General features: G+C 39.2%; 1 protein-coding gene across 3 annotated transcripts; it reads left to right on the forward strand.

Moving 5' to 3' along the window:
• Nucleotides 1–4401: 4401 nt before the first annotated feature.
• Nucleotides 4402–103272, forward strand: epb41l4b (erythrocyte membrane protein band 4.1 like 4B). Of its 3 annotated transcripts, XM_057833664.1 has the most exons (24): nt 4402–5191; nt 28636–28740; nt 28812–28854; nt 44226–44304; nt 44539–44583; nt 47442–47494; nt 49032–49152; nt 49460–49547; nt 49627–49715; nt 49975–50044; nt 50152–50321; nt 58589–58698; nt 64858–64894; nt 65711–65732; nt 65848–65960; nt 72723–72862; nt 80167–80288; nt 80401–80520; nt 80608–80663; nt 87324–87476; nt 90847–90967; nt 91049–91182; nt 91258–91316; nt 97798–103272. In XM_057833664.1, exons 1-23 carry the CDS (start codon nt 4937–4939, stop codon nt 91301–91303), a joined length of 2292 nt encoding a protein of 763 aa, XP_057689647.1. In that variant the 5' UTR covers nt 4402–4936; the 3' UTR covers nt 91304–91316; nt 97798–103272. The 3 variants fall into 3 exon arrangements, with proteins under 3 accessions (XP_057689647.1, XP_057689646.1, XP_057689648.1); XM_057833663.1 differs by lacking the exon at nt 91258–91316 and having other exon boundaries at nt 4403–5191; nt 97798–103271; XM_057833665.1 differs by lacking the exons at nt 91049–91182; nt 91258–91316 and having other exon boundaries at nt 4403–5191; nt 97798–103271.
• Nucleotides 103273–106873: the final 3601 nt, after the last annotated feature.

A 106873-nucleotide genomic window follows, 5' to 3' on the forward strand; every position in this document is an offset into this window, starting at 1 on the left:
AACAAAAGAGACAAAAAGTTTTGTCTGAGGAGGAAAAAAGGCAGGCTGCCAGGATATTAAGGCAGCTTTAAAAAATCGATTATTAGATGCATCGCAATTCGACACGTGACGATTCGATTATGATTCGTAAAGGTTCAAAAACAAAGATTTTTCCTCATCACTTTATGACAGCCGCTCGTAGCGGAATGAAATTCAAGACACGTCTGCCGACCGAACACCTTTAACAGACGCACGCACAACGTTATGATGGATGGTGCCGGTTACTGAGCGAGCGATTTACTCCTTTTCGAAAGACTGGAAAATAAATTTGTGAGACAGGCAGGGCCCCGGAGGTCACGCTTCTGTGTGCAAGTTATTTTTTAGAGCGAGAGGGGAAGAGAGATAGTTCGTTGCTCCTTGTCTTTCAGTTGTCCAGTAGTAGGTTATAAGAGGTGAGTACGTGAACCCTCTTGTACTATTTAGCCTTTATTGTTGTTGTTTTTTAGATGTTAATAGTTAGCGCCGAAAGCTAAGCTAATTAGCTAATTCGCTAACGTGTATTTCATATGCAGAACTTGTAAAACCATGATAGTACAGTGTTAACACTACAAACATGCGAAATAGTATAGAAATCTGTGAAAACAAAGTACATTGGTTAAAAGAAGTCTTATTTCTAAAGACACTTTGTTTCCAGAAAGTGTGGAATTCATTCATGTGTAAATCTTCATGTATTGTTGAGAGAAATAATTACTGCCTTTAAAATTGTTAATGTTTTTGCACTTTCTTGTAAAAAGTAAATAAATAAAAAAAGCAGCTTAAGGGCAGCTTTTGGTTGTATGGGCATGTTTCCATCGTTCCTGTTGAATCATTAGGATATTTTAAATAAATAATGGACATCAATTTGTTTGGCCACTTTATTATTTAGTAATGTTCGATGCATCGATAATTAATAACCGTGATCATCGTCAATACTGTGATCACTGTTCAATAATCGAATTGTAGCACCCTGAATCGTAATCGAATCGAATTGTGGGGTGCCTAAGATGGCACACCCTTACAGCATATACACTATAAACATTGGCCTGGCTTCCACTCGCTGGCATGCCCCCCCCCCACCACCACCACCAACCGAACTTGTCAGGGTGGGGGGTTACCAACACTAAGCCACACGGTTGCTAACCTTCCTATGCTATTGTTTAACCACAGCTGGATTCGTTACCTAATAATCATCCTTCACACAGCCCCTGGAAAGAGAAATGTTGTTTAATCAATTTGCAGGCTACCGGGAGATAGATTTTTGATCGATTGATGATTTTACTACACAGGGTGTGCGCTGGTCCTCATTGGAAACGCTGTCTTCCTTAAAGAGCATACGACATGAGAAAAAAAAGTCTTAAATGGCATTATTATGTGAATTACAATCATATTTTGAGACGATTCGACTATATACAACAATTTAGCAAAGCGCAGATGACGAGAAATTAGTCTTTTAATCTGCCGGTTAGCCACGCCTACCATTATAGGGCTTTAGCGTCCCCGACAGGTGGATGACGTCAGCGGTAGACTGGGCTCATCGGTTTTACTATTTAGCCCATTGAGGTGGAATTGTTCAGAACGAGGAAAACGCGACGAAGAGAGCCGCAAAATGTCATTGTTTCAGTCTCTCTACTCCAATATTTTTACAGGATATTCTTTTTATCCAAGTGTTTTTCCCCAATAGCTATATAAATGGCTTGAGAAGGACCAGTCAGCCTGTCGAGGGGGAACTATTCACAACGAGGAAAACGCGACGAAGAGAGCGGCAAAATGTCATTGTTTCTGTCTCTTTACTTCAATATTTTTACAGGATATTCTTTTTATCCAAGTATTTTCCCCAATTGCTAAATAAATGGCATGGTCATGACAAATAACAGTCTTGTGCTAAATGGAATATGAAATAATAAAAATCCATTCATTCAAGACGACATGGCAAAATTACTCCATAATGGTCAAAACTGTCGACTTCACCTTTACTGTCGCACCTCCCGAACGATATTTTATGACACCTAAATCGGACATATGTCATTTCCCTTCCCCGGCTTCGGAGAATGTAAACAAACCAAAAGGCGTGACAGCTAGCCGACATGCTAACCCGAACCGAGTGATGTTTCAAAGTCTTTGAAGCGGAAAATCACAGATAACTAGCCTGGATTATTTGACATGACGACCCGGTTGTCGATTGTCTTTGTGGATCGGCAAACCGCCCGGCGGAGAGCAGTTTACAGTTCGTTCCCCGGAGGAGGGCGGCTGGAGTTGTTGTGCAGCTAACGTGCTGCTAATGAGCATGAGGAGAGCTTTTTACATGCCTATCAATGATCAAACGTAAGTAGTCCTTTATTTAAAGCAGTACTTCTCAAATGGTGGGGCGCGCCCCCCCAGGGGGGCGCAGAGCGATGCCGGGGGGGCGCGAGTGAACTCGGGGAACATGCTTTTTTTTTTTTTTTTTTTTTTTGCCGTACTAGAATAAAGTGTACTTGCACATCCACTCCGTGGGTGGCAGTGGCGCTCTCATTTTCAAAGTGCGTGCAGTATTTTTGAAGTAAGCAAGAGCACACGGAAGAGACTCATGCAGAGCTGGACTCACGCAGCGACCCACTGTCTTTCTCACGTGTCCGGCCGAGAAGTGCTGTTTTCGGCTTGGGATCGTCACGACCACCGCCCTCACCTACGGTTCTCCCTCGGCCGCCGAGAATGCGCTTTTTTCGGGCCGTTTGCCTTTGACTTTTAATATAGTGGGAAATGAGGAAAGACCACTGTTTACTGAGTCTAAAAATGATTATAGCGGAGAAGCCAAATCAGTTAAGACGCCACGTTTTTCAGCGAAAATGTGCCGAATATTGCCAATTGTCACAATCGTCCCGCTTTGTCAGTGTTATATCAGTAAACCAGTGAGCACTGTGGTGAATCAGCGAAAATAAAAACTTTCCTTCTGTCCAGAAACCTTTTTCCCCCCTTCTATTCAGTTTTGTTTTTTTTCGGTCAAATTTTTTGGCATGTTGTCCTGAAGAGTAAATGTTTCTAATCAATTTGAATTTGTTATTATTTACTGATTTTATTACATTTTATTTTTCAGTATCAAATGGTCAAAAATGTACCTTGAGTGTATTTTTACAGTTTGGATGTGACTTTTTTTTTTTTTTTTTTTTTTTTTAAACTTTAGGCAAATTGATGCGCATTAAGTCTTTTCTGTTACAAGCAACACAATGTTAAAAAAGTTATACTTTATTATAAGTTGATCTATGTTACTTTTTTTCTTTAATAGAAAAAAAAAGGACACAATGTTAGGCTGAGGCGTACTTATAATAGTAATATAGACGAATGATACTATTTACAGTGGCGGCAGAGAGTTGGGGGGGGGCGCGAAACATTTACGTCTTCCTTGGGGGGGCGTAACAGAAAATAATTGAGAAGCACTGATTTAAAGGAAGTTTGTAGTGTTTACTTTGTAATCACTGTATTCGTATTTAACATAATACAAAACAAAATGTTTACTCACTTCCTCTTAAGTCCAATGGTCCCACAGTAAATATCCACGGTGAATGGGAATCTTTTGAAACTCCAAAAAGGCGTATACACCTCTCCCGCATACAGAATGATTTTTCTGCAGCCGTTTGGCTGGCGTGATGCGAAAAATAAACGTATTAATCCGCAAAATCAGCTGAATCCTTCGTCCTCATACACAACAGTACGCTGTATAGTGAAGAGGACGTCTTCTACCGTACACGTCAGAGCGCCCTCCTCCTCAATGCAAGACCGAAGCCGGAAGTCACTCATTTTCATGGCGCGGGATTAAAAAAACTAAATAAATATAGTGATCGCTTCCACACACATCCAAGCGGTCCATATCATTCAGGGGCATAAAATACCGCGTGTATTATGAAATAAACATGCTTTTTCGTGTCACCTGCACTTTAAGGCAAAACACTACCGCTTTTGTCCACCGGCGTCGCTAAAATCGACCAAAACTGAAAAGTAACCAAATGTTGCTTTAAATAATTGAATTCCCCCCAAAATGGATCCTTCAATTCATTTATTACATTTTAAATTATTTATATAGTTTTTTTATTGACCACTGAAAATACGTGCTGCAACACTAATACTGCCACTGGATGTCAAATAGGGGTTGCAAAATAATGTCCCTGGAGCCGCAATTGGCCCCTGGGCTTGAAGTTTGAATGTTATAAAAAAAAAAATTAAGGGGGGGGGGAATCATAATCCGTGCAATAAAGTTTTAATTAAACAAAATAGGAGTGCAGCATTATTATTGTATGTCCTGTACCTTGGCCTCCTCCCAGTGGGGCAGGTGTCCACTAGGTAGCGCTGTTCAGTACACGTATCCTGTATACACACGCGCGCGTACACACGTACACGGCACGGGTCGCAGAAGTTTGAAGTGTTTCTACGCATGCGCAGCTGAGGCTGTTTGTCCAGTTGGGCTGGTTTGACTTTTGCCAGCGAGCTTTCAGAGTCGAGTTTGCGGTTCCCATGCGGAGCATTTGAGGCACGTCAACCCGCGGGCGGTGCTTCCATACCGGTCCAGATGCTCGAGACTTTCCTCCCGCCTCCTCGGAGCGTGTGACTAAAGCTTCCCGCTGCAGAGCGTCACGGCGGGATCCCTCTATCTTGTGTGTCGGACGGTGGGCATACTACAAGGAAGCAGGCGGCAGGTGCACCCGGGAGAGGACGAGGTAGGGCGGGAGGAAGGAGGAGGAGCAGGGCGGCCCCCGCGGAGAAGAAATCAACTGGTTGGCTTCTTCCATTAGCATGCGTGTCGAGTCCCCGCGTCCTATCTGAGTCGGCGAGTCTCCTCCTGCGCCTACCGACCGAGTGACTCCTCGGCCCGGGGCTGAGGACGCGGAGTAGACGAGACGCTCGGAACACCACAGTGGCGGGACACCCCTATTCACTTGAGGGAAGAATGATGGGCTTTTTGCGCCGGACTTTTAGCCGTCGCTCGCGAAGCCGCTTCCAGGCAAGAGAGAGGGACGAGCGGGACGGTACGGCCGGAGGAGGGAACCCCTTGCTCATGGCCCACCAGCAGCAGGTCGTTCACGCGCCTGCCGTGGTCACCGGGGGAGCGGCTGTCCACATCCCGGCTGCCGGGAACGCGAGGACTGCCATCACCTGCCGAGTCCTGCTGCTGGACGGCTCGGACGTCAGCGTGGATTTATCTGTGAGTGGCTCCGGTGGAGCGTTGTCTTTAACTCTGGGGTCCCACCAATATTTTTTCCCCCTGCATTTCCACTCTTGGTTTTAACTTTGGAATTACTTTATCATCTATTCCCTTATTTATGGAGGGATGGATAGGTGGATAAATGCTTGAAGTGATCCAAATTGACCCTGGAATCATCATTTTATTAGGGATGCCTAGATCACATATTTTTGCATGTGACTCCAAGTCACCTGATTTTGAGGACCTGTCGATACTGAGTCCCCATGCGATACCTCAACAATATATTAAGGATAGGGCAAAAGAACATCCAAATGCATTTCTCCCCCAATTTGAACAAAGCTATCACAACATTATAACCATAAAAATGGGTTATTAGTAGGGTTCCGATCTTGTTTTTTTGCTCCCGATCCGATCCTGATCGTTTTAGTTTGAGTATCTGCCGATCCCGATATTTCCCGATCCGATTGCTTTTTTTTTTGCTCCCAATTCAATTCCAATCATTCCCGATAATTTTTCCTGATCGTATACATTTTGGCAATGCATTAAGAAAAAAATGAATAAAACTCGGACAAATATATACATTCAACATACATACATACGTACATAAATACTGTATTTGTTTATTATGACAATAAATCCTCAAGATGGCCTTTACATTATTAACATTCTTTCTGTGAGAGGGATCCACGGATAGAAAGACTTGTAATTCTTAAAGGATAAATGGGACTTTGTATATTGTGACTAAATATTGCCATCTAGTGTATTTGTTGAGCTTTCAGTAAATGATACTGTAGCCATTTAACTTCTGCCCAAATGCATGATGGGAAGTGCAACCATGACTGTGCGTCGTGGTACCAATTGATATATCTTCTCTGCGTTGGGAAATAACATAGGATGTTAAGAAAAAGATCAACTACTACCTTTCTTCCCCACATTGCTTCCCACGATTATTCTAATCGTTGGGAGAGGGATTGTAAGGCTTTAGCCATTTAAAAAAAGGCTCCAAAGGCTGCCAAAATTCACTTTACTCATTTTACGCTGCCTTTTAGCTCTATATACTGTATGGGTAAAACGGCGCCACTATAGATTGAACGCAACAATGCGTGTGTGGGTCGTGCAGCGCATGCGTTAATTGCGTTAAATATTGTAACGTGATAAACGTAAAAAATATTAATTCTCGCTGTTAACGCGATAAATTTAATAACCCTACCTTAAGCTTAAACTAAAGACTCTGGAAGAGTGTAACATATTATGTCTGTAACGTTAAATACAATTAGAAAACGATTTAATTAAAAAATATATATATATTAAAAAAAGGCATGTCCGATATTTTTTTTGCCGATTCCAATACTTTGAAAATGACGTGATCGGACCCGATCGATTGGGACATCTCTAGTTATTAGTATAGCAACCCAGATAACAGACCGACATTGAATAAAAGTTGATTTTCCATCAAAATCAGCAGTATGGTTGACATCGAAATTTTCGACGTCAAGTGACGTTGAAGCAACGTTGTTCTATGGTATGTCAGGCGATGGTTGGGTTAACATTAAAGGTGGGAATCTTGGGGCACCTAACGATTCAATTACGATTCAGAGGCTACGATTCGATTATAAATCGATTATTAATGCCCCGCACCCTTTTATTGTTTCGTACATTAGTTCCAAAATTGGTCCAAAATCCTCTCAGGCTAAACCAAACTACTATTTCAGTATCAAGTTAACAGACCAAAACAGTAAATAAAATACAGTGGTACCTCTACATACGATCACTTCGACACACGATCTTTTCGACATCCGACGTAAAATTTGAGCCGCCATTTGTTTCTACATCCGACGAGTTGCTCGAAATACGACGACATGACAGCACTGCAAACGAACCCACGGTGGATTTTCTTATGTGAGAAATCAACACAGTTTTCAAAAAAAGTTGATACAGTTGGAGAAACAAGGAAAAAAGTGATGCTTACCTTTGAAATGAAGATGCAAGTTATAGAAAAATATGAGCTTGGGGTGCGCGTCCCTGAACTGGCTCAACAATACAGCTCCATGATCCTCTTATGACCACCGTTCGCCACTATTTATAAGTTAAGGTGACAATTATTATTGTGGTAACATTGCCAAGGAAATCGCCAGCTTTGTCACGTTTTTATCATTTATTTAAGAACTTATCCAACACAAAACGCTCATTGTCTTAAGCAGTTGACTGCTCTCAGGAAAACGAAAGTATTATCTCTACCGCACCGACCTATCTCACTGGAGACGTCACCTTCGCGGTGCGTTCAGGGACAGTAAAAAGTGTCCGCCATATTAGAATCCGATTCGTTACATTATTTTCAGGAATAATTATTAATTCTTCTTCTCCTTCTTATATTATTCTGAATTATTTATTTATAACTTATTTGTTTTTCTATGTTTAATTGCCATTTGTAACAGTGCCAGCAGTATTTATTAAGAATTTAGTGTATGTTTTTAGGCTTTGGAACGAATTAATGGAATTATAATGTATTCCTATGGGAAAATCCTGCTCGACATACGACCATTTCGACTTACAAACAAGGTCCTGGAACGAATTAAATTCGTATGTAGAGGTACCACTGTACTTAAGTCCCCGTTCTGTATCAGCAGCTTTAAACTACATTCAATTAATTTAATGTTGTGAATCAACCGTTAAAGTTGTTAAAATTCCTCCCGTTATTCCATAATTTCCCTTCCGTCTACTTTTGACATATGAAAGTTTTAAACTGTTTCATCATTTAAAGACAGATTCGAGTCAACATTTTGCCAATTTAGGAGTATTTTAGATAAAAAGTTAATTACGTTCGCTACAAGAGAGCCTTCCAGAGAAGTCTACTGCTTTAAGATGGCAGCTGTTTACTAACGCCGGCAAGCCTGTCATTGCGCATCTAGTTCTCTATACATGTTCTAACGCTGGCGTCGTCTGTCATTTCGCATTTAGTTTTATAAATATGTGATATCGACCATAGCATTATGCAGCCGTATGTTTGTAGCGTCTGACGGCCGCAGTCAGGTATTATTGTTTTTTTGTTTTTTTTTATCTAGCGGCATGAGTTGAACATGATATTTACTCTCGGTCCGTTCCTAATTGTGTCCCGAAGACTGCGCTGACTGTGTTGTAGTTCCGCTTTACCTGGTCCTGGTATGATTAAATAATCGGAATTTAGATGTTTGTGAATCGTTCTCGAATCTTCCACGGCTGAATCGCGAATAATCTAAGAATCAGAAATTTTGCACGCCTCCAGTTAACATTGTGTTATAGTTGATGAACTAATGTTGATCAATAATTGATTTATGATTGACCGGGAAATATGATTGAAAAGTCATTGAATTATAGATGAGCGGGCATTTTGGTCAAAAACATAACATTGATTCAGCGTTGTTCCTATATTATTATTAATCGAAATGACGTTTAGGTTTTATAAGGATTTTAACGTTGAAACATCGTTAGTTGAGGGTGCAAAGTGACGTTGGTTCAACGATATAAGATCGACAGCGGAATGTTGATCCAATATCTTCTCAACATTGGTCTGCTATCTGGGAATGGTTTTAGAGAAAATAAAATAATTCACAATTTTTTTTGCAAATCAGTTGCGTTGCACTAAATACGATTGCAAACAAACTACAATTACATATTTTGTTTGACATAATTTAAGTGTTCTGAAAAGTTTCAATCATACGCTGTTAAGGAATTTTTCAACACGCACTCAACATGAGGCGATGTCAGCCGGCAGGATCAGACAAAACGACGTGGCCGATGGTAATCTGTGGTGTCAAAATTGTCAACTAGTATGGTCAGGCTAATCGTGGTCATTCAATCCAAAGTCATGTCGTGAGGTCAAATAACAATGCGAACTTGGCGTCTTCAAACTTTCAAACTAAACAAAACAATATAACGCACAACTCTGTGGTCATCATAACGTACACGCCGTATGCGGTTGAAAACCGTATCCGCCAGCGTTCCACACCTGTGCAGAATAATTCAATGGTATATAGACACATGTTGATGACGTCATTGCCCATAGTGGCGGAATTGCCACATTACGTCACTCAACATAAAAACTGCTCAAACAGTAAGAGTGAATGACCTCTGCTGCAATTGTCTGGCAACAAATTTAAGGCTACGACCCTACGCCATAGCCTGACGTGCACTTAAAAAAAATCCTGACTACGCGTCATTTCAACGCATTGTGACATGAACGCCAAGAGACTTTGATTGGTCGCTCAGAACGTTGTTTCCAGTTCAGCACAACAACAACACCGTTTAAAAACATTCACCTATGCTTCAAAGTTTGTATTAACAACATTTGTTGTTTAATATTGATTAGCTGCATCTGCAAATACACATGTTCCATCTCCGTTGCTATTGTTGTCTATAACCGGAAGAAAGAGTCCCCCAAAACCGTACAAAGACAAAGCCACAACCCTCTAGTGCAGGGGTGTCCAAACTTTTTGCAAAGGGGGCCAGATTTGATGTGGTAAAAATGTGGAGGGCCGACCTTGGCTGACGTCCTTTACGTAGAACAATATATTTAAGGAAATGTTAGCAAGCCATTCTATTTGTCAGATTTGCTTTATTTATTTATTTTTTTAGTGCTGAAACGATGAATCGATTAACTCCAGTATTCGATTAAAGAAAAAAGATTTGAATTTTGCTGCTTCGAGTATTCGTTTAATTATAGTGATACACTGCCCTCTAGTCTGCCTCATTTCACATGGCTGAATTCAGCTGCTCCATGTTAAAACCAACATAAGCCAAGTTTTTGTTTGAGCTAATTTTTTTTTTTTTTTTTTTTAATGCATTCATAATTTAGTTTATTGGTATATTTAGCATTTTTTTTTGTGGGAATATGTGTCTGGACCATTTGTCAAGAGCATTTAAAAAAAAAAAAAATAAGCGTTAGTGTTTTATAGCATTTAAGCTAGCAGACATTTGCTATGTAAATTAGCCATTGTTCTTTTGTCAATCCTTATTTATTTTTTATACCGTTTGAGACTCAGCTCAGGTATTTTAATTTTTCATGTTCCTCATTCGATTACTCGATTATTCGAACTAACTAGTTCATCGATTAATCGACTACTAAAATAATCAATAGCTGCAGTCCTAATTTTTTAAAATTAATAATTTCAACAAATCTCGCAACCAGCCTTTGTGGCGTTCTCTTTCGACTCTCTGGCTCTTGCGAAATACTGCTGTTATATGTAATGTAATAATGCTGCTGTAAAATTAAACAAGCTTCAAGTTGCTTCAATTTCTTGCTTCTTCCCTGTAATCTTTTCGTACATGTTGTCAGCGTGTCTTGTTTGGTAATATCGCCTCTGGTAATATCGCCTAACATTGAACTATATAAAAACAGCGCAGTCTCTTTGCAAATGAGGCAGACACAGCTGTTGCGTATTTTAGTGAAGAAATAGTCCAATTTCCACCTATCCCTGAAGCGTCGGCCGTCGCAGTCAACAGTTTTTGTTGATTGTTGCCATTTTAGAAAATTGGGAGTAAAGGGTCACACGGGGTAATGTTGCTTAGAGTGCTGCTTCCTTTTAGTGGGTAAATGAGGAGCAGCATTTAGTGTGTAAGCTACTTCATATGCTGGTAGCAGTACTGCTGACCAATTCATTAAGTCTATGCGGGCCAGATGTTAATGATTATTATAACAGAGGCTGGGGGCCGGATGAAATTTGACCGAGGGCCGCATTTGGCCCCCGGGCCGGACTCTGCTCTAGTGGCTTGGCGGTGAATTACACAGCAACGTTTTCCTTTAACGAAGAACTTCGAATGCTCAGCGACAACGTAGGGTCTACGCCGTCACTTTGCCGTCTACTGAACGCAGAAGCATAAGTCAGGCCTTAGGGTATTCTTCATCACTTGCATGAAACCAACTGGTATAGCCTCCAACTTACCTGTGGACCTAAAGAGGAGGAAATGGATGAATGTAGTTTATTACACAGATCGTGAACCATGCACGGGTCCCCAGGATTGACCTTGTACTGTAATTCAAAAAACAAATCGGAATTCCTATTATTGTCAATGGGACAAGAAGCGCAACGAAATCCGAATATTGGTAGGGACGATATTGGCATAACCTGCATGTACACTTTTTGCTGGGGACGGGACATTCATAATGATCAAGGCAAAATAAATCTGTATTGACTTATACTTATACTACTTATACTTTTATGTGTATTGGTTCAGCCTACACCGTTCAATTCAAACCTTTGTTTTCAAAATCTATTAAATAAACATTTTGAAAACTTCCAGAAAAAAAATCTTCGGATTTTAAGAGCAAATTTAAATTGCATTATCTGAACATAAATAAAAGCTGGTTAATCATCTCTTAACTATCCAGGAATTAAAAAAAATAAAAATAAACATTTGTCTTAAGACCACTCAAAATTGTCTAAACAAAGGAATTAGATATAACTGAAAAAACGTCTTTGTCAGTGGATAACAAAAATAAATAAAAATGGTGTTGTCCTTCAGGTAAAACACTGCTGCTTTTGTCCGCAAGCACAGCCAAACTCAACAAAAAGAAAGAAAGATCCTGTGAGCTGCTTTAAGACTACATAAATAAAATGAAAAGTAAAACTGGGGAGAAGGCGGTAGACCTTGGTTCACTATATTTCTCACAGTTAATTTAACGTTAACAGTAGAAAACATATACAGGAGGACACTTCTCTCTAAGCAGCTTCCTATTCGAGTTTTGAAGGTTAGTGAGTTCATACAGTTTAATGTTATGCTAACTCTGATGCAGGCCGTTATCTGAGTAGCAAAATTAGTGGTGTGTTCCCCACTTCCACAACATTTGTCTTTCTACATTTCTTACAGTGGCTGCTACTGGGTGGGGGAAAAAATTAATATCCCTAATATCTAATGCGTGTGTGTGTGTGGGGGGGGGGGGGGGGCTGTGTATCATCATGTAAGTCTGAACATAATGAAAATAATTCACTTATTAATGGTGGGGTCAATTACGGCAATTAAAACATATGGGAAGACAATCTAAATGACCCATATAATTGAAGTCCTTATACAGTATAAAGCAGATAAGTACAATTTGAGCATCCTGAAATGTTGGTAGTGTTTTGTGCCTACCGTCCCAATGCAAACCTACGCCCTTGAGTTCTTCAATTGTTGCTCCGTCATTATTTTAGATTTGTTTTCCTTTGTTTGTTTTTTCAAAAGGTTCCGTAACTCTGGTTTACAACTAATCATACTGACCATCACTTTAATAATTGTTAGTAGTGCTGCAACGATTAATCGATTAACTTGAGTATTCGATTAGAAAAAAAATATTCAAATTAAATTTTGCTTCTTCGAGTATTCGTTTAATTAAAGTGCCGTTGTAATGGTTTGATTTGAAAGTGTTTGCATTTATTGATTTGGGTGGATACTTTGCCTTCTAGTCTGCCTCACTTCACATGGCTGAATCCAGCCGCTCCCTGTTAAGACCAACATAAGCTAAGTTTTTTTGTTTCAGCTGTTTTTTTTTTGGTGTTTTTTTTTAAATGCATTCGTAATTTTGTTTAAAGGTATTGTATATTTAGCCGTTTTTTTTTTTTGTGGGAATATGTGTTTGAACTATTTATTAAGAGCATAGCAAAAAAAAAAAAAACGTTGGCATTTTATAGCATTTAAACTAGCGGACTTTTCTATCTAAATTAGCCAATTGTTCTTTTGTTGTACATACACTCACCGGCCACTTTATTAGGTGCACCATGCTAGTAACGGGTTGGACCCCTTTTTGCCTTCAGAACTGCCTCAATTCTCCGTGGCATAGATTCAACAAGGTTCTGGAAGCATTCCTCAGAGAGTTTGGTCCATATTGACATGATGGCATCACACAGTTGGTGCAGATTTGTCGGCTGCACATCCATGATGCGAATCTCCCGTTCCACCACATCCCAAAGATGCTCTATTAGATTGAGATCTGGTGACTGTGGAGGCCGTTTGAGTACAGTGAACTCATTGTCATGTTGGAGAAACCAGTCTGAGATGATTCCAGCTTTATGACATGGCACATTATCCTGCTGAAAGTAGCCATCAGAAGTTGGGTACATTGTGGTCATAAAGGGATGGATATGGTCAGCAACAATACTCAGGTAGGCTGTGGCGTTCCAACGATGCTCAATTGGTACCAAGGGGCCCAAAGAGTGCCAAGAAAATATTCCCCACACCATTACACCACCTCCACTAGCCTGAACCGTTGATACAAGGCAGGATGGATCCATGCTTTCATGTTGTTGACGCCAAATTCTGACCCTACCATCCGAATGTCGCAGCAGAAATCGAGACTCATCAGACCAGGCAACGTTTTTCCAATCTTCTACTGTCCAATTTTGACGAGCTTGTGCAAATTGTGGCCTCAGTTTCCTGTTCTTAGCTGAAAGGTGTGGCACCCGGCGTGGTCTTCTGCTGCTGTAGCCCATCTGCCTCAAAGTTCGACGTACTGTGCATTCAGAGATGCTCTTCTGCCTACCTTGGTTGTAACGGGTGGTTATTTGAGTCACTGTTGCCTTTCTATCAGCTCGAACCAGTCTGGCCATTCTCCTCTGACCTCTGGCATCAACAAGGCATTTCCGCCCACAGAACTGCCGCTCACTGGATATTTTTTCTTTTTCGGACCATTCTCTGTAAAACCTAGAGATGGTTATGCGTGAAAATCCCAGTAGTTAAGCAGTTTCTGAAATACTCAGACCAGCCCTTCCGGCACCAACAACCATGCCACGTACAAAGTCACTCAAATCACCTTTCTTCCCCATACTGATGCTCGGTTTGAACTGCAGGAGATTGTCTTAAACCATGTCTACATACCTAAATGCACTGAGTTGCCGCCATGTGATTGGCTGATTAGAAATTAAGTGTTAACGAGCAGTTGGACAGGTGTACCTAATAAAGTGGCCGGTGAGTGTATATTCTCATTTTTTTATACCATTTGAGGCTCAGGTCAGGTATTATAATTTTTTTATGTTCATTATCCGATTACTTGATTATTCAAACTAACTAGTTCATCGCTTAATCGACTACTAAAATAATCGATAGCTGCAGGCCTAATTGTTACTGTATTATTTGACTATTGATGTAAAAAAAAATCTATGAATCTTACTTCAACTGCAGGAAAGCTGGCAAAAAACCGAAGTAGGATAACATTGTCTTTTGGGTGCCACTGTTGTGTTGACAGATAAATCACTGACGCTGGCAGTCGCCAAACAAGTTTAAATAGACAAAAATAAACATTGCCTTCATGTTTGACCCACTCGTGCAGATCATGCTTGTCTATAAACTACGGACTGTTTAAGAGTATAACCAAAGATTGTGCCAGCAGTGGCATACTTATTTTCAAGATTGCACTCTTAGGAGCAGGTTATAAAAGTGATACCCTATAAATATAAAACTGGTCAGGGTGTAATAACTGGTCTGCTAAAATACACCATACTTACCTACAGTATGCCCAACTACACTTAAGAAACAATTCACTTAACATTCTAAATTTCCTTGGGCATGGTTAAAACGGGGCTTGGCCACAAACCTAGGTGTCTTGCATGGATTGCCTCTTTAGCGCTCTTGTTTGCATCAGTAATTAAGCCACAATTGTGACACGCAGCTAGCAAATGTGCCTACAGTCTCTATGCTTCAGTAGTCCATTGGTATGACATCGTTGGCATACCATGTCAGCCATCAATGACCTAACCTCATGCAGAAAAAGACAGAAAAGTGAGGTGTGAGATTTTTATTCATACTGTATATTCATTTTAATTTGACTACCAGTGGGAGGACTTGAGCTTTGTGCCGGCATTGTCATATATTATTATCTTGGCCTGGTAATACTGCTTGTATATTCCAGCCACTGGCAGTTTTAAGCAGATATGTTTTCATGGCTCAGAGGTGGATTGTTAACATCCCACAAAGGAGAAGCACAGAAAACAAATGGAAATCCTTTGGAGAAGTGGGATTGAAGAAAGTTGTACAAGAATGGATTTAAGCGATATAATGAATCCAAGAACATTAAATGACATGAACATTCTATTGAAATGTGAGTGTCGATAGGAGAACATACAGTATATGGAAGAAATGGATTATGAAAGCCTTCCACAGGACGTTTTGTCCACATTCCCAAATAGCCTAAGGTAAGAACTGAGGCAGGTCTAGGAGTCTCACAACTGCAGGTCAACAGGAGAACATCGAGTGGCCTTTGGCCAACATCAACCAGGAGTGGAGCAGGATGAATCAGCACTTACCATATGTGATCTGCCTCAAAATGCCCTGCATTGCCCGGCTGAAAACAAGCTGGACCTGTAATGGGAACATGTTGTATGACAAATGCATCAGAAAATCTGCACAGTGACCCCCTCAATTGTAGCAGCAAAGATAAAGGGGAGGCAGGAGAAATGCATCCAGAAACTGGTGGCAATATCTGCAACCCCAGGTGGAATACAGGGCCTCCTGAATTAGGCGCTTTTAAAATCCCAGATAAAATTCAACAGTACAGCAGAGCTACAATGACTAAAAAGCCGAAGAACAAATAATTAATGTGCTCTTGTGGGTTTTCTGTAGTTACTCCACTTTCCTAACCAATTGCAAACATAATTTGTTCCTTAGGTGTCGAATGTGAATGTTAGTTTGAATGGTTGTTTATCATGGATGTCCCGATCACATATTTTTGCACCCGAGTCACCAGATTTTGAGAATCTGCCGATACCAGGTCCTGCTCTGATACCTAAAAGAAAAGTTTAAGAAAATATTATTTTTAAACAAGAATCACGTAGAAATGCTTGTCTTTATTAAATGCTTCATTGAGTGAATAACCACAAATCCACTCATGCTTTGACGCTCACGCTGGTGAGAACAGCCTCTCACCTACACAATGAATGCCACAGCACACTTATGCAAGTTTAACGAAGATGGATATATGTGTGGCTTTGTTCGTAGAGCTACCAGCTTCTCTGGCAAGATCAAAGCTACAAACCTGTCAATCATCATTAACTTTTAGTATCAAATAAGCTGGCCAGTTTCGCTGCACTGCTTAGCAAGAGGGGAGGGTGAGAGGCTGTAACGCTGCATGAGCATGAAGCAGAAAAACATTTTTTTAATTAAAAACCTTTACACCCAATTAGTGCTGCAACGATTAATCGATTAACTCGAGTACTCGATTAGAAAAAAATATTCTAATTAAATTTTGTTGCTTCGAGTATTCGTTTAATTAAAGTGGCGTGGATACACTGCCGTCTGGTCTGCCTCTTTTCACATGGCTGAATCCAACTGCTCCCTGTTAAGACCAACCTAAGCAAAGTTTTTATTTGAGCTCATGTTTTTTAATGCATTCATAATTTAGTTTATAGGTATATTTAGCTGTTTTTGTGGGAAAATGTGTCTGCAACCATTTGTTAAGAGCACTGTTAAATTTTTTTTATATTATAGCATTTAAGCTAGTGGACTTTTTCTATGTAAGTTAGCCAGATGTTCTTTTGTCGTACATGGATCCTTATTTAAAAAAAAAAAAAAAAAAAGATACCGTTTGAGGCTCATTTTTGGTATTTTAATTTTTCATGTTCCTTATCCGATTACTCGATTATTCGAACTAACTAGTCCATCGATTAATCGACTACTAAAATATTCGATAGCTGCAGCCCTACACCCAATTCCGATCCTCTGAAAAATGGTGCGGTAGGCCCGATTTCCGATCATGCGATCGGGACATCCCTATTGTTTATTCCTCTGTCCTACAATTGGCTGGCAACCAGTTCATGGTGTACCCTACCTCCAGCACCAGGCTGAGGAAATGTCATTCAAAGAGTGGAATGACACAAATCAAAATATTTTGAGATCCAGGATTTTTGCCCTGAGAAATCTGTTGGAACTGGGTTCAATTTTTATTCTCTCCAAATATTTATTGAGTTTAGGAGGAGCCATGACAAGTGCTCAAGGAATCTTACTGAAATGGAAACCTGCTAAATGGGTGGAGGTGGGGATACGGCTCCAATTCCCAAGGGGATCAGCAGCACTAAGATGGGAACAGACATTGTGTTGTGATCCCGAGCTGGAAAAATTGCACTGCTCATGGCATACTTGGAATAGGAGTTGGGGGCTGCTTATGACAGGAAGCAAGCAAAGTCCACTGACCAGGTGATAATGTGCAGGGAGAGTGGATTGACTGTGAAACTGTACCTCATGGAATTGGAAGCAGCATTTACTACTCCTCCTACTTCTCAAAGAGTTTGGAAAGCAAGCAGCCAGATAGGAAAATATTATATGCGGTAGAGAAGGCTAACATAAACATACTGGATTGGTTTGGTACTGGTTTTGCTGGTACAGAAACCATATGCTGGATTTCTTAGCAGTGTTGCTTCAGACAGTAACCAAAGACTTGTGGCTTACAACCTATCATTGTGCTATACAACAACCACTATTCTGTTAGACGAATACCACAAATTGTACTGGACTATAACCAATGATCAGACTTCACAGTATAGAGCCGTCCCGACTAGTTGATGATATAAATGCGTAGACGAGCACAACATCCCGTCGAAGGTTAAAAGAGAGTTAAAAAAAAAAAAAAAGCTACGTACTTTACGTAGCGCGTTGCTGCCTCCGTTAAAATCAATATCTTGTGTTTTAGAATCGGTTTTACAGTTAAGGAAATCCTCATTATTTTGCTTCTTCTACATCAAATTATAATTAGGGCTGTCAAACGATTAAAATTTTTAATCGAGTTAATTACAGCTTAAAAATTAATTAATCGCAATTGATCGCAATTCAAACCATCTATAAAATATGCCATATTTTTCTGTGAATTATATATATATTCTGTAAAATAAATTGTTGGAATGGAAAGATAAGACACAAGATGGATATATACATTCAACATACGGTACATAAGGACTGTAGTGGGCATTTCACTCTACTGTCATTTAAATCTGTCTATGCTGTCCTCACTCCGAAGCGTCTACTTTTTCCAAAGCTAGACAGCTAGTGAACGACGCCTTAATAATCAGACTTCTTCCTTTTTCATCTGATTTATTAATAAAATGGCCTCAAACCATTGTCCTCTTTAGACCGTCGTAAAACTACAAAAAAAAAGTACACAAGCATTGCATTAGCAACAACGTTAGCTTAGCACGCTATACAGGTTCACTAAACATAAACAAAAAGCGTCTCATACAAAAAATATAATATTTCGCTTACTAACATAATATGTACATTCTTTACAACAACCATACTTACGGACAAATCTTGTCCAAGGATCATATAAGCACAACATTTCAACATAGGCGTCAGCCCGAGACGTCGTGCAGCCATATTGAACTGGCAAGAAAACAATAAACCATGTCGCAAAGCGACCACAAGAGCTCGCTGTTAGACAGCACAAAAAGCCTTGCTGTAAAACTTACCAAAAGGCAGAATACTGTCTGAGCGGGACATGTGCGTTAATTGCGTCAAATATTTTAACGTGATTAATTTTAAAAAAGGAAAAAGCGGCATGGAAAATGAATGAATGAACGAATACGCGATAATTTTGACAGCCCTAATTATAATCAATAGAAGAATTATACCAATGCTTCGTCATCACTCCCAACTAAGGTACTTTCCAAAATAGGGCTATCCCAAACAACTATTTTTATACCGATTAGTCAGCAGACTTTTTTTTAATGATTGGTCGACTAATCTAATGTTTTTTTTTTTTTTTTTTAACACTTATCTAGCAATTAAGTTTTTGTTGACACTAATTAATTCATAAAAACATTTTGGAACACCTAAATTCTTTATTAAAGTACAAACAAACACGTAAATACCAATAATCAATCACAAATAAACAATAAGGGTCAAATGCTGATAGCATTAACTAGTGCAAAAGAATGGAATGTAAATGATTCAGAACACTGACTTCGCCTTTCCTACATGATTTAACTTTCCTACATGATTCAAAACAATTCTTAAAAAAAAAAATACTGTTATAGTATACTGCTATCTATAATAATATTATAATAGTTTTTCATTGCCAATCAGATTTTTCATAAATGGTGTCTTTTAAAGCTATTCTTAGTGTAGAATATGAATTCTGAAGTATGTGAGATTAACTCCAGAAGTTGTTATTTATATGTTGAACATGACGTGCTTTTATTCTAAAATATTCACAGGAAGTATGTTCGCTAAGCTGCTAACCGTAAGCTTAACATTCAGCCAAAAAAAGTGCACTTTTCGTCATTGCATGTGGTGTCAGTTTTTGTTTTTTTTTTTGTTTTTTTTTCGGCAAATGCTGTTAACCAGCAATTTTTCATGTTTGAAGTGTCACCTTTTACCCGCTATTTTGCGTTTTGGAGAAGACTGCCAATGTTTATAGCAGGCTAAAGTGGTTAGTAGGTTGGTCTTTTTTTCCCCCCATTAGCCTTTTTGTAGCAATGCTAACGTTTACAGTGTTTAATATAGATTTGTTTCCTTATTTTGTATGCCTGAACTTTAATTCTACGGCGTGTTGAGAACTAATAAACATCTGTGAAAGAAACTTGAGTCAACACGCATGTGTACACGCGCGCACAAATGTACGCATGCACGCATGCAGCGATAAAACTCAGCCGTGAAAATTACCGCTCTCATTTTTATTTACCGTGCGATAAATGGATTTATTGCATAGCTCGACGGGCTTAGCAACTTCAATAAAAAAAATGCCGTTAGTTAGTTAGTTAGTTGGTTGGTTGGTTGGTTGGTTGGTTGGTTGGTTGGTTGGTTGGTTGGTTGGTTGGTTGGTTGGTTGGTTGGTTGGTTGGTTGGTTGGTTGGTTGGTTGGTTGGTTGGTTAGTTAGTTAGTTAGTTAGATGGACTTACGATCTGCCAGCTTGTTGTCTCCTGTCGTCTACCAAAATTACAACTGGGTGACGGCGCTTTAGTGTTCATTCGGCCAATGTGCAGCCTGGTATGCAAGCTTGGCATTGAAGAGACAGGACAGAACAGTGTATCATACTTTGTTTCGTTGAAATAAGTCAATGTTTTGTCCACTCTGGTGCGCTTTTATGGCTTTGTGCCGCTTTCCCCACTTGAATACCGAGCGTCCGCCATTCTCAGATTTCCACGCATATATTTTAACACTTCATTAAACGTCGACGGGATGTTGCACTCGTCGACTCATTTACGTCATTAATGACGTCGACTACGTCGACTGGTCGGGACAGCTCTATTCCAAAATGTTTTTGTTTTTTTTGTAATGAATAATCATCAACAAAAATTCAATTGCAAGATTAGTAAAAAAAAAAAGAAAAAAGAAAAACAGCCGAATCAAGTAATCGTTAAAAAAGTCTGCTGACTAATCGAGAGAAAAATAATCGTTTAGGACAGTCCTAATACAGTAACTACTAGAGGTGTGCAAAATTTCCGATTCTTAGATTATTCGCGATTTGGCCGTGAAAGATTCGAGAACGATTCACCAACATCCAAATTCCGATTATTGAAATATGCCAAGTAAAGCGGAAGTACAACACACTCAGCGCACCGCGTGGTCTTCGGGACGCAATGAGTAACGAAGCGAGAGTAGCTAAACATCATGCTTATTACCCGGCCCCTCGGGTAATGCCAATGCTCAACTCACGGCTCTAGCTCAACTCATGCCACGAAATAAAAAAACACAACAACATACCTGACAGCTGCCGAAAAGCTGCTACAAAGTACATCCACATAATGTTACGGCAGATATCATTTATATAGGACTAGATGCAATATATATTCAGTAGCGTTAGCAGCACATCCACAAAAAGCTAGATGCGGGCGTTAGTAAACGGCCGCCATCTTAAAGCAGTAGACTTCCCTGCAAGGCTGTTGTAGCAAACCTTCCAAGCGAACCTAATTAACTTTTTATCTAAAATACTCCTAAATCGGTAAAATATTGACTTGAATCTATCTTTAAAATAGTTTTAAAACATTCACATGTCGAAAGTAGACAAAAGGGAAATTATGGAATAACGGGAGCAATTTTAACAACTTTAACGGTTGATTCACAACTAGTGATGCACGATAATACATTTTTCAACCGATACCGATAACCGATAATTTCCTCCTCATTCCTACCGATAACCGATAATGTCAAGCCGATAATTCTATTAAAAGATTTATGTAAAATTTTAAACAAAAGAAAATATTACTGTGCAAAAATATAATTTAATGCTCTTTTTTTTTTCAACATAAAATATGAACAAGTCGTCAATTCCAACATCTAAATAATGACATTGTCTGACATTGTGTAATGGTAAACTTCTGGCAACAATTACTTTCAGAGTAAATACCTAAGTTGCACAAAAATGCCTTTAAAAGTAAGCCATTCCTAACATAACATTAATACACTGCAAAACACACTTCCTTAAAACTAGTCAGTTTTAAGTGTAAATCTATTGGAAATAAGTGAAATTATCTGCCAGCGCTTCTGGTGTATTTCTCTCAGAATTCTTGGAAGAAAAATAGCTAGCTGAAAATATTCTTAACAGCCTTATTTTAAGCAATACATTATTATACTTAATCCTAAAAAAAAACTTGGAAGAAGAAAAGATTTTGAATATTTGTGGCTACAGAATATTATTGTTATTTCATTACAACAGGAATGTGCATATTTAAATTAATAAGTGTTAATAAGTGCCAATAAGTTTAGATTATCTACTGTGACAGTAATTGAGCAGACAAATTAATTAAATTAATTTGAAAAGTGATTGCTAATGTTATATGCTTTGTTGCACACTGTGAAAATGATTAACTCAAAAGAGCGAGATGTCATGTACCTATTCTGCAGCGCTTTGTTTACATTTGCGGCACTCACGAGTCGTGACATTCACTTTACAGCAGCTAAACTGATAAACGGCAGTACTATTTGGATGCAGTTGGAGCTCGCATCTCAGTGCGTGTTGTTTTGTGCCTGAGTTTTGTTAAGCCGAAAATAAAGGCAGCATTACAAAGTCATCTGACAGCTCGTCATTTTACATACTGAATGGATTATTGAGGGGCTGACTTCGTTTTCTCCATGTTTAAATTATCATCTAACCACTGTGCCGTCATGATAAGCCTGCTTACTGGACATCACTTTTCCAAATGTAGTGGTGAAAATGTGATTGGCATGTTTTTCATGAAGAATGGTGATCGTATAAACTGCATTATTTTTTTATCCAGGGCTTTGGCTCTCGGGTCATTTCGGTTAAAAAAAAAAATCTCGTCTTGTCTCGGCGGCGGCTACGTTCGTACCGGATAATCCGCCCGCACCGGCCGGTTTGCCGCGGCGTATTCGGGGCCTGGCTCTGCTCACACGCCGTGAGGGAACGCTCGAGAAACCGGGGTGTTCGCCGGAGGTCCTGAAGCTGGGGAACCGGGCTCTGCCCGCCCCGCCAGCGGCGAGGCGGCGGCGGCCTGCCGGACCGGCCAGAGCGGCGGGCTCCGTCGGAAGACGGCTACTTGCCGACTATCGGTCTCCAGTCGTGCCGGTGTTTAGCCTTAGATGCGAGTTTACCACCCGCCTTGGGCTGCTTTCCCAAACAACCCGACTCTGTATCGTCACAAGCCCCTAGTTTAACTTAGTGTTTACAATAGCTTTAGCATTCCCGCTAGCAGCAGCAGCCTGGTATTCGTTCCAAAAATCTTTGTGATGCAGTTTTAAATGGATGCTGGGTTAGTGGTTTTGAATGAGGACGCTTTCTTTCGGCCTCATGGAACTTCTGCGGTACATGTTTCGCAAATGGCGAGAGCGTCGTTTTTTTAGTAACAGCCGCCATAATCAACTATTTCTTGTCGTGTAACTCCGCCTCCTCAACCCCTCCTCCCTCAGGGGCTTCAGAGAGGGGAGGGGGTGAGGAGGCGGCGTGCTGAATTCTTCGGTTGTGCACATTTGGAGGCTAAATCAAGTATATAATTATCGGATTGCATTATCGGTTGAATTTTTTATTATCTGGATTATCTGTGTGACGTCATAATTGCCATTATCGGCCGATAATTATCGGCCACCGATATTATCGTGTATCTTTATTCACAACATTAAATTAATTGAATGTAGTTTAAAGCTGCTGATACAGAATGGGGACTGGAGTTTTTTATTTACTGTTATTTTTGTATATTTGTTTACTGCTATATGTTAACTTGATACTGAAATAGTAGTTTGGTTTAGCCTGAGAGTATTTTTGAACAATTTTGGAACTAATGTACAAAACATTTAAAAAAAAAAAAAAAGCAGGGGGGTGGATCAGTAATTGTTTTATAATTCAATCGGAGCCTCTGAATCGTATTCGTAATCGAATCGTTAGATACCCAAAGATTCCCAGCTCTAGTAACTACACAACTACAGTTAATAGTGTTGTCTTGACTGCGTGGCCTTGTCTGGTTCCCTATTTTGACTATAGGGAAATTCTTCCAAACAACCAGGCTGTAACCAACTTCCTTACTCTCACGCTTATCTTTGATACCATCTCCTGCTCACTTTAGAATTCCCCTCATCCTCCCTTCTTGTGCCATCTTAATCTTTTTTTACACGCCCTCTTGCTCATCGCCACTTTCTCTCCTCCTCCTCCTCCGTCCAACCTTCTCCATCCTTCCTCTACTCCCAGACTCCCTGATCTGATTTGGTGCCACACGCATATAAGTGTGTGGGTGAGCAAGTGTGTGGGTATGCGTGCGTAAGTGCCTTTTGGTAAGATGTTTTCATTTTGAAGGTTGTGTCTGCGTCACCTCACGCCGCTTGGGCTGAGTGCGTGTGTGCCTGCTTCTCTCCAGCTGGGATTCGCAGGTTTCAACAAATAATGCAAAATGGCACATGGCTCATCAGAGTGGGGGCTTAGTCACAGATGTGTTGCAACAAGTTCGTTCATGTCTTTGTAATCCCTCCGAGGCTGCGACACAGGTGAACCTAGCCCTGAAAAGCTTATTAGACATTCACCATGTGGGACTACTATATAGCATACAAATTTTCTACCACTACCTCATGCACACAAGTAGGATCTAGGTTATGACTGCAATCACCCTATTGCCGTTTTTTTTTTTTAACAACTTATTAACCCGTGCCCTTCCCTTCTGTGGCCATTAATTCAATGTCTCTGATTTCCTCACATTGTCTCTGGGAAGTATGAATTGGATATCAGGATCCAAAGTACAAGGCTCTCATCTGTTTTTTTTTTTAAATACACACCCTCTCTGCGGAAGTGGGGGAGGTTCACTACCGATTGTTCACTACAAGGTCCACGTGAAGATTGGGAGTGTGCACATGTGGTACAGTATATGTTGTTTTCTAGTCTAAAGGTCTTCCCATGAAGGATTTCTGCTTTTCACCTAAAAGCAACACAGTTAACTACAGGTGGTTACCCGTCAGAGTAAAAATAGGACTAGGTGTTTAATAAAAATGCAATCATTAGCTTATTGTGATTTCTTGTGATTATAAAAAATGATAATAAAAGAAACAATGTTGTACAGGGCACCGTGTGTGTATGCAAGATCCAGTATTGTAAAAGCACCGTGAATGCATAAATGTTTCTTTAATGTTAAGTGCTGCTTGGCATATAGCAGTTCCTAAAAGAGCCCAGTGTGTCTTGCTTTGAATGGACAGACAACACTTTCATGTGCATCTCAGGTGAAAGTATCTTGTTTAATACGAGACTTTTTCTGATGTATATTAGTGGAGAAAAAAAATAATAAACGCCGGTATTTCCAAGAACTGGCAACCTGATATGGGGAAAGACATTTTATCAATGCAGGTACTATTTCAGCTAATCAAGTGCAAGTATCCCAAATTGCCCGCTCTTTCCTCGTAATGCCAGTAATACCCATTGCACCATGCACCTGTGTTCGAGTCAGTACTTATGTGTGTGGGAATACTGTAACACACATCACAAAATGGCCGTGCTCTTAAGTTGTAAGCAGTGTCATAATTTGTGTTCATTGAAATGAAATTCATTTACATATTTAAATACCTAGTATAAATGACTTTCATTCATGTGAAAGATGGTTGCTCAAAGAATGGAAATATGCCAATCACAAATTTCTTAGAACTATGATCACGGAGAAAACATGTTTAAACACAGAAAATAACACTGCTTATAGGCACTGACATTTTTTTTTTTAAACGAATGTGATGTCGGTTCCACCTAAACTCCTTTGTGCTGGAGCAGTGTTATTTGTTGTTGTTTTAATTGTAGTCTTAGTCTTTTAGACAAAAATACTTATTAGTCATATTAAATTTAGTCATTTCAAAATGTGTTTGTCTTCGTCTAGTTTTAGTCGACGAAATCTCATAAAAATGTCGAGTTTTAGTCGACAGTTACTCAAAATGTTTTTGTCTGTAAAATTCTGAAGTTTTAGTCCAAAAATGAATAAAGGTTTCCAACAATTTCGAATGAACATGGACAGACAAGCACACATTATAGCGTCTACAAGGACAACGCCAACTCGGTGATGATAATACACACTCAGCAGGAAAAATCAGTACATCATTTTCAATTAAACCTACCTGGAAGCCACGAACTGTATGTAAAAAAAATGTAGTCTAAGTGTTTAACACTGGGAAATCTGGGATTTTTTTTGCTATTCTTAGAGCATAGCCAGAAGTTGCAAACAATCAGTATCTCCCAGGAATTGCCTTTTTTTTACCAAACAAAACAGCTGAAGTGGGCTATTAGCTAAATGCCATTTCGCCCAATAGCTCTGCTCCAGACTTACTGAAAAAAGAAGCCAAGTGGTTCTGCGTTAGACTGGCCAGTGTTTTAAGAGGACGCTGGCCATTCTGGAGCTCATGCGAATGCGATTGCTATGCTAACGCTAGGAGTTACATTTAGCATCTGATGATCATTCAGCGCAAACCTTTAAAGGCTAAAGCAGCATTGCATATTCTCTCTTGCAAAGATAAGAAAAGAACTCTTACCGTGTTTCCAAACAGGCAAGATGGAGCGCAGCATAGCTTCAGACACATCCTGAACTCCGGTGAGGAGAGTAAGGGGGAGGCGCAGCACATCTCACATGAGTAACACGACCCAAACACTGCTACGATGTAATCTGACATACTCCACGTACAATATGAAAATGTCACACATTTGAACATATGCCAGAAATGATTTTTCGTCCTGTTGTCATCTCGTTAGACGAAAACTGGCATTTGTCTTGCTATGTTCTAGTCTCCCAAACCACGTTTTTAGCCCGTCATCGTCATGAAAAACTTGTTCGTCGACGAAATATTTTCGGTATCGTCATTGTTGACGAAAACAACACTGTGCTGAAGGTAACTTATGCTAGGTTCATACCGCAGGTCTTAATGCACAAATCCGATTTTTTTTTTATGTTCTTCGGACTCGAGTCAGGCATTAACTTGTCTGTCTGAATGTGAAAAGTCGCATAGAAGTGGACCATTTCAAATCCGTTCTGAGTGACTTTCGTATGTGGTTTAAAGCTGATCTGGGCCACATTTTACCAGAATGTGGAGACAGTCTGAACTGTCAAGTCTCCCAAATCGGAATTTATGCAGCAATTATGTCAGCAAAGAGCGAGAGAGACAGGGCGCTACGGTAGCAGCGCAGCTGTACATTAGCCATAGCGCCTAGTTTGCTTTTGGGGAAGGAGCGGGCTTGAAAACATGATAAAAGAATAAAATGGTTTGAGGATAAGCCTGAGAATGCTCGGTTTTCTCTTTGCTACAAATGAGCAATATTTCAAGATTGCTTACACGCCCGGGAGTTCAGGCAAACTGTCCGTATGTATGTGTGTGTGTCATGTGTAGTCATTTGTTTTGATGCGCATGGGGGTCAGTTTGCTCAACGCGTCTCGGGCTGTGTATTAAGGCCGAGTTATACTTCCGCGTCAGACCTGCGCCGTCAAGGAAGACCCGAGTTACGACCCTGACCCGTAGCCTGACGCGCGCCTTTCGAATTTTCTAACCTCCGCGTCGCATAGACGTGTATGACGTGGCAGAAACGGATTGTGATTGGTCAGCTCAGACTGTTGTTTCCGGTTCAGCGCGAGATCACCTTCATTGTAGAATAGAATCAAGCATTATTTTCTACACGCAAAAATGGACCAAGCCGACGCGAGTATCATCGAAGAGCAAGTCTCGTCAAGACATTATTGTGATTGCCAAATGGCAAGGTCGGCGATTGGGGAAAAAAAAAAAAAAGAAAATGGAAGAACCACCGAGACGTGTGTGTTCGGAATCAAGTGGCCACACGAACCGGTGACCCAGTCGGCCAAAAACTTTTTATCACTTTGTCGTATTCTTGGTTGGTGCGCTTCATCATTTATTTTGTAAATATGTTTGCTGTGAGTCTGTGACTTATTTACGTGTCACCCTTCAAGTATATGAAGAATAAAGCACAGATTTGGTGTCAAAAGAGTTGTTTTGATCTTTAATTTTCAATAACAGACAGTTCACACACGATACATCATCACTGATTGAGAGTGCCTCGGTGCTTTTTATGATAACGTTAAAATCAAGGCTCCCAACTTAGTTTGGGAAGTTCCATAGACGCCAGAAATCTGCTATTGCTTCCCACTGGCTGGTTGTAGGACACGGCTAACAAAGCGGGCTGGAGGGCTTTGCAGACCTTGAACGCAGTGCTCGACGCCAGTTTGAAGCTAGCTGCCACAGCTAGCTCTCTCCACCCGAGTCTAAAACTTTCTGTGCGGCATCAAAAGTCGGCCAGACCGCCTCGAAACAGTCTTCTGCATCGCCTGCCCCTCAACATTTGTATGTTCAGTATTTATTCAGTGTTGATGAGCAGAATATTCACTTTCAAGATTTCCATCTTGCATCGTTTATTTTTTCTCCCTTAAACTAGACTAGCGGAAGTCAACAAGCATGCCCCAAAACAGTACAAACATAACGCCATACCCCTCTAGTGGCTTGGCGGTGAATTACAGAGCAACGCGTTCCCTCACCGCAGAACTATCGAATGTCAATTGACGCCGTAGTCGCTGCGCCGTCACCGCAACGCGGGAGTATATAACTCAGGCTTTAGTGCAGATGCGTGATACTTGAACGGCCTCAATTGACAAAGGCAGTCAGAACGGGCATGCCAATAAAGAGGTATGACAAAAAATCGGAATTGTGCATTAAAACCTGCGGTATGAACCAGGTTCAAACCGCAGCCTTACAGACTGCGAGCCAACATGTGTCATAAGGTCAGAAAAGGCTGCGGGCTTGGTGTACATATGAGTGTGAATGCCTGTTTGTGCTTCTGCAATTTTTTGATAATCATTCCAGGGGCTCGTCCCCAAAAGTCTTCTGAGATTCGAGCTCTCCTGCCATCCCTATGAGTGTAAATGGTGCAGAAAATACATAGACTACTGATGACATGCCATTCTGCTATTTAAATGTTGGAGGTTGGGTAACATTACCTGTCTGAAACATTATAAGAGGTAGTTTTCCTAGTAAAGATCAGGTTTCTCACCAATCACGAGGCCTCTTTCAGGAAACAATCCACTTTTTTGTTCTTCTGTTGTAGAGCAAAAGCAAAGGCCAGGACCTTTTTGACCAAATCATGTATCACATAGATCTGGTGGAGGCGGATTACTTTGGCCTGCAGTACATGGACACAGACCAAGTCTCGGTGAGTACTTGACATGCACATCAACAAGCTGCCATTTTGTTCACACTCATTCCTGCTTTGTGCTCTTTCAGCACTGGTTGGATATGTCCAAACAAATCAAGAAGCAGATCCGAGGTGAGTTCATCTCTAATTTGTGTTAAAGCATCCTGAAGTGCACGTGCACTTGGAGGGAGCAGGTGGTGCGTTATCAAATGTTGACAGGGTGATTAGCATTAGGAGCCGTACCCTTGTTTGCTTTCTTGTGCGAACACGGAGAAGTTGATGTGGTACGTTTGCCGGTGAAAGAGGATGTTCACAGCCTGTTTACAGCATGTTCATTCTATACAAGAGCGACTGTAATAGACACATAGAGTGGCCAGGAGTGCTTATTTACTCAACTGCAGATGGCAGCAAGAGGGAGAAAGTACATTTAACATCCCATTCTGTAATAATGGAAAAAATATACTAGTAGATATATTTTTAATGTTCATTGTGTTTTATTTTATTTTGGGTTGGAAATGGCAAAGATGCCCTTATCATGCTTCTGTAGTTCATCCAAAAATCCCTGGTTGAGAGGAAAGCTCAAATTCTTATTAACTACTTACACTATTCTTCACTGATTAACTAAATGTTTCCCTAAATTCACAGTCTTTGTCCTCTAAAAATAAAAAGCTGCCATGCACAAAAAAATTCTGGTCCTGAAATCTTGGCTCCAGACTTGGTCAGAAATGGTCGCATTTTGCGACTAAAATTACAGCCAGTGCAAGTATTTTTTCATGTACTTGGACATGCTCAACCAGTAACATTGCAGGTTTTTTTTGTTGTTGTTGTTGCTGACAAACTCCTTCACGGTTAAATCCACTAGTTGGCGGTAATGCAATGACCCCGGTTGGCAAGGGAAAATACAACAGAAGAAAAAGAAGGTGGCGGTTCACAATGTGTGAAGCGGTCGGGTCGGCCATTTCCGACTCGATGCCGAGCGAACTGAAGTATATAAAAAATGCATAGGGAAAAAATAAGCCACGAAAAGTACCGCGTGGTACCCCAAGTCACACAGGCACAAAATCGCTTTCGTGACTTTTTGGATTGTCAAATTGTCGCCACTTCCAGGAGAGCGAGCCCCTGGAGAGGCTCCACCTGGAGAGGCTCCGCCTGTCTAGGCCACTGTACGTACCCGTCTCTCTGGTCGTCTCCGGTCGTAGTTTCCGCTTCGATACACGGCGTCGTATGCACCTAACTGTGTTTCTATTTGATATTTTCAAATTGTTGAGTGCACAACGGTTGCAACGATTGTAACAACCCAACTAACGATATAAGACTTTCTTTGTCGTTTTCTCAATATTTATTTTAATCGCCACTCTGCGACTGCTTGTAAAAGCAGAGAGTGACTACGCTCTCCCTCCCGTGCAAAAGAAACTGTGCTCACAAAACTGACTCGGACAAGCTGGCAACAGAACATAGAATATACAGTGTATGTACTGTATATATATATATATATATATATATATGTATGTATGGTACCTCGACATACGATTGCTTCGACACACGATCTTTTTGGCATCCGACGTAAAATTTGACTCGCCATTTGTTTCTACATCCGCTGACATGACAGCACCGCGGACAAACACACGGCTGATTTTCTTGTGAGAGAAATCAACACAGGTTTCAAAAACGTTGTTACGGGTGGTGAAATGATGATGCAAATTATAGAAAAATATGAGCGTGGGGTGCGCATCTGTGAACTGGCTCAACAATACATCTCCATGGTCCTCCTCCGACCACTGTTCGCCAGTCTTTATAAGTTAAGGTTATTGTTGTAACATAGCCGAAGAAATTGTCAGGTTTTCATTTATTTCAGAACTTATCAAACACAAAACGCAGACTCTCCGCCGCAGTTGACTGTGTTCTCAAGAAAACATTGAAAGTGAAAGTAAGTCTCAACCTTACCGCTCCCTTTCTCTGTCACGTCAACCGCGCGGTGCGTTCAGGTACAGCATAAAATGTCCGTCACATTAGAACCCGATTCGTTACATTATTACAGGAATTATTATTACTAGAGCTGGGAATCTTTGGGCACCTAACGATTCGATTACGATTACGATTCAGAGGCTCCGATTCTTTTTTTTTTTTTTTTTTTTTTTTTAATTAAATGTTTTGTACATTAGTTCCAAAATTGTTCAAAAATCCTCTCAGGCATAACCAAACTACTATTTCAGTATCAAGTTAACATATAGCAGTAAACAAATATACAAAAATAACAGTAAATAAAAAACTCCAGTCCCCATTCTGTAACAGAAGCTTTAAACTACATTCAATTAATTTAATGTTGTGAATCAACTATTAAAGTTGTTTAAATTGCTCCCGTTATTCCATAATTTCCCTTTTGTCTACTTTCGACATGTGAAAGTTTTAAAACTATTTTAAAGATAGATTCAAGTCAATATTTTACCGATTTAGGAGTATTTTAGATAAAAAGTTAATTAGGTTTGCTTGGAAGGTTCGCTACAACAGCCTTGCAGGGAAGTGTACTGCTTTAAGATGGCGGCCGTTTACTAATGCTACCGAATCAATGGTGCATCTAGTCCTATATAAATGATATTTACCATTACATTATGTGGATGACGTACTTTGTAGCAGCTTTTCGGCAGCAGTCAGGTATGCTGTTGTGTTTTTTTATCTCGTGGCATGAGTTGAGCTAGAGCCGTGAGTTGAGCATTGGCATTACCCGAGGGGCCGGGTAATGAGAAGCATGATGTTTAGCTACTCTCGCTGCGTCCTCGTTGCGCCCTGAAGACCGCGCGGCGCGCTGAGTGTGTTGTACTTCCGCTTTACTTGGCATATTTCAATAATCGGAATTTGGATGTTTGTGAATCGCTCTAGAATCTTCCACGGCCGAATCGCGAATAATCTAAGAATCGGAAATTTTGCACACCTCTAATTATTACTATTATTATTTTATTATTATTCCGATTTATATTTATAATGTATTTGTTTTGCTATGTGTAATTGCCTTTTGTAATAGTACCAGCAGTGTTTATTGAGGATTTAGTGTAGGTTTTTGGGCTGTGGAACGAATTAATGGAATTATGATGTATTCTTATTGGGAAATCCTGCTTGACATACGATCATTTCGACTTACAAACAAGGTCCTGGAATGAATTAACTTTGTAAGTAGAGGTACCACTTAGGCATGTGCCCGTATGAGATTTTCACGGTACGATAACCGTGAGCAAAAATACCGCGGTTTCACGGTATCACGGTATTGCAATTATAGCTCCAAAATTTTGAGATGTATGGGTTTAAAAAAAAAAAAAAATCCATTGAACAGGATTTTTTCAAAACATATTTGCAAATTGGAACATGAATATAATGTGAAAAATAAATTAACAAAAAATAACAAATATTATATAAAATTAAAATAAATAGAACCTAGACTATACCCACAGCCACAGCTCAAGTTGCTCAATATTAGAGTAAGAACAAAATAATTGCTATAAAAAGTAAAAACACTTCTAAATAAAATTAAAAATATATACTGTGTGACTTTTTTTTGAGGGGGGAAGCTCAAGTGAAGTTTCTCCATTTTCTGCCACTGTGTCAACTCTAGTCTACATGATGCCATGCCTTTGTGTTAAAAAGAACAAAGAATTCATAAGTTAATAAGTTAGTTAAAAATGTATAAGTTAGTTTTATAAATTAGTTAAAATATAAATATTGTTGAGGAAAGGTTTCATCTAAAAAAAAAAAAGTGAGGAGTGAGACCTCCTCTCTCAATTACCGATCTTTGACGCGATTCTTTTTCTTTCCCCCCTTCATTCAAGCTTTTCTCTCACTCAGCGGCTGTGAGACATAAAAGAAGCTGCTCTCCTAGTTTAGCCTAGGCTAACATTCGTCTTTGTAAGTTTTAGTTAGTTTGTATATTGAATTTGAAAGGAAAATGTGTTTTGTTTTTGGCGAACTTTTTAATGGTGCTACTGCTATCCTGTTGAACCTAATCACACGTGGAAAAATACAATTGTACAACGTTTTAAATGTATTTATTTGTATATTTCACCACGATTTGAGAGCTCAATAAATTGAAGAAAAGTACGCCTTGTGTTTGGAGGATTTGTTTTTGGGTTTGCTGGCTGTTTAGTGACACTCACGGCAACAAACGGGAAGGGGTGAGCGGTGCCGCACCAAGCCACTTCGGCTGCATTTTGGCACATGAAAAATAGCAAATACCGTACTAAGGTATGACGGAAAATTTTAGTGGTTTTGAAACCGCGACGTTTTCACACCACGGTAAACCGGTAACCGGCACATGTCTAGTACCACTGTGTATATACGTATATACACACACTATGGCTCTCGTGGAATTACATTTTAAAATACCATATTAACTATAAGTCGCAGTTTTTTTCCAGAGTTTGGCTAGGGGTGCGACTTATACTCTGGAGCGACTCACTGTATGTGTTAAATTATTAACACATTATTATATTATTTCACATGTTTTGGAGTGACACTGATGGTTTGGTAAACTTGTTATTATGTTCTTTATGCTATAGTTGAGTCGTGTACGTCACAGAAGGAGGAGAAGAGCCTCTGTTTCATCTGTTATGGCTATTGCTAACGCTGCTACACCGACTGTTCGCCGTATGTGGATCCGGGCTAGAGCACATGGTTTTTGTTATGACGCATCACGTACTAGCCTACGTCACCTTGTAGATTAGGGTGTTGACTGTTGACCCGGGGTTTTGCTTTCACACTGCATGACGAGCAGAGCCGAGGTAATTTTAACGCGGGTCGCTTGGCGGTAGGGATGGGAATCGAAATCCGATTCCAATTCCGAACCGGTTCCTAGTGTTTCGAGGCCTCGACATCACAATGAAAAAGCCGTAACGATCCCTTTAACGATTCCTAAAGACACGTATTGCGTTGTGACGTGACGTGTCTTGTTGTCCAGAACTCTTGACATATCAAACTAGCATGGCGCTAAGAACCACTCGCTCCAAACTTTTGCTACACTTCACCGGGAAAGAGGGTGAAAATGAAAGGTTCCGATGGTTTAGCACGAGCATTGCAGCTGTAAACATAACAATGACAGCACGTAGGTTCAAACACTCGCAAGTGTGTCTTCACTTCAAAAAGACAAATTAAAACAAAGCGACTTGCAGTCATTACAAGGTGGAGATAACTGCATCGGGAGGGAATACGACTGCACTGTCCTCACCGAGACGCTGAGGCTCAGTCCTGTCTATAGACCCTACTCACGTGACGTCACAGCCACGCCCCCGCGCCATGTTGTCCATCTACTCGTCATGTTAATGCATTAGCGCTTCATAAATTCCTCCTATTATGGCGTGTTTTTCTGCTCGTTAACATTAATAATCAAAATGGTGAAGTCGTGTGTGGTGGTCGGTTGCAAAAACAGAGAAGATAGACGGAGAGACGAAGTTTTACCGTATTCCGAGAGACCCGGAGAGGAGAGCGAGATGGAATGCTGCAATTCGACGAGAAAACTGGGCTCCAAACGACTACCACAGATTATGTAGTAGTCATTTTATATCTGGTAAGATGCATTTAATATGTATTTAGAGGGTTTTGGGCTGACAACCACAATTAAGATCATTGCTAGGCTAATCGCTGACAACATACACTCAGACGTTGTGAATGAACTACCTGAAAATATATAATTATAAGGGGATAATAAGACAGTTGTCATACAATTAATTTACAATTTCACTATTGAGGTCAGAAACCAAAAAATAAATTCAACTAGGGACAATCTGGAGTAGTGCTATCGCACTTCATATTTATTACATATTATTGGGTGACCATATTTTGATTTCCAAAAAGAGGACACTCGGCCCGGCCTCGAGATACTTGAATTTTACTCGAAGTCCACTCAAAGATGCCTATATAACTTTAATATATTTAAAGTGTGCCTCCTCCGACTTGTTAGAAAAATTCGGTTTTGATAAAAAATTTAAAAAAAAAAAAAATTGCCAAATAGTATACACTATATGGAAATATTTTTTTACTCAACTGGTTACTCAACAAGCTTTATTCTTCCTAAAAAAAAAAAAATCAAAGCTTAAAAAAAAAAAAAAATAATGATTAAAAATATATAAAATGCAGACCCATGGAAATGTAGTCCAGTTAATACGCACACACAGTAGGCTATTGCCAACTCAACATTTTTATAAATTTCTGTCACGACAATTGTCATTGACAAATTGTTATTCCCACTCAATTTTTATTCTCATTCAGTGTTCTAGATTGTACGCAAACAATAACCGAAATAGACTGGCAAGCTATTCAACCAGCATGTTTCCAGACGCAGCAGTTCAAAACTCCATTGCTCGTAATGCCTAGCGTGGCTGAGCGCGCTGATAGCTACCCTGTTAGCGAGTATCGGGCGAGGCAAAAATCAAACTTTGAACACAATTTACAATTTACAATCATCGGCAGCGCAACGATGCGACACCAAACAGGATTTTCCAGATTACACCAGTACAAAACAGCTGCCATTATGTACGTAAAAAACTCAACTGGGCAGGCGCTCCTAGTTAAAATATAATAATAACATTCAACCAAATACACGAACACAGAACAATTAATACAAGACTAATACAATATACTGCATCTCTGTTCACACATATAACTCAATATTCAACACACGTGATCGACATTAACAGGAGAGAAACCTACAGAAAGGTGTATGGAGCCACGTCTTAAAACTCCGTGTTGTAGTCTGATTTCTTGCCAAACTGTCAACCGTTGTTAGATGGTGGTAATTCCAGATGAAACAAAGGGTAAACTGCCAACAAAAAAACAAGAAGAAGATGTACTCCTTCTCCTGCCCCTATCAGTTGGAGCCACATCAACGCAGGCAGACGCTGCCTCCTAGCGGCCGGAGGGATTTTCTTCAAATTGGTCCTGTGAAAAATCATAAAACCCGGACATTCTCATGAATTTATGAATCCCGGCCGGACCCTCCAAAGAGCATGTAATAAGAGGACATGTCCGGGCAAAAGAGGACATTTGGTCACCCTAACATATTATATATGTATGTAGTGAGAGTGCTATCGCTAAACCATATAAACATTAAAAGCCCTAGCTCCATTGACAAATGACATGAAATACATTAGACTTGACAGTGGATGTTAGCAAGAACAAAATATTTTGAATTGAAAATTTCGTAACTCACCTTCCCGAGCACAAGATAGATTCCTGCCGAATTTTCGTGGACGAGGACCTGTTTCACCCAACCAGCAACGAAGTATTTATAAGCCTCCAAGCTCTTAAAGTTTTTCAAACTTTTGTGAGAATAGCCTGACTTTGTGTGGACAAGATAGTTGTAAATATCAAGGTAGCAGATGTCAGGCAAAGACGGCGAAGACAACGGGTCGAAAAACATCGATTTAGGCATCAAATATGGATCTGGCGAATGGATAAACTGAAGCTTTTCCACATAACGCCTTTTATGCAACGCATCCAATGAGTTTACAGTGTCAGATAACACCGGGGCTTCCATGAATTGCTCTGTAACTTGCACGACTAATTGAAAACAATGAGAATAGGTCTAAAAAATATGGACAATATGGCGGCCGGATACAGCGACACGTCATTTTGTGACGTAGGTGAGTAGGGTCTATACAGCAGCTAGCTAAACTCCCAAATGACGATGCAGAAGACGTTGGTATAATTTGCTGACTTTATTCAACCATCACTTGAAGAGTGAAACTAAAAATGGAAATGAAACAAATCAATTTTGTCCCCAATAACAAACAGGTTTGCATCAACGTAAATCTGCGACGATTAGCTGTTAATACAGTAATATAAAGACAGTTAGCATGCGTTCGCTAGCACTAGCACATCGTTCAAACCACTACACAACTGCATTTAGGTGTCCGATCGCGAGTGGAAACACACAAAAACAACACAAAACATGATACATACAGGCGTTGCCTCTGTAGATATTTTGCAAACATTAACAAAGAACGTAGGCTCGTAGTGTTTTCCTCTCTCACTAACTCGCTCACTCGCTTGGATGCGCACTTCTTCTTCGCATGTAAGCGCGCTCTTCTTCACGTGAGCGCGTTCTTCTTCGCGTGAGGAAGCGCAAGGGCGCCCCCACTTGAGCGTGAAAGCACCCGGAACAAGCGGAAGATGATGGATGGATAGATAGATGGTAAATAATACTTTAACACGGGGGTCCCCAAACTACGGCTCGCGGGCCGAATACGTCCCACCCTCACATTTGGTCCGGCCCCCTGAACAATACTAGAGAGCATTTTGATTTTTTTTTTTTTCTCAATAATGTTATTTATTTCCTGGCCTTTTTCTGTGATGAACTCAGAGAGGGTTATTTAGTTATTATCTATTTAATTAATAGTGTTATTATTTATTATTATTACATTAAATTATATTATTATTTTTCTTTACTTTTGTCCCATGAAGAATCCAGGAAGGGTTATTTGATTGTGGCTTTCTGAAAAACAAATTTTTACATTTCGGCACTCCTGCAATCATCACACTTTTTCTGTTACAAACCGACCCCGGCTCCTCATCAGAGCAGGGAAAAGTTATGTGGCCCTCAAAGGAAAAATTTTCGGGACCCCTGCTTTAACACATATTGCCAAAGGCAGAACAATGACCTATATGCCAATATATACCAATATTTTTTTCTATTAGAAAAATGTTTCAGTAAAATGTTACACATTCTTTTGTAAAGATACACGATAATATCGGTCACCGATAATTATCGGCCGATAATGGCAATTATGACGTCACACATATAATCCAGATAATTTAAAAAATTCAACCGATAATGCAATCCGATAATTATATACTTGATTTGGCCTTCAAATGTGCGCAACCGAAGAATTCAGCACGCCGCCTCCTCACCCCCTCCCCTCTCTGAAGCCCCTGAGGGAGGAGGGGTTGAGGAGGCGGAGTTACACGACAAGAAGTAGTTGAATATTATGGCGGCTGTTACTAAAAAAAATGACGCTCTCGCCATCTGCGAAATATGTACCGTAGAAGTTCCACGAGGCAGAAAGAAAGCGTCCTCATTCAAAACCACTAACCCAGCAGCCATTTAAACCTGCATCACAAAGATTTTTGGAACGAATACGAGGCTGCTGCTAGCGGGAATGCTAAAGCTATTGTAAACACTAAGTTAAACTACAGGGCTTGTGACGATACAGAGTCGGGCTGTTTGGGAATGCAGCCCAAGGCGGGTGGTAAATTCGCATCTAAGGCTAAACACCGGCACGACTGGAGACCGATAGTCGGCAAGTAGCCGTCTTCCGACGGAGCCCGCCGCTCTGGCCGGTCCGGCAGGCCGCCGCCGAGCCCGGTTCCCCGGCCTCGGGACCTCCAGCGAACACCCCGGTTTCGTGGTGCGTTCCCCCACGGCGTGCGAGCAGTAGTGTTGTATCGGTCGCGAACGATTCGTTCTTTTTGAACGAATTGTTTGGGTGAACGAGACCGAACTAATCACCATCTGCACTGATTCGTTCTATGAAGTTGGTGCTTGTTCACTGCGTGGGAGGGCGTTGAGCAAGCAGCGTCTTCTGACATCGCACACGACCAATCAGACGCCAGCCTCATCGCGGGCAGGGGAGGGACAAGAAACAGAATCAGGGCGTATGTCACTCACTTCCACGTGTGGCCAATGAGCAGCCAGCGTGCAGGCAGGGGGGCAAGACTGAGTTTTGTCACTTCCCGTTCAGTGATTCGGTCCTCCGGTTCCTGACCTAGCTTGCTGCTAACTTGACTTTCCAGTAATGACTATGCGGTGAACGAATCAAAAAATGAAAGGAAAGGACTTTGTCACATATTTGTTAACGTGGAGCCTATCAAATGCAGCTCAAAAAGACAAAAACACCACACAAATCTAGCGAGCATGGTTTAGTGTACTACTTTTCTCAACAGACTCGGGACTACCTATTACGACATACTATCAAATTTACAGTAATTTAAAACACGGGTAGCTACGAGGCAAGCAAAAGCTGAGCTGCAGTCGCGTGACGGCAATGAAGGGGGCAAAGAACTGTCACTATATGGAGGCTTCATGGCAGCGATATTTACCTCATATGTGCACAGAAAAAAAGAATATTTAGTATGATCACCATAATACTGATTTGCAATGAAACGGTATATACATGTCCATTTTTTCCAAGTGTTTTATTTTTTTTTTCGTGTCAGGTGTTGGTTTGACAAATTATGTCAATCCGTCCATCATGTGCTACTCAAGCGCCCCAAAACAACGCACATGGACACGGGAGATGTCGCAATATGTCTACATTTTTCTTAACAGACTAATGAGAGTAGAAAGGCGATATCGTAAAGAGCAAACAATTATTTCTCGTCGGATTATTTTATTTATTAATACCAGTGCAAAAATTCAATACGATCACCATAATACTGATTTGCAATGAAACTGTATATACATGTCAATTTTTTCCAAGTGTTTTATTTTTTTTTTTTCGTGTCAGAGCGTGTCGGTTGGTTTGACAAATTATGTCATTCCGTCCATCATGCGCTACTCAAGCGCCCCAAAACAACGTACGCGGACACGGGAGATGTCGCAATATGTCCACATTTTTCTTAAGACTAATGAGGGTAGAAAGGCGACATCGTAAAGAGCAAACAATCATTTCTCGTCAGCATTTGACGATCTGAGATGCGGGGACGACAAGGGAGCTGACCGGATTATTTTATTTATTAATACCAGTGCAAAAATTCAATACGATCATCTTAATACTGATTTGCAATTAAACTGTCAAATATCAAAATGTAGTATTGTCTTTATTTCAGAGCAGCACATTCGACAACTAGCTATTTACACCTATAGTTTTAACAATAGTGACTAAAAATAATAGTGATGAGCATAAAAACAAAAATACAACAGAGCGAGAGGTAAATATGATGTGTTGGTCGTTCCATATTTAGAAATTAAACTTTCGATTTATTTTTATTTTCGTGACAGCAAGCATGCTGCGTTGGCTGGTAGCAGGCTAGCAGCAGCATTGTATATGTGATCAAGAACATGCTAAAGAAAGTCCGTGCGCCCCTGACCCCAAACCCCCACTCCCCCCACAAAAGGAAAATGTTTAACCGTGTCCTAAATCGAAATGCAAGCACGAGGCATGACTTTGAGCCCATAGAACTAGGACAGACGACGCGGAAGTTCTCCCTCGCTTTTGCAGCAGCGGGAGGGAGACAAGGCTGTCTGTGAAAGCAGAATGATATCGCCTGTCACTCATTACTGAAACTACGACGAGCAGTCAATGAGGAGCCTGTGTGCAAGAGAGAGGGAGGGACCAAGAATGTCACTTCCCGTTCACTAACCGAACGATTCATTTGGGCGGGGAGGGAGATGAGGGGGGCGAACGATTCGTTGAACGATTTGTTTGAACGAATCTTTTTACTGAACGATCCGGAATGGATTCGTTTACTCAAGTGAACGACAGATCCCGTCACTAGCGAGCAGAGCCAGGACCCGAATACGCTGCGGCGAACCGGCCGGGGCGGGTGGATTATTCGGTACGTAGCTGCCGCCGAGACGAGACACGGTTTTTTCGAGCAGAGCCAGGACCCGAATACGCCGCGGCGAACCAGCCGGGGCGGGCGGATTATCCGGTACAAACGTAGCTGCCGCCGCCGCCGCCGAGACAAGACACGTTTTTTTTTTTTTTTTTTTTTACCTTAATGACCCGAGAGCCAAAGCCCTGGATAAAAAAATAATGCAGTTTATACGACCACCATTCTTCATGAAAAAGTGATGTCCAGTAAGCAAGCTTATCATGACGGCACAGTGGTTAGATGATAATTTAAACATGGAGAAAACGAAGTCAGCCAGTCAATAATGCATTCAGTATGTAAAATGACGAACGGTCAGATGACTCTGTAACGCTGCCTTTAGTTTCGGCTTAACAAAACTCGGGCACAAAACAAAACACGCGGATGCGAGCTCCAACTCCGTCCAAATAGTACTGCCGTGTAGCAGTTTAGCTGCTGTAAAACAAATGTCGCGAAAGCCGCAAATGTAAACAAAGCGTTGCAGAATGGGTACATGACATCTCGCTCTTTTGAGTTAATCATTTTCACAGTGTGCAACAAAGCATATAACATTAGCAATCACTTTTCAAATTATTTAACTTATTTCTCTGCTCAATTACAGTCACAGTAGATAATCAAATTCTTAAATCAATATTCTGTAGCCACAAATATTATTCAAAATCTTTCCTTCTTCCAAGTTTTTTTTTTTTTTTTTTTTTTTTTTTAGGATTAAGTATAATAATGTATTGCTTAAAACAATGCTGTTAAGATTATTTTCAGCTAGCTATTTTTCTTCCAAGAAATCTGAGAGAAATACACTTGAAGCGATGGCAGATCATTTCACTTATTGCCAATAGATTTACACTTAAAACTGACTAGTTTTAAGGAAGTGTGTTTTGCAGTGTATTAATGTTATATATGTTAGGAATGGCTTACTTTTTGTGCAACTTTGGTATTTACTCTGTAAGTAATTGTTGCCAAAGGTTTACCATTACACAATGTCAGACAATCTGTCATTATTTAGATGTTTGAATTGACGACTTGTTCATATTTTATGTTAAAAAAAAGACCAATAAATTATATTTTTGGACAGTAATATTTTCTTTTGTGTATACTTTAAAATTTTACATAAATCTTTTAATAGAATTATCGGCTTGACATTATCGGTTATCGGTTGGAATGAGGAGGAAATTATCGGTTATCGGTATCGGTTGAAAAATGTATTATCGTGCATCACTATTCTTTTGTATCTGCCACGTGTTGCCACAGTTAACATTGAGGCTTTGGGCCTCTTTTGACCTTGTGAGTTAGTAAGATTGTGACTTCTGATTAAACAAACTCAATGCCAATCAACACGTTTTGTTCTTCTTTTTCCTCAAATTAGAATCGATAAGTGAATCGATAAAGAATCGAATCGTTGAGCAATATCGATAATGGAATCGGAATCGTAAAAATCGTATCAATTCCCATCCCTACTTGGCGGGTTGATTGACACGGGTCGAGGCGGGTCGCTGCACCTTTCCCACTGCCACCAAAAGCCGATTGTCATTGGGTTGACACGGGTTTTTTGGCCAGTGGGAAAAGGGTATTATACTCCGATGCGACTTTTTTTTTTTTTTCACCTCTTCATTGCGCATTTATGGGCGGGTGTGACTTATACTCAGGTGTGACTTATGCCCTTTTCCCACTGAAACTAGTGGGTCAACGCGCGTTTTTTCCAAGCCGATGCAACCTACTAGCAATTGGCATTTGGCACCTTTCCCATTGACAAAAGCCGTCTTTTTTTTTTTTTTCACCCGTCTAACCCCCCACCCCTCCTCAGCCGTGCGTAAGGTTACGTGACGTCACCACGCTGAGATGAGCGACCGAATTCATTCAGTACAAGGAAGTAAACAATGCAGAGCAACATGGCAGTAAAGGACCAATACTCTGCTTGTGCTGAGGCAACGTAGGCGACATGAATTTTGGTTTGAAATTGAAAGGAGTCGTGTAAGTCACAGAAGGGGGAGAAGAGCCTTTGTTTCATCTGTTATGGCTATTGGTAACGCTGCAACACTGACTGTTCGCTGTATGTGGATCGGGCGACTGGCACGTTGTTATGACGCATCACGTAAGAGCCTACGTCACCACGTAGATTAGGGTGTTGACTGTTGACCCGGGGTTTTGCTTTCACACTGCATGGCGATTAGAGCCGGGGTAATTTTAACGTGGGTCGCTTGGCAGGTTGATTGACACGGGTCGAGGCGGGTCGCTGCATCTTTCCCACTGCCACCAAAAGCCGATTGTTAGTGGGTTGACACGGGTTTTTTGGCCAGTGGGAAAGGGGTATTATAGTCCGAAAAATAAGTTAAGTAGAGTGTTTTGGCTTTCTTGGTCAAAAAGGTTCCTGCCCCCTGACTTAAACCCATGACTATCTTTAGATTATGCTTTTTTGAACTTCTTTTTCATATGTACTGTATATACAGTGGTACCTCGACATCCGAATCCGATCGCTTCGACACAGGATCTTTTCGACATCCGACGTAAAATTTTGACTCGCCATTTGTTTCTACATCCGACGACCGCCGCAGTTTCTTTGTTTTGCCGCTAGACAGACGGCCAGCGGATATTCTTGTGAGAGAAATCATTATGGGTTCCAAGCAGGTTAGTGCAGGTGATGAAAAAAAGAAAAAGGTGAGGCTTACCATTGAAATGTAGATAGCAATGATGGAAAAATATGAGCATGGTGTACGCATCTGTGAACTGGCTCGTCCTCCATTCACCAGTCTTTATAAGTTAAAGTGACAATTATTATTGTGGTAACATTGCCAAAGAAATTGCCAGATTCCTCAGGTTTTTAATCATTTATTCCATCAACTTGTGCAACACAACATGGCTACTGTCCGCAGCAGTTGACGCCACCAACAAAAATTTGAAAGAGAAAGTAAAATCTCTGTCGCACTCTCTATCTCACTGCCATGTCAGCCACGCGGTGCGATCAGGTACAGCACGCAAAAAACGTCCACCACATTAGACCCCGATTCGTTACATTCTTACAGGAATTTTTTATAATAATATTATTCTGATTTTTATTGATTATTTGTTTTGCTAGGTGTATTTACAATTTGTAATAGTACCAGCAGTATTTATTAAGGATTTAGTGTAGGTTTTCAGGCTGTGGAACGAATTAATGGAATTATAATGTATTCTTCGGGGAAAATCCTGCTCAACATACGACCATTTCAACTTACAAACTGTCCTGGAACAAATTAAATTCGTATGTAGAGGTACCACTGCATATGTATTTTGTCATGAATGGGACATTCTGGATCCGTGTTACAGCTGCGTCTCCCTAAAAAAATCCCATATTAACCTAATTTGAAAGCGGTATACTGGTTGATGTCAAAACTAACAGAGAATAAAATATAGATTCATAAGTTTGGTGTTTTATAGCATTTATTATAAAAGTATCAGTTAAACATTGAAATTAAGAGGGAAAACTTTGCATGTCGATTTACAGTTTGTGCCCCTGAATCGTCTGCTTGTGCCCCTAAAATTTTAAGTTAAGGACCACTCTTCTTCGAGTAAAAAATGTTAGTCTGGAGCCCTGGAAATGGTTTGGAAGTTCTCCAAAAATAAATTGAAGTCATTTATTCCTCAACGTCAATGAGGTTGACAGCCTGTGCAAAGTAGTACATTTGCATTAGACTCAGGTGTGCAGTCATTCAGCTATTTTCCTGAGTTTAGTAGGTGAGTACCAACAATAATTGGTACAACACGTCAACAGCCAGATCTGATCGAGTGCTGAAGAAAGATTTAGTAAGAAAATGTTCAAATGTAAATTGTGTTTTTAAAAAAAAGGGTCTTAATAAACGTTTTTTTTTTTTTGTTCGTTGTTGTGTTGCTGATTTGAAAAAGGCAAACATTCTCAGATTAAATTGCTCGACTGAGTCATTTGTGCTTCTTTTTTTTAGATGGTCCGCCATTTCGACTGTTCTTTCGAGTAAAATTTTACTCCTCAGAGCCAAATAACCTGCGGGAAGAATTCACAAGGTAGGTAAAAAAAAAAAATCTCGCTTTTGGCCTGAGCCTGATGAGGACGAGGAGGTCCAGAGGGGACGCAAGGCTAATTACTTTGTTGCAATGGGCAAATTGAGATATATAAAAAAAAAAATCAAACACAATTTCTAGACCAAAGTGTGTACTATAACAGATAAGGGAACACTTGGAATACATTTGCAAACTTGATTTTACATTACGTTTTTGCACATGTTTCTCTTGCTGCAGGTACCTGTTTGTGCTGCAGCTTCGACAGGACATTTTGTCTGGAAAGTAAGTCTTTCACTTAAATTGTTATAAATATAACCGTAAAAGTGTCGTAAAATGCTTTATATTGTGAAATACTCTAAATATCCTGCTGTAAACACAAAAAGCAACTAATTAACTTAGCATAATATATGTACACACATTTTTATGTTATGGAAACTCAAATGCTCTTTTTTGGCAATTGAACTTGACACCATATCAGTTAAGTTGGTCAGGGTTTGGAGTCCGTTATCTCCTAATTTTGGAAATCCAAGATACTCTGACAGCCCACACTGAAAAATTTAAATGTTGGATTTACTTAATAAAATCAAATTTTACTGCTGTCGAACTGAACTTAGTATTGCAAGCAGTAAAATTTACTTAATGAAAGTGCGAATTGTTACAGTGATTTTATTAAGTAAATCCACCAGTTAAATTTTTCAGTGCAACTTCAATATCTCATAGATGAAACATTGCAGCAAAAGGATTGCTTTGTCATTGGCAAGCTAAGATTGTACTCATTTATTGTACTCATTGTACTCAACACCAAAGCCTAGGTTTTGAAAAGTAGGTCACTGTGAATCGTTTTGCTGTGCAGGGTCATGCCATTTGCAAATATTTTTATCTTTTAAACAACATCTCAACTACATTGGAATCAGGGTTTGTACGATAACACTGGGGAGCACAATTTTTTTGTTTTGGGCCTGATTGCCATTTTTATCTTCCTTTTGGGTGTGGAAACCATATCAACCAATCATATCAATATATCAATATAAGTTTTTTTAATTATATATTCCCTGTTTTCTTAGGAAAATATGAAAAAAATGTACTTACTCTAACATATTGGCTTGTTTTATAATAATACTAGAATATTGACATACAATGAATTTTGAAAGAAGTAGGCATGACTGCAATGTTTTGTTTCTACAAAAAAGATACAGCTACTGTAGTTGTGTGCATTTAGTGACAACATAAAAATTTAAGAAGTAGAGAAATACTGAGATTAGACTTGAATTCTGCAGCCAAGAATTAGCTAAAAATAGCCATGAAACCTAAAACAACAGATTTTTTTTTTTTAAACAAATTATTACCCAGTGTAATGTATTGTCCGGTTGCCAACATGCAGAGTCAGTCTTATTCATGACTGGTCACTAATTGGCCGAGGTGGGTAGTAACGCGTTACATGTACTCCGTTACATTTACTTCAGTAACTTTTTGAGAAAAATGTACTTCTAAGAGCCATACTTTTTAATTGAGTAGATTTGTGAAGAAAAAAACACTACTCTTACTCCGCTACTTTGGGCTACACAAGAGTCGTTACATTTTTCCTCCTTATTCTACATATTAGATTTATTTATTTATTTATTTATTTATTTATTGCCAGCAATGCCTTGCCAAGATAATTTCACTTGAGACTTTGCAACAATACTCACGTGACTCCATTACACCAATCAGACGCAAGCTTGCCGTTCTATGATCACACCAGCCTGTTCAATCACATGGCGTCTTTAAAGCACTGTGAAAAATTCAATGGGGTTTGTATTTCTTTGGCTTATGTAATGGGTTATTGTAAAGTATCATTCTAACAACAGTTCATATAGATACGTTTGTGCTAGGAGAAAAAAAATACCATTGTTTAAAAAAAAACCAAAAAAAAAACAGTTACTTACAATGTTACTCATTACTTGAGTAGTTGTTTCATTGGAATTTTTCTTGTACATAAGTACATTTTTTAGATGACAACTTTACTTTAGTAATACCGCATTGACCTGAATATAAGACGGTGTTTTTTGCATTGAAATAAGACTGAAAAAGTGGGGGTCGTCTTATATTCGCGGTCTAGACATTATACCCATTCACGATGCTAAATGGCGCCAGATATCATTGAAGCGATGTTCTGTCATGACAGCTCTCAGCTACTCTCAAGTTTAACCAGTTTGCATTATTTTATTGCAATGTTTTCCTTATTCAGATTTGTTTCAAGACTACAGTTACAGTTAGACTTCACATTGATAGTTAATGCAGTTATTGCAATTTTGTTGTTTTATCACAATGGATTTATTTACATTTCAAAAACCAGAAGCCATTCATTTATGAATGTGATTGCACTTTACGTATTTAAATGTTCAGATATTAAGATGAGGCAAAATAACATGCTTTTTCTCTCAAATATGTTGTTATAATCATTTGTTTCAGATATACTGTAATTATTTTCTGTATAAAAATTAATTTGGTTATCAAAAAGTCTTTTTTCAAACTTGAGTCTTGAAAAAGTCTTATAATCAGGGCCGTCTTATATTTGGGCCAATACGGTATTATTTTGAAGTAACCCTACTCTTACTTAAGTAAAATCTTTGTTTACTCTACCCACCTCTGCTAATTGGTCAAGCATATTTTAGGATACACTGTTAGAAATCACACAAATGCTCTTCCTCTGTTGCTATCCATTAGCGCTTATTTTGAAGTGCAGACCGCCTCATAACAGTGACAGTTTACTAATTTTTCCTAATTTAGTAGCACTAATTTATGAGGCTTCAGAGTCTGTGGTATTCATTGTATCTAGACAGAATGGCTGTGGGACCTGTGGCCAGTCATTGCCTTGATAGAAACACACACGCACACACACGCAGTGTTTTGCCCATCTCGATGTTCCAGCTCAATCTAGGCCACAGATCCCGCGAGTGCAGCTCTATTATAACACTCAAGATCAGGATCTGAAGAGAGGTGATTATTTTGGGAAAAGGGTTGCTCCTCCTTTACACAAATACGCACACAGACACAGACGCACACAAAGATGATCGTATTTGACTTGCCGAGTGTGTGTGGAGCCATCCCAGTGATAGCAGCTCATCACACCGGTCTTACACCCTTTTTTCTCTCTTCAGATTGAAATGTCCATATGATGTCTCAGTAGAGCTGGCTGCCTATTGTTTGCAAAGTGAGTAGACTTTAACTCCAGGATGATTTTATTTCGCTTAACCAATATTTGGAAAGGGGTGGGATATCTCGTATTTGATAACAGGAAAAGATATGAAGGGAAAAAGTTGAATGTAGTGTTGCATTAATAGCGTTTTACACCACATCATTCTGAAACGATTTTTTATCTCCCTAAATTATCCTGTTTGTCACAACATTGGATATATATTTTTTTGGAATACACTAATAAGATCAATTACAAGAGTTGTATCAAACATGCAATCTTTATTATTTTCCCTCATTAGGGCTGCAGCTATCGAATATTTTAGTAATCAAGTATTATACTGAAAATTCTATCGATTACTCGAGTAATTGGATAAGACATTTTTTTAGGTTAAGAGCAATTATAAATATACACGAGAAAAAAATACATTTCACCTAATATTGAACCATTTTTAGAAAATCAATGTCTTTATTTTAGATGAACATTGTTAAAAGCAGCCAACAATTGCGTCTCAGATGTGACTAGAAAAAAACCCAGCAAATTCACTGCTTTCACTCAAGACTTTGTTTTAAAAAAAAAAAAAAAAAAAAAATCGTATTTCTTACCTAAAAGTATCATTACACTTGATAACACGCATCACTTAAAAATTCCCACGTCTTTCAATTGAATTTTCATTTCTGTCAAGCTATTTTTAAGTTCTAGTTAAGTTTTAAGTTAGTCTAAATTGGAAATGCTGGGATTTTTTGCAGTGTTCAAAATAAATGTATGCTACCTGATGTATTGGAGCACATTAGGCAACTGTGCTACTTGTTGTTTTATCCATCAATGACTACCGAGTTAAAATTGACAGTTAGCTTTATTATGTTTTTATTTTACACTCTCATCACTCTACAGTGCCGTGTTTTTACAGATTAAATAAAGCCTGTATGAAAGACACGTTAGCCAGGCATTTACAGTAGTCATAATTAATAGAAACCTAAAGATAGAATTTTATCTAAAGCTCATGTATTGTACAAATATGACAAGAACTGAATTTGCCAACTCCTGATCTCAGAAACTAAAGTTTATTAATGCTCACTGCCATAACTCCCAGTCAAAACGGATTGGACGTCTATCACCATTTATAGCAACTAATTAGTTAAAAATGACAATAATGGCGTTATCCCACTCTTGCTCTCATAGGCTCAAATTTGTGAATGGCCATTTACATCCTTCCCGTCAAAAATAGATAGGACATCTATGGCAGCCAATTATTTAAAATAGGCAAACATGGAGTTAAGGGCATTCTTGCTCTTAGTAGCTCAAACTTTACTATCTAGCAATAACATCGCAAATGTGGAAAGAAAATGATTATCAGTTAATTTGACTATTATTAAAGTTAAATTCATTAGTTTTTAGCAAAGACAGAATATTTGCTCATGTATATGATTCCATTCGATTGCGCAACCTACTTACTGATTAATGGCGGTTAAAAGATTTATGCTGTATAGTAGTGCTCATTTTCTACTTGATCTCCTTTCATGTACCTCTAAATTTCCTTTCTTTATATGTCCAGGCGAGCTAGGAGACTGCGATCCTTTGGAACACTCTCCTGAGCTGGTGTCGGAGTTCCGCTTCACTCCCAAGCAGAGCGAGGCCATGGAGGCGGACATCTTCGGCAGGTGGTTGGATCTCAGGTGAGATGTAAGCCGTTTTAGTGTCAGCGGCGGCGTTGGCTTGTCACATTCTCCGCCTCCTCCTCTGCCAGTCAGCTAGCCTCTCGCTGGTCTGTGTGAAGGATTAAGGGGATTAATCCTAGGAGGGTCTTGATTGATTTCGGGCAGTATTTAAACCAGCGGCGGTCTGATCTTTCCCATCTCGGATTAGATTACATATGCTGTGCTTTCACTGAACCCGCTGGGCCACACAAGGACAAAACTAAGTGGAGGACACCGATTGCCAGCTTGTCATTTTTTGATGATCTCCGCATACTCTCATTTCCAGAGGGAAGAGTCCGTCTCAAGCTGAGATCTCCTTTCTCAACAAATGCAAGTGGCTGGAGCTTTACGGCGTAGATATGCATTTTGTTAAGGTGTCCTTTGTTGAGTTATTCATTTATTTCATGAACATGTGTATTCCTGAGTGCTTTAATGTGTATGTGGTGTCACCAGGGAAGAGACGGGGGTGACTATGCACTCGGCCTAACTCCTACTGGCATCCTGGTGTTTGAGGGTTCCAACAAAATTGGCCTCTTCTTTTGGTAAGCAACCTTGCGCAAACATAAAGTGGTTGTGATTCATAAACAAAATGTCAAACTTTTGTGTGGGGTGTCTCCTGCTGTTTTTTTTCTACTGTTGTTCCAGAAATTTAAATATCAAGACTTTTGATGCAATCATAAATACTGTAGAGTCATGTTTTAAACTGTATTTTAGCATGGTTACGTTGGGAATTATATTAAGGTGTTTGGCTTCATAATTTCAATTTGGAATCAAGAGCATTTCTTTTTTTGTTATATGCAGGCCCAAAATCACTCGTCTGGACTTTAAAAAGAGTCGACTCACCCTGGTGGTGGTGGAGGATGACGATCAGGTTTGTGTCTATCACACACACACACACACACACAGGAACATCACGTGTCACAATGAGGTCACTGCTGGCAGCGCCACAAATACATCTTTTTCCCCCCTACCTTGTAGGGCCGTGAGCAGGAACACACATTTGTGTTCCAGCTGGCCAGCGCCAAGAGCTGCAAGCACGTGTGGAAGTGCGCCGTGGAGAGCCACGCCTTTTTTCGGCTACGCCAGCCAACCACTGGCAAGCCAGGGCGCAGTGACTTCACGCGACTTGGCTCCCGTTTCAGATTCAGGTAGCCATCGTCACTCGCCGCGTTACAAAACATTTTGTCCATCAGAATATAACATGAAGTTGTACATAGATTTACCACATTAATTCATTGGCTGCCATTGATGGCAAAAGACATCAGCCAATGGGTTAAAAATGAGTAAAATATATTTAGCTTACGCTTGGTGTCAGTAGCTCAAATTTGTGAATTGTCACTGCCAGTCCTCCCTGTCAAAAATGCATTCGACATTTATCGCTGTCAATGCTTCCATTGACTCCAATTGCTTCCAATGAGTTGAAAATGGGGACATTTTTTTTTAATTAGGACACTCTTGATAGTTGTAGCTCAAATTTGTGAATTGTCACTGCTAACCCTCCCAGTCAAATTACATTAGACTCGGGCTGCAGCTATCAATTCTTTTAATAGTCGATTAATCTATCAACGAGTTAGTTTGAATAATCGAGTAATCGGATTAGGAACATTTAATGTGTTGCTGAATAAATTTTAGGACATATAAAACAAAGGCCTCGCTAAGATTGAACTTTTATAAGAGCATTAAATGCGAACATAAAATAAAATTCCCAAGTGTTTCTTCAAACTGCAGAATTGCATTTTCATTTAAAAATACATTAGAATACCCGAGCTTAGCCTCAAACGGTATTTTAAAAAAAATGTAAATGAATATCTAAGTACAACAAAAGAACAATTGGCTAACTTGTATAACAAAAGTCCCCTAACTTAAATGCTATAAAATGCTAATGTTTCGTTTAATCGTTCAAACACGTTTCCCAAAAAAAAAAAAAAAACTGCTAAATATACCCATAAACTAAATTACGAATGCATAAAAACACATTAGCTTATGTTGGTATTAACAGGGAGCAGCTGGATTCAGCCATGTTAAATGAGTTATGCCATATTCACTGTTGCCACTACTGTAGAGGGCAGTGTATCCACCCAAATCAATTACACTAAATGCAAACACTTTAAAAACAAACCATTATAATGCCACTATAATTAAACAAATACTCAAAGCAGCAAAGTTTGATTTGAAGCTTTTTTTCTTCATCAAATTACTCGAGTTAATTGATTAATCGTTGCAGCACTACATTAGACGTCTATTGCTGTCTATGGCAGCTAAAGGCTTAAAAATTACAAAAATTGAGTTAACCCACTCCTGATTTCAGTAATTCAAATTTCTGAATGGTCACTGCCATTGTCAAAATGAATTGCTGTCTATTGCGGTTTATGGCAGCCAGTGAGTTAAAGTTGACAAAAATTAAATTATCCCACTCTAGTTATTAACCGCTCAAATTTGTGAATGGTCACTGGCAGCCCTCCCAGTCAGAATGGATTGGACATCTATCTGCATCTACAGTAGAAAATGAGTCAAAGAAAAAATGGACGTAGCCCCCTTTTAATAGCTTAAATGTGTGAATGCTCACTGCCATGCCTTCTAGTCACAAAGGATTAGTTTTTTGCTTTCTACGGCAGCCCATGAGTTAAAAATGACAAAAATGGAGTTAGCCCACTCTTACTCATAGTAACTCAAACTGTGGATATCAATGCTAGACCTCCCAGTCAAAATGGATTGGATGTCTCTCCGGGGTGAAAGTGGGCCGGCATGAGTTTCGGGGCTGGAACGCCTCACCTGAAAATATGACGGCAACTGTCAAAACTCCATGTTTTAAAAAAAAAAAAAAATATCTGCCCTGCAGCCACAAACACATCTCCAAAAAGAACAATCTACTTACGTCAGATTTACATACACAAGTGTTAACAACAAGCCTAATAAAGAGCTTGTGTTGCGTAATCCGTTTCCACTGATATTATTAATTTATTTATTCTATGTTGTTCTTCCCAGCGTCTCTATGTATCTGACAAGTGGCGTTGCTGAGCACATGCAGGCTACAAAAAAAAAAAAAAAACTGGACTCTGTTGTCCGTTCAATTGGCAGACATACTAACATGTGATCGGCATGGATAGTTAGCTCTGATTGGTTCAAATGTATGTTGTTGTTGTTTTTTTTTTAAACAACAAATAGAGAAAAAAAACAAGCTTGTTGAATTAAAAGGGCAAGGCAATGGAAATTGATCAGATATTTAAAAGAAAGGAAAGAGTTGATGAGGTTTATTTCATTTTGGAGGTTCAGAGCCTCTTCCATGTTAATGTGCTCTTTGGACTTTTTTGTTCATTTATGCAAGGCTACTTATTTATATTTTCTTATAATTAAAGCAAACATTGACTTTTTTTATCTTCAAAATATATTCCATTTCACCGTGTATAATGCAATCATTTGTACTTATTTTTTGTTAATGTATGTTACTCATCTTTATTATTTAAAAAAAAAAAAAAAAAAATCAATTTTCAGGGTCCGCAAACGTGGAAACAAAGTTTGACCTGACAACAGATAACAAACAACCGAGGGATGCATTCAAGGTTTTATTAAATACAAAACAAAACGCGATCGCGGAAAAATGGAAATAACAAAACGGGTCCTTGACAGAAGGTCGGCGGGGATCAATATTAATAAACGCGAGGGTAAACCAAGGTAGTAGGCAGAAAGCCAATAAAACAATTAGAAATACACTCAAATACCTGCATACCTGCACAAGAGGAATACAATACGAAAGCGGCAGACAACCAAAACCCAAGGCAGGGGCGAAATTATAAAATGCAAGGCGGCTCGAAAGTTCAATGTGTCGAATGGCAACTAGCAAGGTAATTTCTTACCTGTGTATTTATACAGCTGTTGATGAGCAGGAATTAACTGCAGGTGCAATGTCGGGAACGCCCCCTCAGTGGGCTCTGTAACAAAAAATCAGATTAGCAGCAACACGTGACATCAATGTTTACCTTATCTTCAGTTTTAATGTACATCCTATGTTCTTGAATAGGTAAAATTGAGGTTTTGCATTTAGATTTGAGGAAATGAGGGGTATATAAAATTAGATGGAATTTTTATAAATCAGTTCAAAAAATTTTTGAATGGAAATCCATTTTCTCATTTATGCATTGTTTCAGTGTAATGCAGTAGCCTAATGGATGTGAAACCATTCTTTCATTCATTTTCCGAGCCGCTTATCCTCATTAGGGGCACTGGAGCCAGTCCCAGCTAACTATGGGCAGTAGGCGGGGTACACCTGGTTGCCAGCCAATCGCAGGGCACATGGAGACTAACAACCATCCTCGCACACACTCATACCTCGGTCAATTTAGAGCAGTGGTCTCCAAACTACTCCACATAGGGCCGCAGTGGGTCCAGTATTTCACTCCAACAAAGCAAGACCACACCTTTTCACCAATCTGGTGTTTTATAAGTGTAATCAGATGATTACAGTCAGGTGCTGCTTGTTTTAGTAGAAACCACATTGGTTAAAAGGTCTGTGCTTGATCGGTATGAACAAAAACCAGGACCTACAGCAGCCCTCGAGGACCGGTTTGGAGACCCCTGACATGCATGGTAGGCTGATCGAACACTGTAGTGTTCGATCAGCCTACCATGCATGTTTTTGGGACGTGGAGGGAAACGGGAGTACCCGGATAAAACCCACGCAGGCACGGGGAGAACATGCAAACTCCAAACAGGAAGGCCGGGGCCCGGTATTGAAGCCTTGATCTCAGAACTGTGAGGCGGACGTGCTAAACCTGTTGTGTTTTATTGTGGGTTATATTCATAACTGTAGCAAAAGCAGCTTTTGTATTTCGGTGGTTTTATGAGGTTTAACCCCCCCCCCCCCCCCCACCCCCCCCCCCCCCCCCCCCCCCGTCCCCCCAAAAAAAGGAGGAGAAAAAAAAAACGGCTCCGTGCTGACCTGTATGTAGGAGAGTTCCGGCAAGAAATTCTAGCTACTTTCACCCCTGAGTCTCTCGCCATCTACTGCAGATTATGAGTTAGAAATCTTCCATCAATGAATTAATTTTTATCGAGCATCCTTCACTTGGTGCTGTTGTAGTCCATCTATAGCAGGGGTGTCCAAACTTTTTGCAAAGGGGGCCAGATTTGGCGTGGTAAAAATGTGGGGGGCCGACCTTGGCTGACGTCCTTTACGTAGAACCATATATTTAAGCAAAAATTAGCAAGCCATTCAGTGTGTCACATTTGCTTTATTATTTTTTTAATGAATAATTTCAACAATCTCGCAACTAGCCTTTGCGGCGTTCTCTTTCGACTCTCGGGCTCTTGCGAAATACAACTGCTATAAAATCAAACTAGCTTCAAGTTGCTTCAATTTCTCACTGCGTATCTTCCCTGTAATCGTACATGTCAGCGTGTCTTGTTTGGTAATATCGCCTCATTGAAATCTTTAAAAACAGCGACTGTCTCTTTCCAAATGAGGCAAGACAAAGTTGTTGCGTATTTTAGTGAAGAAATAGTCCAATTTCCATCTATCCTTGACGCGTCGGCCGTCACAGTCAACTTTTTTTTGTTGATTGTCGCCATTTTAGAAAATTGGAAGTAGAGGGTCACACAGAGTAATGTTGCTTAGCCCTTAAATACCTGCAACATGAAGCAATTATCAGAGAATCCCAAAATCTGAAAAATAAGGTCCTAATGAAACCTTTTTTTCAAATTTATGAACAGAAAAGTCAAAATGAATATGTGTAATAAGCGCTCTAATGTCTATAACCCATGCTAAATCATGTTTTTTTTTCTCATGAAACCTGCAGATGCATGTGTTGACTTGCATCCATATTTTTTTTTTTTTTTCAAAACGAAATGTCAAAATTCTAAATTAGTCTGAAAATCATGAAATTTTAGGTGTATCAAATGTGATACATTTGGCAATAAAGGGTTAAAGTGCTGCTGCCTTTTAGTGGGTAAATGAGGAGCAGCATTTCGTGTGTAAGCTACTTCATATGCTGGTTGCAGTACTGCTGACCAATTTATTAAGTCTGTGTGCGGGCCAGATGTTATTGATTTTATGACAGAGGCTGGGGGCCGGATGAAATTTGACCACGGGCCGCATTTGGCCCCCGGGCCGGACTTTGGACATGTCTGATCTATAGGGTCTCTTGCTTTGTAGTCACAGACTACTACTTAAGAAAAAAACAGAAGTTAAAACATTGCAATTAGTTATTGGAGAAATGGGAGCCTAAATCTCTCCTTGCTTGTCTGTGTGTGTACACAAGTGTAAATAATGTAGTATAACATAATGAAATGAATATGATGAATGAAGAATATTCTTCGTAAAACATACTAAAAGTATTTGAAAACTATATGAAAAAAAGACAAATAATGTGTGCTTTGTGTATCTATGGTTACTTTGTATCTATGGTTACGTGGAGGTGTTCCTATGGCGACCGAGATATGCCCTTCATATTGTTTTCATCCTCAGAGCAAATACTCACACTTGATGGGCACTTGCTGTTATTTGTTAAAGAAGCAACAGGTGCAGCTTATTTGAAAGATACTTTCTTACAAGGCGGGTAGGATTTGCAGTAAATCAAAAGTAACTCATTAGTAATTAAATGAGCTTTATAACCAGGCATGAAAATCTCTCACCTTTCGGCGAAATTCACCGTTTTGAAGTCAAAAATGGCGACCTACGTGAATTGCGTAGATCCGAGGAGAAATTCTTTTTGGGAGGGGGGGGGGGGGGTCGGGAGGTTTTATTTAATTATTATTATTGTAACGAATCGAGTTATAATGTGGCGAGGGTGTTAGCATGTGTTCCTGAATGCACCGCATGACGTACAGGGGTGATGGAGGTGCGGGAGAGCGAGGGACGTGCCTTCCGTGTTTACGTTTGTTCTGGCGGGGGAGATATGTGCGTTGGCTGCGGCAGATAGCAGTCGTGTTGTTCAATAAGTTTCCACAAATAAAGAATTTCAATCTGATAAAACGGTTGACTATTATCAACGTTACATTATTATTATCATCATGTGATTAACTTAGTACGTAAACTGAGCACTTAAGAAATCGGTTCTTTAAAAAATGTCACACTTGGACAGTCAGCAAATCCTTCTAGATGCTTCGCTGACGAGAACCAATCATCGGCCCAAGGTGCGTTCCATTATTCCAAACGCGCGCACTCCTTACTGTACATGGAGTGCTCGGAGAGCCTTTGGGTGGCATTGCATAGCTGCGAAAACAAAAAGCAGGCCTTATCCACACCGGGGCAGACCAGAGCGCAGCATACACACTTGCCTGTATTTGCCAGCAGATTGAATTTGGTGAGTAATGGTTTCAATCGTTTTCACATTTTGCGATATAAAAAAGTTACTGCCATTCGTTGCAGCTTGCGTTGAACACTGCCAGAGCTAGCCAAATCTCCCATGAAAAAAAATAGCTCTCGTTAAATTGGCGTCAAGCTTGTGTATTTAGCGGTAATATAATGGATGGACGCGTTATTTTCGGCTTGGATTTGAGCTGACGGCCGGTGTCGGCACAACAGCGGCCCGACGCGTGGTGGGAATGAGTCCTGCTTCTTAAAGCTTTTCAGAAATACAGGGATCCCTCGTTTTTCGCGGTTAATGGGGACCAGAACCCGCCGCAATAAGTGAAAACCGCGAAGTACCCCCCCCCCCATTTTTTTGTGCGTGTTCAATGCATTTATTCAGATTTTACATTGAAAAAAGATACATATAGATGACATGTTTTTTCACTTTTTTCACCAAAGTATCATTTATAAATGGTTTTCAAGCACTTCAAAATGTAAGAATTATGATAAGTTTTAAACATGTTACTGCCCCACCGAATTATTTTTAAACAAGAATAAAGTAGTAAGAAAATGCTTGGCTTTATTAAATGCTTCATAGTGAGTCTATTCAAACCCTCTCAGGCTTTGGTAAACGGTGATTGACACGTGTGCAAAGTTTTTCTTTTTATATATATTTTTTTGTTTGAAGCAACTTATTTGATTGAATAATAAAGACACAAATGTCCTAGCCAAAATGTGGCCCAAACGCAAAACAACATTACTTAAATGGAAAAATTTGTTTCAATCAAGTAAAATAGTTTTCAAATGCTTTTTTGGTCTCAAATTTATTTTTGCAATCAAAAACAATTTTTTTTAATTGAAGTGACTTTTTGGGGATTAAAAGTATATACTGTATTTTGATTGAAGCAACTTTGTTTTTGACAGAAGTAACTTTGTTTTTTGATTGAATAATAAAAACACAAATCTACCTCCATCGTTATTGAGAGAGAAAGACATTAAGAAAGCTTTAAAACTAAAGCCACCGGGGAGTCTGTTTTTTGTTTTTTTTTTAATATTTATATTTCATTACATAGACATGCCTCGTAGGGAAGGGAGATTGAGGGATAAAAAAAGGAGTTAGATGAGGCTGCTAAAGGCAGTGGATACCTCATCAGCTGGGTGAATAGCAGACCTGGTAAGAAGTTTGCAAGGATAGTCGGGTATTAAATACAATTATAAACACAATTACAATGTTATGTTTCTATAAGATTTTATGTCATTGCTTTATTAATCATTAGGTGCTAGAGTTGTTAAGTATGGATAATAATGAAATAATAGTTTTAAGAAAACTGTGCTGTTGGTGGCTCAGTGACCATCTAATGTGGTTTGTTCTCAGATGAACAAGTTGAGGAAGGAAGTTTTGATGCAGAGGTTGAGGGAAGAAAATAGGCAGACTGACTGAGTCAAAGCCAGAAAGTGTTGATGACAGTTTTGATTTATATTCACTGTTGCCCCCTCCCAATTAAACTATGTCACAGTCGCAGCCAATAATTATCTAAAGCTGGTTAAAATTGAAGTTATGTTGTTTTAAGGTGTATTAAATACTTGTTCATGTGCTCCTTTTGATCTACGAGCACCCGCCCCTCCACCGGTCTCTGCACGGCCCTGCTGAAACACAGTGTGGGTCGACAGAGCTCAATATTTTGTTGGGGTGTACAGTGTACTGGAACATATTTCCTCCACACCCTTCTCACCTTTTTAACCCCTGACCCATTTTCATGCCTGTATAACATAATTGGCAGTCTACACTGAACTTTCAGTGCCATTGACGGTGATAGACGTCCAATCGAGTGACTTTTTTCATCCTTCTGATGTGAATTTACATACCTTGTCACTAGTAAACATCAAATCCATTTGAACTAAGAGGGTTGGCAGCGAATGAACGACATCCATCACTGTCAATCCCAGCCAGTGATTTAAGTAGGAATGTTTTAATGACTATATGTTATCAATTTGAATGGCATAAATAATATTTTTGACTCCATATATGCGTGTTAGCAAAATTTCATGTGTCTTAATACTTGCGGTCTAGCTGCAGTGGCAGCAATTACAAGAAATATGCCATAATTCCCGGTTGCTTGCCAATTTTAGTGGTAAGACGGAGTATCAGGCGACCCACGGAAGCCGGCTAAGGAGAGCCAGCACATTCGAGAGACGGCCAAGCAAACGATACCCCTCCCGTACGCAGTCTCTGGGCAAAGGTGAGTCTTATGTGCACACAGTTATATACAACCCTATACGAACTAAAAGAACCTGCTCCATCTCCTTTTCACACAATTCATCATTGACAGTCACCTCCTATACACTCATCAACCACATTAGGTATGCTTTCAAAAGACAGCAATGCCTTTTAATTACGCTTAGTTTTGATTGACACATAATTGTGGTTGTAGTTTGTGGTAGTGTACAACTACTCTGCATTACACTCACAGCTTTTTTATGGTATCCTCATATTTAGGTTTTTGTAAAGAATGGGTTTGTCATGAGACAACCCTAAAAAAATCCCTCAGCTTATGAGTTTATTTCATTCTGTAGCCAAGCTCATAACTACATTCACTCATATCTGATATATTTAGTTTTTTAAATAAATTATAATTCCATTACGCAGTCGCCAGGTTCGGACCCACAAGTGTGGCATTGGGGGGGCAACTGCCACCCCAAAATATAGGCTTGCCACTCCAATTGCCACCCCAGTCGGCAGCGATAAAAAGTTAAAGTTGATATTTACTGCAATCAATTTAGAAGTGGTGTGAGGGTCCTTGTAATAATAATATAAAAAAGTGTAATTACTAGTAAATATATATATTACAGTATGAGTATACTAGTATAAGCATATAATGTGTAGCTTAAGTAATCTATATATTAGGGCTGCAGTTATCAATTATTTTGGTAGTCGATTAATCTATCAACTAGTTAGTTCAAATAATCGAGTAATGCAATCAGGAACATTCAATGAGTTGCAGAATATACAGTGGGGCAAATAAGTATTTAGTCAACCACCAATTGTGCAAGTTCTCCTACTTGAAAAGATTAGAGAGGCCTGTAATTGTCAACATGACAACTCAACCATGACAGACAGAATGTGGAAAAAAAACAAAAAATCACATTATTTGATTTTTAAAGAATGTATATCAAAATTAGAGTGGAAAATAAGTATTTGGTCACCCTGTCAAAGAGGTCTAATGAGGCTCCACTCGTTACCTGTATTAATGGCACCTGTTTTAACTCATTATCGGTATAAAAGACACCTGTCCACAATCTCAGTCAGTCACACTCCAAACTCCACTATGGCCAAGACCAAAGAGCTGTCGAAGGACACCAGAGAGAAAATTGTAGACCTGCACCAGGCTGGGAAGACTGAATCTGCAATAGGTAAAACGCTTGGTGTAAAGAAATCAACTGTGGGAGCAATTATTAGAAAATGGAAGACATACAAGACCATTGATAAACTCCCTCGATCTGGGGCTCCATGCAAGATCTCACCCCGTGGCGTCAAAATGATAACAAGAACGGTGCGCAAAAATCTCAGAACTACACGGGGGGGACCTAGTGAATGACCTACAGAGAGCTGGGACCACAATAACAAAGGCTACTTACTATCAGTAACACAATGCGCCGCCAGGGACTCAAATCCTGCACTGCCAGACGTGTCCCCCTGCTGAAGAAAGTACACGTCCAGGTCCGTCTGCGGTTCGCTAGAGCGCATTTGGATGATCCACAAGAGGACTGGGAGAATGTGTTATGGTCCGATGAAACCAAGATAGAACTTTCTGGTAGAAACACAGGTTCTCGTGTTTGAAGGAGAAGGAATACTGAATTGCATCCGAAGAACACCATCCCCACTGTGAAGTATGGGAGTGGAAACATAATGCTTTGGGGCTATCTTTCTGCAAAGGGAGCAGGACGACTGATCTGTGTAAAGGAAAGAATGAATGGGGCTATGTATCGAGAGATTTTGAATGAAAATCTCCTTCCATCAGCAAGGGCATTGAAGATGAGATGTGGCTGGGTCTTTCAGCATGACGATGATCCGAAACACACAGCCAGGGCAACAAAGGAGTGGCTTCGTAAGAAGCATTTCAAGGTCCTGGAGTGGCCTAGCCAGTCTCCAGATCTCAACCCCATAGAAAAACTGTGGAGGGAGTTGAAAGACCGTGTTGCTCAATGAGAGCCCCAAAACATCACTGCTCTAGAGGAGATCTGCATGTAGGAATGGGCCAAAATACCAGCAACAGTGTGTGTAAAGCTTGTGAAGAGTTACAGAAAACGTTTGGCCTCTGTTATTGCCAACAAAGGGTACATAATAAAGTATTGAGATGAACTTTTGGTATTGACCAAATACTTATTTTCCACCATGATTTGCAAATTAATTCTTTAAAAATCAAACAATGTGATTTTCTGGGTTTTTTTTCCACTTTCTGTCTCTCATGGTTGAGGTTTACCCATGTTGACAATTGCAGGCCTCTCTCTGGGAGAACTTGCACAAATAGTGGTTGACTAAATACTTATTTGCCCCACTGTATATTTTAGGAGATGTAACAACATGTTTCTTCAAACTATGCAGGATTGCACTTTCATTTAAAAAAATAAAACACATGAGCTTAGCCTCAAATGGTTTACGAATAATAAATAAATGAGGATCTAGTACAACAAAAGAACAATTGGCTAACTTGCATTGCAAAATTATGCTAGCATAAATGCTATAAAATGCTAATTTATATTTAAAATGCTCTTTACAAATTGTTCAAACTCATATTTCCCCAAAAAAGTTAAATATATATCTAAACTAAATTACGAATGCATCAATAAAATATTAGCTCAAACAAAAACTTAACTCATGTTGGTCTTAACAGGGAGCAGCTGGATTCAGCCATGTTACTTGCGTTATGTCATATTTACTGTTGCCACTAGAAGGCAGTGTATCCACCCAAATCCATCTAACCAAATGCAAACATTTTCAAAACAAACCATTACAATGCTACTCTAATTACGGTAATAGAATACTCGAAGCAGTAACATTTGAGTCGAACCTTTTTTCTAATCGAATTACTCAAGTAAATCGATTTTATATATATAGATATACGTAAGTATATATAATATGTAAAAATATGAAACTTAAGTTTCTCTATATGGCATGTGGCTCTTTTCATCCTTCTGTGAATTTAAAATAATTTGTCTCTAGATTGACATTAATTTATTAATGAATTAGTAATTGATTTGCATTAATTGCTGTGGTAATTTTTTTATAATGTAACAGATTGCCGCCGGCTACCAACGCTGCCATAAAAAAGGAGCACTTGCGATCATGATGGATGCCAATCATGTGACGGCCAATCATCCTTCGACTGTGAATTGAAATAAGTTCATCACTAGTAGATGTCCAGTCTATTTGAATTTGGAGGTTAGCAGCGAATGAACGTTCATTCATTCACTACTAACCCTCCCACTTCAAATGAATTGGACGTCTGTGATCAATGGCAGTCAATGACTTAAAATAGTGTCCGACCAAACCATGATAGCAATTAATGGTGCTTTACATTTACTACATTTTAATATGAAGTAATGTAGAATTTTTTTGTTTTGTTTTTGTTTTTCAAAAACTTGGTATAGGTACAGTATTGGCATCTCCCGAGACCACACACAGGTGTTGGGATAGATATCGGTAGCCAAAAAATGGTAGCAGCACTATTTGAAACTATTTAAAACCTCACCCATTATTCGGGTTGGGCATCGATGGGACCAGGTTCTAACACTCCAATGATCCCAGAACCATTCGAATTTTAAAATTTCGATTCCATGTTTCGATGCCCTGGCCGCCGAATGGAAAAAAATTGCTGCCGAAAACCACGAAGAAGAAATCACATTAAGCGCGTGTTTGTGCACTGCAACTTGAGTACAACCATAAACGGTGCGGCGGCGCTCTAAAGCTTGGCTCAACTTTACAAAAAAAAAAAAAAAAAAAAAAAAAAAGACCTGTCAGCTCAGTGCAACATTTGCAACACAACTATATCATGCAAAGGTGGCTGCACGACCAGTATGATTAAAAACCTCCGGCTTCATGGAATTCAAGTGCCGAGTAGCATAGCTGAGTGCCGCGCTGGTCCTCTAAACAGTCAGAAAGGTAAGTAAAACAATAAATTACGGCTCTCTTCTGCTGTTCCCGTGATCCGACCCTGGATTAAGCAGCAGATGATGAATGGATGGATGGAAAATAGTACGAGAATAAGTCGTATTATTACGTCGGGCAGTGGTCGATATTGTGTATATAGAACTAGATGCGAAATGACAGTCGGCAGCATAAGCCCTTGTATAGAGGACCAGATGCAAAATGAGACTCGCTGACATAAGCAAACAGCCGCCATCTTAAAGCAGTAGACGCCTCCGTTAAAATCAACAGTATTAAAAGATCTTCAAATTATAATCAATGGAAAAATTTATGCTAATGCTTCGTCGTAGCTCCCAGCTAAGGTACATGTATGGTAAAAGAATATGTGTAAATGTTTTCTTCGTGAGCTTTTGAAAAATAAACATCTTTGTGAAAGTGCACTCCTATGGAAAGAAACTTGATCACATTCAAGTTCAAAGACTGATATTTATATGCAAGTTAAAAATAGCCCTGTGAGAAGTTCATATAATTCATAGATTTTATATTAATTGTATTAATAATAAAAATAATGAATAATAATAAAATAAGAATTCATATAATATAGAAAAATCATCCAGAAGTTAAGACATTAATATAAAGTACAGTAATAAATTTTTAAACTTTAAATTTTTTGGCTCTGCCTTTTTTTTTCGTATTTTTTTTTTCCCCCTGCCTCTTAAAAGAATCTGAATCGAGGATCGTTCAGAACCGGAATCGAAAAATGGAATCAGAACTGGAATCGTTCAATTTCAAACCATGCCCAACCCTACCCACTACAGTGTATCACAAAAGTGAGTACACCCCTCGCATTTCTGCAGATATTTAAGTATATCTTTTCATGGGACAACACTGACGAAAAGACACTTTGACACAATGAAAGGTAGTCTGACTGCAGTTTATATAATAGAGTTAATTTCTTTTCCCCTCAAAATAACTCAAAATATAGCCATTAATATCTAAACCCCTGGCAACAAAAGTCAGTACACCGCATGGGAACTACGTACATCCCTAAATGTCCAAATTGAGTACTGCGTGTCATTTTCCCTCCAAGATTTCATGTGACTCGTTACAGTGCTGTCAGCATTGCTGCAGAGATTGAAGGGGGGGGGGGGGGGTCATTCCCACCATCGTTCCTCACATGCTTGAGAGCATCGGAACCAAACAACTTAATCTTCGTCTCATCAGACCATAGGGCAGGGGTGGGCAAACTATTCCACAAAGGGCCGCAGTGTGTGCGGGTTTTTGTCCATACCCATCATGAGGACAGCCTTTCACCAATCTGGTTTCTTACAAGTGCAATCAGTTGATTGCAGTCAGGTGCTTCTTGTTTCCACTGAAACCTCATTGGTTAAACTGTCTGTGCTAAATCAGTTGGAGCAAAGACCAGGACCCACTGCGGCCCTCGAGGACCGGTTTGCCCACCCCTGCCATAGGACATGGTTCCAGTAATCCATGTGCTTTGTTGACATATCTTCAGCAAACTGTTTGCGGGCTTTCTTGTGTACCGTCTTCAGAAGAGGCTTCCTCCTCGGGTGACAGTCATGCACACCAATTTGATGGAGAGTACGGCATATGGTCTGAGCACTAACAGGCTGACCCCTCACCTCTTCAGTTTTTGCAGCAATGCTGACAACACTCCTGTAATGAGTCACATGACATTTTGGAGGGAAAATGACAAACAATACTCAATTTGGACATTTAGGGATTACGTAGTTCCCATGCATTGTACTCACTTTTGTTGCCAGGGGTTTGGCTATTAATGGCTATATTTTGAGTTATTTTGAGGGGAAAATAATGTAACTTTATTATATACTGTAAGCTGCACACAGACTACTTTTCATTGTGTCAAAGTGTCATTTTGTCAGCGTTGTCCCATGAAAAGATATACTTAAATATCTGCAGAAATGTGAGGGGTGTACTCACTTTTATTATACACTGTAATTGTGGCTGGCAAAAAGTGATAAACAATCGACCATGTTGGTATTTTTATATTAAATCACTTGACAAGGAGGTTTCGCTTCCCACTCAGTGACTGTCTCATTAGACATGCGCATAGTACACCACCTTATGTCGCCTTCCTTTAATCCCTATCCTTTGTGTGCTTCATGACCTCTTCTCGGTTGTCAATGACAAAACGCATGAACACGACAACATGCACTTCTTTTTTTTTTTAACTAAATTGTGCATGTTTTGTCTGTGTTTGTCAACCTTCCAGTCGCCGCCATTTCTCCGGCCAAGCCGCCACGCATCAGGTATCCACACAAAAACATCCCCACACATGCTATTATCTGGACATGCACTTAATGTAAGTGCTGACTGCATTAGGGGCATTGTGACAGAGCCTCCCCAGATGGTCATTGACTCATGGCCAAGCAATATGTGATTATATATGATACAGAGCTGTTATTCGAGGAAAGGAATGTGATGTCCTGTTCCATCAGCTACTGGTTTGTCATTCAGCTGCCTCGTGGGTGTGAATGGAAACAGTTTTGAATGGGTTACTTATGCAAAAAATGTATTTGGCTCCGTGAGACAGTTGTGTTCCAGTATAAATTTTAATTTTAGGTTTTGAAGTTGCCAATGATAAATGATTAACCTACTATCTAGATAGTTTTTGTGTTGAGCAGTAGATGACGAACCGGTTTTGTTTCCAGTGAGAAATGCTACCACAGACTTTCCATGTTTACGGTAGTATTGTCATTATTTAACGATCTGCTTATTATGACATACAGCTTTTGGTTTAAGGAAATAACATCAGCCCCGTTGTTTTTGTCTGTTTGCTTTTGGAAGCGTCAGGTTTTTTTTCTATTTGTTGAATAATGCAACAAGAACTTATCGGAAAAAGGCAAAACATTTAGAGATATTAATGATTTTAGATATTAGTAGTATTTTGGGCCATTTCTAAACCTATATAAAACATACGTATTTGATTGACTGACTCATATCATGCATGAGAAGTTGCAATGCCTTGGCTATAAATTTCCAGTACACTGGTTTGAACTCTACATGAAATTCAAGTTAATCTGCGCTCGCTGATTGTTGTCATCCTTTCTCTGCCTTCATTCCAGCCCTGATCCCAGCCTACATGCAGTGAGTGACCTTAGATGACCTACTTAGACACACGCAAATACACATTCATAGCACGCACAGGTCTGGCTTGGTCTGTGCGACTTTTAATTTTCGGCATCCCTTCAATCCTCTCCAGTACCAGCACAACATCCCGGTGGTGGGTCACGAGGCGTGGCGCCCATCCCACCCTGCCTACACGCCCTCAGTTTACCTGCAGCCGGCTGCTCACACTCACACGGCACCGCACAGGTGGGACAAATGGGAAGAAATAGCAGGCCCAACTAAATTATGAAAAAAGTGTGATTTATGGTATAGTAGTTCTCATTTATTTATTTCAATATTTATTATTGTAATTATAAATAGCAATCCATCTGTTTTCCTTGAAATGTTGATGTAATATTTTTTTTTAAAAATATGTTAATAAAATGAAGAAATCAATTAATAGATAAATGAATATTTAGACCCTATATTAGGGTGTAACTATAGTGGCATACAGTTACACGATACATTGTATCCCAATAGGTTGTCGATTATGGAATCGCAGGAGTGCCAGAATTAAAAAAATAAATACATATATAAATATATACATATACAATACATATATAAACATATAAATGAGTCAGTAAATGAAAATATAAACGTATATTTTGTCATTGACTTTGACCTTTTTTCACTGTAAAACAGAAGAAAAAAACCATTGACAATATTTGTCATTGACTTGTTCTTTTTGTCATTGAAAAACAAACAAAAAAAACAATGGCAAAGTTTTTCTTTGCCTTTGCTTTTCATTGTGTTTTCTTTTCACTTTTGCTTTTACCGAAAGGAATGTTCTGTCAATCAAATGGCGTTGGGAGGGGCTTTCAAAACAGGAAAGGATTATTTATCGACAAATTTGATAGTCTTGGTGACTGAGTAGCTGGCTGAGGCGACCCATCCGGATTGTCAGCTGGTTCTCTTAACAGTTGTGAAAAGGATTTTTCCATATCTCTTGAAGAAGAAAAAAGTTGATTTTCCTCTTTTTAGAGGTTCTTTTATTCTCTTAATGAACAGGAGATGATGACAAACAATTTAGGAACAAAAAGAAAGCAATGATCACCTAAGACATGTATACATACATACATACATTTATGAAGGAAAGAGTAATCAAAAGCTGGCCCGCCAGGACAAATGTACCTGAGAGCACCACGAAAGTGCCTCCAAGTAGATCTGCCCGACCCTCCGAGAGCATAGAGTTCATATTTGTCGTTCCACAAGCAGTGGAAAAACACTAGTCAAAAGAATGTAGACTAATAAGTGACCTTGGACACGGCACTCCGTGTAATAAAAAAAAAATACTCATCTCTGGTATTCACAAAATAGACAGAACACAGTGTTATGGGACAATAAATAATTATGTGTGTGATGATGTGAAATGAACAGATAAGTTCATGTGAATAAAAAGAAATATACTGTATATCTACTTGCCTGGCACAGCCAGACTGTTCTTCCTATATTTTTCAAACACTGTGAGAATAGTCTGGGACCCAGCCCCTTAATGGCCTCTCGAGCCCGAACGAAATCGACCATGCAATCAGATTCGTTTATTTGCATGACGTATTCTTAACAGGAACGTCAGTTTTGCACGTCGGAAGTTGTCTCCACAACAACACAGATGGTGAATGGGAGAGCCGAGAATATGTTCCAATATGCGGTAAAGTCAGTTTTAAATGACCAAAAATACATTCAGTCGCTAAAACCACAGCAACTGCCTCGCGCTAGCCATGTTGAATAAACTCCGTTCTCCGCTCTCCTCGAATATTTACATCCTCCCGCTGAAGTTTCTTGTCGCTTAACAACGACACATATGCCCGTCACTGATTGGTCCGCTCCGCTGTCTGTTTGCTGTGGCTTGCGCCGCCCTGGGAATTTGATCCGCCGAATAGTTGCCAGACTCTGTAGCTGGAACAGCGATGAGTCTGGAGTTCCAGGCTATATATCTACACTCTCCAAGTAAATGATGAATAAAAAAATCGCACATTTGTCCCTTCGTTGCTCTGAGATGTCACTTTCCTTCAGGTAAACTAGGCGTAATCAACTATTGACTGCTATTCCTGTTTGGAAAGCCCCTCCCAACACCATTTGATTGACAGACCATTCCTTTGGGTAAAAGCAAGGCAAAGACGATGACAAGCGAAATTGAAAAGGCAAAAGAAAAAAAATTACCATTGTTTTTTCCCCTTTGTGTTCTTCAATGACAAAAAGTAAAAGTCAATTAAAAAAAAGTGCCATTGTTTTTTTTGTTTTTTGTGATTTTCAATGAAGAAATGTAAAAGTCAGTGACAAAATATACTTCTATATTTTCATTTATTTATTTGTTCATTCATTTCTCTTTCTATTTATTTACAAGTAGTCTCCGGGTTACGAACGACTTCCGTTTCCTAGGCTGCTGATGTAACCCGAATTACCGCAAAAGTCTGGATTAACCCTTTAAGTACCCCAAGATACCCCCTTAACCTCAAAGTAACTGTTCAAAAACATGTATTATACGTTATATTAATAAGATAAAGTATGAGTATGTGAGGTAAGGGTGTGACATTATATCGAAATGGTGATATATCGTGATACTTTGTATCCCAAAAGGTTATCGATATGCTCCTGCCAAGAATCGAAATATCGTTTTAAAAAGGTGTCTATGTCTAAAAAAAATAAATAAAAATGAACCAACAAGTTGCTACCAAAATCTTCCACCATAATAGTGTCTCAATTACCGTAATTTCCCAAATATAACGCACACTTTTTTTCCCCAAAATCAACTTGTAAAATCATGGTGCGCATTATAAACTGGTACATGGATGGAGACAGAAATATATATATATATTATATACATATATACATATATATAAACCAATTTTTTTTCATTGACACGACCACGTTGTGTTGAAGAAACGTATGCGGCGATCCGTTGCTGACCATTACGGTATGTGACGTCACCATTTTGTTTCGGTAATACATCACTCTGATCGGCCGAATGATTTCGTCTGTGTTAAATTCTGCTTTTTTTCACTCTTCATAAAGCACAGAATTTAGTTTCTTGAACTCATTTGAGTCAACGTTTATTGCAGCTCCGCAACTCGGACCATAACAAACGTAACAACACAGACTTCCTGTGTCCGTCAACTATATCTGTCCCTCGGGAAACTCAAACCCAATAACAATAGTTCCTATTGTTACTGTCGTGTCGACAGCGATGAGCTCTCTCGGATTACCGACTTACGTTCTCACTTTCATTTTACCGTATCAATCCATGGAAGAAACATTTATTCATCATGATGAAACGAGCAAGTTATACAGCAGCCTTTAAAAGAAAAGTCACATCTGTTTTGTTTTCTCCTAGATCCTGTTGGAGAAGTTGTCAAATCATATTATTACCGTAAATATTGTCAGTTTATGGTAATGTTTGGAACTACCAATATGCTATGCTTGTGCTGTGTTTCACCAGTCAGTAAAATGACATTTCTGTATCTGTACACGAGCTCTGTTTTCTTGTATTCTTCTATTTATTGGTGCTAACATTAGGGTGCGCGTTATAAACGGGTACAGTAATTTTCCCTAGATTTTACAAGTAAATTTGGGGTGTGCATTATACACGGATGCGCCTTATATTCGGGAAATTACGGTAACTCTAAGGCTGCATTGACGGTGCTTGACGCCCAATCCATTTAGACTGGGAACTTTCGTTTATTTGAAACCAGAGCGTTCAGTCATTCTGTCCGATTTTCAGGGCATTTACAGGTCACTTGCTGTTCATTTTAGGGCATGTATAGGTCATTTCCTGTTGAGTTTGTTCATTGCCTATTCATTTGGGTGATTCCCAGGTCACTTCCTGTTCTGTAACACAAAATAAACAGGAAGTGACCCATAAAATACCCCAAAATCAACAGGAAGTAACTGAAAATCAACAGGTAAATGACCTTAAATGGGCCAAAATTACCTTATTGCCTGGCATTGGCTGCCACTGACTGCCATAGACGTTCAATCCGTTTGAAGTGGGAGGGATGGCAGCTGCCACCCTCCCAGTTCAAATGGATTGGACGTCTACTAGTGATAAACTCATTCCAATTCACAGCAGAAGCTTGTTTTTCTGTTTATTAGTTGTTTATAGAATATCCGAGAATGATTTCCTGACCAATGTAGCAATAATCGTTGTATCGCCATATCGTCAGATCATCGTTATCGTGAGCTTTGTATTCCAAATCGTATTGTATCGTGAGGTACCAAGAGGTTCCCACTCCTCTTGTGAGGTACGTTGTGTTTAATGCTGTTACATTCAATGACTATTCGGGCTTTAAAAAATATATACAGTATATTTGGGCTTTACTCACGAGTGAGTCGCCTTACTGACAGAAAAGGGAGCTGGGGAAAGAGTAGGGAGGTGGGAGAAGGTTGATATCATGGCCGCTCAGGTCGCCAGTGTCCTCTCTTTTGACACGAAAAAACGGATCGAGACTCAGAAGAAGGATCTGCTGAACTATGGGGAAGCAGCAGCATGAGAACAAGGAAGCCGTTAGGAACTGCAGGACGACGGCGACGCTGCTGGGGGGGGTCCTGACATGGCAAGAGGGTCAGGCTAGGTACTGTGTCAGCGACTCAAAATAACTCAGACAGAATGGCGGATGAGACTCCAGCGTCATAAAGTCGAAATCACGTACATCGGGTACGTCGTAACCCGGGGACTACCTGTATTCAGAGGTCGGTTGTAACACGTTACATGTACTCCGTTACATTTACTTAAGTAACTTTTTCGGAAAAATGTACTTCTGATAGCAGTTTTACCAAGCTATACTTTTTACTTTTACTTCAGTAGATTTCTGAAAAAAAAACGATACTCTTACTCCGCTACATTTTTCCTCTTTATACTGCATATTAGATTTATTATTTTTTGGGCCAGTGATGCCAAGAATGTCTTGTGTATTACCGGGTAGCTCTACCAATTTCACCAATGAGACGTCGCAACAATAATCATGTGACTCCATTATACCAATCAGACGGAAGCTCTCCGTTCTATCTCAACGCCAGCCGGTTCATTAATGCGGTGTCTTTAAGGCATCGTAAAAAATGAAGTATTTGATTTACAGCGCTGCCCTCAACATGACCCAAAAGTGTGGATTTTAACCTCTCGCCCAGTTTTTATGTGGCATTGAGTGACCACGGGAAACCGGGGATATGATCCTTTTAATTTCAAAATAGTAATTATGAAGGAAGACTATTCAAACTCGAAACTATTTCCTCCACCAGAGAGCAGTCATGCTCTTTGGACGAATAATGCTTCATTTATGTATTTTTTTTCTCTCGCCGGAATTCAATCGTCTTTTTTTTTTTTTTTTTGTATTTCTTTGGCTTAATGTGGTTATGTAATGGGTTTTTGTACAGTATCATTATAACAATCGTCCATATAGATAACTTGGTGCTCAGAAAAAAAATACCATTGTTTAAAAAAAAAAAAAAAAATCCAACAAAAATAAAAGTTTCCCACAATGTTAGTCATAACTTGAGTATTATTTTCACCAAATATTTTTTTACTTGTACTTGAGTACATATTTTGGACGACTACTTTTACTTGAGTAATATTATTTTGAAATAACGCTACTCTTACTTGAAATTTTTGGCTACTCTACCCACTTCCGCCTGTATTCATTTGTTTTTCAATTTTGGCACTGCTGTGATTCTAGTCGATATGTTCTCACCAAAATTCTGTATATTGTTTTAAACTGTTGCCAAAACTATCCACTACAAAAGTGTCCATTTAAAAAAAAAAAACCACACAAATGTTGCAATAATATTGCGTTGTTTACAGAAATTTTGCACTGAAATATTGTCTGTGAGGAAGACAGTGGTTTTTGCCATATTGTCTGTGAATGATCAAGAAATAATGATTGTATATTTTCCATTCAGAAATAGCTTGTTTTTGTCCTTAATAGTTCTATCGTAGAATATTGTATGTTGATTTCTTGATAGGGCAGATGCCATATTATCTGTATTTTCATCATCACGTCAAGTCGTGCATCTCATTTGTACATGTGTGTACTTGCTTTGTGTGTGTCTGTGCATGCATGTGTACAGGCCTCCTGTCAGGGCCCCCTCTTCCTCCTCCTCTACCAGTCCTGTGTCCACTCACCCCGTCATCCCAGTGCGAACCAGCAGCTTGCTCCAAGCACCTATCATCAGTGTCGTTCACATGGATAAGGTCATGACTACACTTTGACCTTGGACTTTAACAGACTGTCTCCATCATTCATCACATCTCCACATCGTGTGTCAATGAATTAGCTCTAGAATGAAACATGAGCCAGAATAGTAGCTTGATTTGCTTGTGAATGGTGAGATTATATCGCATCAGATATTTCCTTTTTTGAAACATGCATGCAGATATTGCTTTCAGAGGACTGAAAGGGCTCCTGGTTCCCCACCCTAGGTTTATGTTTTCATTTATAGAGATTTGTGGAAAGAAATACATGACAAAAATGCTTAAATTATGTCATTTCCCAAAGGTTATAATGGTCCAAACATGCATGTGCTGTTTGTTGCTTTGGGGTTGCGGCATGTTTTCTGTGGCTTTATGTTAATATAGTTCACCTTGACATCATGAATGACACAAATAATTATGAACCAGCTGTTTACATAATGTGTACAGTAATGGGCTTTTGCTTTGATAGCAGGTGGAGCTCTATAATCACATTGTGCCTTATGGAATTAATAAATGGGTTTTGACTCATGCCTCTAAAATAAAGAATTGTAAATAAATTCTTATGCTCAGTACAATGTATATTTATTGAATACATTGTCTCTTTGGGTTTTAAAACTATATTTTAAAAACTGGCAACTTATTAAACTGAAAATTTAATGTGGTTTAATAGGTTAGTCTAAAGAATTTACACATTTTGTTCAAAAAAAAAGATATGACCACCAAATTATATATAAAGTATATGATTACATATCCAGGCAGGATTGATTGCTTTTATTGTTCCTGTTCAGCTTCCCTCTGAGCGGTCCGGCCTCCGACCATCAGCTCAGCGTGGAAGAGAATGAGACGTCCTATTCTGGCAAGGTGCATCGCCGCCACCGCCGCCACACGCACAGCCAGGAAACGCTCTGCCACACACACAACAAAATCAGTGAGTACTCCAAGGCAACATTTACTATGATTCCTCTGGGAAATGCCAAACTGCTTCTGGATGCACTATTTATGGCCGATCGGTCTCCAGGATTTCCTTCGCACGCATGATATTGTCCATGTATAAGCTTTTATTGTATAGGCTTCTGCTTCAATGGACATTTGACTTTCATTATACAGTTGTATTCACTGGGGGATTAGGCCTTGTACTGTAACTGAAACCATGCATGACAAGGTACAACAGCAGTTCCTGATCTAATTTCTTCTTTGCCTTTTAACCCTTTCAAGGACAGTGGTCACTACAGTGGACAGCTATTCAAAAGTTGACACTTAAGACCTTTAGCCCTTATAGGGCAAGTGATCATTTGATCATTAAAAAAAAACGCAAATACTAGCAATAATTATATATATTTAAAATTGTTAGCCATTATTGCCTTTTTATGTTATATTTTTAGTACTATAAATAAAATTTAAATTAATACATTGTCAAATTGTCCCCACCAACTTTTAAGCAACCTCATTACATAATGAGTTCACCTATATAGATCATTTAGATTGCCTCCCCATATATTTTAAGAATAGAATTGACCCTACTATTATTAAATGGTTTCATTATGTTCAGACTTGACCCCTCATCCTGTGCTGATTTTGCCGTTCCGTTTTTCCCCTCAAGCGCATGTTTGATTGGCTGATGACTTGCATTTATTTCTGCATTATTTATTTTTAAAAATATTTTTATTTGCAGCCTATGCTGACATTTATTTCCAGATAATTATACATTAATCATAGTCGAGGTATAAAGTTTTCATTTTTTGCTGAGTTAAGCTGTGCTTGTGGACATAAACAGTAGTGTTTTACCTTAAGGAAGGATCCATTTTTATTTATTTTTGACTGTTTTTTCCCCCAGTTATATTTATTTATTTATTTATTTATTTATTTTTGCAATGTCCAGTGGTCTAAAAAGTGCCTGTGACAGCATAAAAAAATCTTAAATAGCCTTATTAAGTGAATTAGAATCATATTTTGAGATGATTCGACTATATACAACAATTTGGCAAAGAGCAGATGACGAGAACGAGATCGTTTAATCTTCCGTTAAGACCCGCCTGTGAATATAGTGCCCTAGCGTCCCCAACTGGATGATGATACGTCGGCAGGGTCACGATTTCATCTGATTTAGAATTCAGCCCATTGAGGGGGAAGATTCAGAATGAGGAAAATACGACAGAGAGCAGCAAAATGTCCTGATTGTTCAACCTCTCTACTCCAATATTTTTACAGAGATATACTTCTTATCTAAGTATTTTTGCCCCAATTGCTAAATAAATGGTATGGTCATGACAAATAACAGTCTTGTGCTAAATGGAATATTAAATATTAAAAATGCATTTATTCAGTACGACTGGGCAAAATTACTGCATAATGGTCAAAAATGCTGACTTCTTCCTCTCCCGAACGGTATTTTATGCCACCGGAGTTAGTCCGGCTTTTGTCATTTCCCTGCCCCGGCTTCGGAGACTGAGGAAAGAGCGTAAACAAAACAGGAGGTAGCTGACATGCTAACCCGAACCGAGCAGCTTTTCCAAGTCTTACTCTCGCCTTTCGAAAATGAAAAATCACACAAAACTACCCCGACTCATGCCACACACAGCGGCGGGGTTGATTGACTTCACCGATCACCAAGAAAAGCACATTCTCGGCGGGCATGCAAATAGGATTGAGTGGGCTGGATCGGCCAGCCAAACCGGCCGACGTCGGAATCCCAAAAAGGCTCACACGCCTCTCCCTGGTGCAGCAACAGAGGCCTGCAGCACATTGGGCTGGCATGATGCGAAAAATAAACGAAATAATCTGCAAAATCAGCTGAATCCGCAGTCATTCCGCATTCTGTAGTATTGGCTGTATACTGAAGATGATTAGCCCGCTGATGACGTCACTTTCGCATTCTTCGTCAGTCCAGTAAGTCACTCATTTTCATGGCGTGGGATTCAAAAAATTGAATAAAAATATCGATAGCTTGCACACATATCCAAGCGGTCCATTTCATTCAGGAGCATAAAATACTGTGCGAAATATGAAATAAACATGCTTTTTGCTGTTATAGGCACTTTAAGACAAATGTTTATTTTTTGCATTCCTGGATAGTTAAGAGATTATAAACAAGTTTGTATTTATTGTGTATGTTAATATAACTTCAATTGTGTTCAAACATTCCAATTTAAATTCGCTAATAAAATCCAGACATTTATTTATATATTTTATATATATTTTCAAAATGTTTTAGTAGTTTGATTCAAACAATGGTTTGAATCGAAAGGTGTGTCACCTGAACCAATACACGAGAAAGTTAGTATAAGTCAATACAGACTTATTTTGCATTGATCATTTAGCCTACCAATTAATTAGGTTCATATTTGTGAGAAATGTAGCCCTGACCCATGTTGACCCAATCTCTTATTAATGTCCCATCCCCAGCAAGAAGTGTACATGCAGGTTATGCTGTTATATCGTCAATACCAATGTTGAGACCAAAGCTATGCCCTTGGCGCTAAGTAACACACTGTGGCAGATTTTGATTTTTTAATAGTACGTATTTCACTCATTGCATGGTGCATTGCTCACAAACCCCTCTCAGTGTTCAAATTGGGGAAAATAAACATTTGGATGTGCACTTTTGTTCTTCTTCAGTACCAGGGATGTCACTTAGACTTAATACAATACTGGGACACTGGCGAGCAAGCAAAAAAAATATTTCTTAGCACTTATCTATCACAAAATGTCAGAAATACTGCTTTTAACTATATAAAAATCAAACAAAAAAGAAAGTTTCTGTAAAAAAGTGCCTTTTTTTTTTCACCCATCACTATTCAAAAACGAAATTCAAAACATCCTTCTGCTCATGCTCATCAAATTCCATTTCTCCTTCACCGCGTTCTACACTCTGCTAATCTACTTTGTCTGGACAGAAATGGGGTTATATCACTGTAACTGTTATGCAATTAATCAATGTTTCTCAACTGGTAGGTTGTGACGTGAAAGTGGTTTGTGTTGCTGAGGTGGGTTACCTAACTTACCTCTCTCATTCCTCCTTGCTGATTTATCCTTGCTGCGAGCAAACCTTCTAATATCCATTTGCAAGAGTAATGCTGTTTGAATCAAATAGTATTTAAAATATATATATTGTTAAAGATTACAGGGATTGTAGACACAAAATGCTTGTAAAACAGCTGGAAATGATGATGAGCACACATACAAAATTGTCAGAGGTTATGTCCCAAAGATATGCAATTAATCCATACAGATTAATTCTATTCATTTTGGTCATATAAACAAGTAGCAATAAAGAGCATCATTATTGTTACAGTTCAAATACCACATATCATATTAACACAATATTAGACAAAGCTTGTCATTGTATTCATAGCCAGTTAGCTAAAAGACGGGAGTTAATATGCTACTTCAATTTGTGACCAGAGTAGTTTACCGCTGTTAGCTGCCTTATACGTAAAGAGTAAAATTGAACCATTTAAATTCACAATTCATAGGAATAGGAGATCAGACATCAACATAGAGGTAAAAACGAACAAGAAGGATGGGCAGTTTATCTGGGACTAACCTGTAAAGCAGGTGTGATAGTGTAATTTGCACTGTCGACTTTATGATTGGCAGTTTGGCACACGCATCAGAATATTGATGCTGCATTTATCATTTCATTTCATTCGTTTATTTCAGGCCATTATTTTCCTTGTCAAGACAGCAAATACAGTGGGGCAAATAAGTATTTAGTCAACCACCAATTGTGCAAGTTCTCCTACTTGAAAGCTTAGAGAGGCCTCTAATTGTCAACATGGGTAAACCTCAACCATGAGGGACAGAATATGGAGAAAAAAAACAGAAAATCACATTGTTTGATTTTTAAAGAATTTATTTCCAAATTAGAGTGGAAAATAAGTATTTGGTCACCTACAAACAAGCAAGATTTCTGGCTGTCAAAGAGGTCTAATGAGGCTCCACTCGTTACCTGTATTAATGGCACCTGTTTTAACTCATTATCGGTATAAAAGACACCTGTCCACAACTCAAGTCAGTCACACTCCAAACTCCACTATGGCCAAGACAAAAGAGCTGTCAAAGGACACCAGAGACAAAATTGTAGACCTGCACCAGGCTGGGAAGACTGAATTTGCAATAGGTAAATCGCTTGGTCTAAAGAAATCAACTGTGGGAGCCATTATTAGAAAATAGAAGACATACAAGACCACTGATAATCTCCCTCGATCTGGAGCGACATGCAAGATCACACCCCGTGGCATCAAATTGATAACAGGAACGATGAGCAAAAATCTCAGAACCACACAGGGCGACCTAGTGAATGACCTACAGAGAGCTGGGACCACAGTAAAACAAAGGCTACTATCAGTAACACAATGCGCCGCCAGGGACTCAAATCCTGCACTGCCAGACTTGCACTGCAAGTCCAGGCCCGTCTGCGGTTTGCTAGAGAGAATTTGGATGATCTAGAAGAGGACTGTGAGAATGTGTTATGGTCAGATGAAACCAAAATAGAACTTTTGGGTAGAAACACAGGTTCTCGTGTTTGGAGGAGAAAGAATACTGAATTGCATCTGAAGAACACCATACCCACTGTGAAGCATGGGGGTGGAAACATCATGCTTTGGGGCTGTTTTTCTGCAAAGGGACCAGGACGTCTGATCTGTGTAAAGGAAAGAATGAATGGGACCATGTATCGAGAGATTTTGAGTGAAAATCTCCTTCCATCAGCAATGGCATTGAAGATGAAACGTGGCTGGGTCTTTCAGAATGACAATGATCCCAAACACACAGCCAGGGCAACAAAGGAGTGGCTTCGTAAGAAGCATTTCAAGGTCCTGGAGTGGCCTAGCCAGTCTCCACATCTCAACCCCATAGAAAATCTGTGCCAAACGACAGCCCCAAAACATCACTGCTCTAGAAGAAATCTGCACAGAGGAATGGGCCAAAATACCAGCAACATTGTGTGAAAAGCTTGTGAAGAGTTACAGAAAACCTTTGGCCTCCGTTATTGCCAACAAAGGGTGCATAACAAAGTATTGAGATGAACTTTTGGTATTGACCAAATACTTATTTTCCACCATGATTTGCAAATAAATTCTTTAAAAATCAAACAATGTGATTTTCTGTTTTTTTTTCCACATTCTGTCTCTCATGGTTAAGGTTTACCCATGTTGACAATTACATGCCTCTCTAATATTTTCAAGTGGGAGAACTTGCACAATTAGTGGTTGACTAAATACTTATTGGCCCCACTGTATATACAGATCATATAGTCATATAACAAAAAAGAGCAGCAAAACTAAGTAACATAGCAACATTAACTAAATGCCTGAAAAGGAGTGGGAAGAAGAAAACGTATTTAATCCCACTCCTATACTCATCTAATTAAGAACAAAAAAAAAATTCTAGCTACTTCATGTGTTGTTGGAGTAACCGAAAAAGATTCTCTATTACATGTATAAAAAGTGCCAACCAGTCACTCAGCTTGCGATGCATCTTTGGAGCTTTAAAATAGCCTACTACTCTTTGTAGCAAGTTAGCAACCACGTTTTTTATCCCACATTACGACTTTACAACACATCAGGATGATTTTCCAACTTTGGCGCTCAGATCTCCTGACACTAATGACTGTTGCATATCCCCCAAAAGTGCTTCTAAGTATCAACTCATAAACAGCCAAAGTTAAATGCATAAATTACCATATTAACGAGCCATGTGCAGATTGTGTATATGGAGTGAGTAGAGTAATATGACCATATTAAATAGGCGCATTCTGTAGATTATGCTATGTAGACTTAAAACAAAGTATTTTATTTTATTATCTTTTTTTTTACTGGTGAAATTTACACTGGAACACTGCAGAACAATACTGGAGCACGTGCCCCAGTGAAATTTTTCTGGCGATGCCCACGCTTAATACATTTCCTATTCCCGGAACGGGACACCGTATTGGCATATCCTCAAAATCAGATGACTTGGACTCGCATGCAAAAATCTGTAGCGTATTTTTCGGACTATAAGCCACTACTTTTTTCTTTCATTTTAAATCCTGGTGGTTTATAGTCCATTGTGGCTTACTTGTTGATTTATTTGTGTTAATAGGTAACACTTTATTTGACAACAGCGTCATAAGACGTCATAATTATGATATGACGCTATCATGGGCATTACTGAATGCTTATGAGGGATGTCATTAAATCTTAAATTATGTTGCAACTCCATTTATGTCCAGCTTGGATCTTTTTCATCCATTTAAAAGTGAGATAATTTGCTGAATAACACTAAATGACATCTGTTGTAAGCATTCATTAATGCTTATGGCAGTGTCATATCATAATTATGATTCTAATGACAGTCTCATGGCGTCACTGTCAAAGTGTTACCAAATACCATAACTAGCAATATATGAAACAACTGGAACAGTAACTGAAGAAACAATTAGCACAGAAAATGAATTTTTATTGTTATTTACATCTCTAGCACTGCAATGCATGCTAGGAGGCATGTTGGACAACAACAGTGTTGACAGCTGGTGGCAGCAGAGGTTGACTTTCTCCCTTAAGGGATGGCCTAATGAAGCTTCTTGAAGCAATGAATCTTTGCAGCCAATTGTTTCAAAGCTTCATGGTGGTTCATTTGGTCTTAAATTGTTACCGGTTAATATCCTTTGGTGTACCATATTTTTCGGACTATAAGCCGCACCGCAGTATAGGTCGCATTTTGGGGGGAAATTTACTTGATAAAATCCAACACATAGAACAGATATGTCATCTTGAAAGGTAATTTAAAATATAAATACAATAAAGAAACAATATGCTGAATAAGTGTACAGTATGATAATGTTACATGATGCATGAACAACAAAATGCGAACTTGGCCGGTATGTCAATGTAACATAGCTATTAAGAGTTATTCAGATAACTATAGTATAAAGAACATGCTAACAAGTTTACCAAACCATCAGTGTCACTCCAAAACACACAAATAACATGTGAAATGATATAATAATGTGTTAATAATTTCACACATAAGTCGTTCCCGAGTATAAGTCGCACCCACAGCCAAACTATGAAAAAAATTCTGACTTATAGTCCGAAAAATACGGTAAATATCTCATAATACAGGGAGGACAGCTGCTGCTTATAGTCAGGTGTGCCTTATGGTACAAAAACTATGATAATCGTGACAATCCTAATTTATAGTGTAAAAACTGAGCCTGTTAAGAGCTAAAAGACATTTGGTTTCCATCAGAGTGTCATGCTTCACCTTGTCACGGAGAAGAGTTGGATATGTCTCCGTCTTTCCGCAAGGCCGTGGAGTCGGACAGCGAGTGTCCTGCGTGGCCGTCGTTCTGCATCAACATGGACAACAAGGTCAGACACATTTCCTCTCATTGACTTTCCTCCTCCTCTGACAAGATGAGACGTTTCCGAGCGGGAGAGCCTCACTCTCCTTCTATTCATCTTCATTGCGTGACGTCCGCAGGGAGAAGAGAAGCAGCTCTCGGAAAAGTCTCTGCACCCCTCCACCGCCTCCTCGCCAGCCCTACTCCCAGACCACCTCAAGTGCAACATTCTTAAGGCCCAGATGGAGGCGGCTTTCAGGGTTGGGACCATACATGATCTCCAACTAATATCCTGTTTCTAATGCTTTTTTTGTGTTTCAATGTTTTTTTGCTCCACCACCAAATAGAAGGACGGTTCATTGAGTCCAAGAGGAAAGAACGCTAATATGCCATTCAAGGACAGGCGAGTTCTATTCATCCATTCGTCTTTCACTTTTTCTTTCTCAATTCACATTCACACTTTTTCAAAAGTGACGTTTTGTCATGACAAAGGCGTAACAACTAATTAATTGATAGAAGAAAAAAAAATCATGTGGAATTGATTTTTGAGGCAAAATGAAGTGCACTACCAGCAGAGAGGCTTATGATTCATTCCCATATTTAGTTTGCTTTCTAAAGAATACAACTAAACATTAGCTATGAGAAGAGCTGCACTCATGTTTTTGAGAATGCTTCTGTTATTTTTTTCAACAGATAAGTACATCTTAGAGGTAAAACGCTACCCTGATCGTCAAATGTACTGTATTTTGCAGACTATAAGGTGCACCAGCCAAATAAAGCTTAATGAAAAGGAAGTGGAAAACATCTAGAAGTCGTAAAAGTTGCATTTTGGGGGAATCTTTTTTTTAATCAGAAACTAGGGCTGAACAATATCGGAAAAGACTTACATTGCGACTTTTTGGGGGGTTGCGATATATTGCGATATACACTCACCGGCCACTTTATTAGGTACACTATGCTAGTTACGGGTTGGACCCCCTTTTGCCTTCAGAACTGCCTCAATTCTTCGTGGCATGGATTCAACAAGATGCTGGAAGCATTCCTCAGAGAGTTTAGTTCATATTGACATGATGGCATCACACAGTTGGTGCAGATTTGTCGGCTGCACATCCATGATGCGAATCTCCCGTTCCACCACATCCCAAAGATGCTCTATTGGATTGAGATCTGGTGACTGTGGAGGCCATTTGAGTACAGTGAACTAACTCATTGTCATGTTCAAAAAAACCAGTCTGAGATGATTCCAGCTTTATGACACGGCACATTATCCTGCTGAAAGTATCCATCAGAAGTTGGGTACATTGTGGTCATAAAGGGATGGACATGGTCAGCAACAATACTCAGGCTGTGGCATTCCAACGATGCTCAATTGGTACCAAGGGGCCCAAAGAGTGCCAAGAAAATATTCCCCACACCATTACACCACCACCACCAGCCTGAACCGTTGATACAAGGAAGGATGGATCCATGGTTTTATGTTGTTGACGCCAAATTCTGACCCTACCATCCGTATCGCAGCAGAAATCGAGACTCCTCAGACCAGGCAACGTTTTTCCAATCTTCTATTGTCCAATTTGGATGAGCTTGTGCAAATTGTAGCCTCAGTTTCCTGTTCTTAGCTGAAAAGAGTGGCACCCGGCGTGGTCTTCTGCTGCTGTAGCCCGTCTGTCTCAAAGTTCGACGTACTGTGCGTTCAGAGATGCTCTTCTGCCTACCTTGGTTGTAACGGGTGGTTATTTGAGTCACTGCTGCCTTTCTATCAGCTCGAACCAGTCTGGCCATTCTCCTCTGACCTCTGGCATCAACAAGGCATTTCCGCCCACAGAACTGCCGCTCACTGGATATTTTTTCTTTTTCGGGCAATTCTCTGTAAACCCTAGAGATGGTTGTGCGTGAAAATCCCAGTGGATCAGCAGTTTCTGAAATACTCAGACCAGCCCTTCTGGCACCAACAACCATGCCACGTTCAAAGTCACACAAATCACCTTTCTTCCCCATACTGATGCTCGGTTTGAACTGCAGGAGATTGAGGAATGCTTCCAGCACCTTGTTGAATCTATGCCACGAAGAATTGAGGCAGTTCTGAGTGCAAAAGGGGGTCCAACCAGTTACTAGCATGGTGTACCTAATAAAGTGGCCGGTGAGTGTATATTGCAATATCAAAACTAGGAGTGTGACAAAATATCGAAATGGTTATATACCGTATTGGCCCGAATATAAGACGGCCCTGATTATAAGACGACCCCCTCTTTTTCAAGACTCAAGTTTGAAAAAAGACTTTCTGAACACCAAATTAATTTTTGTACAGAAAATAATTACAATACATCTGAAACAAATGATAACCATATATTTGAGAGAAAAAGCATGTTATTTTGCCTCAATCAAATCTTAATATCTGAACATTTAAATATGTAAACTAAAGTGCAATCACATTCGTAAATGAATGGCTTCTGGTTTTTGAAATGTAAATAAACCAATCTATTGTGATAACACAACAAAATTGCAATAACTGCATTAACCATCAAAGTGAAGTCTAACTGTAACTGTAGTCTTGAAACGATTCTGAATAAGGAAAAACTGGTTCAACTTGAGAGTAGCTGAGCTCTGTCATGACAGAACATCGCTTCAATGATATCTGGTGCCATCTAGCGGTGTGAATGGGTATAATGTCTAGATCGCAAATATAAGATGACCCCCACTTTTTCAGTCTTCAATGCAAAAAACACCGTCTTATATTCGGGCCAATACGGTATCATGATACTTTGCATCCCAAAAGGTTATCGATATGCTCATGCCAAGAATCGAGATATCATAATAAGAATGTTTAAAAAATAAATATAGGAAAGTAAGGAAACAGCAAGTTACTACCAAAATCTTCCCCCATAATAGTGTCTCAGTTAACTCTATGGCTGCCATTGACAGCGCTCAACGCCCAATCCACTGGGACTGGGAAGGGCAAATGAACGTTCATTCGAAATCAGGAAATTCACAGTCACTTCTTCCGATTTTCCGGGCATTTACAGGTCACATCCTGTTTTGTTACCCAAAATCAACAGGAAGTGACTCATAAAATGCTCCAAAATCAACAGTAAGTGACTGAAAATCAACAGGTGATGGCCTGAAATGGCCCAAATTTACTACGTTGCCTGGTATGGGCTGCCACTGACGGCCATTCAAGTGGGAGGGGCCCGTTTGAATAGGGAGGGGTTCATTTGCTGCCACCCTCCTGGTTCAAATGATTGGACGTCTACTAGTGATCAATTTACAGAAGGATGTTGTTTTTCTGTTTATTAGTTGTCTTGTAGAATATCCTAGAATGATTTTCTGACCAGTAAATCGATAATCGTTGTATCACCATATCGTGAGATCATTGCAGGGTTTCCCCTAGGATTTTTTAAAGCTGTGGTGGTGGCTGCATCGAAGTCGTACAAGCTCACCATGTCGTGCCACGGCAAAATTGCGTAATATATTGACAAATGAAATTTTTATTTTCGTATTTTTTTCCCAAGAAGAACCATAACAAAGATCTATTTGAAATATTTCATTAGCCAGGCTAATGTCGTAGCTTTCAGCTATGGTACATGTACGTAAAATTCGTAGCTGATTACAGCTACAGTACATTACCCTACGTAATAATATGACTTTTTTTCTTTTCAGAGTCCTTATTCCTTTTATTTGTATGTATGTATAATATGTACTACATTACCACAACAATAATAGTCCTTCTATTAACGGACCCATTTCAAGGAGTAGGGGGAAATTCTAATAGCCGTGTAAAGAGTTGTACTAGTTTCAGTGAGAAGGTGAATAGTTTTTTTTTGTTGTTGTTGTTCTTGAACTAACATTTCCACACAAACACACATCGGGGTACCATTTAGCTTAGCAAGGAGAGGTATGAGCAGAGGTTGCGCTAGACTTTTTCGTTGTCTGTCATTTTGACTGACAGGGTCATAAAAATCCGGTCATAATCTATTTTTACCCGTCACTTAATTTTTTAAAATGATGATAATGACATTGTGGTGGACCCTTTGTTTGGCATAATTCACCTTCCGTACTTGTGTGTCCATTTGGCCGAGCGCGTTACCGGCTACGACACAGTCACATGACAGAGACACTGAAGGCTCAAACACACCAGCAACGTGAACATCGCGTCAACGATCTCGCCGCGATTACGCTTCGAAACAGGGCGTTAAAGTCAATCAGCCAATGGACACCAGTCGCAGTGCGTCCGTGTGTTAGACGCGTCCCAGAAGCGCTAAACGCGACGCACGCGAAAAGAACAGCAGAGTTTGTTTTTTGACGCGAGACGCGCCCCCCCTACATCAATACTACTAGGTAGGATCGGGCAGGCCGGAAGTCACTCGTGTAAAAATACGGTGGATCTGGTCGATTTTCAAAATAATATGCAATCGTAATTTACTATATTAATAAAATAAACTGAAATGTGCTAAAACACCTGCAATTAATACGAATAATACACAAATCCTGCTACACAATTAAATGAATTCCTGCGTGGTGCTTTAACTTGAGAAAAAACATCAATAAAGCTTAGAAAAATGATCATAAGACAGTTCACCTCTCACACTTTCCTCCTGGTGCGCATGGACTTGAATTGCGTGCCCGCTTGTGCAGTCCCTCTTTTTTCACCTCTTTTATCAACACCATCGTCGTTTTGGGGCTTTTTGAAGAAACTTCGGACACTCAGTTGCCTTGACATTTTTCAGAGTAAGGCCAACGACGTCATGCATCAAGAGAGACAATAGCTAATTAATATGCTCACTCGCCACCCTGTGGTCTGGGGTGTGAATTGCAACCTGTCAAAATGACAGATGGACTTCAGTTTTTTCCGTCACCGTTTTTAAAAAATCGGTCAACGACGGAAAATATTCGGTTAACGCGACCCCTGGGTATGAGAGTCATTTTTCGAGTGTTCCAGACCTCGCGAAACTTGAAAAAAAGTGCATTTATCAAGGTTTTGTCAGCCGTGATTGCATTTATCCGTCCACTGAAGCAGCCTGTCAGCACAGATATAAGTACGCCTGCCCCTCTGCTACTGGATGCGTTGTTGACATTAGCGCGGCGGCGCTCTGAAGATAGAGCAAGGCTCTATTTTGGGGCTCGCCTCTAGGCGCAATTTTATTTAAACTTGCCCTTCCGTTCAAGACGGCCGTCCACCGCTCACTTTGGCCGAAAATTCCGATCCAAAATACTGTAATGCCCCAGATGGGGGGAAGAAGAAGAGGAGTCTGTATTGGCTTACTCACTTTATTGTGGCAACAATAAGAAAGAAAAGCAATAACAAAATAACAGCAGGCTGCCGCGACATCCGACCGCTATCTCGCCCGTTCTCTCATTCTTCCTACTCCCCAGTCCGAGAACTTTTAAGGGGGCCAAGCATAGTTATGGACATTACAATACACAATGAATAGGTTGCTGCTGAACCTTTCACCCTAGGCTGCCGCTAGTTTGAAGCGGCCTTAAAATTTTTTTAAAAAACATCTCTTTTGCAAGCCATGGTGGCTTTTATTTTGCTGTGGCGGTGTGCCACAATCTTTTATGTGTAGGGGAAATCCTCCATTGTTATCGTGAGCTTTGTATCGCAAATCGTATCGTATCGTCAGGTACCAAGAGGTTCCCACCTCTAATTAAAACTAGAAGAATTTTCACCTGATGATTAGAATAGCTCTGTTTGGAAAGACTTTGGTTGACTCACCATGTTTTTGTATTAGGGTAATGCATTCAGTATTTTATTAGATTGTTTTTCTCATTTATCCTTGTATTCTTACTTTTTTCTTTATTTCATATTCTTTAAACAATTTATCATATTCTTGATTACAAAAATGTTATCTTAGTTTCTTAAGGTGCTACAATTTACTTTGATGTACAAAGAAATAAATACAATTATTCATTTATTTAAGAACTGAAATTGCGAAACTAATTCATGATTATGTTTATATACAGTTTAATCCAGGCTAAGGGTGTTTATCTGATAATGATGAAGACTGCTGTATATAAAACTGATACAGGAAACCATGTCTCTGCACACTTACTGCTCTTATAAAGCAAACCAAAAGTATACGTGTTCAAAAAAATAATAATCGCACATCCTGCGATAGGACTATTGCGTATGCACACATCGCGATGGCAATATTCAAACGATATATTGTGCAGGCCTATCAGAAACCAAGAACAAACATATACACACTTATTCAAAATAGGCTCGTTGTTGTTTGAGGCTCTTTGTCATTCAGCTGAATGGTGAAGAGTCTCAAAACGTATGACCGCGGGTGTACAATATAGTAATAACAACAAAATGGAGAACAACAGGATAAATTGGCATCTGTAACATTGTTATTCAGATAAATTAGTGGTACCTCTACTTATGAACGTCTGTACATACAGAATTTTCAGGTTATGACATGCCTCAATGGAAAAATATAGCCTCTTGATATGAAAGAAATTCCAGCATACGAAAGGCAAAAAATGCAGTATTGCTTGTACTAGGAGTTTACCAAACGTAACATACTTATAGCTGTTCTGCCATTGGCTATTGCCTAGCATCCAATTGGCTAAGATGGACCTCTACTGTATGTGTATGTGTGTATCCCAGCGTCCTCTTCATGTCGTGTTCTGACAGTTTTACATGAGTGTATTAACTTTTATTCTTTACTCAATTATTGTTTTTTTTTACATGATGCAAAACTCTTATTTTCTGTTTATTGTGCAATGATCTACTTGTAACATTTAATTTGTTACATGTTTTGATTCATTTTTATGCATTATAAAAGATTTATGTCTGAAGATTGGGCATCTTGGAACAGATTAGGGCATTTACATGGAAAATGCGTCTCTACCTACAGAATTTTCAAGTTGCGAAACTACTTCCAGAACCAATTAATTTCATAAGTAGAGGTACCACGGTAGTCCAAATAAAAAAACATAACATGTTTTCCAGTCTCTCACTTGCATATAAGTCACTGGCAAAGCTAAACTGAAAAGTGCGAAGAATTTTGTTCAAACCATAACGCCGTCAGTTCAATATATTTTTAATTACTGTCCTCAGGTATCAGAACTCTTCTCAAGACTCATCTGCATCCAGTTTTTCTACGGACAAAATGTCCCCGAGACCAGACGGCCGTTTTTCATCCGACAGGCTTCAGCCAAACTCAAACTCGTGCACCAACCGCAGGAAACGTCTCGTCAGACAATTCAGCTTGTGAGTTCACGTACACATGTCACTCAAGTACACTTTCAGTATACACCTTCTTAAGTAAATACAAATTTTCGGTGAAGTATTTTATTATTTTATATTTGCACTTTCTCATTGCCACTGATGTTCACTGACATTGATGGAAATGCTCTGTTTTACAATAGCTATGGATGGGAACGAGTCTGATGCTGCCTCATTGTGAATTTATAGCTAGGAGGCAAATTTACTGACACACAGCAATCAGTCCATGGCAGCAATGCACCATTTCATATATTAGATCATCCCAGTTTTTACCATGGATACCACATACTGGGTTTGGAGAAAATAATGGAAACACCTAACATTTTGGTATCATAATGATTGAACATAATTGTTAGAGAATGGCATGAGGAACATTCTAATGAAGTTGAGCTTCTTGTATAGCTGGCACGATCCCCAGACCTCAACATTATTGAGCATTTATGGTCAGTTTTAGAGATTCAATTAAGACGCCGATATCCACTGCCGTCCTTTCTAAAAGAGTTAGAGGGTATTCTAACTAAAGAATGGCTTAAAATTCCTTTGCGAACAATTCACAAATTGTATAAATAAATACCTTGGAGAAATGAGCATATAATTGCCGCAAAAACGCGGACCTACATCATATTAAATTATTTTTGTTGTTGATTTTATAAGGTGTTTCCATTATTTTGTCCAACCCCTGTATACACTGTATAGAGCTAGATGCATAATGGACACTGGGCGCCAATCAGGATGACTGTGATCACTTGTTGGCAATTTTGTGTTAGTGCTATTCGATAAAATTATAGTCATTGGAGTGTGTATTTTGAAATAGCAATTGCTCAATTTTCTAACTATTTGTTGTATTTTCTTAAACATCAGAGTTACAGTACTTAAAAATAATTACCATATGTATTTTTTTTTCGACATCTAGCCTGAATCATAGCCACGTTAATTCGATTTGCTATACACCACAGTCCACACCAATTGAAAATCTGACAAGATTTCAATGAGATATGGTATTTTAGTGGAGAAAATCCATGACCTTATGTTCGCCGTAAAAGAACCTACCAGAGAAGTTCGCTGGTACGTCCCAATCGCATATTTTTGCAGCCGAGTCGTTTTCAGTACTTCCATTTCCTCTTTTTCCTGGAGTGTTGCGGAGTATTAAACATTTATATTTTTTTTCTTTTGGCTATGCCATTGCGTTTCTGGATTATTTTTGTTACTTTTTAGCCCTCAAAAAATAATGTACTGCCCAAAGTGCGTTTTCTTGTGAAGTGCCCGACAGCCAGCTAACATTGAATGTGCTCCAATAAAACACAAGGCTTGGTCTTTTCTGGTTTTTCATATGAAGTAATTCATTTAAGTTTGTGAAACTGTAACAAAGAAACATGCACGCATTCAGCACAACTGCACAATACAGGCCGGTATACAAATACCAGGTAGACACCACACTTCACGTGAGCTACAAGGTATAGGTTAGCTTCCATACAGCAGGACTTATTAAGAAATTTAGTTTATATAGCTTTTCCTCATACACACACATATACTGCATATTAACAGGCTGGTATAGAGGTTAATACTTAGACATATAGTTTTCAAAGTAGGGCTGTCAAACGATTAAAATTTTTAATCAAGTTGATCACAGCTTAAAAATTAATTAATCGTAATTAATCGCAATTAATCGCAATTCAAACCATCTCTAAAATATGCCATATTTTTCTGTAAATTATTGTTGGAATGGAAAGATAAGACAAGACGGAGATATACATTCAACATACTGTACATAAGTACTGTATTTGTTTATTATAACAATAAATCCACAAGACGGAATTAACATTAACATTCTTTCTGTGAAAGGGATCCACGGATAGAAAGACTTGTAATTCTTAAAAGATAAATGTGAGTACAAGTTATAGTAATTTTGATAGTTTGTATATTGTGACTAAATATTGCCATCTTGTGTATTTCTTGAGCTAAACTTAATATTTGAATACAGTATTATTTTGCATAGCTATTTTGATTGGGAATGCCAGATCTCTTTGCATTGAGCGCTTTTCTTTTTGTGAACATTATTTTATTTTTGAGAGATAGGAATATAATTTTTGTTGTGCTTTCACTAAATGATACTGTAGCGACTTAAATGTTCTTAACTGCCCAAATGCATGATGGGAATTTGAGCAACCATGAGTCACAGTGGTTGCTGCAAATGGTATATATTTTCTGCGCTGAGTACAATACATGGTGTTAAGAAAAAGATCATCTCCAGTGATTCTTCCCCATGTCGCCTGTCACAATAGTTATAACAGTTGTGGAAGAGATGCCACTGCTTATTCCATTAAATAGCGCGCGCAACTCCAATAAATGCCTGCATTACCAATTCGCCCTTCTTGGTAATTGGTGGTGCTATGGACCGGCGATTCATGTTGGCTTGTTGTCGTCGGTTGGCTCGGTTCGTCCGAGTTCCTCCTGAGGATGACGGCGGCGTAAATATAAACACCGAGAGGCGTTGGATGGCTTTTTGTGTGTACTTTTATTAACAAAACACAAGCATGTGGGGGACGCAGCACTTGAGCCTGCGCTAACTGCGCACTTTCTCTACTCTCTCGCTCCCTCTCTCGCTCGACCACTTTCTTCCTCACTGCGCAATCTGACAATGCCGGTCACATGAAAATAACAGCGGCCCCCTTGGCGGGTGCCGATAATACCTGCGTCCACTCCACTTGCTTGTCTCTGCCCTTAGCTCTCAATATACCTAAAACGGCGCCATTGTAGTCTGTTCGCGGCAATGCTTGAGTGGGTCATTCCGCGCATGCGTTAACTGTGTTAAATATTTTAACGTGATTCATTTAAAAAATTAATTACCGCCCGTTAACGTGCAGCCCTATTTCAAAGCAGAAGAGAAAGCACTCAACAGCGTCAATGCAACCTGTGTACTGTACAAATGAATGAGCTTGTGTTCCAAACTACGTCACACAATGGATGCAATTAATTATTATGACCACAAGGTGGCAATAACGGACTATAAATTGTCAATTGGCTCATAACACTGGTGACTGTAACCAGCGCAATAAGGTTTTTTTTCATTAAAAACCTGATTCTTTTCACCCGATTCAAATCCTCTGAAAAATGGCGCAAACGGCCCGATTTCCGATCACATGATCCGATAGGGACATCCCTAGTTTGTACACTGACAGATTTCTTGGGGGAAAAAAACCATTGATATTTGGTCAAACCAACCTATATTCTACAGATGATGGCTAAATAATAGAAAAAAGTTCATGTATAAATCTATGCACCTTGAAAAATATGTCAAAATGTGCTTGAGTTCAAAAAATATCTTTAATTTTTCCTTCTTATTGCTCCTTTTTAGTAACCATGAAGATGAAGAGAATCTTCCTGAAGCTCTGGCAGCCATCTCCTGTGAAAGCACGGGGAAATCTGGCTCCAGTAGTTCACTGGACAAACAGATTCAGCCCTCCATTTACCCACAGGTAACATCTTAACATGATTACTTCATAGGGAAGAATGCAGTAGGATTGCCTTTGTATTGTCTGCGGCCATGTGTATTCCAGGTGGATAATGTGCCAACACTGGAAGTGGCTAGTTCATGCTGTGTCTCCCCTTTGCCTTCTCCCCACCTCTCTCCTTCGTGCTACTGTAGTCCCCTCCCTCACTTGGCCCCTTACCTTGCAGCCCATCACGACAGGTAACACACCATCACCCTGTCATTTCCTTTTGGAGCACTTTGTCTGTTTAAGCACTTTCATGTACGTGATCACAGTGAGACACAACTAGCAACCAGAGCCAAGTGTGCAGTTCTACCATAACACCATTTACCTAGTAAGTGTATATTCATACATAGCCATAGTACAGCTAAGTTTATCCTTGCACAGCAGGGAACATGGCCATGACGAGTAAGCTGAATAATATGCAGTGAATATCTCAAGATATGGTGGCGTGGGAACTGAGATGTAGGCCAGTAGCTAATAAAGATAATAGGAGCTCGTGCCCCACAACCTAGCAGCTTTAACTCCAACCTCGACACAGCACCCCTGTGCCGCGATAGCCAATGCAATTTTCATAGCACTCTGGGGTGAGAGAAAACTTGATTTTGACGGTTCTCTCCATTCATCTGGTGTTCGCCAGAAAAAACCCCACCAGGCATTCCTCATCACAGTATCTTTTGGAAATGTGTTCTCACACCGGGTTCTGACAATTTAGTAAAGCCGTACAAATACGCATGTGTGCAGTATAACATTCAAGGGTGGACTGGCATACAGGAATACCAGATTTCCTCGGTGGGCCCGAGTTCAAATGAATGGACCCTAAAATTAGTGCACCCGCATAATCCAAGCAGTAAATGCACTCCAAACGAGAGGCAAGATAGATGACTTCCGGGTGCTCGCATTGTTACTTAAAACACTCTCGACATTCTTAAAATATATAACGCCACCATTGTCTTCATTCAAAAATGAAAAAAGCCATGTGGTGTCACGCCAGTACAATATTATGCGATTCCCCTGAGCAAGAGGTTGTTTTAGTAGATGGTAGGTTACACTTCTCATTTTTGTGGCACTGTAAATCAACAAATCTGAAAAGATGCTGGCCAAGGTTGGTGGAAAATTAGTAGTGGACCTCCCTAACTACTCCCCTGCTCAAAACTATGCATTTTACTCTACCGATATTTAGAAAACCTGAATTAAAAGTCCTGCATTTGAACTTTAATTAGGTTATAGTTCTCATTTATCTGGTACTATAAATCCACAATTTTGAATACGTTCTGGCCTAGGTTGGTAAATATTAGTAGTAGACCTCTCTGACTACTGACTCTGAGTTGCTTATTAAAGTTAACGATGATTGACAGACGTTAAGGTTTGATCTTGCCAGTGATGCATGGAAGTAGAGACTTCAAAGCGCTGCATGCGTCAATCATCGTTTAGCTTGTTAAACAGATTGTCTGGCAACTCATTGTGTCTAAGTGAGCAGCTTGAGTGGATTTGAGTGGACTCTGTCAATGAAGCATTTAATAAAGACAAGCATTTCTCTACTTTATTGTTTTTTTAAAATAATTTGGTGGTACAGACAGGTCTGAGAAAGCAGTTACTGCTCTTGCACCCCTCTTTTATATAAACCGCTGTATTTTAAGCCAAAAGAACTGTTGTGTTCGATAGAACAATATGTTTACATAATGCCATAGCAGTTTCATGGCTCATTAAGCCCCCAAACTATTTTTGAATTTGTCGGTTTTACCCTGGAGACCCCCGTTTACAGACACCGCGCAACCGTTTCTTTTTTTTCTCTTTTTTTTTTTAACTGCTTTTGTTTCAATCCAGTCATTAAAAAAAAGGTAAGTAATTATATTTATTATTCGAAATGTCTATCATTTTTAGCTTAGAATCATTAAATGATGTCTAATATTTTGTTTAGAAAAAAACGACTTTAAAAATGTATTCACTCGCATATTTTAAAATTTTAAACAAATTACGTCACATTGAAAAAAATGGTGTCTGTAAATAGGTCACAGATATCTACCTCATAACTATGGCTTACTTATACATATTTTTTGTTACTGTCGCATTTTCCCCGATATTTTAGATGATAGATAATCGATCCAAACAAATAAAAATTGGGAGGGGGGGAACGTTTGAAAGGGTAAATATTTGAACAAGAAAATTTCGACCACTCCTTGCGATTTCTGCATAGTGACCCTTGTTTTATTACCGTGTTTCACCCATAAAATCCCCAAAACGTCCGGCTGTGGCCATTCACAGCTGTGTCTTAATACTCGGTGATACATGCTACACTGAGTTTTTTTATCGTAATAAGGTAAGTATGCAATATTATCTCGTTAAAATCATGGTGTCTTTAATTATGTTCTCTAATGCTCTCACCTCGAGGTAGGGTTAAGGGGTTTAAAAATGATTATTATTATTTTTTAAATGCCCTCCTGTTCAAAATGTTTCTTCCCCCAGAAAAATGATGTATCACACATGTATATAGGACAATTTGAAATTTGGCCAAATTCGGACTCTCCGAGCGGAACTTCAAGTCACCTGAGTGTTTTCCGCCATACACTAGTCCTTCTCAAAAAATTAGCATATTGTCATAAACTTCATTATTTTCTGTAATGTACTAATAAACATTAGACTTTCATATATTTTAGATTCATTACACACAACTGAAGTAGTTCAAGCCTTTTATTGTTTTAAAATGGATGATTTTGGCAAAAAAGTCAAGAAAAACTAAAAATCCCTATCTAAAAAAAATTTGCATACTTCATCCGACCAATACAAAAAAGTGTTTTTTTAATACAAAAAAAGTCAACCTTCAATTAATTATAACATCTATGCACCATATACTTGGTCAGAAATCCTTTTGCAGAAATGACTGCTTCAATGCGGCATGGCATGGAGGCAATCAGCCTGTCGCACTGCTGAGGTGTTATGGAGGCCCAGGATGCTTCGATAGCGGCCTTAAGCTCATCCACAGTGTTGGGTCTGGTGTCTCTCAACTTCCTCTTCACAATATCCCACAGATTCCCTATGGGGTTCAGGTCAGGAGAGTTGGCAGGCCAATTGAGCACTGTAACGCCATGGTCAGTAAACCATTTACCAGCGATTTTGGTACTGTGAGCAGGTGCCAGGTCGTGCTGAAAAATCAAATCTTCATCTCCATAAACCTTTTCAGCAGATGGAAGCATGAAGTGCTCCAAAATCTCCTAAAAGCTAGCTGCATTGACCCTGCCCTTGATAAAACACAGTAGACCAACACCAGCAGCTGACATGGCACCCCAGACCATCACTGACTATGAGTACTTGACACTGGACTTCAGGCATTTCTATCTCCCCAGTCTTCCTCCAAACTCTGGTACCTTGATTTCCGAATGACATGCAAAATTTGCTTTCATCTGAAAAAAGTACTTTGGACCACTGAGCAACAGTCCAGTGTGGCTTCTCTGTGGCCCAGGTCAGGCGCTTCTGCCGCTGTTTCAGGTTCAGAAGTGGCTTGACCTAGGGAATGCGGCACCTGTAGTCCGTTTACAGCACACGCCTGTGGATGTTTCTACTCCAGACTCAGTCCACTGTTTCTGCAGGTCCCCCAAGGTCTGGAATCGGCCCTTCTCCACAATCTTTCTCAGGGTGCAGTCACCTCTTCTGGTTGTGCAGCGTTTCCTGCCACACTTTTTCCTTCCCACAGACTTCCCAGTGAGGTGCCTTGATACAGCACTCTAGGAACAGGCTATTCGCTCAGAAATTTCTTTCTGTGTCTTAGCCTCTTGCTTGAGGGTGTCAATGATGGCCTTCTGGACAGCAGTCAGGTCGGCAGTCTTGCCCATGATTGCGGTTTTGAGTAATGAACCAGGCCGGGAGTTTTTAAAAGCCTCAGGAATCTTTCGCAGGGATTTTGAGTTAATTCATTGATTCAGATGATTAGGTTAGTAGCTTCTTTAGAGTACCTTTTCATGATATGCTATTTTTTTTGAGATAGGGATTTTTGTTTTTTCTTGACTTTTTTAATATTAAAACAATAAAAGGCTTGAACTACTTCAGTTGTACAGTATGTTGACTATCGCATGTATCGCTAAGTGTTGAGACACAGCTGTGAGTGGCCACAGCCGGATTTTGGGGGGATTTTAACGGGTGAAACATGGTAATATAACAAGGGTCGCGATGCAGAAATCACAGACATCAAGGAGTGGTCGAGATTTTCTTTTTCATTGTTTACCCTTTTAAATGTTTTTTTTTTTTTTTTTTTTTTAAATTTATCTTTTTTTGGATCGATTATTTATCATCTAACATATCGGAGAAAATGTAGCTGTAACAAAAAAATGCAATTAAACGATAGTTATGAGGTAGATATCCGTGACTTTTTTACAGTGGCCATTTTTTTCTTTGTGACATAATTTGTTTAAAAGTTTAAAATATGTGAGTGAATAATTTTTTTAAAGTTGTTTTTTTTTTTAAACGCAATATGAGACATCAATTAATGATTGTAAGCTAAAAACGACAGACATTTTGAATAATAAATATAATTAATTACCTTCGTTTTATGGCTGGGTTGAAACAAAGCGGTTGCACGACGTCTGTAAACGGGGGTTTTCAGGGTAAAACGGACAAATTAAAAATAGTTTGGGGGCTTAATGCGCCATGAATCTGCTATGGCAGCATATAGACATATTATTCTATCAAACACAACAGTTCTTTTGGCTTAAAATACAGCAGTTTCTTTTAAAGAGGAGTGCAAGAGAAGAAACTGCTTTTTCAGTCTTGTCTGTGTTTTCCGCCATATACAGTGCCTTGCAAAAGTATTCGGCCCCCTTGAATCTTGCAACCTTTCGCCACAAGTTCAGAAGTTCAGTGAGGATCTCTGAATGATCCAATGTTGTCCTAAATGACCGATGATGATAAATAGAATCCACCTGTGTGTAATCAAGTCTCCGTATAAATGCACCTGCTCTGTGATAGTCTCAGGGTTCTGTTTAAAGTGCAGAGAGCATTATGAAAACCATGGAACACACCAGGCAGGTCCGAGATACTGTTGTGGAGAAGTTTAAAGCCGGATTTGGATACAAAAAGATTTCCCAAGCTTTAAACATCTCAAGGAGCACTGTGCAAGCCATCATATTGAAATGGAATGAGCATCAGACCACTTCAAATCTACCAAGACCCGACCGTCCTTCCAAACTTTCTTCTCAAACAAGGAGAAAACTGATCAGAGATGCAGCCAAGAGGCCCATGATCACTCTGGATGAACTGCAGAGATCTACAGCTGAGGTGGGAGAGTCTGTCCATAGGACAACAATCAGTCGTACACTGCACAAATCTGGCCTTTATGGAAGAGTGGCAAGAAGAAAGTCATTTCTCAAAGATATCCATAAAAAGTCTCGTTTAAAGTTTGCCACAAGCCACCTGGGAGACACACCAAACAGCTCTGGTCAGATGAAACCAAAATTGAACTTTTTGGCCACAATGCAAAACGATATGTTTGGCGTAAAAGCAACACAGCTCATCACCCTGAACACACCATCCCCACTGTCAAACATGGTGGTGGCAGCATCATGGTTTTGGCCTGCTTTTCTTCAGCAGGGACAGGGAAGATGGTTAAAATTGACGGGACGATGGATGCAGCCAAATACAGGAACATTCTGGAAGAAAACCTGTTGGTATCTGCACAAGACCTGAGACTGGGACGGAGATTTATCTTCCAACAGGACAATGATCCAAAACATAAAGCCAAATCTACAATGCAATGGTTCAAAAATAAATGTATCCAGGTGTTAGAATGGCCAAGTCAAAGTCCTGAATCCAATCGAGAATCTGTGGAAAGAGCTGAAGACTGCTGTTCACAAACACTCTCCATCCAACCTCACTGAGCTCGAGCTGTTTTGCAAGGAAGAATGGGCAAGAATGTCAGTCTCTCGATGTGCAAAACTGATAGAAACATATCCCAAGCGACTTGCAGCTGTAATTGGAGCAAAAGGTGGCGCTACAAAGTATTAACGCAAGGGGGCCGAATAATATTGCACACCCCACTTTTCAGTTTTTTATTTGTTAAAAAAGTTTAAATTATCCAATAAATTTTGTTCCACTTCACGATTGTGTCCCACTTGTTGTTGATTCTTGACAAAAAAATTAAATTTCATATCTTTATGTTTGAAGCCTGAAATGTGGCGAAAGGTTGCAAGGTTCAAGGGGGCCGAATACTTTTGCAAGGCACTATATATATATATATATATATTATGTTGTATGTATATGTATATTATGTTGTTGTTTTTTTAATTATACTTTGGGGGGGGAAAGTGAAAAAATATATCTTATATGTATTTCTTTCCAATGCTAAATCTGAATAAATACATTGAACAAAAAGAACAAAAAAACTGCAGTTTTTCACTAACCGGCTTCTGGTTCCCGTTAACCGCGAAAAATTAGGGATCCCTGTAATAAGGAAGAGAGTCTTTTTTCTTTTCTTTTTTTTTTTTTAAAAAAACGTTTATTAATTCTCGTGACAGTGTAAACACCTCGTGTGATGTCACACTCTGGGGCCAAAGCTCTTGTACCTCAGTGAGGCAGGCACACTTTCGATTGGGACTGTATCAAAACCACTGGACAGATAGGGACGATTGGTTGCTAGTGCGTTTCAAGTGATTACAGATAGCAAGTCTGATCTCTCAAACTGGATTTTGTCTGGTAGGGCATTTTAAAATTGATTGTAAATATAGCTAAGGTAAGTGTTAAGTGTAAGTGTCTAAAATAGGTGTTAGGGTTATTTGGAAATCGATATAATTATTATTACTTTATATTTATGTGTGTGCTTTTTTTAGTGGAGAGGAAGTGAGGCTGGACAGAGAGAAGATCCTGCGAGCGCTCTTGATGACCGAGCTCTGAGTAAACATCTCATGCCGTCTTGACGTGGAAGCAAAAGGAGACCTAAAGGCGCATTTTTGTTCTTTTTTTTTTTCCAATTTGCATACATGATGCAAAAATAGGAACATAGAGAATCAATATGAAAAATTTGCTCTTTAAATGCTGCGTTTTTGTGATATAAAAATGTCACCTAGACAAATCAGTCAAAAATTTTGAATTTAACCTCTTAATTATTTTGGTAGAGGTTACAATTATGAGGGGAACATATTCATCTTGGTCTCATTTTTGATACTGTATCACAGAAACCTGGGGTGTGTAGACTTATTGTAGTCATTGCATTGAACTTGAATGTACTTGACTTATTCCAAGAGAATAACATTTTTATTGCGCCTGAGGCAAGAAATGGATGTTCAACTTAGCATACACTGCATATCCAAGTATAGCTTTGTCAACTTTATACTGTACTCTTATAGACAAAAAATTTTTGGATACTGGGCTGTTCCACCTCCATCTTTGTTCTAGCTGATCCCAAAGGCGTTAAATGAGATTCTCTTCCGCACAAAATCACCCAAGCATGCCTTTTTCTTATGGACCCTTCTTCGTTGACTTCCCCAACCTGCTTTCCAGTTTCAATTATCCAACAGGGCTTGGAATTTGGGGGTATTATCTCATCCATTGAGTGTATTTTTCAAATAAGCAGCTGAAGTCCAAGCCATTTTGTCCAGATTGTGTTGCATGCGCTTTCTAAAAAGTGTCAACATCATCCATTAAAGTTCACTACTCCTTCTATGTTTTCGTTCCTCTCAGAAATTTAAGGAATGTTTTATTGGGATATTATATACGACCCATAAAAGTATTGGTTGGTTGGTTTATTAAGAATCAAAGGAACTTCTACTGTAAGTTATTAAAGTATATATTAATATCTTGCAATGTACTACGATCATTTCTTGAGTTTCAAATGTATGTTGTATTTTTTAAATGTATTATTGCTATAAAGAAAAAGCAAAGTACAGTGGTACCTCTACTTACGAATGTCTCTACATACAGAATTTTCAGGTTACATAAGCCTCAACGGGAAACTATTGCCTCTTGTTTCAGGATACGAAAAGCAAAGCAGTTCCCAGAGTTTCCTGAACATAACATAATTATAGCTGCTCTGCTATTGGCTATTGCCTAGCATCTTCCTGGCATTCAATTGGCTAAGAAGGGCCTCTACTGCATGTGTATGTGTATCCAATCATCCTCTTCATTCGCTCCTCTGGCGATGAGGTGTTCCGACAGCTTTACGTAAGTGTATTAACTTTTATTCTTTGTTTTTTTTACATGCCGTAGTTTTCGGACTATACAACACACCTGAGTATAAGTCGCACCAGCCAAAAAATGTGCAATGAAAAGGTTAAAAAACATATATAAGTCGCACCAGCGTATATGTCGCATTTTGGGGGGGAAATGTATCTGATAGAATCCAGCACCAAGAACAGACATGTCATCTTGAAAGGCAATTTAAAATACAATAGAGAACAACAGGCTGAATAGGTTATGGTATACTAACATAACATGACGCTAGAATTTAAATCGGGCCTAAAAAATCCAGCCCGAACGGACCGTGGGTATTAAAGCCCGACGCGAACCGAGCCTGATCAATTAACTTGATTTGCTTGCCAAGCCCAAAAAAACTCAATTTTATGTTTTATTTGTAGGCACGAGCCCGAAAAAAAAACAAAATTATATGTTTTATTTGTGAGGACTCAGACGAAGGAGGAAATGCGGGGATGCGATGCATGGTTGCGTTTTGTTTGATCACGTTTGTGACGATGCCAGTGCACATATGCATAATGATAACAAATTAAAGCCTGTCTTTTGTAACGAATTCTCCCAGTTAAACAAGACTGTAAGATGGATATTCAATAAACATTTATATCTTTTATATTTGCGTGTCTGTTCTAATAGGCGGATAGTGGATTTGACATTTATTTTAATCTCCTCTAGTTGGCAGAAAAAAACGTTTCTCAATGTTTAAATAGTCTACATATTTTTATGATCATTATAAATGCATTTACACAACGAAATAACGCTGGAAAAGTTCGTTAAATATATTTCTCATGAGACCAAAGTGTTACATTCGTTTACATTCAGCGAGGCCAACACAGGTTTCCGTATCTTCAACAATCAATTTGAATCCTTTCCATATCCCACTCCTACCGCAGTTGTTTGCTTTTCAATTCCCCTTTCTTTAGTTTGTTTTTCACTCCTTTAGCTGTTCCATATCGAAAAGGAAATACCAGGATGCTTGCGGAGGGGAAGATTGAAAAGAGAGCGTGGCCACTGCGTTCACGTGCGCAGGAATGCACAGCACCTTCTCTGTTTTATCCAAATTATTTATTTTATTTAACATCCATACATCGTTTTGGTATGAATATATAAATATATATTCATTTATTAAAAAGTTAGCGAGAGTGAAGTCGGCCCGGCCCGACCGTAAATAATCACACATAAATCGCTCCAGAGTATAAGACGCACCCTGTGCCAAACTATGAATAAAAACTGATTTATAGTCCGAAAAATACGGTAATGCACAACTCTCATTTTACGTTTATTGTGCAATAATTTAATTGTAACATGTATTTATTGTATGTTTTTGATGCATTTTTATGTTTTATAAAAGATTTATGTCTGAATTTTGGGGGGCTTAGAACAGATTAGGGTGGGGGTCAGCAACCCGAGGCTCTGGAGCTGCCCTAGTGGAGCTATTTCAAAAATGTTTGAATATGGCAAAAAATGGGGGAGGGTGATATATTTTTACTTTCATTTTGCTTTAGGTTCATTCTAATTCATTAATTTTGTCATGAAGTCAAACGAGGCAGCATCATACAATGGAGTGTGTGTCATCCTCTATAGAATGGGAAAATGGGGAAAAATAAACATTTACCATATTTTCCGCAATATAAGGCGCATCAGCGTATAAGGCGCACCTTCAATGAATGGCCTATTTTAAAGACATTTTCATGTATACGGCGCACTGCATTACAAGGCACAGTAGTAGTAGTAGTTAGGGATGGGAATCGAAATCCAATTCCATTTCGGAACCGGTTCCGAGTGTTTCGAGGCCTCGACATCATAATGAAAAAGCCTTAACGATCCCTAAAGACGCATATTGCGTCGTGACGTGTCTTGTTGTCCAGACGCATCAAACTAGCATGGCGCCAAGAACCACTCGCTCCAAAGTTTGGCTACACTTCACCAGGAAAAAGGGTGAAAATGAAAGGTTACGATAGTTTAGCACGAGCGTTGCCGCCGTAAACATAACAATGACAGCACGTAGGTTCGAACGCTCGAAAGTGTGTCTTCACTTCACGAGGAAAAATTACAACAAAGCGACTTGCAGTCATTGCGAGATGGAAATAACTGCATCGGGAGGGAATAGACTGCACTGTCCTCAACGAGACACTAAGGCTCAGTCCTGGCTATACAGCTAGCTAAAATCCCAAATGACGATGCAGAAGACGTTGGTATAATTTGCTGACTTTATTCAACCATCACTTGAAACTAAAAATAGAAATGAAACAAATCAATTTCGTCCCCAATAACAAACAGGATTGCATCAACGTAAATCAGCGATGATTAGCTGCTAACACAGTAATAACAGTTAGCATGCGTTCGCTAGCATTAGCACATCGTTTAAACCACTACACAACTGGATTTAAGTATCCGATCGCGAGTGGAAACACACAACAACAACACAGAAGATGATACATACAGGCGTTGGCTCTTTAGATATTTTACAAACATTAACAAAGAACGTAGGCTCATGGCAGTGTTTCCCTTTCTCACTAACTCTCTCACTTGCTTGGATGCAGCATTTCTTCTTCTTCACGTGAGCGCGTTCTTCTTCGCGTGAGGAAGCGCAAGGGCGCCACCACTTGAGCGTGAAAGCGCCATAAAAACTAAAAGGCATGCATTTCAATATACTAGTAAATAAAAACAGGGGTCCCCAAACTACGGCCCGCGGCTCCATATTTGGTCCGACCCCCTGAACAATTTCAGAGAGCATTTTGAATTTTTTTTGTTTTTTTCTCCCTCAGTAGTGTTATTTATTTCCTGGCCTTTTTCAGTGAAGAACTCACAGAGGGTTATTTGGTTATTATCTATTTAATTAATAGTGCTATTATTATTTATTATTATTATATTATATTATACTATTATTTTTATTTTATTTACTTTTGTTCCGTGAAGAATCCACAGAGGGTTATTTGATTGTGGCTTTCTGAAAAACAATATTTTTTTTTACATTTACGCACTCCTGCAATCGTCACACTTTTTCTGTTACAAACTGACCCCGGCCTCTCATCAGAGAAGGGAAAAGTTATGTGGCCCTCACAGGAAAAAGTTTGGGGACATTGCCAAAGACAGAACAATAACCTATATGCCAAAATATACCAATATTTTTTATTTCTATTAGAAAAATGTTTCAGTAAAATGTTACACATTCTTATGCATTTGCCACTTATTGCCACAGTTAACATTTAGGCTTTGGGCCTCTTTTGACCTCGTTGTGAGTTTGTAAGGTTGTGACTTCTGATTAAACAAACTTGATGCCAATCAAAATGTTTGTTCTTCTTTTTCCTGAAATTAGAATCGATAAGAGAGTTGATAAAGAATCGAATCGTTAAGCAATATCGATAATGGAATCGGAATCGTAAAAATCGTATCAATTCCCATCCCTAGCAGTTGTAGTAGAAGACGTTGCGTTATGCATCCACAAGATGGAGTTGAGCTAAATGGAATGTCATGCTATGATTAACCAATATTGATCCATATGTAAGGCGCATCGTATCATAAGGCGCACTGTCGGCTTTTGAGAAAATTTATGGCTTTCAGTTGCGGCTTATTGTGCGGAAATACGATAATCATGAAAGCTCATAAAGTATTTGAAGCCAACGTAGTCATTTTGATAGTAGGATAATATAGCTAATATAGATAAATACAGCATATGTGTTGCCTTCGTTATAAGGCTTTCATATTTTTGTGGCTCCAGACATGTTTTTTTTTTGTTTTGCTCCAACATATAGCTCTTTCAACAATTTGGGTTGCCGACCCCCGGATTAGGGTATTTACATGGAAAACGCGTCTCTACTGACAGATTTTTCAGTTTGAGAAACTACTTCCACAACCAATTAATTTAGTAAGTAGAGGTACCACTGTATGTATACAACAGATTTTGCAAATCAATAAAGTTTATTTCCTTGAGAAACATTATCCCAAAGAGATCTTAATCAAGTGAAAAATAAAAATGATGAATTATTTATTATGAGGTTGTATAAATACTACTGTCTGAATCTTATGGTTAGAATGTGATTTCAGTGGTTAACAATTTGTTGCATTGATGCAAACTTTTGTTCCTATATGATTTTGGGATGATAATAATCCAGATTTGACCTTGACCCCCACCCCCCCCCAAAGCTCTCTTGTTCAGAAATAGGATAAATAGCTGGCACTGTAAAAAAAAAAAAAAAGAAAAAATTTAAAAATCATAAAAGTAACAAAATATAGCAAAATAATAATGACGTTCCATGTTTTAGACAACTGCAGACACAGGAGAACAACAATAGGACAAGCAAGCGTTCTGAAATTTATGCTAAGGGCTGAAAATTTAAAATGGCATTGATTGAAAATATATGAAGAAACTGATAAAAATGCCGATTGAATGAAATGTAAAGCATACAGGGAAGAAAACTGACGACAGCTTTGGACTCTGTGACCAAAAATTGTATAGAATAAGTTTTTAAAAAAAAAAAAAAAGGCCGAAAATTCGGTGCTGAAAACTTTTGGCCAAAAACAGCTAAAATTACATTTTCAGTTTTCGGCTAAAAGACCGAAAGTTTACCACCGAAAAGTGTGGAGAACCTTAGTCCTCTTCTGATAACGTCAAAACACGGTGAGAAGCAAAACTACCGGCTCACAGCCAACATGTCTGCAGTTTAGAAGTATTTTGAGGTATCTAATAAATATCTAAATTACTAAAGGAAAATAAATAATGCTTCATAGCTGCTACACTGCAGAAACACACCTCCTTAAAACTAGTTAAATTTCCTTGTTTTCAGTGTGACTCTACTAGAAATACAACTTAATATGCTAATAATATTCTTCAAGCAACACAAGGTAACTTTCAACCTTTATAAAGTATTTTCATAACATTAGTGATAATACGTCGACTGACAACTAGTTAAATGACACCTGTTTTATATCTTGAGGGGGTCTGAATCGCTTTCACTGTTGATGATTTTACAACACTGTGCGGGTGTGCGCTGGTCCGCATTGGAAACGCAGTCTTCCTCACGGCAAAACACTACCGCTTTTGTCCACCGGCGTCGCTAAAATGACCAAAACTGAAAAGTTATCAAGTGTTGCTTTAAGTTATAAGATCAAGTGAAAATATACATTTCTACTTATTGATTTAACCCTTTATAGCCATATGTATCACATTTGATACTTAGAATCGCTTGGTTTTGAAATTCTCAGAATTTTGAAATCTCTTTTCAAAAAATTAATGGATGCAAATCAACACAAGCACCTGCAGTTTCCATCAGAAAAAAGTCTGCATTTAGCAAAGATTATGGATATTAAAGTGCATGTGACACGAAAAAGCATGTTTATTTCATAATACACGCGGTATTTTATGCTCCTGAATGATATGGACCAATTGGATATGTGTGGAAGCGATCGTTATATTTATTTAGTTTTTTTAATCCCACCTCATGAAAATGAGTGACTTCCTTCTTTGGTCTTGCATTGAGGAGGAGGGCACTGCGACGTGTACGGGTGAAGGCGTCCTCTTCACTAATCAGCGTACTGTTGTGTATGCGGACTAAGGATTCTGCTGATTTTGCGGATTAATACGTTTATTTTTTGCCTTACGCCAGCCAAACGGCTGCAGAAAAATCTTGCTTTATGAGGGAGAGGCATGTGCGCCTTTTTGGAGTTTCAAAAGGTTCCCATTCACCGACGACTCAGTGACGTGCGGTCAGGGGAGGCAGGTGAGGCAGAGCCTCACCTGTCATTATGACAAAAAAATAATTATAGCATCAAATTTATATTAATATTTGTCCATTGCTCTTTATGTATGACTCATTTCAAACATTTTTTATAGTCAAAATCGCTGAATTTGCCCATTTCCTGTTCAAATAACGAAATGAAACGAGAGGTGCGGCAGCAACGAGTAAAGCCTCACCTCTGATTGCGCAATCCATAACAAACTGGGTTGATACATGGAATTGGAGCGTGCTGGTTGCCGTACATCTGCATGTCGCCATTATAATGTTTCCAGATACGTTTATTTGACCTGATTTTCCACAGTCTGGCTAATGTCTTTAACCCTTAAAGTTTAATTTTTGTTAGCGACATATTTAGTTTTGCTGATGGGAAATAAAACCGCAGTGAAAAGGCACAGCTTGCGGCAGATAGTACTCTGCCGCACTGAAAGGGGGCGTACGTGAAACTTGGCTTTCCGTCAAAAGTGGACGCGATTAACAACACCGGAGCTAAAAGGTTTGCTTCAAACTACGGGACAGAAGATAACTCGCGCTTTTCAAACGGACTGGTACACCCGAAAAGACTGGCTATGTGGCTGTCCTTCGAAAAAATAAGCTTTGCTGCTTTCCCTGCCTTTTTTTCTCAATTTGTGCCAATGTCTGGACTAACACGAGATATTGTGACATTAAAAAACTACCACGAAGCCTCAGCAAACACGAGAGCTCGACCATTCACATTCAAAGCCTGATTGCTTTAAAAACATTTGGAAGCTCAAGGATCGATTTGGCTTTGACGAACAGCGGAAGCTCAACGGTAGCATCCAGAATGCTAAGGTAAAGAGTTTGAAATACCTCATTAATGCAACCTGCATCCTAGCTAAACAGGAGTTAACATTTCGTGGTAACGATGAGCGTGTTAACTCTTCTAAACGTGGCATATATGTAGAACGATTACATGGTTTTGCTAAGAAAGATGAAAGGTTAGCTAGACATTTGGACACATCCACTGTGTTTTCTGGCTTGTCAAATAGAACACAGAACGATCTAATTGAAGCAATCCTCTCCATTGAGGCGGAGAGATTTTTTTTTTTAAAAGTAAAGGAAAATAAGGAGGACTTTTACAAAAAGGGCGTAGGTTTGCATAGGGACGGTAGGGACATAACACTACCAACTTTTCAGGATGCTAAAATTGTCCCCACCAACGTTTAAGCAACCTTACCTTTTTTGCATGATATGATGTTCAGTTACATAGAGAATTTAGATCTTTCAATCGTTCCATATGTTGTAAGGATAGAATTGACCCTACCATTATTAAGTAAATTATTTTCATTATGTTTATGCTAATAAAAACCAGACATTTATTCAGGAAGTTTTCAAAATGTTTCTTTAGTATTTTTTGAAAACAAAGGTTTGAATCGAACAGTGTATCATCTGAACCAATGCACATAAAAGTTATTATCAGTAGATAAGGATTTATTTTGCATTGATCATTTTGCCTATTAATTAACTAGGTTCATATACATGAGAAATGTGGCCCTTTGCCCCCTTCATCCAATCTGTTTGGTCTTATTAATGTCCCGTCCCCAGCAAAAAGTGTACCTACATGCAGGTTATGCTGTTATATCGTCCCTACGAATGTTGAGACCAAACCTATGCTCTTCCAAAGTAACGGCGGTTTTTGTGGTGAAGGACAGGTGCAAGACCACAAACAGTTTTCATTTCAATCTTATTAAAAAAAATTTTTTTTAAAGAGCTTAGACTAAGAAAAATACAATAGAATATTTAAAAACTAAATTTTGGCCTTAAATAAAATATTCTTTGTTTTTCTTTTCACACTTTTTGTTTAGCAATCTGTAATAAATTGATTAAAGTATCAGAATTACAAGTTTTAAAAACAACTGAATATTTCACTAAAGGTCAGAATTGAGTTTTGTGGTTTTGTACACCACTCTTTACTCTCATTTATGTTGCATGAATTATCGCAAATGCCTGTTATTTTCTTACT

This window comes from Corythoichthys intestinalis, chromosome 4, assembly GCF_030265065.1.
Source record: "Corythoichthys intestinalis isolate RoL2023-P3 chromosome 4, ASM3026506v1, whole genome shotgun sequence".
Classification (NCBI taxonomy): Eukaryota; Metazoa; Chordata; class Actinopteri; order Syngnathiformes; family Syngnathidae; genus Corythoichthys; species Corythoichthys intestinalis.

What these genes read in the sequence shown, in the direction of transcription:
- epb41l4b (XM_057833663.1), top strand. Translation starts at nt 4,937, where the DNA reads ATGATGGGCTTTTTGCGCCGGACTTTTAGCCGTCGCTCGCGAAGCCGC. An exon ending in CAGGACATTTTGTCTGGAAA is followed by an intron (nt 44,584 to 47,441) that starts GTAAGTCTTTCA and finishes TTCTCTCTTCAG; the next exon opens with ATTGAAATGTCCATATGATG. An exon ending in GCCAAGCCGCCACGCATCAG is followed by an intron (nt 64,895 to 65,710) that starts GTATCCACACAA and finishes CCTTCATTCCAG; the next exon opens with CCCTGATCCCAGCCTACATG.